Below are 144,179 nucleotides of genomic sequence, written 5' to 3' on the forward strand. Positions count from 1 at the left end.
TATATTTCTTTAGCATTTTTCAATAACAGGCCTAAATTACATCATTATTTTGAGAGATTTTAATTACCAAATAGGTTACCATACTTTTAACAGGAATATTACACATTGATATTTTTAAGTAGGGTCAAGATTGTAGATTCAATCCGGATAATTTTGAGAAGCTATTAATAATATTCAAAGCCAAAGGTACCTCAGTATACTATCACCAAGAAAAATAGTTGTGTCATCAGCAAATTGTGATATTTTAATTTGTCTTTCATGAATTTCAATACCTTTAATGGGGTGTTGGATTATCATATTACTTAACACTTGAGCTACAACCAAAAAAAGGAATGCAGAATTGGACTTGTCGGCTGCCTCGGTAGGAAACAGAAATGTTCACTTTTCAACTCTTTTGGACCGAGTCGTTTGTTAGGCTGCTTTGCTCACACATGAAACAGAAATGATTTGTTCACCTGTATACGCTATGCACATACGGCTGTCACATGATAAACGAACAAACGACTCGGACCAGATGACTCAGGAGGTGAAATAATCTGTCCCTCAGTATCATACTCCTAACCACTGAATTGTTATTCTGATACATTTTAACCATTATTTTATATATACTTTTGTAGGTGGAGGCTATGAAGATTGGAGCTAAAGAAATGAAGAAAGCATAAACAAGTGAAGATTGATCATAATGAAGTTATTCAAAAATTATAATCTTGACATTGGCTGTTTGTATAATTATGTTTTAATGTAATCAATAATAAACCATATTGACTTAATAATTTGACTGATAGGATCTGCAAGATCAAATGGTAGACATGATGGAAGAGGCCAGTGAGTTGCAGGAATCCCTCAGCCGCAGCTATGGCACACCAGAAATTGATGAAGATGAACTGGAAGCAGGTAGTTGTGTGTAAGTTCTGTATGTGTACATGAACAGTATGTGTGTATTTGGTGCTTATGGGCTTCACTTTTGTTCTCAGTTTCAGAGTTGGATGCTCTGTGAGATGAGATACTGCTGGACGATGGCAGCTCTTACTGAGGCCTCGTTTGCACCCTTCATTCCCAAAGGAATGCCCAGTGACACTAAAGCCAATAATATACAGTTTGCATTGCTAAAAGGATGACTAGACAAACATATTCAGTAACATGTCAGTATTTGTCTTTGTGACATTTGTTAAATACATTTTCTATGCATCTATTTGTGTGTATTTCTCAGGATTGCGTTCTGGCTGATGAGCTTGGCCTACACTGCCACATAGAGAAGGATAAACACAGTTCTCTAGTGTTTTGTTTATGTATGTAAGTAATGGCAGGCACGTGCACACATAGACATCAAAAGGGGCTTGAGCACCTGCCCTTTTTATTCCTGGAGAGAAAGTGCCCTTTTTTCTGGGGTGCTTTTTTTTTTAATTTTTGAAAAATAATATACATTCCTGTTTGCGCACAGCTTCCCTGTCAAACAAATATATTTATTGAATAGTGTATCTAAATATCAGGTCAGGAGTTCTGAAGCGCTCAAAAGTCAAAAGAGAGCGCATTGCATGTGAATGTCTTGACTGTGACTCACAGAAAGACGCGCGCCAGTATCATGCGCATGCACAGACCGCGCGCCAGAATACCGTTCTCTTTCGCGCTTGAACGAACAATAACACACACAATTATGCCAAAATGTCGTTTGTCAAGTATCTTCATAACATAAGAGCAGTCTTATGATGGACATAAAGAGTTGTGAGAGAATGAGGCGCGTGTAAGATCCGCGTCTCAGCAACGGCTGCTCTTAAAGGGCCAGCATCCAATAAAGCTTTCTGTCAGTAAAGTTAATCAAAGAACAAAGGGAACAGAGAAAATTACTCACTGCTCTTGACTTAAGACCTTGGGTAGCTTTAATAAGGATTAGTCTATATATAATTTATAATTTATGCAGCGCAGACTGTCTGATAACTTTATTCAATTCTGTATATGTCCTACCTGTTAGACAGGAAGGGCACAGGTAAATATGACATTTATAATGGGTTTATGTGAGGATTGTTTGAAGTTCACTTAAATTAAAAGCTGTTTTATTTTTTGAAGCCTAATAAATGTTTTTTAAAAATTGAATACTAAGGAGACCATGGTTTCTGTGTGAACTGATTATTTTGTAGACATCTTTTGAAAATGAAACAATTGCGTGAGTTTGAGGAAGATAAAATAAATTAACTTTTTAAATACATTTTTTAAAAATGAAGTCAGAGTTGTGTTAATATATATACTTTGTTTAAAAAAAAAGTATAAAATATACGTAATTATGAGAAGTGCCCTTTTTTTCACTTGAGCCCCTGCCCCTCAAAATGTCTGTGCACGTCCCTGAGTAATGGTGTATGGTAATGGATATGTTTTGAAAAATGAAGAAAAAAATATGCATATCCAAACCAATTTGTGCACAGGTGGAAGACACAATGTATTTAACATGCAAAATATGCATATATATATATTTTGCAACAATGCAAAATATTGGAAGTGTCTGCACACCCAAAAATCAAATGCTTTGATGCCCCTGATAAGGAGTGTGCCTTGCTTTACATTGTATGTATCCTCTGTGGATCCCCTGCAGTACCCTGCAGAAATTCTGCAACAAAAAAGCAAATACCCATGAGGAAAAAACAAACAAAAAAATCACGTCAATACAGACTGAGATCAAATTGTAACAACCTGTAGATAGCTAGACATACAAATTAAATAACACAAAAGGAAAAATAAACTATAAAATAAAAGGTTATATGGAACCATATTTGTATAAAATATGTGTATTTGTATTAATTATGCAAATGACCATATACAATATTTGCTGTAAAAAAAACAAATGATTGACTGAGGATCATCAAAATAATGGAACAGCTCCATTTAAAAAACATGCAGGTGGGGGTGGTGTTTTCAAAACGCAACATTTATAGATACAGATTTTTAACAAAATAATAATTTCCCCCCTTAATTATAAGACCAAATTTCACACTGTAAGTGGGATTCAGATGGCGGAGGCGAGAACCGGCTTACTCTCTCACACACTCTCTCACTCACTCACACACACACACACACTCTCTCACTCACTCACACACACACTCTCTCTTTCACTCACTCACTCACTCACACACACACACACACACACACACACACACACACAGGTGGAAGACACAATGTATTTAACATGCAAAATATGCATATATATATTTTTTGCAACAATGCAAAATATTGTAAGTGTCCGCACACCCAAAAATCTAATGCTTTGATGCCACTGATAAGGAGTGTGCCTTGCTTTACTTCACTCAAGACTTGTGATTATCTTTGATCTGTTGATTCTTTTGACAGAATTAGTGGGGAAAATGCAACTAAAATATTTTTTATGGGAGTGCAATTTCTCTCTCTGGCCCAATGAGCATAGAGCAAGGGTTTTTACTCTTTGCAGACATGGGGACACCAAACCCAGACTCTTAGCCAACCCCTTAATTATAAGACCAAAATTCACACTGTAAGGGGGATTCAGATGGGCAAGGAGGAGGCGAGAACCGGCTTACTCTCTCACACACTCTCTCACTCACACACACACACACACACTCTCTCACACACACACACACACATATGTAGTGTTTCCATGTTTTATGGGGACTTTCCATAGACATAATGTTTTTTATACTGTACAAACTATATATTCTATCCCCTAACCCTACCCCTAAACCTAACCCTCACAGAAAACTTTCTGCATTTTTACATTTTCAAAAAACATAATTTAGTATGATTTATAAGCTGTTTTCCTCATGGGGACCGACAAAATGTCCCCACAAGGTCAAAAATTTCGGGTTTTACAATCCTTATGGGGACATGTGGTCCCCACAAAGTGATAAATACACGCTCACACACACACTCTCTCTCTCTCTCTCTCTCACTCACTCACTCTCACACACACACACAGGTGGAAGACACAATGTATTTAACATGCAAAATATGCATGTCTCTAAAAACTGTCACAGGTGCTCATTTGATTTGCTCCAATAATACCTTCATAGATATGTGTTGTTTTATTTTGTTGTATGCTTCATTTCAAAAGATCTGCACCAAATTGCGATACAAAAACAGATGTTTAACTGTTTCTGCACCAGTGTTACACAAATGGGATGTTTAAATTAACAACATCAAATCTTATAATCCATCAAATATTCGTTAGTTGACTCCCTGTATGTAATCAAGTATTGAAAACAGAGATCTTCTATGCCGTCTGTTACCACTGTAGAAACTGTCAACAAGCGTGTTACGACAGTAAGTCACCGTTTGCAGTTATCATACAAATGAAATGGGAGAGCCGTAAACTGACACTATCTGTCGTACAATTTTCTGTGTCTTCTCTAATAAAACAACTTTATCGTAGTAAACTCCACACGTAGTTAACTCCAAAAAGACTATTTAGTGTAAAGATTAGCTGTTTCCTCACAAAGCAGTTTATTCAGAAGCATCTCCTCCACAGACATCCATTAAAAGAAAAAGAAAATAAAACGGCCAGTGTCCCTACCCGGCCCCGTCTGTGGGACCCCTGTTTATGCATTTCCATGACACGCTCGTTGGCTGAACTATGAAGAAATGTTCTGATTGAAAATGAAAAAGTAAAGGCGTGGCACGCACAAATACTTCACTTCCGGTTGCAAATGTACACACGGTGAAGTGGATAGCTAACTGTGCCGATATGGCGGAGAACACCTTGACTGTGACAGTTGCTCATGGTAAATATAACTGACCACCTTTAACAACATTGAGCTATGTCTAATGTAAATATAGTCGCTCTTATTGTTTAGGCTTAGTAGAATTGAAAATGAAGCTAGCTGTACATAAGATGAACATCATTCTAAACTAGAGGCGTTTGTTTCGCTATAAGTAAATACCGAATTGACATTTTAATTTTGATGAGTGCAGTGTTCATTAAGGTATGCTGTGTGATAAATGTAAAGGTTGGATTCGCAGTTGAAATATGCCAGCTAGCTCTCTTTCTTGGTTAGACATCATTTTGAATATTTAACCTGTCCACTGCCTTTTTATTTAATGACCGTTTTTTGTCTTAGGCACGACCAAACATAACATCACTTTAACTGCACAAGATGGACACGAACCCTTATTAAAGGATTTATGTGAGGCGCTGACAGAAGCCACAGGAGTACCAGCACCATCCCAGAAAATTATATTTAAAGGTAATATGCTCTGGTTTTGGCTAGAGGTTAAATTGCACCTCCGTTTTTTGCTTCCTGTGTTGGTTATACTGTACTTGTAAATGCTCACCTGTGTTTTGGGTATAAAAACAGCAGTAAAGATCAAAGGATGAGTAAACGTTTATTTTTCGGAGGTTGTGAACTCAAAACAGAGGAATGTTTGAAATAAAAGTATCATTGTGTATGTATTCCAATGCAACAAAAACATTGTGTGACTGAATGAAATTGTAACTCACTGTATGTTGTTCTGACTTGCTTCATGCCTTCTCCAACTACAGGGAAATCTTTGAAAGAGATGGAGGAATCTCTGTCAAGCTTTGGATTAAAGCAGGGTTGTAAACTAATGATGATTGGAAAGAGGGTAAGATGTGCATTGTATATAAATCCACATATATGTATTGTTAATTGTCTAATGAAGACTTGACTGTTTCATCTTTGAGTCTGTTTTGGTCAAACAAGCTACTTGCTTTATTTTTATAGAACAGTCCAGAGGAGGAAGCCGAGCTTAAAAAGCTCAAAGACCTAGAAAAGTCAGTGGAACAAACAGCCAAAAAGCTTGAGAAAGTGGATGGTGAACTGAACGGACTGAAGAATGTAAGACATAGGAAATTTAATTTTAACCTTCGCTCTTTTTCTCCTTATACATATGCTTAATACTTACTTACTTCATTATGCTTAATATTTACTATTCAATGGATCATTCCCAGGGTTTTCTTGCAAAGGAGTTGCAGGCCGAGGCTCTTAACAAACTGGACCACAGAGTGAAAGTTGCTGCTGAGCAGTTCATGAAACTTCTGGAGGAGATTGATGGAATTGTAATTTGCATTTAATTTTTTTACAAAAATGATTTTTAATATAATGAATATACACTCACTGAGCACTTTGTTAGTAACACCTACTTATTCATGCAGTTATCTAATCAGTCTATCGCTGGCAGGTGTGCAATGCATAAAATCATGCAGATTCAGGAGCTTCAGTTCATCTTCACATCAACAATCAGAATGAGTAAAAAATGCGATCTCAGTGACTTAGCGCGTAGCATGATTGTTGGTACCAGACGGGCTGCTTTGAGTATTTCTGTAACTGCTGATCTCCTGGAATTTTCATGCAAAACAGTCTCTATAGCTTATTTAGAATGGAGCCAAAAAATAAAATATCAAGTGTGTTGCATTTCTGTGGATGGAAACACCTTGTTGTTGAGGGAGAATGGTCAAGGGAGAATGGTTTGACTGGTTCGAGCTGACAGATTGGCTATGGTAACTCAGATTACCACTCTGTAAATTGTAGTGAGCAGAATATCATCTCAAAATGCACATGTTGAACCTTGAGGTGGATGAGCTACAACAACAGCAGCAGCAGACCACATCGTACACTTTATTTGGACCATAGTGTTCCTAATAAAGTGCTCAGTGAGTGTATTTAAATAGTTATTTCATTATGAATTGTTGTTGTTGAGTAATTTAATTTTACAAAACGTCTGTGCACTCTTTAATTGTAATGATAAAACTTTTTTTGTGCAGAGTTTGCCTGAGAATTTTAGTGATTGCAGGATGAAAAAGAAAGGACTTGTGAAAACTGTACAGGTACGAGAACTTCTCAATATAGTGTTAATATTAAACACATTCACCTCAGACTATTATGCAGTAGTTTTTAATCCAAACACCTGATTTTTAATACCCACCTGATTAAAATGTTTTTAAAATAAAATCTTATTCCTCATACACAGGGTTTCTTAGCTCAGTGTGACAAAATTGAAGCTGGAATATCAGATCACTTGGCTAAGATTCAGACAAAAAATTTAGCATTAGCAGAGTGATCATGAAGACACCTGACATCAGTAGTTACACGAGTTGCTCTGTGAGCAACTGAAGAACCCGAGAGCTTCGGCACTGGAGGTGGTCCTGCAGCTTGCCTACATCCCATGTCCTACATGTACCTGACCAAGGAATTTCATTTTCATGCTAAGTGTTGGAAATGCTTATGGCTGTGTCAAGTTTAGTGAAGAATACATGTGATAAGAGTGATAAAATGCTTTTATCATCTTGATAGGCTGAACCACTGATCAACACAGCTCTCTCTCATACAACTTTGTGACAGGCATTTAAATTACAGTCTTATCATTTTGGTGAACGAGGAAAAATAATGGTGCTACAACATCTCTCACCTAATTAAGTGATCTAATTTATATGTTGTTTTTTTAGGTGTATTTTATTTGGCTTTTCACTCTACATAGACCAGCATTGTGCTGTAAAAGATTTGGCTAAAAAATATTTTAAGAAATTGAACTTGGGAAAAGGCATGTGTATCTTGATAGTCCTTGTATTGTTTTTGTCATGATTAAATCTCAGGGTGCTTAAAACCACTGTGGTTGTTTCCATTGATTTATGTCTCCAATATTATTGTTAAATTCGCAATAGAAATTAAAATGTTTCAAGACAACTTTCTAGCATGTGTTAATGTAATTTTAAGAAAAAAAAAATTAACTTTCACTCATCATTTACTCACCGTCATGCATACCAGATGACAAACCGATCAATTTTGAAGTATTTTCTTTCTATCAATCACCACTTTCACTTTAACAATCTGCTTTTGGCGATTCACATTCTTTGTGCATATCGCCACCTACTGGGCTGGGAGGAGAATTTATAGAAAAAACTTAAACCCACACTTATATCACTTCTGATGATATGGATTTAACCACTGGAGTCTTATGGATTACTTTAATGCTGCCTTTGTGCATTTTGGATCTTCAACATTTTTTAATGGATCTACAGAGCTGAAATTTTATTCAAAACAAATCTGTTTGTGTTCATTTTTGAGTGAACTATCCCTTTAAGCATTCATCTCATTTGGCAGTTTGTCTCATCAATATGTATAATCCTAAATCAGAGTTTAAATTATATCTTCACTGTAAATTATGATACCTTATGTTTAACATACATAAAACATTACATTGTTAAGAAAATGTGATGACTAACATACCTTTATTTTCAAATAGTTTATTAATTACAAAACGTAAATGCCCAGCAACTACATTGAAGTCATAATTCCAGGATTTATTTCCCAACATTTACATACCAGAACAGCAAATGTTTGAGGTTTCTCACAGAGTACTTGTATTTATGTGTATTTCATATTTATGTACAAGTTTACTTGTACTGTTTAAATAAGTCCATAAGTAAGGTCAAATGATCTTGCCTTTCTAATGTATTGCCTTGCACTAACCCATGAATGTGGGAAAAGGAGACAATTAAACACGTTGTAGTATTACAGTGTAGTTGCATTAGAGTCAGTATAGTGTCCAGCCCTGTCCTAATCATCCTTGTCTTTAGCACCGTGCTTCAGGATACGTGTGAATTCCACATAGTTGAAGTTTCCTTTCTTGTCAATTGGGGCCTCTCTAAATAGCTCGTCTACTTCTTCATCTGTGAATCTGTCACCCATGGTGGTTAAGAGCTCCCTCAGGTAGTCCTCCTGAATAAAACCTTATACCAAATATTTAGCAAATGGGTTTTATGCATTATGTATAAATGCAGTGTCCAAGTGAACAAATGTGTCATGTGCATTATACATGATGAAAATAACAAACACAGGAGCTAAATCAATGTTTATATGTTATATAACTCATTTTAGTAATAGCTTAGTAAACAATATATTTAAAAAAAAAATGTGCTTCAATAAAAAAACAGTCAAATACAAATGTAAACCAAGTACAGAGTTAAATCAATGTTTAAGAAAATCATTTTGATGATATGGGATAATTAAATACAGAAACAGTGTTAGTTGTTATTTTATTTCAATAGACTGGTGTCCGTTGTTTGGTCATGCTTACCTGTGCCCTCCTCGTCAAAACAAGCAAAGGCATTTTTGATGACATCTTCAGGGTCTGTGCCATTAAGTTTCTCTCCAAACATTGTGAGGAACATTGTGAAGTTTATGGGACCAGGGGCTTCATTCATCATCGCCTCAAGGTATTCGTCTGTAGGGTTCTTACCTAGTAACAAAATAACAACCTGTCAGTAGATGAAAGCCAGTTTGTGTCTGATTAAAGTATTAGTTCACCCAAAAATGAAAATTCTCTCATCATTTACTCACCCTCATGCCATCCCATGTGTGCATGACCTATTTTCTTCAGCAGAACACAAACAAAGATAGTTAGAAAAATATCTCAGCTCTGTAGGTCTTTTCAATTCCAATGAATGGTGACCAGACCTTTAAGGCTCCAAAAGCACATAAAGGTAGTGTAAAGGAATTCAAATGACTCCCATGGTTTAATCAATGTTTTTTTAAAACTATATGATAGGTGTGGGTGAGAAACAGATAAATATATAATAGTTTTGCAGAAGAAAGAAAGAAAGGCATGAATGTGAGTAAATGATGAGATAATTTTTATTTTTGGGTGAACTATTCCTTTAGGGATTAGGTTTTTCTTTTTTTTTTTTTTTACCCTTACCTAATGAGGCCAACATATCATGTAGATCCTCCTTATCTATGAAGCCATCACGGTTCTGGTCAATCATATTGAAGGCTTCCTTGAATTCTTGGATTTGTGACTGGTCGAACATGGCAAACACGTTTGAGGTAGCCCGCTGGGGGCGCTTTTTGGTGGTTTTCCCCTTAGCCCTTTTGCTAGACATTTTGATAGTTCTGTGCTGTTAAAACTGAAATACAGAGGTAAATTGCTTGTTAGTCTTGCACGTTAGAAAGAACATACATATATTCAGCTAATAATATAGGAGTACAAGAGCTATTAAAAAAAGATGCTGCCACATTACATGATACACATTCACTTAATTTTGATTTTATTAAATTATAATTTATGCCAACCCTAAAAATTACTTCAACTTATTTAAAACAACACGTCGATTACTAACTGCATAATCATTAACAGAACAGCTGAGCACAAACATAATATAAAGCTCAATATTCGTTGTTATCATCAGCTTATTTTTAAATATCAGTTGTGTTCTTTCCGCATTTTGGCATAGAGAAAGTCTGTGTAAAACTACTACAAAGCTTGTTTTGTTGACAGGAAGCAGCAGAACACATAACCTTTAATGCGCTAGCTAGTAAGGTAACTGTATTGTTTCTTTTAAATAATCTGTGTCGAGTATAAACAAATATAAAACTATAAGTTAAAATGCAACACGATGTCTCAAATTTAGTAAAATGACACATACCTATCCCGGTAAAATAGGCAGGGCGCCTCAGCAACGGTTACACGCTGGTCACTTATTGAAACGCTACAGCACCCCTTTGAAGGTTATTGCAATGGTAAAGTCTCATCGACATTACGGACTGGAATATCCCATGAGTTGTCCCGTAGGGGTGGGTGCAGATTATCCAACTGGAAGAATGCCAAAGTGAATGGTTGTATGGGTGGTGTATTGTTGTAGAAAGGTGAGTGTATTTGTGTTCACTATTATGGTGTCTATGAATTATAGGCCAGAGACATAACAAACAAACAAAAAAAGAAAAACAAAACAATGGGATTAACATGGTGGCTATTTTAAAAATGGCTGTTTTGTTTTTTTTTATTATTATTTTTAAAACATATTATATAAAAATAAATATAAATATAAAGCACATTCTAAAGAGCTACATAATTTATTATCATTGTTCTAATAGGACATTGGAGGAATAGATTGTACTAAAGAGTTAAATATTGATAAAAAATAAATAAAAAAAAACAGTCCAACATGCTATTGATAGCACTCCAACAGTAAAAGAAGTAATGACCGTTACCATTTAAAAATATTGGAATGCTGCTCTCATTGTTGTTTAATTGTGCGTATACTTTGAATTTCGCGCGTTATCAGAGTTCACATGTTGAAACTGCCTGCCTTTTTGTCATGTCTAAATTTAACAGGCCCACTGGCCATACAAGGTCGTGCCTGTTCACTGCAATCTGCAGAGTGGCAGCATTATTTTTGTTCAGTGGAGTCCCGTACTGTTGGCTGCCCCATACCCGCCGCTGTGTCTGGATTTTCACTCGCTTCTCATTTTTTGGAGTTTGCACCGTCTTCCTTATTTTTCCTGCAATTTTGACTTGGTAAGTGACGGTATTTTTTCTATAATAGAGGCCAGCCCTGGTCCAGGTCAAATAATATGAATTGTTTAAGTGAAATGTAATTGTATTAATTAGTTACACCACAACATACAAAATTAGTTATTGAACAAATTGTTGTCAGATAGACTTTGTGTATTTGGATCAGATAGGCTATGCATGGTCTGTATCATATTTTTTTATGTTCATACTGATATAATAAAATATTATGATATTAAGACCTTTTAACAAAGTATATGTCTGTTAAACTATATAACTATATAAACTATGAAACAAGACACTGTGAAAACATTAAAAACCTGTGAAGCTTTTCTGAAGACTGACAACTGAAATCCTAATAGATAAACTATTATTGTTTATCTTTCATTCTTGATAAAAATTGATTCAGATATTTATGATTTTGTGCATTTGAAATAACACTCAATGGGAATTGTACTTGAGGCTGCAAACAGAGATAGATAAAGGGTTCCTTGGGCCGAACTGAAAAGAACCTTCAGGATGTCAGGATCCTTAAAACTACAAATGGAACAACAGGAACGGGACCTTGAGACGCGATATGAGAGCTGCTATCACCAAAGCTCCTTGTCATCTGTTAGCCGCCAGTCTTATGCTGCTTATACGAGCAGCCATGGGTAAGAGAACAGTGGGGACAAATGTCCCTGTGCTCATGCTGCCCCAAAGAATGGCTCCTCTTGAACAACCCCTTACTACCCCTGACAGCGCTGCTTTTTTAGATCTCAGTACTTTTTCTGCGCTGCTTTTTCCCACTGCTTATTCCACTTCTTATTTGGATTTATATAATATATGACGTAACTACATCATAACCCTTTCATTTTAACCCAATGACAATTATTTGTTTGCTTTAAATTATATTTTCTTTAATTATCTGTTATCAGTTTAACTTTAGATCTTAGTGATTGCGAACAATAAGTACAACCAATTAAAACATATATATTCTATGTAGAGTCAGCTGCAAAAGGACTTTGTTTTTATATGACACTGAAATAGGGATATTATTTGAACTTTTGCTAGTTGGCTGACAAAAAAATGATTGGTAGCCTGAGCAGCTGGTACATTGCAGAATACTTTTATGCTGCTATCAGAGCTGTGTATTTTGAGTTTGGGGACTATGTTCATATTTAGATCAGAAGCTTTTGTTATAAAGGAACCTATTTGCTGTTGAGGACTACATGACCCTGTGGAAGGAAGAATCTGAGCCTCTTTGGGAATGAGCCAAAGTTATTAATGGTCTCAAGGATTATTTATGGTCACTGAAACATGAAATCACAGAAGTTGGGCTGGACTGTAACTGTACATAAACTCTACAACACTTTGATGAGCTAGCTGTGAGTCAAATATTGAAAAAAAAATAATCAGAAGTGACACTATTGAAGCGCTCAGATATCTGATATTGTTATTATTTTCCATGATGGCTATTATGTGTATAGCAATGGCCACCTGGATGCTTTGCACAAGATGCACCCTCTTTATACTGATGTGGTCTGAACCTTGTCTGATCTCTGCTGTTTTGTGGTTAACTTATTTATAGTTGTTGAATGTTCCTGATAATAATTTTTAATTGTTATTAATATACGGTATGTACATATATCTAACAAGACGATAAAATCATTTGAAATCTACCCATCTACATTTATGTAGCACTTCCATTTTACGGTATTACTTAATGAAACAAATCTTGAGAATGACTGGAGGCTGCAGTTATGTCAATATATTTAGTAACAGAGTGAGATAAAAAGACCAGTTTCTCAAATACCAGACTGGTATTCAAATAGTGATCTGTGTTTTATCTGTAAACCAGTCTTAATGCCATAATAATGCTGGAAGTTGTGACTTGTGGATGAATGTCAATCATTAGCACACCACCAGGTTTATCTCCTGCTGACATCTGTTTCCAGGAATGTTTGTTTCTCATGGTCATGGTCTTACTTTTACCAACAACCAGAACCTATTTTGCGCATTAAAAGAGAAAAATATATTTCGTAATGATTATGAAGAACATAGCAACATAGTGAGTTGATATGCTTTACGCAATAACAAAATCCCTTTTCAGCTGCTGCTTTCAGGCATTTTAATATAATTTTTAATACATGCTTAATATAGTAAGCGTCTCTGCTAATATTTAGGCTACCTTCCACTAACACAATAAGATAAACTTTCAAGTGACTCGATTTCACCCTAATCCATTAATGCTGCTTTAATATTGTAAAGCTATTGAAGCTTTGTGGATACAGTTTTTTAACTATTGTGTTTTGATAGATGCTGGAGACTACTTCATTATTCTTTTTTAGAAAAAAATTCAGAAGTGTCCATGGTGCAGTTTGTCATTTTAGTTTACAATCTAATCTGATGGTTTGGTCATTGGCTTGATTGATGTTGACTGTTGATTAGGTACAAGACCTCAGTGAAGAAGGAGAAGAAAGTGAGCACAATCCCCAAAAAAGACAAGCGCTCCTACCTGGCATTGGACAAAGAAAACGAGGTCATTGGATACGTTGTGCCAGTCTTTAGAAGCAGGTGATTGCACTGCAAAACACATCAACCCCTTTAATTTGAAAACATATTTTATATTGCTGTAAATTCTAAATGAATCTAAGTTCATTGTGATTTGAATTCATATTGCTTGAAAATGTAATTCTGATGAAGAAAATCAAGTTGAAACTGTAAAAACTCATACAGTTGATTAGAAATGGCAGAAATTATTGTGACGAGTTAAATGGATGAATACAATAATGTGGTTATCAGGAAGAATTTTCAGGGTCTCAGCATGATTATTTCATCTAAACTTTTATCTAATTTTAACGAAGTAATGGCTGTAAAGTGCAGATAATTCAGGGGTAGTGATTGAAAAGCTATTGTTAATACACAAAGAAGCAAAAATCTGGGTTCCTGTGAGGCACTTTACAATAGAAGATGATGGGGGCCAATCCATAAACGTTAAAATACTCACTCAAGTATATATATATATATATATTCATTAACATGATTAGATGTAATGTAAACAAACCGTGAAATTACTGTAAAAATTATGATTTAAACAACGTTATAGCTCAAATTATACAGAGTTTTAACAGACAAATTAATGTAAGTGATTTTGTAAAATTATAAGCTTCACATTTCTGCCATTAAACACTACAAAAATTGGCCCCAAACCCTTCCATTGCAAGTGCCTGGCTGTAACCTTGATTATTGCTTCTTTTTTTTAAGAAATGTAGGGATGAGTCAAAATTTATTTTTGTGAATGTTATGCCACAAATGCTGACGATTGAGCTTACCTTGTATTGAACCTAGACTGTTACGTTAACTTTAGTTACATTTGATTAGCCATGCTGATGTTAATAAATATGGAAATGAAGAAATTGTATTAGTAACAAATTTTTAGTTATTTTGAAGCCAAGTTGTGCTCAATAAGTTAATGTTCCTGATCAGTCATTTAGCCACTCAGGAACTGATGGAGTCTCAGGAGGAAGTGAAGGAAGAGGGTGTGGGGTATGTCGTGATGAGAAACCTGTTCTCCAGAGAGACTGACTTCAAGATGAAAACTGAGAAGAAGACCAGGGAGACCAGTATGAGAGAGTCTGCCGATCGCCTTGCTCTGGGCAGAAAGGTTTGATCTAATACATTTAACAAGAAGATTTTTTGACATATTGTGTCTTTAAAGGGGCAATCCACACAAAAATTTACATTCTGTCATCATTTACTCATATAGCCTAATATTTTTCCAAACTCAGATTACTTTCGTTCTTCCGTGGAACACGAGGAGACAATTTGAAGAATTTTGATGCTACTCTTTTTTTTTTTTTTTTTCATAAAATGAAAGTGAATGGTGACTTAGGTTGTTTGTCCCTAACATTCTGCCTAACATCTTGGAACAATATGAGGGTGAGTAAATTATGACAGAATATGTAATTTAATGTAAGAAAATGATCTGTGATTTAAATAACTATTAAAAGGGTTCATTTTACTTTTTTTACCTACACCTACAATTCTTTATGACCAAACTATATTTTGAAGGAAAGCTGGCTGATTCTAACAGACACATACTATTCATTTTCGCATAGGACTATTCCAACAGTGTCAGTATTTACATAATTGTTTGACCCAGGGTTAATTTTTGGGTTTATTTACACAAGATGCACGAGAGAGCAGAATTCCAGAAGAAGATGAATCCAGACAGTTTGACTCACCTCCCAGAGTTTACTTTGAAACCACGTGGTCAGACCGTGTGGGAGGGGAAGAGTGTGAAACTGCACTTCACTGTGGCTGGATGGCCCAAACCCCGCGTCGCTTGGTCAGAAACACCAGAGATCACATGCAGAAATACCAGTACAGTACTGGTTAAATGCAATGCATATTCATAAGACCAATGTACATTTAAATTCTGATCTTTTGCTGTCTATTTCATTCTGCTTCTCAGGTACAAAAACAACGTTGTAATCGATGTCAAGTCTCACCCTGAGAAGTACATCACAGAGAGCCAATACAACATGCATTCTCTGGAAATCATAAAGTAAAGAAAGTTTTATTTATTTTAATGATGTGTATGAAAGTTTGTTTGTGTTACTCTCAGCTACAGTGACTTCTCCATTATATTGCAATAAATATGCAGAAAGATTTTATTATTTCATAATATCAGTATCATGCAAAAGATAAACATGAAAGGCAAATATGAGTGTTTTAACTGTATTTATTATTTTATTAATATTATATTATAATTATTTTATATAACTCTATCTAAAATTATTTGTGTGTATTGCAGCTGTGATTTTAGTGACACTGCTGAATATCGGATCTCTGCACTCAATGTGAAGGGAGAGAGTTCTGCTTTTGCCCATGTCATTGTTAAAAGTGAGTACTGCACCTCTTGCCAATTTACTTGGTGCATGACATGTGTTCAAGGTACTATAAAATACTTTCTCCTTTAACAATTTATTATGCCGATTCAGCTACACGTATGCCATTTGTAGGTTGATTGCCCTGAAAAGTGTAAACACTGTTTCTCGGTGGTGCTATGATTGTTTGAGCATTCAGACCAGCCTGACATAACAACACTGGCTCGACCAATGTTTTGAGTTTAAGGCGGGACTTTCTGTTTGTTTGACCAATAGAAGATGTGGGAGTGTTCAGGAAAGCTACTTCAAAACAGAGTGATCTTTTGTTGATGCTAGTGGCACAGAAATTACATACTTCACCTTAAAGTAATTTAGCCATGTATCAAGGATGTATATTTTATGTTCATAAAGGACATATTCAAAGGTCATACTGCTGTAGCCTGTTAAGTTTTACTCTATTAAAAGTCATTGTGTAGTCATCTACATCTTTCTACTGAATTTAGGGACATAGCTCAGTTCTCACACTAGTGTGTAACTTACACCTGTCTAATTTACAGCTGCTGCTCCTTTGACATTCTATTTTAAGGCCTTTGCAGCGCCTCAGTTTACCATGTGTTATTCTAGGGCATCTTTCTACTATCTCTGCACATTAATGTTTAGTATTTAATACTTTCAGATGTACCATTCAGAGGTTGATTACTATATTTAGAGTGAGGCAGATGTTTCTGTTACCAATACAGCATATGGATTAGTTTATTTTTTTATTTTTTGTATCTATCATTCAATAAACATTTGCTTGTATTTCCATTTTAAAGGATTCAAGGATGGAGAAGCAGTGATTGAAAGGCCTCGTAAGTTTCACATACTGTCCAATACACTTTATGAGTGGCTCTAGGACACATCATTTTTTGTATATACTTAAATATAAATACCATCAACCTTGTGTTTTTCCTATACAGTAAACTGTACAATTAAGTTAATACAGTTTCATCATTTTAAAGTAGATTAAAAAAAAACAATTATATGACTTTTGAGTCATTTTTTGTTCATGTTTTGTGCAGATGGTTACAGCCCTGAATATGGTGTCACCTTCTATACGACCATTATTGACAAGTTTGGTGTTTCATTCGGCCATGAGGGAGAGACCATGAGTTTGGGCTGTACTGTCATTGTCTACCCCAATGTCAAGCGCTACCAGCCAGAGATTGTGTGGTACAGAAATGGTGGGTATGAAAATTAAAGGAATAGTTTACCCAAAAATGAAATTTCTCTCATCATTTACTCACTCTCATGCCATTTCAAATGAGTATGACTTTCTGTCTTCTGCAGAATACAAAACAAAGATTTTTAGAAGAATATTTTAGCTCTGTAGGTTCATACAATGCCAAAACGATGAATGGTGGCCAGAACTTTCAAGCTCCAAATATCACAAAGTTAGCATAAAAGTAATTCACAAGACTCCAGTGGTTAAATCAATGTCTTCAGAAGTCGAAATGCCTTCAGAAGCGTGAGTGAGAAACAGATCAATATTTAAGTTATTTTTTTTACTATAAATCTCCACTTTCACATTCTGAAGGATTTAAATATTGATCTGTTTCTCACCCAATGCAATTGCATCGCTTCAGAAAACATATATTAAACAAATGGATTACTTATATGCTGCCTTTATGTGATATTTAGAGCTTCAAAGGTCTGGCCACCATTCACTTGCATTAAAATGACCTACAGAGCTGAGATATTCTCCTAAAAATCTTTGTTTGTGTTCAGCAGAAGAAAGAAAGTCAAGAAAGTCATAAACCATTGTTAAATGACAGTAAAGCCACACCTGTGAACGCACATTCTATGTTAATACACTAAATTGCTACGTTCTTTGGCAACCACAAATTTCTACATTTAGGATAATGTTTAATTATTATTCATAATAAATTCAACTATTTATTAAACATTGGTGTCTTCTATCATATTGTTGTTTCAGTTGTTTTATAAAAGCAATAAGCCAGGAGAGGTTATACATTACAGTGATTTTACAGTGGCCTCTTGTGGCTTTTTGCTTTAAAGTAAAACACAGTCTTGACCAATCTCTGATTATTTGGGTGATATTTAGAAATGTTGAGGTTAAATCGGCCTTATGACGGTTCCAAAATCTACTAACAGCCTTCCTAGTATTACTAACAGCCTTCCTAGTATTTCACATTTTCTGTTTTTGAATGGTTATAAGTAACATTTTAAAAAACAAATCTGTAAAATATGTGTTAATTTAATTTCAGCAATTTTGTGTAAAATAAATCTTTATATACTGTAGCATATTCATCTGCCATTAAAAAAACTCCTATCGGTCAACCAGGTGTCATCTTGTCAGCTTCTAAGTGGGTGAACATGCACTGGAGTGGTGAGCGAGCCATTTTGACACTTGTTCACCTCAACAAAGAAGACGAGGGTCTCTACACCCTCCGTGTCAACACCAAGTCTGGCTTCGACACCCATTCTGCTTATGTATTCGTCAGAGGTGAGTCCTGTATACTGCATGTGCTGCACATCACAGGAAGTAATTTGCCTTCTTATTAGTAACAACATGCAATATGTCTCATCTCACTATGGAAATTACATTAACTATGGAAAGTCCTTGTTCAGAAAACCATTTAAAGTTATTGTTAGTGCATAGGGCTTTTCACATTATGTGTGCACTATATCTTTAAGAAGCAAGTTGCCACATGTATTAGGTTTCTCTCTAGGAATGCTGCTTCTATCTTTGGTTGACAACACTAATGGCAGCCAGTGGGGAGGAGAAGTTAACCTTAATCCTTAAATATCTTTAATTAAGATCTAGGATCCTATTTGAAGAGCACTAGTACTAAGCACAGCACAATGCCATAAGTCATACATGCCAAGTCCATGGGCATAGCCATTAAGTTTAGGTATTTTCATGCAAGCTTGCGCTAAGTCTAGGTGCAAATGTGTTTGGCGAAATCGCAAAGCGCTATATGAGCTGTGTCAAGTACAATTTAAATTTTGTGGTTCTTCTCCCGTTATTGAACCATCTGCGTCCCATTATAATTCATTTAATTTCCTATCAAGCACCAGCGACATAACACTTCCAACGAAAATAAAATATAATCGAAATAAAAAAGTGGTCAAAACAAATTACCAAATCCAAACCTTTTACACAAAATTACCAATACAAATTATATCATAAATACAATTGTGAATATAAATATATATTAATTATAACTGAAAAGTAAACCATGACTTATAGATAGTTAATAAATTCAATTTCTTTTCATAAAATGACTGCAAAAGTGATTGTCAGGGACAAACTTTGACGTTCGACTATATTTTCAGAGTTTGGACATGAACGTTATTACCACCTGCTGGTGAAATCTGCGAAATGCAAATGCAGGAATTGAGTTCACACATAAGATAAGGTGTCCTTTTCAATCATTTTAGCGCAATTACCTATTTCTCAGGAAAATAGCAAATTGCTTTGCTGCACATTCATTAACATACAATCAACCCACAGTTTGCGCACATCCACCCACAGATAGTGCAAACACTCCCACCCACACTCGCTTGTGCTGGCACTAAAATCGCATTTAGAATTAGCGCTCATGAAAATTGGATAAGACATAGCACACGGTCGTTGTGTGTCGCGCTTTGTGCACTCCTGAAAATAGAGCCTGAGAAAATATGTTGTAAAAGACCTCTGTTTGGTCGGGAAAGGTGGAAGCTGGAGCCGGATGCACATTCAACGAACTTTAATCCAAACACCACATTAGACTGAAAACATAATTACAACACACACAGCTTCAAGGTGTCTCTCTTTCTCGGCGTCTCTCTCCCAACTGCAGCTCTGCTCCCGGCTTTATCCCTGCCTGCTTGCACCATCATAACATTGCCACACATGCTAATAGAACCTTAATGGATTTTAGGCTTGTTGTTGAATGTTAAATAGGGTTTTAAATGATTACTAAATAATGGCAGAATTACAGAAATTATGGTTTATGAGTCCGGTCTTAATTCATTTACTACCTTAAAATATTTTAAGCTTGTATTTAGTCATAAATGCAGTGTTTAAAAGGGATGTTGGTCATAAATGGGGTGTTTTTGCAATAACTTACGTCACCAAAAAGGATTAGTTGAGCCATTGTTGCTGTTTCAGACTAGTTGGGATGCTTAAACAAAAAGAGCAATGTTTTATAGCACCACAGAGCCACAATGTTTAATTTGTTCAGGGAAATTAACCTGTAATTGACTTAATTATACAGTATCTGTCTCTGCCCTGGAGAAAGTATACACACTTTGGCTTTTACAGGGGCTTAAAGCTGTGGTCAAGAAATGCTTCCTAAGAAAGAAGACCGAAATTAGCTAGGTGTTGTAATGAAGTGAAGGCGCTGTCATGTAGCTTGCTTTGCTATAAATGGATATGACAGCAGGGAACAAATCTTTCAGCGGATTTGTCTGTGTGTATCAGATGCTGAAGTGGAGGAGGAAGGGGTTCCTGTTGCTCCTCTTGATGTGCGTTGTCACGACGCTAATAAAGATTATGTGGTTGTTACCTGGAAGCAGCCAGCAGTGGAGGGGAGCAGTTCCATCATGGGCTACTTCATTGACAGGTGAGTCACATGGCATTCAAATTCACACCACCAGTGTGATCATAAAATCCATGTCGTTGTTTATCATTTAAATATTTATTTGAAGGTGTGAAGTTGGCACTCATCACTGGGCTCAGTGTAATGACACTCCCGTGAAGTATGCCCGTTTTCCTGTCACCGGGCTTATTGAGGGCCGTTCCTACTCCTTCAGGGTGCGAGCCCTCAATAAAGCCGGAGTGAGCCATCCATCTCGTGTCTCTGATCCTGTAGCTGCCATGGACCCAGCAGATCGGGCCCGCCTTAGAGGTGAGGCTGATAGAATAGATATTGAAGAGCAATAGTACTTCATTTGTACAAAATCACACATTATTTTTTCTTCTATCACAGCTGGTCCCTCTGCTCCATGGACTGGAATGATCAAATTCTCTGAGGAAGACCCTACAGGTTAAATTGTACACTAACTTGATGATAAGCTTTCATTCTAGCTTTATTACAATTTCAGAAGCTTTAAGAGAAACAGACTATTAATTGGGAAATTATGAAGGACGAGACTTGATTTATCCATCAGGTTTTGATTGGATTTTGGATTGATATTATTGATAAATATTACTTTTCCCTGCCATATAACACACAGTTAGCTTTGTTGGTGTTCCCAAATGCATTCAGGTGGATTTAGTGATGTTAAATTATATTTTTGACTTCAGGGTAACCAGGTAATTTATGTTACCACAAGAAAAACAAAACTGTTAGGTTAATTGTTTTTTCAGTGTGCCCATGTGGCTTTTGTTACATTGACAGAAAAGAAAAGCTGTTTTAAATGAATTGCATGTTGAAATGAAAAAGTATTAAATAATTTCTTTCTTTAAAATAGCATGCATGGATGAGTTGTGCACAGTAAGAACACACTGTGACCTTAAAATGTTAACCTAAAATGTGCTTCATGTGGTACAATCTAAATAAACAGTTTTTTATTCAAGTCAAAAATATTATTTAATGTAACATCAACCTGAACAGGTTATACCAACAAACACATTTTAATGGTAAGATCAGGTATCCATAGTTCTTTGGTAACAGGTGTAGGTTACTGCTTTTTACAGTGTATACATTTATTTAGAAAGCAAATAAGGTCCATTTTGATTTCATGTTGTCTTTAAATCTGTGTGTACAGTATATTAAAATATTAAATATGACTGCCTTTGAACTGTTATTTAACTTGTTTCTCTCAGTGGGGGTTGTCCCTGGTCCGCCCACTGACCTGGCTGTCACTGAAGCTACTAAGAGTTACGTGGTATTGAGCTGGAAGCCACCTGTGCAGAGAGGACATGAGGGCGTCATGTATTATGTGGAGAAGGTGAGGGAGAATGAGAACAATATACAGTTTTCTTGTTTGATTTTAACTTTTATGAGTATAACACTGGACTGACAAATCTTTTTCCCAGTGTTTGGTGGGTACAGACACATGGCAGAGGGTGAACACTGGGATACCAGTTAAGTCCCCACGCTTTGCCCTGTTTGACCTTGCTGAGGGTAAATCTTACAGCTTCCGTGTGCGCAGCTGCAACTCTGCCGGAGTTGGAGAGCCATCGGAAGAAACTGGGGCAACCACTGTAGGAGATAGATTGGGTGAGTATTAGCACTTGACACAGAAAGAGAAAATAGGTTACTGATACATGTTTTGTTTTACATGATAGAAAGTGTGTTTCTGTGGTTCTTGATAATGGGATAATTCACACAAAAATGAAAATCCTCTCATCATTTACTCACCCTCATGCTATTTCAGATGTGTATGACTTTCTTTCTGCAGAACACAAACAAAGATTTCCAGAATAATATCTCAGCTCTGTAGGTCCAATGAAAGTGAATAGTGACCAGACTTTTCAAGCTCCAAAAATCACATATAAGCAGAATAAAAGTAATCCATGTGACATCAGTGGAGTACTTAAGTCCTTTTTTACTATAAATTTCCACATTCACATTCTGAAAGTGGAGATTTATAGTAAAATACGGATTGAAATATTGATCTGTTTCTCACCCAAAGTGATTGCATTGGTTCTGAAGACAGATTTGACCACTGGAGTCGTATGTATTACTTTTATGCTGCCTTTATGTATTGTCTGGTCACCATTCACTTGCATTGTATGGACCTAAAGAGCTGAAATATACTTCTAAATATCTGTGTTTGTGTTCAGCAGGAGAAAGAAAGTCATTCACATCTGGGATAGAATGAAAGTGAGTAAATGCTGAGAGAATTTTCATTTTTGGGTGAATTATCCCTATAAGTTGTGTGTAACCTGAGCAAATTAAGTGCTTCAAAGTGGCCATATCCTAGAATTTAGTAGTAGCAAATTGTTTTTAAAATTGAGATCCTTTGGAAGGATATGCAGAGCGGCAGGTGCTACACAAAGCCAGGAATTATAGTTTCTTCTTCTTGTGTTTCTGAATAATAGTATCTATGCTACTTCTTATTTCTTCACTGTGACTTATATGGCCAAGTTGCTGAATACTACTCATTTGTTAATGAACTCGTGATTTCTGCAGAAGATTTCTGCTTTTGCTCTTACACACATAGTTCATATTATTGTTTGTCTGTTTATGTAAATGTAAATGTCATCTTTACATATTGACGTGCTGATTGTAAAAATTTTTCTGTCAGACCTGCCGTCTGTCCCAGGGCCTGTTGTTCCCACCAGAAACACTGACTCCTCTGTGGTGGTGACCTGGGGTGCATCCAAGGAGGTTAAGAATCTGGTGGGATATTACATCGAAGTTAGCATCAGTGGCAGTAATGTGTGGGTTCCATGCAACAACAAGCCAGTCAAAGGCACAAGGTAAAGTGTCCTGAGATAGAAAACTGCAATAAATGTGCATTCTTACAATATTAATCTCAAAACTAGAGCTTATAAGAGACAGAGAGTTTCTCAATCAATTACTGTACAATGCAACATTTTGTATGTATTTGTGTCAAAAGCACTGTTTATAAGGCTAGGCCCAGATGAAACATGAAGATTTTTTGCTGTGCTGATTTTAAAAGGGAAATCTACAGAATTCTATGGAATGGTAAAATTGTAACATGATAAAATGGGTTAGTTGGAGCTGAGAGAACAACACACGTAGCTGAAGACATAAACAAATAAGCCAAAATATTTAATAAATGAACATGAACGAGATATGAGGATGTGTTGAACTTCGTGAATGATGGGGGTGAAAATGGAGCTAGGTGAAAATTCTGTGTTGGCCTGGTAAAAATGTGTCAATCTTTTCTGGTGTGCAGGTTTGTGTGCCACGGGCTGAAAACAGGGGACAATTGCGTGTTTAGGGTGAAGGCGCTGAACGCTGCAGGATACAGTGAAAGCACCAGCGAATCTGAGGTCTGCCTTGTGAAAGCAGGCATTGGTGAGTTTTGCTTCTGCTGTGTACCGTGAATCCAAACTGAATTATACAGAAAAGATTGTCTGCAGTATATATATATATATATATATATATATATATATATATATATAAAAAAAAAATGCTTTATGTATGTGTAATGTGACATAATGAATCACAATATAATTATATGTAGTAATAATAATAATAATGATAAGTAATAATGTGATATTAATTAAATGTAATGTTCTCTGGCCTTCACCAGATTGATCTTAATCGAAAATAAATTACTACTTCAACAAGTAGTGTGTGGCAGTACTGCAGGAGGTCCACAATTGCTTGATCTCAAACAAATTTTTGTGAAAAATGTTTAATGTGTGTTAAACGAAAATAAAATATTAACTTCTACAATGTTATGTTTTCTCACTTATTTTGACTACATGTTGTTTATAGATAAGCTCATAGGTGTTCAGACTTTTATATGTTAAAGGGAAAGTCCACCAAGAAATGAAAATTCAGTCATCATTTACTCACCCTTATGTTGTTACAAATCTGCATGCCTTTTTTACTTCTGTGGAAAAAAATAACTATCTTTTTGTGTGAACTATCCCTTTAAGCTCAGTCACCACCATTCACTTTCGTTGTATGGAAAAAAGTATGCAATAAAAGTGAATGGTGACTGAGCTTAAAGGGATAGTTCACACAAAAATGAAAGTTCTCTCATCACTTACTCATCCTCATGGCATCCCAGATGTGTATTACTTTCTTTCTTCTGCAGAACATAAATTAAGATTTTTAGGTCCTTACAATGCAAGTGAATGGTGACCAGATCTTTGAAGCTCCAAAATGTACATAAAGGCAACAGAAAAGTAATCCATATGACTCCAGTGGTTTAATATATGTCCTCTGAAGTGATGCAATCACTTTGGGTGAGAAACAGATCAATATTTCAATCCTTTTTTTACTATAAATCTCCAATTTCTCTTGACATAAATATTTATCTTTTTCTCACCCACACCTATCATATCGCTTCAGAAGACATATTTGAACACTGAAGTCATGTATTACTTTTATAACGTCTTTATGTGAATTTTGGAGCTTCAAAGCTCTGGTCACCATTCCCTTGCATTGTAAGGACCTACAGAGTTGAACTATTCTTCTAAAAATCTTCATTTTTGTTCAGCAGAAGAAAGAAAGTCAAGAAAGTCATAAGCCATTGTTAAATGAACAAAAAGCCACACCTGTGAATGCATATTCTATGTTAATTCACTAAATTGCTATTTTCCTTGGCAACCAAAAATTTCTACATTTAGGATAATGAACTATATTACTTGGCAGAAGATTTTTTTTAACCTCATTTTAAATCCTCATTTAAACATCTGGGATGGCACTAGGGTGAGTAAATTATAGAGATGGCAATTCTCTGAAGATCTTTCCAAAAGAGAAAGCCCTTTAATTAATTTTTGGGGAAACATTTGAATTCAGCCAATGGTTGAAAGTTGTTAGGCTAAAAAAGCATTTTTCTCCTGCAGCTCTCCCAAGCCCTCCCACTGGTGTGACCCTGCTGGAGAGCGCTCGTGACTATATGGTGCTGGGCTGGCAAGCTCCTGCTAAGACAGGTGGAGCAGACATCAGAGGTTACTATCTAGACTACAGAACAGTTAAGGATGGAGTCACAAGCAAGTGGCATGAGCTTAACCTCCAGGCAGTCACTGCCACATCTTATAAGGTAGGCCATTGTGTCTCAATGTAGAATTTGTGCCAATTTGTGCAAATTGTTATTCTTTATAAGACAAAAAAAGAATTCTGTTGTGTTTATATTATTATTTTTTGAAAGTTAACAACCATTTTATTAGTGTCCAATGTGCACTATACGCACTGAGACTCACCTTGTAAATGAGCTATGTCCCTTTTTCTCCTACTTTTCCCTTGACTTAGGTGACAGACTTGAAGGAAAACGTTTTCTACCAGTTCCAGGTGCGTGCATTCAACCAGACTGGTATTAGTGAAGCCTCCTTACCCACTTTCCCCTTGGAGTGCAAGGAGTGGACTGTTGCTGTTCCAGGTAAATCAGTCAGCACACTATCTAAGTAAACGCACTCATACCATGCAATAAGACTTTTATAAACTTAAACATCCTTAAATTACATCTAGTCCAGATTTATTTGGTCATTTTGCCTGCTGTGATGTATAGTATCACTGTTGTTTCTCTGCATGCATTTTTCTGTTCAACAATTACAGGCCCTCCTCATGGCCTACATGTCCTGGAGGTCCGCAAGGACTCAATGGTGCTTCTGTGGGAACCACCCACATTCAATGGCCGCAGCCCTGTGACTGGATATTATGTGGACTTTAAGGAGGAAAATGGCAAATGGAGATGTGTCCAAGAGAGATCCACAAAGATGACTTACATGAAGGTAAAATAATAATTGAGAAGTTAGGAATTTTTCTTAAAGCAGCTGTAAGTGATTTCAGTACCACTAGTGGCACAAAATGGAAAAAATAATGACTTTCCTAACAAGTTTCCCAAACACTCCTTCCATTGTTTTGCTATTGAAGTTGGCAAAGAGCTGCTTCCAAGTTTTCTGATTGGCTAACATACATGGCCAGCAGTCAGATTTGCTGGTCACAGAGACTAGTGTGATTTCTCAGTACACATATTACATTTTATTTGTCAGATTGTAGGGACATGTTATGTGTGGTATTCAAAAAGATCACATACAGCAGTTTTAAGGATTAGTTCTCATATTTATGATCATTTGGTGGTGTACAGCTCAGTCTCTGCATCTAGAATCTATTTTGGTGGAAAGGGAACCGTTTCCATGGCTTCATTGCAAACTCATTCCTTAGAACTGTCATTTGTTTTTAATGATCTGCTGATGTTGTTCTGAGAGGTTTAGTTGTTATTCAAAAGAACAGAAAGAACAAAACTGTCAAAGAGTCTTTCCATCATTTTGAGTGGTTTTGACTCACACATTTCACTGTTTAATAAAGGTATCTAGTCTCCAAGAGGGCATTTCCTACAGGCTGCGTGTCCATGCTAAGAATGTAGCAGGTGTTGGAGGACCCTCAAAAGCAACTAATGCTATTTTGGCACAGACCTGCCCTGGTGAGGTTTTATACACTCATATCATGGAGGAAAACATTTTGCTCACCATGTTTTCTCTTCTAATTTCATTACATGTTTCATCTCCTTAGGAACCAATGAGATTGTTGTGGATGTGGATGACGATGGTGTGATCTCTTTGATCTTTGAGTGCGCCGACCTTAAAGAGAGTTCTCAGTTTGTGTGGTCTAAAAACTACACGGCCCTCACTGACACTTCTCGTCTCACCATTCAAACTGTTGGGGACAAGTAAGTATACTTCTTAGGGCATTTTCACACATAGTTCATTTGAGCACTCCAAGTGGTATAACGTAAATGTGAACAACCCAAATGATTTCAGACCCCCCTAAAAGCACCCAAAAGCTAACCATACTCAGACCACTGAGGTGGTCTGAGGACGGTTCATTTGTAGGTCTTTTTGTGATTCAATTGATTTGAGCGATGTGAAAATGAAGAGGTACCTATCCGCTTTGCATCTTTATGACATAAAGTAAGTACCTCGAAGCTTGCCAAACAAAATTCCAATCACATTTTTCAGTTCAAATAAGGGAATTTTAAGCTAATATAGAAATACAATGATTACCATGACCATGTTTATGTCTCATTTTCCGTTCTTGTTGTATAATGAGAGTACTCCAAAATTAGACAGCGCTCGCACCTCCCCAGATTCTAGAGGTGTTTATACTTGATGCACACGCCGTTGTTTTTTTGGCAATGTAAAAGTCTTAAAAACCTTTGTAATAAAAAGCAACAAACTTGTTTCTATTTATGAAAGATTAGTTATACATATGAATACGATGATTATATGATGAAATGGTTAGAATATAAACTTAATTTTAATGTATTTCTGATAGAACTGCAATGTTATTATACGATTTGTTAAAAAGTTTGATTGATCTAACTTAACTGATTAATTATCTTTTTCTTTTGAAACCACTCTTTTCTTAATTGTATTACTATTATTAACCTACTTTTATGATTTTACAATGATACCCGGGACAGAGGGGTTTGGCGACCTTGGTGTGCGCACATGTTAAGTTTGTACAGAAATGATTTCACCTATAAATAACTAAATTGTAACAAAAAATGACTAAAACAGTTATTGCGAATGAGGTGGCCAAAAGGGTGGCCAGGCTTGGGTCGATGCTGGCCACCCCTACCTCAGCCACTGGAGCTAGTTTATAATTTACAAACATAAACATTAACTAGTCAAATTACAGTTGTTACGGTAACCGGGAGGGGACATGTTCGGTTGGTTTTGTCATGGCCACGACATATTACCTCATGGGAACGTGATAATATGCTGTGGCCACGGGATATTAATTCGAGGGAACGTCATATTAACACGTGTGAACGTGATAATAAGTCGTGGCCACGATATCATTTTGTCGAGGTAACGACATCCTTATGTCGTGGCCTCGAGATCTCATGTTGAAGGAACGACTTTCTTATGTCGTAGCCACGCGATGTGAAGTCCCATTCAGGCATGTCTAAGTTGGTTTGGCTTGAAAATGTGATTTGCACGGAGAGTTTAATGAGTATTGTCACGAATGTCAAATATAAAACTAACTCAACCGCAGTGTGGTATCCGTGGGGCGTCCGGGACCGTTCAACTGGTCAATGATGAATCCGAATATTTCATTCAAGCCAGCAAATTTCCGACGGCAAAGCCCATTACACTTAAGAATGCGAATCAGGTGTCTTTCACTTATAACGTACCCATGTCTTAATGCCAGAGACTGCACTATATCTTTATATAACACAACTAATTCAAAGTAAAACTTTATTTTTTGAATACTATTTTAATCGTTTTTGGTGTTGGCATAGTTACTGATTAGGGCCTTATAATAATGTGTTTAATATCATATTAATAGATTTTCATACTTTGTTATGATGCTTACAGTGCAAAACCTCTAAAATAATCATAACTGATGTACAGAGTCATAGCTTGTTACTTAATATGTTTTAATGTGGTACGGTCAGTGGATGAGGGTAAGTAAATAATGACAGAATTTTCATTTTTGACCTATCCCTTTAATATTATATTTTTGTTGAACATATATATATTAATTTGAGATCAGACAAACTAACTCCATGCAGTACCACCACAGACCCCATGTTGAAACCTTTATCCAAAGTTCCATTTAACAAGATGTGCAGTTCACTTGCTACTTTCAAAAGAATGTTTGATTTTGCTGCTGTTTGCCCTCAGGTCCAGAGCTATATTTAAAGACCCATCTGTGGAGGACTTGGGCATTTACTCCTGTGTGATAACCAACACTGATGGAGTGTCTGCCAGCTACACTCTCACTGAGGAAGGTGAGTCACTTCCCTTAAATCTCTGGCTGGAGATGGTGTTATTCCATCCCGTTACATTTCTTTGAGTGATGCCCATGCTTGACAAGGAGATCAATGCTTCTCAAAATTATTTCCTGAGGAGGGCTGTATAGCAGCTGTGGGTATTATGTAGTGATCTTTTTCCCATGAACCATAAACAAAGAATTCTTCTACACAACCAAAAAATTAACAAATTCACTTCTGTTCATTTTATTTAATGTAATTTTTACAGTCAAGTAGCAAAGCACAAAACTAAGGCTTGTTGATCTTCATAATTGTTGTTTACTCTTTGTAGGACTTAAGCGCTTGCTGGACATCAGCCATGACCACAAGTTCCCAAGTAAGTTGTTTACCTAGTAATACATTCCGGTTCCATAATTAACTTCTTGCCTTAGGTGCCAGTGGCAAATATTTACTTACCTGCTTTGTATTATATACAATACTTGTATATAATACAATACTTGTATTATAAATATCTGTTTAATCCTACAACAATAAAATTAGCCTTATTTAGCTGTTTTTCCTTGCATTTTCATGCACCTGTCACAAAACCATGCAAATTGAGAGGCAACTGGCAAGCAACTCGCCAAAAAAAATAGATTTATTTATTTGGCATTAACTTGAATTTGGCTTTGGCAAGCGTTAAAGTGATAGCTCACCCCTTTCTTTCTTTTGCAGAACACAAACTAAGATTTTTAGAGGAATATTTCAGCTCTGTTGGTCCTCACAATGCAAGTGGTGAAAATGAATTGGTACCAACATTTTGAAGCTCTAAAAGCACATAAACGCAGCATAAAAGTAATCCATAAGACTCCAGTGGTTAAATATGTCTTCAGAGTCCTTTTTACTATAAATCTCCACTTTCGCATTCACTTTCTTCTTCTTTTGTTTTTGGTGATTCACATTCTTTGTGCATATCGCTACCTACTGGGTAGGGAGGAGAATTTCTAGTAAAAATTGACTTATTATATATTATTATATATTATAATATTGATCTGTTTCTCACCCGCACCTATCATATCATTTCTAAAGATATGGATTTAACCACTGGAGTCTTATGGATTACTTTTATGATGCTTTTTAGAGCTTCAATTGAGAAATGTTGGTACTAATCAGCTTGCATTGTGAGTACCTACAGAGCTGAAATATTCTTCTAAAAATCTTTCTTTGTGTTCAACAGAAGAAAGAAAGCCATACACGTCTGGGATTGCACGAGGGTTGCTAAAAGATGAAAGTTCATTTTTGGTTGAACTATCCCTTTAATTCTTGACACATAATTACATCCACGAACTGATTATTTTACCATATTGGTTATGATGTAACAGACTGACTTAGTAATATTCAATAAATCCTGTCTTACACATAAGAAACATTTTCCACTCCATAGCTTATTATAGGCTAATTATGAGCAATGTTCCGCAGTAATTCCCTTCGAATCTGAAATGGCCATTGAGCTTCAGGAGAAGGGACGAGTCCGTTTCTGGGCCCAAGTTGCTAAGTTTACTTCCAACTGCCAAGTGGAGTATGTTTTCAATGATAATATCATCACTGAAGGAAAGGTACAGCACATCAGAACATTTTAGTTCAAAAGACCTTCATGAATTGTATTTATTCAAACAAATTTTGACAACATGTTTGATCATGTTTTGTTCTCTTTTTTTCTCTGTCAAACTCTTTAGAAGTACACAATGAACTTTAACCAGAGCACTGGCATCATCGAGCTATTTATGGACTTATTGGAAGTCACTGATGAAGGAACCTTCACATTCAACCTTGTTGATGGCAAAGCAAAAGGTCGGACAAGCTTAGTGCTTATTGGAGAAGGTAAGGTTAATCATTGTTTTTTTACATACTTTCAAATATTTAAAAACTATTAAGTGGTGTCTTGCATTTTACTATTGGGATTAGAAACAACAATTATAACATTAACTGAGACGTTTCTTTTTAAATAGGAAAAATTAAACTCAAAATGTGTTTCTGGGTTAAAGTGACACAAAATGATGGAATAGGTCACATTGATATTTAATTTTTTTTTTAAAAACATTTCCTCAAACCTCCAGAGCTTTAAATTAGAATGTCCTTTAGAGGGCAGAAGAGTACAATTTTTAGCTCCAAGTCATCGAACATAGAGGTAAGGTGGCAGGAAATGTATTATGTGTTCTAGCTCAGGGGAAAGCTTGCGAATGTCCTCTAAAAATATTCTTCACTCTAAATAAGTTGTATTCAATATGCTTTGATGATTGCCTTCTCTTTTACAGAGTTCGCAGAGCTTCAGAAGAAATCTGAGTTTGAAAGAGCAGAGTGGGTCAGAAGACAAGGTACATCAACACTGTTTTTTATTGTGTTAAATCACATTTTAGTTGTTCAAAGATGTCTAAAAAAAATCTCCCACACACAGGTCCTCACTTTGTGGAGTACCTAAGTTTCGAGGTCACCCCAGAGTGTGACGTGCATTTAAAATGCAAGGTAATGCTTTGGGAGTGAGAGATGAGATCATTTCTTTAGGTTAAAAAGACAGTTGTTGAAATCCCCTCTCCCCATTTTTCCTTCTTTCTCCTATTTCAGGTTGGAAACATCAAACCTGCCACTGAGATTGCCTGGTTTAAGGATGGAATTGAGATTGAAGAAGATGACGAGGATGCTAAGAAGATTGGAAAAACTGCTGAAGAGCTGATCTTTGATATTGGCAAGGTCAGATAGCGATTGGGCAAGTCTGGGGATGTTTTGGAACTGGAATTTCAGCATCCATATGATAAATTATGCAGCTTTGCTAGATTCAACATTATAGGGATACTACAGCCTTCTAGGGAAAAATGTAGTCAACATTATTGTGAATGATTAATCAGCATAATATCATCAAAATGTGTCCAAATAGCTATTTAGGGATTGTTTTAGGCTAAAGTTGTAATGCAGCCTTTCTTAACTCTTAGAAATAACACATTAATTCAAAGATGGTGTTACTAATAACTTTAATATAATAAAGGTTATGGCAAATAATGATAGAATTCATAAATAAGCGTAATGTGGGCATATGCCGAGATGCACTCAAGGGTGAACTTGACCTTTAGCCTCCACCTACTCAAAAATAGGTGTTTGTGGTGTTTCGGGGGGGGGTTGCAGTAGTGCTCCACAATTGACTTAAAGTTTTGGTATTGTGAATGCCTTTTCATGTTGACTTTAATGCATATGTTTGATTCTGTATAATTTATCATGTTTAAAGGGATAGTTTGAATGAAAATTCTCTCATCATTTACTCACCCTCATGCCATTCCAGATGTATGTTACTTTCTTTCTTCTGCTGAACACTAACAAAGATTTTTAGAAGTATATTTCAGCTCTGTTGGTCCTTACAATGCTAGTGAATGGGTTCCAAAATGTTGAAGCTCCAAAAAACACATTAAGGCAACATAAAACTAATCTATAAGACCCTAGTTGTTAAATCCATTTCTTCAGAAGCGATATGATAGGTTTTTTTACTATAAATTTTCCTCCCTGGCCAGTAGGTGGAGATATGCATGGTGAATGCAAATTGCCAAAAACAACAGAAGAAGAATGTGAAAGTGGGGATTGATTGAAAAAATGACTTATATTTTTATCTGTCTAATGAATTACGTATAAGCTGCCTTAATATGCTTTTTGGACCTTGAATGGTACCCATTCACTTGCATTGTGAGGAACAGCAGAGCTAAAAAATTCTTCTAAAAATCTTTGTGTTCAGCAGAAGAAAGAAAGTCATACACATCTTGGATGGTATGAGGGTGAGTAAATTATTAGAGAATTTTAATTTTTGTGTGAACAATCTCTTTAATTACCACGTTTGGATCATGTTCTGTATTTTAAACAGACAAGATACGTATTCTACTTGACTCTTTATAACATTTATCAACATTTAAGATCATATATCATAAAGATATGGTTTTCCATTTGTGGACCTTGGTTTAAAAGGAAAACAGTTTCTAAAAATCAATCAGATTCTGATGGCACTTAAAACAAAATGCTATTGTTATATCATCATGTGCAAGTCGCAACTCCATTTCTTAGTAGTAATGGTAATAAGAATTGAAAGCCGTCTAAGTTTGACTAAATTCAGCTACTGATAAGTTGCCAGTCCAAATGGACTGAGAGAGGAGTGGAGTTAGTGCTTGCAGCAGAGGAGAGGCAAGATCCCATGCCACTCCTGTAGAGGGCGCTGGCATTAACTGCAATGTTTGTTTAATTCACAGCTTGTAATTAAGAGCGAAAAACAACTGAAAAAGAAACCCACCACAGAAGAAATCACAAGCAAGCCAAAAGTCTGGAGCTTTTTTATAAGTTGCCGTCAATGTTACTGTGTTGTTATTTGTGATGGTGCCGTCTTTTCCTCTTTTACTCTGTTAGCCTGCAGCATCCTCCGCAGGAGAAAAGCTTGGCTTTTCGGTCTTTCTTGTTTTGTTTATTTAAATGGTTTTTTTAAATGTTTTGATGACTGATTATTATTGATAAAACAGGTATCCAGTCTCTGTGCCTCACCTTTACCTTAATTCCCCAGATTTCAAAGAAATATGCTGGAGTATATGAGGTCAAACTGAAGGATGAGAGAGGAAAGGACAAAACCTTACTGAATCTGACAGAAGCAGGTAGGAGCTATTGTGTCACCAAATGTTAACTGTGTTGTTAAAGGAATAGTTCACTTAAAAATGAAAATGTCATTATTTTGTAGTCCTGCTAAACCTGTAGAAACCATAGACTGTAAAAAAAGATGGACGACGCCCCTTCGCTCTTTTCCATTGGTGAGAACTGAAGCCGTCAGTGTCCCGATATGGCGCTGACTTCTTGGGACTTGAGTCTGCGCAGTTGCGATTTCAGGACCAGACCTGCGCAGTAGTGAGCAGGTCAGGAAGTAAAGCCGCAAAATCAAGGCCCCGCCCTCACTCTCGCTGAATCCAGAGCCATATAGAGAGAGAGTTGCGACAACGGAAGTTCTAAATGCTTGATCGTCACGTGATTCACGTAGACTTCAGATAGTTCCAGGAAGTGCTTTTGCGGTCATTCCAAACTGTTAGAGTAGAGTGACAGAACTGCGATTTCTGGTAATTAGTAGTCAATAAATACATTTATTTTATATATTTATGTAACACACCGACATATGTATGTAGCATGAGTATGTTGTTACAGCGATGTTGTTTTTTAAAGATCAAATCAGCTAATATTTGAGGATTAGTGTTCAGCTACCGTTATTTGCCTCAACTTATTTCAGGCTAGGGTTTCTGTTGCCTTTTTATGTTACCTCATGTTCATTGTTTTCACTAATCTCATGGTAACTAATGTCATATTTATGACTTTTCAGATAGTACAGAGACAGGCTGGTGACAGGTGATTTCCAGCTCGCACCGCACAATAGGTCAATGAACTATTAACTATTAGCAGCAGTTACGTAAATGTAAAATTTAGTGAAATGAAGCTTATTGTTTACAATTCTTACAATTCTATATATAGTAATATAATTATTTATGTATTATAAATATTATATATCTAATGTATAATTCTTACAATACTTATTCATATACACAATATATTCAGCTTTAAAACAACTTAAGCATACTCGTATATAAACTGCCGTTCAAAAGTAATGAGGCTGAAAATTCAGCTTGGCATCACAGGAGTAAATTACATTTTAAAATACATTAAAATAGAAAACAGTTATTTTAAATTGTAATAATATATTACTGATATTACTTTTTTGTATTTTTATTCAAATAAATGCAATAACTATTTACAGCAATTCATGAATCCATTTCTAATAAATTAAATAGCATGCCAAGCATTTTGTATGTGTCCTTTCTTTCATGTTGTCGTTGCATAGTCTTCACCATGGTTTGCTGTGCTGCATGGGGATGCTCCAATCAGCTCAGAGAAAGGTGTGCTGAATGTATGGCTTCCCCACTGACATGGAGAGGAGAAAAAATTGTTGGCTCAAGTCAGCAGGAGCAATCTAAATATAAATAAAAATTACAACAACAAAAAAATGTGTGAGGTATTTGCAAAGATTTTACAATTAATAGGGTGTTCGTTACTAACTTTATCCAGCTCCAATCCTTGCCTAATCTGTTAGTTATCGGATTACATCCCTTATCTCCTAATTTAATGAGTAATACTCAACTATAAGGTTTTAATTTACAAGTTATTTTTATTTAGATGTACTGATAATATACAGAATAAGATAATATTATTCTTTAAACGTCTCACATTTTAAAAGTGCGTCGCAAACGGTTTGTTCTGATGCATCTCTACGGTGTTTGCTGCTACTTCCGGGAGGCTTCCGGGAGGCTCCACGAGCCGCCATTGCTGTAAAAAAAACGTTCTCAATGGAGTTGTCGCAACTCTCTCTATATATGGCTCTGGCTGAATCAATTGCAAGCACATGCCCCTGCACTTTTGACTTTTGACTTATGACGGTGTGAAATAATTAATTATAGAAATTTAGATATTAAATTTAAAGCTCCAATCTCCTCAGTCCTCCGAAGATCCCGAAAAAAAGTCAGTTGGTGCTTCAGTGACTACTTCGCTAAGAGAACCTGTCAATCACAGCTGTCAATCATGATGTCACAGCACCGTTTTTATAGCATCAAATAACTAACTAAAAACAAACTTATTTTGAAAACAAACACTTTAAATTACATCAACGTGATAGAAACTACAGTAAATGACAGAAACTGTCTTTGGAAAAAAGATATGTGAAGTGTAATTTAATTGTTTAGTTGGTCTCACGTCCTGTTGAATAACATGGGGAGGCGGGGTTTATGACCTATACTAGGACCAGTCACCGGGGGGCGATCAAGATGTTTTGGCTTCACTTTTGAGGGTTTGTGCGGCACACTTAGTAGAAACACTCCACATAAGGAGAGTTCATAGTGACTCGTCTGCTGAAAATGGCAAAAAGCACATTAATCAGTTCATAAATCGTACTGATCTGGTTCTGTCTTTAACAGCTCACAGGAAGACTTGATTTTCACCAAATAAACACTTCAGTCTTTTGAAATTTTAATCTGTTCCTCAGATTGCTTAATCTGTTCCTATTGCTTCTGAAGACTTGGAATATGCCACACAAGTTGTATAGACTACTTTTATGTTCCCTTTTTGTTCTTTTTGGAGCTTGGCATGTCATTGTATGAAAACAAGGAGTGTGATGTTTCTCCTTATGTGTGCCATGGAAAAAATTAAGGGTTTAAGACGAAATGAGGGTGAGTTAATAATGACAGCATTTTCATTTTTGCGAGAACTATTCCTATAAACATTATCTTCTAACATCAAGCCATTTACAGATAATGTTGTTATCGGATTCTTTCTCAACAGGTTATCAGGCAGTGCTGAACGAAGTGTTTAGAATTATTGGTGAGTGTCCTGCAGTCAATTCCTTATCACTCAACGTTATTGAATGTAACATGATACTCCATTAGGAATGAGCTCTCAAGCACTATCCGATCAATTGTTGTCATGTAATTTTCATGCATTTTTTTCTCTGTTCTCATAGCCAACTCTTCTACTGAGCTCAAGGTTATGAGTACAGAACATGGCATCATTTTATCCTCCTTTGTTGTGCACTACATTGAAGAGCTCCGTGTTGGCTGGCTTCACAAGTAGGCTTTTTTTTGCTACCTTTCTCTATCTATCACTGTCTATGGGCTGCTTTAAATTGGTTTAATGTGTAAAGAATTTCTCTCTTCACCAGTTCTGGAGATTTATTGGACAATCTTTGGTTTATTTCTAGGACACAAATGTTCATAAAAAAAAACTGTAAATGAAGTGCCTTCCTTGACCAAGAACGTTGCTATGCAACAGATATAACGATCCTCTATAGTGAAGTGAAGTGATATGGTGTTTTGCATTATAGCTGTCATTTTATTGTGTATTTTAGCACAATTGGAATGTTGAACTGACAAGTTAGCATCCTGGACCAGAAATTAAGTTTAAATTCAGCGATTTCTCAGGATGCTCTTATGAATTCAGCCTCATGTAACGGTGACCAATTACTCTTTTGTGTGTTGTCCTTTTGTTTCTACCTGGTATCAGAGAATCCAAGATCTCCCACTCAGACAGAGTGCAGTGTGGAGTCACTGAAGAACAGCTGTGGCTTAAAATTAATGAGCCCACAGAGAAGGATAAGGGCAAATATGCCATTGATATCTTTGATGGCAAAGGTGGTATCAAGAGGGTCATTGACCTGTCAGGACAAGGTAAGTGCTCAGGTGTTCCCAGTAAACAGTTCGTATAGGACCTTGTTATCCTTCTGCATTCTACAATGTGTTACAATATTATTAACTTACTGTCATTCCATTGTACAGTATGGGAGGAAGCATTTGAAGAATTCAAGAGGCTGAAGTAAGTCTTTAAATTTAAAAGGGTAGTAATCTAATGAAAACATCATGGATTTCTGTCCTTTGTCAAATTATTTCTATAATAAACCTACTGGCTTAAATAGCCAGTATTATTGGGCCTGGGTAGCTCAGCGAGTATTGATGCTGACTACCACCCCTGGAGTTGCAAGTTCGAAGCCAGTATGTGCTGAGTGACTCCAGCCAGGTCTCCTAAGCAACCAAATTGGCCCGGTTGCTAGGGAGGGTAGAGTCACATGGGGTAACATCCTCGTGGTCACGATAAATGGTTCTAACTCTAAATGGGGCTCGTGGTAAGTTATGCATGGATCGCGGAGATTAGCATGAGCCTACACATGTGAGTCTTTGTGAGTCTCTGCGGTGTCATGCACAGCAAGCCACGTGGTAAAATGCATTGATTCACTGTCTCAGAAGCGTAGGCAACTGAGACTTGTCCTCCGCCACCCTGATTGAGGTGAGTAACCATTGCACCATGAGGACTTAGTAAGTAGTGGGAATTGGGCATGCCAAATTGGGGAGAAAAGGGGATAAAAAATAAATAAAAATAGCCAGTAGGCTTTAGTTTCATCACAGACATGCACCTACTTTCTGATCGGTTACAGGTGGCATTAGGGGCAAGGAAATTCTCATTCTAGAGAGCATTTGATTGGACAAACATTGGTGTGGTGCAAGATGAGTCATCAATATCTTTGGTCTGTTTCCTGAAAAAGAGTACATTTGAAATGCATATGTCTGCTAAAAGTTCATTTTGTCAACTTTTAGGAAGACAACCTTGATGGCTTTTAAGCTAATAGACATAAACTCCAAAGCCACAAAACTCTTATTTTGATTTCCTGGTATCTTTAACTTATACTTTTAAATGGTCATGACCTTCTTGCATAAGCTGTCACAACAATATTAAAATAGACTACCACGAGTACGTCGCTGAAGCTTGTGCTAAAGCATTTCCTGATATTGAAAAGTGTAAGAAGCATCTATCACCTTTGCAGCAGCTGATACTATTTAAAGACGTAAATAACGGCATGTTTATCTCTTTCCTTCCTCAGGGCGGCAGCCATAGCAGAGAGAAGTAAGCAATTGTCTTTGCTATTATTGTTGTGCTCTGACCCTTTATACAGTTTCCAAAGCATGCCATACAAGCAATCTTATCTGAAAGTTCCACTTGCATAATTATTATTCTGGTTAATAGATTTCATTAATATGTCTTAATAATTAGTATTCCAGACCGCTTGTATTTGGTTCAGAGAGAACCAATATCGATTTATTATATCACAAAAAAACATGTTTAAGGTTCCTAAATCTGAATCTTATTAAAATATTTGTGTTTCTATAGATCGTGCTCGTGTTATAGGTGGCCTGCCAGATGTTGTCACCATTCAGGAGGGCAAGGTATTATACAAGCAATCTCCACTTTCAATCATGAGCATCACATCTCTGAATGTGTTCTCTGATGATGTGGTCAGTGGTCTGCATTTTGCTTTTTAAAACCTCACATTTCATCAAGGGCTTGCACAACTACTCATTTTTAATTAAGTTGACTAGTCATTCAAAAAAGCATCCACCAGATCAGTGTTTACCTTATGTACATTGAATGACTCAACATGCACAGTGTTCATTCAGCAGTCATTGCTGTTTCTGGCAAGTTCGAGTGGAGAGAGTATGTCTGCGCAGCTGAGATTATGCACGTGAAAAACAAAAGTGCAGATATCTCTATTGTATTGTCATAAACAGACCTGTGGATAACAAATTTTAGATTAATTTGAGAAATCTTTAAAGCTGCGTTCTCAGTACACAACAACGTTTCTAGTCATCAGTTGCCTGGTTGTCGTAGCAGTGCACATACTAAACAACAGAATGCTGATGAGGTGCACAAATTACAAGAACTTTGCCAAAAATGTGTGTAGTGAGGGTATGTCTTAAATGAACTCAGATGTCAGACCATCTCGATGTCCGCAGCGTGGTTTGCTCATAACATGCTTTGTGAATTCAAAGCGATTAGGGTTCACTTTATTTGAACTCTTTTGCACTATTTTCCTCATGCTGTTGCCATGTATGGAAAAAGCACAGTGCAGATAATGTGATTCACATCTAGTCAATACAAACCACATCACATTGACTATACTACATTTTCTTATACCGTATTTTTGTCTTGTTATCCAGTACATATATCTAAAAACATTCATGACCAATTTACTTGAAACGCAATTTTTTTAAAAAATATTAAGTCTTTTGTTTTCAAGGAAAAACTAATTTGCCCATTAGCAGGGGTTCTCAATGGGGCGGTTCTGCCCCCCAGGGGGCGTTCAAAGGATGCCAGTGGGCGCTGAGAGCAAATTAGTAGAGAGGGGGCCGTTAGGTTACAAATGGGGGTGTTTATCAGTCATAATAATCAAATCTATCGTCAAGTTCCTCTTTACATTAAAAAGTTTATCTAGACTTGGAGTATATCAGTTGGTTCTCAATTATATGTGTTGGTATGCATTTTTTTACCACGGTTCATCTGATTTTGAAGACTAACGACGCATCTGAAGTATCTGATTTAGCAGCGCCAAATACACAGGTGAAGGCACAACCTCGGCTTATGCACCTGTATGGCTCTGTAGATGGATACAGCACAATGGACAGAGCAGTGCAAAGCTCTTAAAGCTCAAGCTCTTAAACTCGCAGCTTTGCAAGGATCAGTGAGAAGCAAGGCACGAGAAGCGGAAACCATTTGAATTCGGCACAGAATTCTACATTAACACCCTTGAATTTACTATAGTAACTGTAACGGTTACCCTGTCTTGTCTCACTGTTGCCCTTTGTTTGTAATTTTGTCACTTTTGTTATTCCTTAGTTTTTACTTTTGTCACCCTTGTACCTTCATAGTCTTCCTGTCAGCCCTCGTGTTCACTGTTCATTGTTTTCACCTGCCCTCGTTAAGTTTGCCAGTTGCTTCTGTTTGTCATCTTGTTTGGTGTTCTGTTTGTTCACTGGCCCCTTAGTTCTATGTTGATGTATATATTTCCTGGTTTTTGGTTCAGTCCCTGTCTTTCGTTGATTGTATGTGAATGTTGTTGTTAGCCTAGTATGTGTTCCCTGCCCGAGTTCTCAGTGTTGTTCTCTTCGTGTTTTCAGTTTTTTATTTCCCCACTGAGGGTTTTCCTTTGTGTTTATTGGTTTGACTGTTTAAATAAAGCGAGCTTGCATTTAGATCCGCTCTCCTCGTCTGCTTCGCTGCCTCATTCGTAACAGTAACACTAACTGTACTTTTGGTAGAAAAAGATTCATAATAAATATTATCGGATCACTGCTTCAGCTCTATTGAATTTGTCATTGGCAAAATTAGGGGAGTGAGGGAATATAATTCATTAATAATTATATTTTGTATTTATTGTTTTTTCATGTGTTTACAGTAGGTCTACTGTTTGTAATTACAAAAATGCCATAGTTTGTTTTTATAGAAATCATGTTACATCTAACCATGATAGTGAAGAATATCCATGCATCCATGTGCTTGCTATAGTCTTGTTACAAATACCACTGCTAAAACTATAAAAAAAAAATAATAATAATAAATTAACATTGAAAAAAAAGACAAATGTAAAATATATTAATATCACTTTTATTATTAGTTTCTGTCTTCGCATTTTCATTTAATAGGCCCCAGATATAGCCCTCTATCTGCTTGAATTCAGGAAGCACAAGGTTTGGTCTCTCATTCATGATGCGTAAGCCTGCTGAATTTATTAACAAAACGTTAAATTATGCAATGCATCGAAGTTGCATTGAGCAAATTAAGCAAATAATACAAATATTGAGTTTTATGTTTTTTCTTTTCTTTTTTTTTTTTTGGTACAACAAAGTCTCAAAGGCTTTCAAATGATGTCACTCCGCTTTTAAATGATGGCGGCTGGGGTAAGGGAATTATGTAGGGGCATTCATCAAAAATAGGGGCATTCATCAAAAAAGGTTGAGAACCACTGACTTAAAGGGAGAGTTCACCCAAAAATGAAAGTTCTCTCATCATTTACTCACCCTCACCCCATCCCAGATATGTATGACTTTCTTTCTTCTGCTGAAAACAAAGATTTTTAGAAAAAATCTCAGATCTGTAGGTCCATACAAAGCAAGTTAATGTTGACCAAACCTTTAAAGCTCCAAAAATCTCATATAGGTAGCATAAAATAATCCATACAACTTCAGTAGTTAAATTTATATCTTCTAAAGCAATGGAATCACTTTGGGTGAGAAACAGATCAATATTTCAGTCCTGTTTTACCATAAATCTTTACTCTTACTTTCACTAGTGGAGATGTATTGTAAAACTTTAATATTGATTTGTTTCTCATGCACACCTATTATATTGGTTATGAAGATATATATTTAACCACTGGAGTCATGTTGATTACTTTTATGCTGCCTTTATGTGAATTTTGGAGCTTGAAAGGCGTGCTCACCTTTCACTTACGACCTACACTTTTATGGACCTACAGAGCTGAGAAATTCTAAAAAAAATATTTGTTTGTGTTAAGCAGAAGAAAGAAAGTCGGAAATATCTGGGATGGCACAAGGGTGATTGAATGATGAGAGAATTTTTGGGTGAACTATCCCTTTAATGGACCCTTTTCACTGACTCATGGCATGTTTCTTCCTTATTTGGAAAGTCATGGAAATACAATAGTGGATTCTTTCTTTAGCTGTGTTGGACCTCAAATGGGAATGCAAACAAATAAATTAAAATTTGCTGTGGTCTCCCATTTACTGCTATAGTAGTTTACCCTGTAATAGTTTATTTTTCCATTCCAAACCTGGAAATATGAAAAGGGTCCATATCTAATACCATTTGACTCTCAAGTAAATCGATCATGTGGACTAATCAGCCAGCTATTGCAACCCCTAATTTCATCTATTCCCATATTTTTTTCAGTCTCTGAACCTCACTGGCAATGTATGGGGTGATCCTGTTCCTGAGGTCAGCTGGATAAAGAATGAGAGACAGCTGGTGTGTGATGAGCGCTACTCACTGAAGTTTGAGCATGGCAAGTTCGCCAGCATCACCATCGCTGCTGTTTCCACTACCGACTCAGGGAAATATGCCCTGCTGGTGAAGAACAAGTATGGCACAGAGGCAGCAGAGTTTACTGTCAGTGTCTATTTCCCAGAGGACGAAGTGGAGAAGAAAGAGTAAAGAGAGACACAGAGGGAGAGAGGAGTTAAAAAAATTACAAAATCTTAAAATAAAAAAATCTTCCATAGCCTTTTAATTCAAAATATGCCCACTCACTGTGTAATATTGTTTATATATAGGAAGGCCATACATGTTTGTGATCACAGACACCATGAAAAATATTAGAGCAGGGCTGTGTGCTGTGGGCCATTTAGCCATGGTTACCTGGTTTTACTGGGGTTTCAAACTACACTTAACCCAGGGTTAAGGACACATTTGACCCTAGTTTAAGCAACATTTCACACATGTAATTTTAAAAGCTTGTTAGCACTGCTTTAACCCTGGTTATGAAACCCTTTTTCAGAGTTTTGGTATCAGAGATATACAGTGTGAATTACTAACTGATGATAAAATATGAACTGTGAAACAAGATAGCACATGATTATCTTAACCCAGTGTTAGTAATGACCATGCAGGCAATAATGAACAGTATTAACAATTGAGATGACCATGGTTTGAATTAAAAAGCTTTGAGTGTTGCTTTATAAGCACAAACTGGCACATAATAGTGCAAAATTAGCATGTACCTCATCTGTTGTCTCATTTTAATTAAAATTGGTTTGTCGTTTCCAGTGTGAATCTACTGCTCCTTGATACAATGTATCATATTATAAAAATTACCTAAAATCCTCATTCAAAGTAAAGTTAGTTCCAGATTACTAAGCCACAATTGTGAGTTAATGAATCTTTTGTCAAATTGAGGTCTGTAAAATTAAGAGAAACAAATCTGCATAATCTAATTTGTTGTTTTATGTTTAATGTTATATGTCTGCTTTTCTGGCTTGATGCATTTTGTGTCTTTATTTGTTGTAAACACTACAATGTGGTCATGATAAAGAGTAGTGTCAGTGGCACTGTTGTAAGGCAGTTTTATTTGCATATGTTCTTCAGATAGCACAGTATCCTTTGGTGACCCTTACAAAATTCAGAAATTCATGGCAAATTTGCCACAGAACATTTTCAGCATACAAATGTGCTTTGTGGCAAACTTGCAGCAAATTGTCCATTGTTGCCAAAGGTTTGCCAGAGGCTCACCACTACCAGAGAAGAGCTGCAAACTTCTGGTTAACATTTGCAGCAAATTACAAGCTCATTTGCATGACAAGCTGCAAATGTGCAAGTTTGCTGCTAGTTTAGATTTTTTTGTACTAGTGCCTCTCAGATATGGCTATTTTTTTTTCAGATCTTTTGCCATTTTGTGCATTCTTATCAGCTGACACAGATCTTAATCTCAAAACTAATAGACAGTGCTATGGAATAAATTAACCCCTTGCAATGCAGAAAATGTGTCTGAATTGATAACCTGTCCAGCCTGGATTATAAGGCCCTGTAATGTGTGAATATTGTTTTTTAATTATATAATTTCATAGTAAGCTAATCAAATAGCCCATGTAGGCACTAATATGCTAAATGTACCAAATAGCCCAAAGCAGATATTACTATGTATTTACACCTATTAAACATCCAATGCACATACTCATACTAGTATTCACTCGCTGAGCACTTTATTAGGAATACCTGCAAGCAGGGCACTAGCTAGTGGGGTGAAAGTTCTAAACTTATTTTTTAATAGGAAAAGGGGCCTTGACCAATATACAGTCAGGGGGCCCAGAATACCTTGCTATGGCCCGGTCTGTAGACCCTACACCTACTTAATCATGTGATTATCAGAATGGGGGAAAATGTGATTTCGACTGTGGCATGATTGTTGCCGCCAGATGGGCTGGTTTGAGAATTTCTGTAACTGTGCCAAAAAAACATCCAGTGAGCGACTGTTCTATGGATGGAAATGCCTTGTTGATTAGAGAGGTCTACGGAGAATGGCCAGACTGGTTTGAGCTGACAGAAAGGCTACGGTAACTCAGGTAACCACTCTGTACAATTGTAGTGAGCAGAATAGCATGCACTACACATTGAATCTTGAGGTGGATGAGCTATAACAGCAGAAGACCAAGTCTGGCACTTTATTAAGACCATAGTGTTCCTAATAAAGTGTTCAGTGGGTGTGGATTCTGGGGCTAATTCAATTAATATTAATGTGCAACACAGTCCAAAGGTCTTTCAAAACTACAAAAATAAACTAAACCGGGTCAATCTAAAGAGCGCCAGTGAGTCAACATAACATATTCACAAATAAACTTTTGAGGAAGTTGAGCTTGGGGGAATTAAATTCAAGTGGATCACGTGAGGCCTCTTTTAAAATTGCCTTCTGTGTCGCGTCATGGCACGTCACGGAAAGTCGCCGCTGCTTGTCTGACCGGGGCCCGTTGCGGCCGTGCTGTATAAGTGACCCCCCCGAAAAACATTATACTGTTATGATACATAAGAGCACCAGAAGGGATCTAGTCGGTGCTGAAAGGGGTAAATATTTAGGTTACGTTTGCACTCTTTAAAAAGTAAATGAATAAGTCGGCGCGAGAGAACAGCGGGCAAGCTAACGGCGGCGATCAAACGTCAAATTTCTGAACAGCAACATCAATCGCTGAAAGGTAAACATTACACTGAACCATTCTGACTTTACCATTTACGTTAAATATATAAAGTGTGTGTGTGTGTGTGTATTTTAATGACAGAAACATGTCGATATTTGACAATAAGGTGATGTAAATGTTATTTAAGCCTGTCGGCTAGTCGAGCTAGCCAGTTTCCAGTATGTTGATGCTCTGACAGGAAATTTCCCTGTCAACCTCTGTACTAAAATTACACGCCAATGTCTTGCGACTAAATGTCGAAAATCGCGTTAAACCCAAACACTATGTATGTGTGTTCAAAGATTATATTTAGAGTGAGCTAATGCTACAGTATCACACATGTAATATCACACGCTGTCCTAATATGATATTGCTCTCAAAGCAAAAGAACGCAACTAAACCACATGATGTCATTGCACTGGACAACAGTATTTAACTTTTTTGCATGGTGAGTTTAGTTGTAGATAGGTACATTTGAAAAAGAAACATCTTGTTCAAAAACTACAAATGATTTCGCACTAGCCCATTACAAAAATGAGTTCCTTCATCTAACAATGTGTCATTATTTTTCCTCAATCAACCTGTTTTTCTGTTAAACAATGAGCAATGCCAGGCCCGAAGACTATTATGTGCTGTTAAAGAGCTGTACTAAAACATGTCTGAACATGCTGAAACTATGAGTAAATAGCAAATTGATTCTAAATGTTTAGTCATTATAAACTATTAGATGCCAGTCAGCATGTTTATCTCTGTGTAATCATTATGTGGCCCTCTCTAGCCCTCGGTTGTTAAATATGAATTTTATCAATATCTCTCATATGGCTTAGATGTTTCTCTTGAACGATTAATGTATGGTTCTGACATTGTTTTACTACTAAATATCAAAGCATTGAAAGTGAAAACTTTTAACCTCCAGGGCATCTAAGAATTTGAGGAACTGCACTGTGATGCATGCCTATTTTGACATTTCTGAATTGCACTGAACAAGAAGCATGTGAATGAGTGAGAAAGATGAGATTTTGCCTGGCTAAAAAAAAGTTGCACACTAATATTTAGTCGGACCACCTTTAGCTTTGATTACGGCGTGCGTTCATCGTCGCACTGTTTCGACAACCTTATGCAACGTCACAACATTTATTTCCATCCAGAGTTGCATTGATTTTGGCCGAGATCTTGTATTGATAACGGGAGAGTTGAGAAACACACAACTTTTCCAGCACATCCCAAAGACTTTAAATGGGGTTAAGTTCAGGACTCTGTGGTGGCCATTTCATGTGTGAAAAGGATTCCTCATGCTCCCTGAACTACTCTTTCACAATTTGAGTATGATGAATCTTGGCTTTGATTCCTGGAATTTGCTGTACTGTCAGGGAAGAACAAATTAATTGTTGGGATAACCTGGTCATTTAGTACATTCAGGTAGTCAGCTGACTTCATTTTATTACTGTATAATTTTGCTGAGCCTATACCTGACCAATTGAAGCAACCCCAGATCATAACACTGCTTCCAGAGTCTTGTTCAGTGGGCACTATGCATAATGGGTGCATCGCTTCATGCACTTCCCTTCTTCCCTGATGTGCCCATCGTTTGGAATATGTACTCATCAGACCCATGACATTTTTCCATTGCTCCACAGTCCAAACTTTATGCTCACCATCAAATATACAGTGGGTACGGAAAGTATTCAGACCCCCTTACATTTTTCACTCTTGGTTATAGTGCAGCCATTTGCTAAAATCATTTAAGTTCATTTTTTTTCCTCATTATTGTACACGCATATTGACAGAAAAACTCAGAATTTTGACATTTTTGCACATTTATTAAAAAGGAAAAACTGAAATATCACATGGTCCTAAGTATTCAGACCCTTTGCTGTGACACTCCTATATTTAACTCAGGTGCTGTCCATTTCTTCTGATCATCCTTGAGATGGTTCTACACCTTCAATTGAGTCCAGCTGTGTTTGATTATACTGATTGGACTTGATTAGGAAAGCCACACACCTGTCTATATAAGACCTTGCAGCTCACAGTGCATGTCAGAGCAAATGAGAATCATGAGGTCAAAGGAACTGCCTGAAGAGCTCAGAGACAGAATTGTGGCAAGGCACAGATCTGGCCAAGGTTCCAAAAAAATGTCTGCTGCCCTTAAGGTTCATAAGGGCACAGTGACCTCCATAATCCTTAAATGGAAGACGTTTGGGACGACCAGAACCCTTCCTAGTGCTGGCCGTCCGGCCAAACTGAGCTATCGGGGGAGAAGAGCCTTGGTGAGAGAGGTAACGAAGAACCCAAAGATGCAGTCGGGAGATGGGAGAAAGTTGTAGTAAGTCAACCATCACTGCAGCCATCCACCAGTCGGGGCTTTATGGCAGAGTGGCCCGACGGAAGCCTCGCCTCAGTGCAAGACACATGAAAGCCTGCATGGAGTTTCAAGATGGTGATAAATAAGATTCTCTGGTCTGATGAGACCAAGATAGAACTTTTTGGCCTTAATTCTAAGTGGTATGTGTGGAGAAAACCAGGCACTGCTCATCACCTGTCCAATACAGTCTCAACAGTGAAGCATTGTGGTGGCAGCATCATGCCGTGGGGGTGTTTTTCAGCTGCAGGGACAGGACGACTGGTTGCAATTGAGGGAAAGATGAATGCGGCCAAGTACAGGGATATCCTGGACGAAAACCTTCTCCAGAGTTCTCTGGACCTCAGACTGGGCCGAAGGTTCACCTTCCAACAAGACAATGACCCTAAGCACACCGCTAAAATAACAAAGGAGTGGCTTCACAACAACTCCGTGACTGTTCTTGAATGGCCCAGCCAGAGCCCTGACTTAAACCCGATTGAGCATCTCTGGAGAGACCTGAAAATGGCTGTCCACCAACGTTTACCATCCAACCTGACAGAACTGGAGAGGATCTGCAAGGAGGAATGGCAGAGGATACCCAAATCCAGATGTGAAAAACTTGTTGCATCTTTCCCAAAAAGACTCATGGCTGTATTAGATCAAAAGGGTGCTTCTACTAAATACTGAACAAAGGGTCTGAATACTTAGGACCATGTGACATTTTAGTTTTTCTTTTTAATAAATGTGCAAAAATGTCAACAATTCTGTGTTTTTCTGTCAATATGGGGTGCTGTGTGTACAATAATGAGGAAAAAAAATGAACTTAAATGATTTTAGCAAATGGCTGCAATATAACAAAGAGTGAAAAATTTAAGGGGGTCTGAATACTTTCCGTACCCACTGTATATATATATATATATATATATTTTTTTTTTCAATTAGCCTCACTAACAAGTGGCTTTCTTGTGGCCTCAGCTGTTTAGTCCCGTGTGTGTGTGTGTGTGTGTGTTACTTTCACTATTAAACATAGCCATGAGATCTACTGTTGATTTATATTTACAATGTGCCTTCCAGCGTTTTATTGATCTCTGATCATTCAAGATTTTTTTTCTGACCACATTTCTTCCATGAAGCTGACTGTTCACCACAATCCTTCCAGGTTTTATGATGCATTGGAACTGTGTTAAGAACTGTCCAGTGATTTCAGCAATATCCTTTTGAAGATTTCTTTGCTTGATGCCGGCCAATAATTTGCCCTTTCTGAAGCACAGTAAGATGTTTTTCCATGACCATGGGATACGCCTTCCGACATGGTTATTGAAGAAATGAGAAGCTGCACACTGCATCGGTTAGGTTTAAAAGAATTGTTGCCAGCTGAAACATATTAATCACTGCAATAATGATCCAATCAGAAGTATCTGCTTATTTAAATCCAAATTGTGACTTTTGTTCTTTTTTGGCCAGGCAGTGTATAACTCCAAAACAGTAGAGAATAAATAACCTTATCCCTAATTTTGCTGCATTGTTTGCTCTTTGTATCTCAACCTGAACTGGATAACCTTTTTCCTCATGTTATGTAAGTTAAAGACTCTGTGCCAGGCCTTTTACCCCACATCTCATTTCCCAGCAAAGTACAAAACTATGATAGTCCAATTTAAGTAGATGGTTGAACTATGATAATGTTCCAGGTTCAATATAATTTAAGCTCCGTCAACAACTTGTGGCTTAAAGTTGATTTTTACAATAAGTAATTTCTAAGGGTGTTAATCGTTGGGTTGAAATCAATTCGAATCAAGATTCAAAGTTTTTTGATAATATTTACAAAGATTTTTTTCTTCTGATTCACAATTAAATTTTATTTGATTAATGATTCAATTCTGCATTTAAAAAAAAAATGCATTTATAGTATTCTATAAATACTCCCCTAATGTGTCTAAGACAAGAAAAATACATAATATTAAGATGCACTGTTGAGCAAAAACATTATGGCCACCTGCCTAATATGCTGTTGGTCGACTGCGTGCTGCCAAAACGGCACCGACCCACCAAGTCATCGACTCTACAAGACCTTTTAAAGGTGTCCTGTGGTATCTGGCACCAATACATTAGCAGCAGATCCATCGAGTCCTGTAAGTTGTGAGGTGGTGTCGCCATGGATCAGAGTTTTTGGTCCAGTACATCCCACAGATACTCTATCGGATTGAAATCTGGGGAATTTGGAGGCCAGGGCAACACCTTGAACTCTTCATCATGTTCCTAAAACCATTCCCGAACAATGTGTGCAGTGTAGCAGGGCACACTATCCTGCTGACAGAAGCCACTGCCATCCATCAGGGAATACCATTGCCATGAAGGGATGCACTGTGTGCTGTGACTAGGGTTGCAACGGTATGAGATTTTCACGGTATGATAACAGGCTCAGAAAATATCATGGTTTCACGGTATACGGTATTACACAATTACTATTATCAGTGAAAACGGAAGGGTGTTTTTTTTTTTTGAGCAAACACTTTATTATAATTGAAACTTGAAACCATTTATTTTATTGAAGTATGTGTAAAAAAAAGTTTTTATATAAAAGTAAATAAAATAAATAGAATTATATAATCGAATTATAAACATGATAAAAAATAGTATGTAACTATAACATGTTATATAACTAAAGCATGTTAGTTTATATGTTAAATGAACTACTAAATGAAAAATAACATCAGCTGTGTGAGCTCTTAAAGTAATGTCCTATGATTATTAACAGTTAATATATACTGCTCCTGTCTGTACCTTTAACTCAGTGGTTGTCAACTGGTTTTGCTTCAGGACAGATTTTATATTGGAAATCAAATGCCGACCTGCCATAGATTAAACATAACCTGTATTTAATGTATCTTGGGTTGCATTTCCATTTATGTTGTATAGTTTTGTTCATGGCTTTCCAGTACAAGGACATGCAGCAAGTGACATTATTTTTGTTGTTGATGTCAACTTTTGACTTCCATCACACAACTGAATAACACAGACTGCATGACTATGATAAATGAATACAGCAGGAGTTCGATTAACATACAGGCGTGAAGGGACTTCAACATTTCTAAATTGCACAAATAATAAATACATAAACCTATTGGCCGGCTACTAACTCTGGCTTGCTTTTGCTCGCATGTCAATGATTACTCCTCCGTGGGTCAATGATGCCGAGATCTACTTTTATCACTGAGAAGGTTTATCTGCAAAATTAGTAGCACCAAACATCACAAGCAGCCTGAAGAATGGACAGAGTAGCCGTATAACACTTTTCCTAGAGCAGAATATTGCACTACAGATCGTTAAGTTTGATCAAAGGGGAAAGCGAGAGATATAAATGGCGCACTCGCTTGCATGGTGCATGGTTGCCAGATTGCACAAAATAAGTAATACATTAGGGGGAATCTTTCCAATTTGCGCAAGTATAAATCTCAAACTGGGGGTGTTTTATCTGGTAACCATGAGCATGGTACATGCTTGTGAAGATGCGTTATGTCCCAAGTTAACTGAAATATCCAATGAAAAATAAAAACGCTTTTACGATAAATGAGGCTGTAAATTGCCCATGTCTGCTTAAGCTGTTTGTGAGATTATCATTAAATCTGCCTCAGCAGTCTTAAATCGTGTGTGTGTGTCGCAAGTTGACGAGTCTGTCAGGTAGACAAGGTGGAAAGGAGATGCGCATGTGAGATTCTCCATCTGGTTGCATTTTTTTTCTCAATACCGTAGATAAGCAAATGTACATGGTATGATAACCGTCAATTTTCAAACCGTGGTATACCGTGAAACCGGTATACCGCTGCAACCCTTGCTGTGACATTCCTCCTGTAACCATCATTAAAATTTTCTGTGACTTGTGCCACAGTAGACTTTCTGATGGTTCGGTCCAGACAGGATAGCCTTTGTTGCCCTCGTGAACTGATGATCTTTGGGAACCCAACACCCTGTCGCCGGTTTGTGACTCCCCAGTGCTGACCAAGAGGACCCCACAAGCCTTGCCATTTCAGAGGTACTCTGACCCAGTCGTCTGGCCATAACTATTTGGCCCTTTTCAAAGTCGCTTGGGTCCTTTAATCCTGCCAATTTCTCCTGCGGTCAACACATTGACTACGAGAACTGATTGTTTGCTTTCCATCTCAGACCTTGATATGTGGCCTTAATAGGAGATGATCAACCTTATTTGCTTCACCTGTGAGTGGTCATAATATTTTGGCTCATCAGCGTGGTTTATTGCACCAAAACAACTTGAAAGAAAATGGGAACATGAATCATTAAAAAAATCAAAATATAACCTATGACTACTTTCAGTTTCCTCAAGGCCTGCCACAAGTCAGCAGCCTCTCCTATCATTCCTTGGTATGAGCAACGAAAATACCAAAGCAATTACGAGGAAAATTATGTAATTCATGGCCCTGGATGAGCAGATGTTCTCCATAGTTGAGGACAGAGGCTTCAGAAATCTGATAAATTTCCTCGATACAGAATAGGAGGTACTTTCCGACGTCGCGTTGCCCGAGTGGTTTAATCTCGTGTCATGTAACCCACGCAGCCTGTTATCTGTCAACATTTGGGTACACATATCCGGGAGCGGGGAAGGGGGTGCTGGATGGCAGAGGCAGGCTAAATACATACAAATTGTGCCGTTGTGATTTAACGTAATTTTCCCCAGCGTGTCCGATATTAAAATCAGTGCGACACACATTGCAAAAGGCGTGGGGATTGTTGATATGGCTTCGGGATATGAAATTCAATTCTTCCATCCAGCTGTTGTTAAATGTACATGTATATTTAGTTTTTTTTTCGCCGGAGCACCAGCTGAGTCTTCTCCTCCCATCTACCAGTGATGCTTGATTTAACATCCCGCGTCAACTACCTGCGCAAATGGGTTGTAGGTTGCCAGATTGTGGTCATAAATGATTTATAATGTGTATGATGTGTCGATTATGTGAGTAGGATGCGTTTCATTCAATATCTGGCAACTGGACCACCTTGGAATAATATATTGATGTGATTATTCATATAACGTGGTTTGGCCCATACAAATTACGGGAGTTTTTAACAAAAATAACAAAACGGGAGACTCCCGGGAAAAATGGGAGTGTTGACCGGTATGCAAGCCGTTCCCGAAGCAGTGCTCAGTTTTACAACTGATATTTGTACATCTAACGGAAGTTGAGCGTATTGGACACTTCAGTTTTTCAGATATTTGGAATTGTTTTGTTAGACGAGTAATAAAGAGAAAAAGGTCCATTTATAAAAATAGTGAAAAGTGACATCTGTTATATAAAGCAACTCATTATAGTTAATATAATAGGATGTAGTTAATTGTTATTTCTACCTCTTTCTAGTCACAGAGCACTTTATTTTGAGAGTTGTTTAAGTGAGAGAAGATCCTGTAACTTAGTGCAGTTTGGGGGAAATTGTAATGTTTAATAATTGATTTTATTATGAAAATAAAATTTAGCATTGAAGAAAGGTAGATTTTGTTTGTATATGTGGTCAATAATAGTTCTTACTTAGAAAGAAAATCGGAATCAGAAGAAATCTGCATCGGCAGGTCACACTTGCAAAAAATAAGTAAATGTTTCATTCAGAACACAACACCGAATGTCAGAACTTTATTTCCCCATCATATATGGTGGAGTTGAAGTCTGTGATGTAGGAATACTTTGGGTATTTAAAAATAATAATTATGGTTACCCAGTTTGTTAATTGTAATGAAATATGTGCCGCCTCATGCAGGAAACACTCCAAACCTTAAGTAGGGGAGAGCTGTGGCTTTGTGTTGGCTATTCATTGTCAAACAGTAATTTTGGCACTTGACAAAGTTAATAAATTACTTCTATTGAAATTATATTTGAGTTTATCTTCCATTTTATTTTAATTAGATCAGATACAGTTGTTGAAGGGGGATTTTATGCTGTATGGTAGGCTGAAATGATTAGTCAACATTGTCGACAAGAAAAAAAAAACTGTTGTCGAATAGTCATTTGATCTCATTTAACGTAACATGGGATCTCATTTAACGTAACATGGGATCTCATTTAATGTAACATGGGATCACATTTAATGTAACATGGGATCACATTAAACTGCTAATGATGACGCGCGAGAGCTGCACTGCAGTTCGTGCAAGACTGAGGAGCTGAAGATTTACACAGTTCACAGTCAAGATGCACTCTAAACTTTCCAAACAGATTGAGGTGATTGTAGATCTCAAAGTATGTGGGAATTATACAACAAAAACACATAAGTAAATTCAGAATCACTCTCATTGTGGAATAAGCGAACCGGAGCTCTTTAAAGGACAAACCCAGGCACTGCATCTTAAATGAAGGCATATTTAATGAGCTTTATTAAAGTTCAAATAATACAGAAGCAAATCATGTAAATAACTGCAAACTCCGAAACTGGACTTTCTCTGCGCGGTCAGCGCCTCTTCTGAGTTGACAAATGTCCCGATCTAAGGGGGAGAGTTGAAACTGCATCCAGCTGATGCACTCTCTGTTGTTTGAGCTTGCATGCATAATGCAGCTAGATTATAATGACTTATTGAATCATAATATATGTGTCACTGTGCATTTCTTATTGTGAAGATATACATCTTTATTAATAAAAGGTAGTTTTTTTTTTATGTGAGTTAATGATGGATTGAAGTGAACCGAAAGGTGAGAAAGGGTAGTCTTCGCCCCATTATACACTGCAACAAAATACATTTTTGATTTTGTTTTGGCTTGTTTTACAATAGAAATACCTAAAACTCCTTTTTAAAACAATGTACATTTTCTTTAGCAGCTATACTGCAGAAGAAAAAAACCTTTTCTGAGAATGTTGAATATAATATTAAAAATGCTAATATTTTAAAATATCTAAAAGTCCTTTAAAAAGATGCATTCACCTGAGAAGCAGCATATAAGATATTTATGCTTGCTTTTAGAGAATAGATCTTGAATACAAGTATATTTGGTCTTTACTTCACTCGCAGCATTATAACCAAGTGAAGAAATACACTTGCATACAAAATACACTTATATTTAAGAGACAATTTTAAATGGAAAACAAGAGAAAAAACTTGATAACAATGGGATTTTTTGCAGTGAATTTCTTTACTGAATTAAACGTAATAAGTACCCCCGTTAATTCAGTGAATGTCATTTTATAGGTATTTTTAAAAGATGATTTTGTCCTCTTTATTGTTAGTAAGCATGTTTAATTCAACCTTTTAAGTCGGGCCATAAAATGTATAATCGGTTAAGAACTAATGATTAAGCTTTGCAATAATCGGCGAATAGTCTAATAATCGTTAGATTAATTGATTATCAAAATAATCGTCAGTTGCAGCCCTCCTGTATGGTCGTGTTGCAATGTGCTCCGCACCTGTTACAACATGCCCCGTAGGCAGGGCATGTTGTAACCTTTCACTTTCCTTATTTCCTGGTAAATGGTGAAAAAAGTACAAGCCGTATTCATAAAACAAGACCACATATTTGTACCAGACGTGTACAATTGTGAAAAAAGAAAAATACTTTGAACCCCAAGTGCATTTACACAAACTTAAAACCAAAAAGTGTTAGTTTGTGCCCTGTCTTCCAAAAATCTATTTTTATTATTAATTTTTTGCAAAGATGGTACAGTAGGTAGACTAAAGACTGCCATACATAAGTAACACAACCAGATACAGTACACTTTTAACAGTTTTGAAATGACAAAATGTAGGTTTTTAGGACTAACTCGCTAGAGCTCTTGCAACCTTATGACCAATTTATTTCTATATAATACAATCAATGTATTCCTATTTTCCCAACAGATTAGGTTCCAAATAATATATTTCTGTTTTTCTCGAAATATAGCTTATACTTTCAATTTTACAGCTTGTAGAAATAATAGTCGAAAAGATGACAGTTACCTCTGCTTCTCATGGCTTAATTGCACCGCAGTGCAAACAATGTGAAGATTACAAATTTGTGTTAGTTTTGTTTGGGTTTTTTTTTTTGTTTTGTTTTTTGACAGTTTGCACTTTCAATCGTTATTGTCCTTGGGAGGCATTTCATTTGGTAGACAGCAGCCAATAACACAAAAACATTTAAAATCAAACAAAAATTAATTTATAAGCTATTTACACTCAAAAAATATTTTAGCCTATTTTTAAGATGTATCCATTTTCAATTTAATAACAAATTTCCATCTAATTGAATTGAAGAAGAAAATGTAATGAATAAAACTTTTTATACTGAGATTTATATAGATTTATACATTTTATTTGGTTAAAGATTAGGCAATTCAATTAGATGGAAATTTATTAAATTGAAAATGGATACATCTTAAAAATAGGCTAAAATATTTTTTGAGTGTATATGGCTTATAAATTCATTTTTGTTTGATTTTAATTGTTTTTGTGTTGAGTGAATGAAAGTAGGCCTAAATGCTGGAATATACAGTGCATCTGGAAAGTATTCACAGCGCTTCACTTTTTCCACATTTTGTTATGTAACAGTCTTATTCAAAATAAAAAATTCATTATTTTCCTAAAAATTCTACAAACAATACCCCAAAAGGACAACATGAAAGAAAAGTTTGTTTGAAATCTTTGCAAATGTATTAAAAGTAAAAAACGAACAAAATCATATGTACATAAGCATTCACAGCCTTTGCTCAATACTTTGAAGCACATTTGGCACCAATTACAGCCTCAAGTCTTTTTTGAGTATGATGCTATAAGCTTGGCACACCTATTTTTTGGCAGTTTTTCCCATTCTTTTCAGGACCTTTCAAGCTCCAAGTTGGATGGGGAGTGTCCATGGCACAGCCATTTTCAGATCTCTCCAGAGATGCTCAATCAGGTTCAAGTCTGGGCTCTGGCTGGGCCACTCAAGGACATTCACAGAGTTGTCCCATAGCCACTCCTTTGTTATCTTGGCTGTGTGCTTAGGATCGTTGTCCTGTTGGAAGAGCGCTCTGGAGGAGGTTTTCATCAAGGATGTCTCTGTACATTGCTGCATTCATCTTTCCCTCAATCCTGAATAGTCTCCCAGTTCCTGCCTCTGAAAAACATCCCCACAGCATGATGCTGCCCCCACCATGCTTCACAGTAGGGATGGTATTGGCTAGGTGATGATGTTTTCTACAGACATGACACTTGCCATGCAGGCCAAAGAGTTCAATATTTGATTCATCAGAGAATTTTGTTTCTCAGGGTCTGAGAGTCCTTCAGGTGCCATTTGGCAAATTCCAGGTGGGCTGTCATGTGCCTTTTACTGAGGAGTGTCTTCTGTCTGGCCACTCTACCATACAGGCCTGATTGGTGGAGTGCGGCAGAGATGGTTGTTCTTCTGGAAGTTTCTCCTCTCTCCAAAGAGAAACGCTGGAGCTCTGTCAGAGTGACCATCGGGTTCTTGGTCAACTCCCTGACTAAGGCCCTTCTCCGCCAATCGCTCATTTTGGCGACAGGTGGACTCCAATCAAGTTGTAGAAACATCTCAAGGCTTATCAGTGGAAACGGGATGCACCTGAGCTCAATTTTGTGTGTCATGTCAAAAGATGTGAATACTTATGTACGTGATTTTTTTTTTTTATTATTATTTTCTTTTATAAATTTGCAAAAATTTCAAACAAACTTCTTTCAAGTTGCCATTATGGGGTATTTTTTTTTTTAGAATTTTGTGGAAAATAATGAATATAATCCATTATGGAATAAGGCTGTAACGTAACAAAATGTGGAAAAAGTGAAGCGCTGTGAATACTTTCCAGATTCACTGTAATTAATAAAATTGTCTATCATTCAAATGTCCCTACCACAGAGCTACTCACCATCCATGCAGACGATTAAAATTAAACGTCAGTTTAGTTATTCTCAATGATGTCTTGCAATGTGCAGTTTATGGTGACTACCTCTTCAAGCTTCAAAAGAATGCAAACTTATAATTCAGAAGTCCATTAAATTATTCTACGAGACTCATGAATGTTATGAGCATACAATAAGTTTTGGTGAGAAACAAACTGAAACTGAATGTATTATTTAGTGAAAATCACTGACAATTTATCTTCTGTGCGTGTTCATGATAGGTCACAAGAGCAACGGTTTACCCTTTCTGACATTGGGGCTTCACACTAAGAGTTTCCTTAACATAAGGAGTTTCTTGCAACCGGCACCAGATGCTTATATATTTGGATATCATCTCCCAGTAGTCTGAAGTTCAATGTTGCTTTTGCATGTTTGTTTATGAGAAGCTTTATAATTGCACTTTGTTTCATTATTGTGGTCTTGCTAATCTATAATTGTTAGTTTCATTTTTGATTCTGCCTATTGACTATGCAATAGCAGTGCAGCCTGAAAGGTCAACAACCCTTCTTGGTCTGCTGTCTTCGCAAATAACAGACATTTTGTGCTACACCTGATATTTTCATTATGCAGGACAGGTGGACTGATAACAAATACCTAACACATACACGTGTTCCCAGTAAAATCACAGGTGCACAGACCAATTTGCTCCTCCTCTAGGTCTTGTTTGCCAGCTAAATAAAGCGGGTGATTCAAGAAAAAAAAAAAAAAAAAAAACTTTGAACACCTTATTTCAAAGTTTGCTTTATTTTACTTGAATTGTAAAATGAAATACACAGTCCAGACTTGGCTAAATTGGGTTTATTTTTTATCTCATATCTCCTGTAGAACCAAAAGACCTTCTGGGTTGAATGATTAACTAAAGTATGCGGAATGTTTCTCAGAATCAGCACGGTGGATGTTCTCCTCATGTGATTGTGCATTGGGGTGAAAATATGACTACTGTATTCCTCTAGCCCCCCTTTTCAAGGCCCTTATCAGGAGTCAGCCCCACTGGCCCCCTCGCAGGAAACATTTCTTATCAGTTGCAGAACCACTGGCCCCGGACTGTTGCCTCATTGGCTAGAGAGGTTCTAATACTTAATTGGTTGATTTTTGGTAGACATTTTCTCAGATGACATGATTTGATGAAACCAAAATACAGCTCTTATGCAAGTGTATCTTGTAAAGTCAGACAGGTTACAGCAGTTTATACATTATTTACATCCCAGAAGGGAAGGTCAGTAAGTCAGACCAGGTAGGTGGGCAATTGGATATAGTGTTTTGGATAGCAGAGGAAAAGAGTGTGTTTGTAAGGGAGGAAAGACTTAAGGTGAATAGTGATGAAAAGACTGTGACAGTGCAGAAACAGAGCCCATTGGCAGCTGTACTGAAGTGGACAACAGTGAACAAGATTATTCCTTATCCCTAAGGGCATCATGGTCCTGGGTGATTAAGCAATGCAAAGACATCTGTTCATTGGTATCTGGTTGTAGCAAAAATATTCCAGCTAAGCATTAATTGATAGATCTGCTGTTTATATAATAATTAGCTCCCTAATTTTTCACAGATCGATCATCAGCAGATTTATATTTGCCTGAGAGATTGAATCCTAGTTAGGGCTCTATGAAATCCATTAGATTTTTTTTCCATATTCTGTGTTTTCTGTTTTATTATCCCCGAATTATGGGTTTTAAAGATTCTATCTTTTATTTTTTTATAAAACTAAAATGATCTAATCAAATTAATTCACAGAATTCTAATCAAATGAGAACATTCCAAAACACAACATTGGATTTTTATGACTGGATTCGGTCCATGTTTTCGCATCATGAAAATCGTAGGTACCTACCTAATGCATTTTACAGTTAAATTAGAATACCAATTAATTAAGCCAATCAAATTTTGTAATTTAAATGTTCAGGCTAGGTCATCAACTAATGTGTTTTATAGCGACACATAGGCCAGTAAAATAAATTATTTCCTGTCAATCAAAAAGAGGGTATAAGTGCGTTGAAAAAAAAAAATCATGCCTCGTCATTCAGAATTCAGTTAATGTAAGTTTAGAACATATAAAATTTAACTCCAGGTTGCTCCAGGGGGATTGTCCCTGTAATAAGTGCACTGTAAGTCGCTTTGGATAAAAGCATCTGCCAAATGCATAAATGTAAATGTCATTTAAAACATGTAAAGACATAGAGAATAAAGTTATTATTTCAATGTTGAAGTTGTGTAATTAATTAAAAGTGAAAGTCATTAACAGTATTGAATAGGATTAGCCAGATCTTTATTTGCTTGATTACAGAAACGACCTTCAAATAAACGTATTTAAAAAGATGGAGATTTCCCAATTCTGCCATTGCAATGCGGAAAAAAACACAACAGACACTGCTGTCTTGCAATCTTATTACACGAACAATGATCAATATTCCATTAATTATTCCATTAGAATAAACCTAAATTTGCAAAGTTAACAAAAATAATTGTTTTGCTTTGTCATTATGGGGTTTGGAGTGTAGATTGATATGCTAAAATGCTTTAAATTATGTATTTTTTCACAAGGCTGCCACATAACAAAATGTGAAAAAAAAATGAAGGGGTCTCAATACTTTCTGAATGCACTGTATATTGTCTCTCTCCTAATCGGCTGCGTCTCTCTCCTGTTTTCTAATCGTGCACATTACACGTAAAACCAGGCTTTAGCCAAGTGCCGAACACGAGACAAATGTCATTACATTTGCTTCAGTGACCTGAAATGTAGCTTTGGTAACTGCCAATAAATGTTCAATGTAGGAAAAACCCTGAGGGTTAAAGTGATTGAAAGCATTTTAATTATCCATCAGTGTTTTTAAAATTCACTAAAAGCCAAAGAATTTTCAGTTACCAAAGACTCTAATGTAATATGCAAGTAGCGTTTTCCTTTTTTGTGGGTAATTTTGATCGGATCTCTATCCAGACACAGTGGAGACACATTTGACCTCCAATGTGTCTCCACTGACAATCCAATCAATTTGACAATCCAGCTAAAGAATATCCAGAGCTGTTTACTCATGGGGGACCTAGGCCGATCTGGGTCATATCCTGATCCAACTTCCCCTTCCTCTCTCTCTCAACCCTGCTTTCCTGTCATACTCTACTGTCCTATAAAATAAAGAGACCCCCCCCCCCCACAAAAAAAAGTGTCCTCTGTTACCATTCTTAAATGATACCCTTAAGAGCACAAGTGTTATTTAATCATATGCTGTACTCTGCTGATTACACATGCCTTTATGCCACAATTTTAAAGGCTGCAACTGCATGTGTGCAGCAATCTCTGCTTTCTCTTTGATAATGGTGAATGTTAATAGAAAATGGTTTATGTAAATTGTTTTTTTTTTATGCTAGAGGAAAAAGTAGGTTGGTTAAAAGTGGAAAATGCAAAATAGTGCAAAATATGTTAAAGACCTTGTTGAGTGCCCTTATGGTTTGAGAGAGTGCTCTAGTTATTTGCTCATAACCCCCCACCCCTCCTATTTTCATGTTGATCGACCTCATGAAGACCAAAATGAGCCCTCATGCTTTACATGTGGTTAAATCGGAGTTACTCATTGTCATTAGCATGACAAAACATTCCAAAAATAAAATGTATGTCAATTTACACAATCTGCACTGGGGATTAAATTAGCATGTCGCCTCATACCTTAAGGCAATTGACCTTAAATCAAGACAGGATGTTTTTTGAATAAGTTGCTGTTATCTATCATTGATTAAACATGCCAGCCATCAGTGTCCTCACAGTTCAGAAGGTTAGTGCCTCCTCATCCCTCTTTCCAAACACTCAACACTATTTGTGGTATTTTATTCTTGTAAAACAGGTTCTGGAAGAATGACAACAATACACAAGAAATGTGCATTGATATTTAACAGAATATTTCCTCCACTCCTCCCATGCCCTTGGACACTATATTCGTTTTTTATTTTTGAAAACCGCATTCGGCTTGTCTGCATGTCTGCTGATAACTTCCTTAAAAAGGCTGGCGGCCAACAAGAACTCTAGTTTCATTTTTACCATGAGTAGAGGGGCATCATACCACATTTGTAATGTTCTTGACATTTACAAGTACAATACAGTTCCTGCAGTGTAGGGACTCCTGATTGAGTAGCTCATCATTTGCCTTTAGAAACTAATTAGAAAAACCTTTTGCTGTGGATCTGGGCTCATTTGGTAGGACACCGATTGCCACAAACAAATAAAATATAGCAAATATGGACATGTAGATTTTACAGTTACATTTAATAGAAAGATTATTCCTTGTTTGCTGCATTTGTTGTCTCTGACAGTTAAACGTTTGTGTGACACTAATGTTTCACTTTCTATTCCTCTGTTTAGTCCAACACCATGAATTACGTGGGGCAGTTGGCAGGTCAGGTGCTTGTGACGATGAGGGAGCTGTATAAGGGCATTAACCAAGCCACACTCTCTGGCTGCATTGATGTAGTGGTAGTCCGGCAGAAGGATGGGACCTACCAGTGCTCCCCTTTCCACGTGCGATTTGGCAAACTAGGTGTGCTACGCTCCAAAGAGAAAGTGGTGAGTGCAAAAGTGAAAGTAGAAATATGTTTAAGAAAACATGCAGTTTAATTGTGGGTGTAATTCAAGATGTCCAGATGCAAATAGATAATAAAGTTGCTGTGCATTTTTCAAGCAGCTGAGATTCTGAAAAGTTTTAAAAAGCCAGAAAAATGAAAAGACATAGTCAATGTTATTGATCTGAGTTTTGGACCATATTTGATTTTTTGCTTTTTGGCCTGGAATCCATGACTGCTTAAATCCCCATTGTCCTTCACTTAAATGGGTCAATGAAAGAACAAACACAAGTGTGATCAAAGAAGCCCAGCTTTAAAGAAATTCACCAAAAAATCCCATACTTTTTCCTTTGTGTTCCAATAAAGAAATTTTGAAGAATGTTGCTCTTTTCCATGCAATTTCAATGAATGAGAATTGGGACTTTCCTGGTTAAATAAAGGTTAAATAAAAAAAATAAAAAAACTTTCAGACTTCAAAAAGACACAAACTTTGAAGTGATCATAAATGTAGTCCATACAACTTGTATGCTATATTCTGGAATTGCTGGAAGTGCTCATTGACATTCATAATGAACTATGAGGCAACATTTGCTGAACAGATACATATGTAGAGGATGTACTAATATTGGTAGTAATTTTATAATAATAATAATAATAATAATAATAATAATAGTAATAATAGTAATAATGGGTAATAATGGTAATAATAGTAATAATGGTAATAAAATAAAAAAGTGGGGTTTCAAACCACAAAATCATTAATCTGTTAAATTAGATAAATATTGAAAATTAATTTTTACATAGCTTTACTATCTAAGGATCACTAATTTGTAGTTCTATCAGAAATACATTGAAATTAGGTTTATTTTCTCTTATGGATAAAGAATCTTACATAAATAGTAATAGAAGTTTGTTGCTTTTTATTACCACGGTTCTTAAGATTTTGGCAAAAAAATTAATTAAGGGCTCAAACTAACACGGGTTAATGAAAATTATTATGCCTTATTTAGGAAATATGAGCAAAACAAATTTTTTTGTGCAAACCGTTAGTAAAACGGTTATTGTGGAATTTGTCCCATTCTTCATTTCGACAATTTACAAGCACATATTTACACATGTTTGCTCATATTTCATGAATAATGCCCAATGTGTTTGCTCCGTCTTTACACTACATATTATAATTTCTATAAGATTTTGTGAATGTAAGCATCTCAATGTTTCATAAGCATAAAATATAGGAATGGTGCCTGCAATGCCTTGAGTTTTGCTCTTTAGATTAAAATTATTTTGTATAGTTTGTTTTGGAAAATTTAAGATTAAAAAGGTCAAGATATATTCTGTATGGATTTATAAGTGTTTTGAGGCATAAATACAAGTATTTGTCTAGTGCCTTAAATTGTATACTGAATAAAAATTAGATGTAGTCAATTTGCTTTATTCATGACACATGAGCAGAACACTTGATTGTAAATCGTTAGTAAAATCATTCTTGCATAAAATGTCCCATTTACTTCAATAGGACAATTTACATAATGCATTTACACACACGTTTTTATACTCCTGTTTCATAAAGAAGGCTCATTGAGTTGTCTCAGTCATAACTCTGCATGTTTTTGTTTGCGTACCTAAAGGAGTATATATGGGTGCAAGCATTTCAATGGATATTTTGTAAGAATATTTAGGAATAAATTATAGTAGCAGTAACTTCAACACCTTGAATGTTGCAGAACCTGTACCATGGCTCTAGTTTTAAATGGTGTTATAATTTGTGTGAATTATTTTTTTAATTCTGTAGCATATTTGCTTGTATAATGTCAATAAATATACTATTAGCTTTTTAAGGCATGATACAAGTATTTTCGGTGCCTTAATATCAAATAAAAACAACCTGATGGGTGATTGATGCTTTAAATCATTTACAAGAATCTTTGTAATAAAAGTCATTGTGATCTGACATTGTTCTGGCAAAGCACTTCTTGCTACTACTTTCTGCTGATTCTGATGATATTTGCTCTGGGCTGCCCTCTGTCGTTTCACAAAATAGTACAACGGTGGGTGTGCCAAGTATAAACGCCTCTAGAATTTGGGGAGATGCGTGCACAGTCTGCAGAGACTAGCGCCAAATTCCCGCAAAATTATAAATAAACAAATATAGACTTTGATAGTGAACACAAAGTGCTTTAGCTTCACTTTAAACTATTGTGTAATGGCAAATGTTCTGGGTCATAGCGGGTTCATACGCGCAGTGTTAATGACACACAGTGACACAGAGGAGGAGATGCATGCTTTCTCACTTTCTGTGGAGTGATTAAAATTATGAAATTAAATCTCAAAGTTTTTGCTTCATGAGAAATAAGTGCTCGTGGATGTAATCATAGAGCATTAAAATAATGTGTGAAAGTGAAAAAATATGGACTGAAATATTTTTTTATTGCAAAATAGAATATAATTTGAGATGTGTGTGTGTGTGTGTATATAAAATATGAGTTAAAAAAAAGTGTAATATAAATGTAATGTAAAATGTAAACTTGACCAAAAGAAGAGACTTACTGTATTTAGTAATATTAAAATATTAATATTATAAAACATAATTTATGTCATAAGTGTTTGAAAATGATGAGAAGCTTGTTAATAAAACATTGTGTTCTCCATGGTGTAAAATGGACACTCCGCCTAAAGTCCCACTGATTTTTACAGTGTTGCTCTGTCTGAAATGCTCCGTTTTAAGCTGCCTGGCCCTTTAAGACTTAAATGTAAATACCCATTGTTGTGATTGGCTAACATCATGCAGCCCTTCCAATACAGGCATATTTGAAATACAATCCAAAGAAAAGGAAGACACTCCACACAACCTTAAAATTACATTTTTGGGATTACCCTATATACTCAACAAATTTCATCTGAATGTATCGAACTGTTCACTCAAGCACAGCATAAACTGTCAAATAGTCATGACATATGAAATATTCATGAATTAAATTGGTTACTTAAAAGTTTTCATCTCTCAGCCGGGTGCAGTTTCAATCTCTTCCCCCTTAGATCGGGACATTTGCGCAACTCGTAGAAGAGGCACCGACCACACCGAGAAATGCCAGTTTCTGAGATTATAGTTATTAACATGAGCTGCTTCTGTATTATTTGAACTTTAATAAAGTTTCCTTTAAAGAGCTCCGGCAATGAGAGTGCTTCTGAATTTATTATTAATTTTTTTATAATTCCCTAAAACTTTGGGATCTACATAAGATGAAGCTGTGAAAGTTTAGAGTGCCTCTGGACTGTGATCTGTGTAATTCTTCTCCTCTGTCAGGTGTGAACTGTAGTGCTGCTCTTACGCTTCATAATTGCAGTTTAATGTGATTTCATGTTACGTTAAATGAGATCAAACAACTATTAGACAACGAAAAATGTTCTCGACAAGTTTTTATTTTCGACGTTGTCGATAATGTCGACTAAACGTTTCAGCCCTATTGCAAATGATAATATGCTTTTAAACTCACCTGCTTTATTTGCTTGAATAAATCCGGGTGTCTGTCTTTCAGGTGCTTTTAAGTTTGATGTGTTTCCGCCTTTTGGCAGAAAATTGTGAAAGCAGAGTTTACAAAAGGTTTTTGCTGATCTATGATGTATGATCAGCCTCAAATCCAAAGAATATCCAAACCTGGCTTTTTCCACTTTTCGACAAGATTAAGTTGAGACACCGCAGCAGCTACTTTGCTTGTCGTCATCTTTTGCTTTTTGTGAGTGTTCGAAAGTTCCCGACTCTGATTGGGAACCGGGTAGAAAAAAACGGGTACCTTCAGAAATTCTGGTATCGTAAATTATGATTATTTTTTTTTTTTTTGAGTACTGACTTGGTACCGGAGTACTGGTATTTTTGACAACACTACAATAGTCCAATTTTAACTGCACCATCTTTCAAAAACAGTTCCTTTGCAAAGCCTGAATTATATTGTGACATGACGTCACAAGATTTCAGTGTGAATTGCTTGTGAAACAAAGTTCCAAAAATTTCAAATGAGACGTTTTTGCAGCTTGGTTTAAATAATTGTTATATTATATATAAGAAAAATAATTTTTCTATTAAGGAGTAAGTTTTCAGTTCTGAAACTTGCAGTATGTTTTTATAGTACAATGACCTCCGATTTGTCAAAAGATCAAGGAAAATGTTATTCCTCATGTCATGACCCCTTTAAATCCACAATTATCTTGAGGTTCTTATCTTCAAATTTACAAATATACATTACCTGTGCATTGTTTTGGTGGTTATTTTCAAAATACTTGTGCATGTGAGCCATTGTCTTTACAGAGAAGTGTACAGTGAACTGGCATGTCTGATCCACTGTTTGTGAGGGAGTATTCCAGCAGAGGGTAAAGGGTTTAGACCTACTGCATATAAACAGACCTGGTTTTCCATGTGACGTGTTGTAGGCACTGTGAGCTTTGTTTGACAGAATAGGCTAAATAAATGCTGGAATCTGACAACTTTGGGAATGAACCAGGAACTTTCCGAATGGTTATTTGATAAATGTATTTATTTGTTATCGTTTTTTTTAGCAGTTTTACAATGATGGATGAGCAACACACACACACACACACACACACACACACACACACATACGGTTACAACTTCGCTATGCGCTATAATGAAACAAAACACAAACATGTCCATTGGCAGTGTCTGTTAACAGTCGTGGGCAGAACCTGCATACAGCTTATTTCTGTGACTGTGCTTATGATTAATGGGTATTTAAAAAAAAAAAAAGGACTGGTTGGATTTGTATCATTATAGGGTGGTTGTGTACACACACTTCCAACACACATTTATGTTCAAACACAATGTAAAAGTGAATTTTGCATAATAGATCCCCTTTTTACTAAAGAAAATATTGTTGCAGAGGAAAAGGGCAGTAGACTTGATCAGTGAGGATTTACATTTGTGCATACTATAATATGCAGTGTTTATCTTCATCTGTAAATAACAAGAGTGTGTCATATTGAAGGCATTCTGATGTTTTCTATCACATAGAATACAGAGACAGAATGTTTTACCGTGTTTTGCATAAAGCATTTACCAGTGTGCTTGAAAAACAGCAGTGGATGGGGGGGATGGAACAGTTCTCACCATCTACAGGATGCGTGAAGAGGTTTAGAAAAAGGAAAGTGGTCTCTATGGCAACAGGTTTCTCTGAATAAGTAGAGATAGGAAATGGAGGCAGAGAGGTGAGTTTTGTCAAAGTTGCTTCTATGATTGGGAGATGGTCGTATAATCACCTTTACAATATTTCAGTCCTAGTTTGATAATTTTTATGCCAGTTCCTCAAAACAGTTTTTCAGATTGAAGAAACTAGCATAACACCATTTAATCCACAGTCTAGATAAGAGACCATTGACCTCACTTTATTACCACCATTATGAAATAGATCAAGGTTGCTGAAACAAAACAGGCATTCAAAATCTCAACAACATCCTGTGCTCACTTCTTGTACCGTGAAATGAGATCCAGATCTTGTAAACATGCACGTCAGATTGCTGTCATGATTTATACAGATATTAAAATTCTTCTCCATTACTCTGCACACACACAAATCACCTAGCAACCCTGAAACTGGGGCTCAGAGGCCCCAAACAGACAAAAACAAGCTGGGATGAAAGGTGCCCAAAGAAAAGATGGTGAGAAAACAGAAAAGCAGAGGAAAATATATCTGTAGTTCCCTGGAGCCCTAACTAAAGGATAATTTTTTGACTCAAAACAGCTCTGTGTCAGGCTGCAGTTGCGTCGGGCTGTGTAGCGCTGTGATATCAGGTGTGTAATGTGATACCCCACTTTTGTAAAAAAAAATAAAGCAATATTACACGAGCAAGAGTGCTGTGTGGCCTTACATCAGCATAGCTGTGATTCGACCGCAGGCAATCATAGCCGTGCCGATTTAGGGCCGTAAAGCACAATTGTGCGTGTGATGCATGCTTGCGAGAGAGATTGAGCGTGTGCAATTATCTGCATCTGTTGCCACACCCAAGCAGAGATGAACAGTAAAGCTATATAGCTTTACTGTGAGTAAGAAGCTGAATTCAGCCTTGAGTGGTGTTAGTCAGCTTGCTGAAGATAATGGAATTTTGGTCAAATACATCCTATTTTCTCTATGGATAAAAAAAATTATATCGTACCAGCGGTTTACGACTCGCATCACAATGTTTTTTGTCACCACCTTCTGGCTTAAAATATATAATGTCACAGTGAAAAAGGAAAAGACACATTTAGCTGCTCTTAAGTTTAGAATGGCACGGACGCAGTGCAGTGATACAAACAGTAAAGCTTGAACGCTTCTCGTCCAATCAGATTTGACTACTAGAACTAACTATTCTAATGGTCAGACATCTGATTTTGGATTCAAATATTTATCAAGGCTCACATCTCTTGGATTGAAGTTTTGACAAAGTTTCAGTTGGTAGCTAATAGGGATGCTAATGAATAATCGATGATTGATTATTTGTTGTTAATAATTTGATCGATTTAAGATCATCAATTTATCAATTTCAGCACAAATGCATTCAGTAATTATATCAGCAGGTAGAGACAAGACCACCTTAAAGTCATCCGCCACTAGAGGTCACGTCCTGTCAACAACACAGAATAAAAAACACAGCCTCTCATCCTCCGCTTCCTTCCTTGTAAAGATGATGCAGGTTCAGTAATCATGGATTGTTTCTCTATAGATGAACATTTAAGTTTAGTGTATAAACAGTGATGGTGTGTTAAAATGCAACATGACAACAAGCAGTGTTGATCCACCGATCTCCCTGTATCATCCACACCTACAATCACATCAGTTCTCGTCAGAAGCACATTTACTTGAAATCTCATTGTCACCAATGTAGAGGTATGGTATTAAATGTATTCACACAGTGTGTTGTTATTTGACATGATTTCAAATAAAAAGTAATGTCTGAAATATCTTACGGTCTACAATGTTACATTTGAATTAATTTAAATCTGTATCTTGTATACAAGTTATTACTAACAGTAATAAATTAACAATAATATAATGTAAATTAATTAAAACAAACTGAATGTATAAAAAAATACACTAAACTGAAAATATATTAAGAGGGAAATACCAGTACTCATTTCTTAAGTGAATATTTCTGCTTAAACTGATTCAAAATAAATGTATTTTAAATCTTAAATGATACAACGGTGTCTGACATTGGCAGCATAATGCAGAGCTCTATAGTAAAGTAACTTAAACTCCAGCACTGTGTCAATAGATTGTTATGAGAAAAATCCACCATTTTCATGTTTTTCTTGAGAAAAATTTGTTTTGTCTACATCAGGGATGACCAACACTGCTCCTGGAGAGCTACCTTCCTGCAGAGTTTAGATCCAGCCCTAATCAAACACCCCTGAACCAGCTTATCAAGGTCTTTAGGATTACTTGAAAATGACAGGCAAGGTGTGTTTGAGCAAAACTCTGTAGGAAGGTAGCTCTCTAGGAGCAGGTTTGGTCACCCCTGGTCTACATTTAAAGTCATTTTAATTTAAATGGCATTTAAAATGCTCATTGTTTCAAAGCAGTATGTACATTTGCTTATCTACTGTATTGAGAGAAAAAAAAAAGCCACCGGACAGAGAAACTCACAGCACATTTGCATCTCCTTTCCTCCTCGACTTCCTGTCAGACTCGTGAACTTGCCACACACACGTATGCAGCCGAGAAAATGTCAGAGAGAGGCGAGGGGGTCTGACATAAGTGAGTGTGTTTGTGTGAGTTAAAGCAGTGTTTCTCAACTGGTAGGTCACAGGTTTATTCGGACTGGGGCACGGACAGCAGGGAGAGAACAATTCCATGGTTCTCCCATTGAAGATATTTTGGCGGCCCCCAAAGTGATGGCCTAATTAATGATGCCGATGCAGATTGAATGATAATCTCGCAATCAGCTAAAGGCTTCTCATCTCATCCCTCGATTATTGCAGAGTGCAGACCTCAAAACTGATGTGACCAATTTCAATTCTAGTTACGTTACGGAGCGTTACGGAGAATGTCAAGTCGAAGATCAAACAGTAGGCAGCCCTGATATGCCAAACAGCACTGAGCAGGAAAAGAGAAATATAAACAACTATTTTTATTATATATATTTTTTACTATATATCACCTTTACAAAATTGTTTCATGATTTGACATGAGTAAAAGTAACGGTTATATTTTGACAATGGTATAGTTTCATATGAAAATCTAAAGGTAGAATCTATTAGACCTCATTTTTTTTATCAACATTGGCAGTTGTAGATAAAGTTTCAAAATGTGTTTCAGCTATTATTAATTTTTTTCATAAATACAATAATTTTTTTATAATTATTACTATTATTTAAGACTAGCTACACTGATATAACCCTGGTAATGAGGAGCCTTTCCTCCGGTGTAATATGCATGTTTTGTTTGAATTATGTTTAAAATTAGGAAACAAATGGGATAATAATAGGTTCATAAGTAAATATGCTCTTACATTTTTCAAAAGGGGGAAAGAACTTCCGGTTGCTTTTGTTGATGTCAAGAACAAAATTGTCTCTTGATTTCATGTTTTTGTACTTTAAAACCATGAGCAAAACTATGCAACATAAAAGGAAATGCGACCAGAATACATTAAATACAGGTTATGATTTTACTATGGTGGGTCGCCACTTGATTTCCAATGTAAAATCTGTCCTGACAGTATATGTTAAAGGGACAGACTGGAGCGGTCTGGCTGTGCTCTGGCGCACCTACAGTATATGTTAATTGTTAATAATCATAGGATATTACTTTAAAAGCTCACACAGCTGATGTTATTTTTCATTTGGTAGTTCATTTAACATGCTATACTAACATGTAAACTAATGTTATCGTTACATGCAATTTTTTTTATCATGTTTATTATTATAATTCTATTAGCTTATTCTTTTGTATTTTTTTTCAAAAGGGAGATTTTTTTTTTTTTTTTTTTTTTACACACACTTCCATAAAAATTTTTTTTCCAATTATAATAAAGCGTTTTATAATTCAACCTAAAAACCCTTCTGTTTTCACTCCTTTAAGGGTCATTGTAATTGATAATAATTATGTAATCCGTTTACCATGATCCTGTTATCGTACCCTGAAAATCTCATACCGTTGCAACCCTACAAAGCAGCTTTAAAGAAAATCATGCCTTTTTAAAGTCTTAAAGCCACCAGTGAGCAAGATGAAAGTGACCGTCGAAGAAGAATAAAATTCCTTTCAATAGTTAGTTGAGAGGAAAAAATACATTTAGTGGAACCTGACCTCTGGCTTTGTTATATGTACATAATACAATATTATTTAGTGGTTTGTGCCCTCTTCTCCTGGTTTCACTGTGTAACTTTAGCAGTTTTACCAGCTTATCCAATTCACACAAGTGTTGTGCTCGTAGCCGTTTACGTTTCGATGTCAAAAGCAGAGAATAATAAGTCTCATGTAATCATGGGTTTCTTATGTTATCCTTTTTTTGAATTAGCTGTTTTTTGATAGTTAAGTATTTGCTGTGCAGGTAATCATGCTCTATGAAGGTTGGGAGGAGCTGGCTGTTAATTGCAACTTGCTGTTGCTGTTTCTGCCCTGCAAATCCACAGATTTACGCTGTGGTACAGTACATGTTTGATGTACTGTACCACTGGAACATGACACCGTTGTTTGGCAAATTCAACCAGCTGTAATGCTTCAATCTACTTGACGTTTGCCATCAGTCTTCGGGCTCTCAGCTCACCTATGTAGACTAGTTGCTCTGTTTTCCTGTGAACGCTCTGTGCCGCCTCTCCAGGGAGGAGACTGTTTCAAAGCTCTCGGTGTTGCATTGTTTTGTTTTTATCACACTTATTTATATATGTATATACAATACATGTATCAAATGGAGCGCATTGTATCCTACGATACAGTATATATATTTTTTCACCCCTAGTGGCCTTATCCTATAACAAGGTGCTATCTCATGATTATTCATGACACCATGTGACAGGCGCTACAGAATTATTTGGGCTCCCTGTGGCAGAAACTTAAATCGTGACATACTTGAGTGCTTCAAACTCTCAAGTGCTTCAGTTGAGAGAGTTGATACCAGGGTGCGTGTGTTCAAGGCTGCATGGCTTCCCCACGATGCAGATAGAGGGACAGGACATACTTTCAGTCAATGGCAAAACCTTCAATATGTTCACACAACAAGATTTGTAGAGAGGTGGACCTAGGCTCATTTGAGATTTGGATTACATTGATAGTCTTGGATTGAGGCCATCGATCTGTCAAACATAAGGTTGCACGGTATACCGGCACTAACAAAATGTCACTATCAAACTAATTAAAATGGTACAATATCATAGTGTTGCTAATTCTGCTACCAAATTACAGTAGTGTGAGTATTTCATTTGCATTTGCATGACTATAATTACAAGTCATTTTCTGTGTAATTTCATCAGAAATATGAGGTTATTCATTTGTTGACAAGTATAGATTTAGTATCGATACCCGGGCTGGTATAATACTGAAGCCAAATTTTTGTAACAGAGCAACCCTAATCCATACTTTGTGTGAGTGTTAACCTATTTTAGCAATTTTATATTTGTGAGCAATCAATTTGTCAATGTCTTGAAATAAGTCTCAAAAGTTATTAAAATGTTTTGCTGAGATTTTTTTGAAAATGTGGTCCGAACTTAACTGTGCTAAACAGGAGCATGAACCTTTAAATTATATTTAAAAAGTAGGCTACAGGCACGTATCCTACTTCAGTGGCTGTTTCATGTTTTCACGTATCCCACTACAGTAACACATTTTTCTTCGACGTTGATGTTTTCAAGTTTGCTTTAAAACGGTTTTGTTGGTCAAAAATGAGACTTTGTATAAAAGCTTTGAAGGAAAAATATACATCTTGTATTTTGAGTTTCAAGCTGTTCACTGGTTATTATTTTTAACAGTTAATCGTTTTTCATTTATTAACGTTGATGGGTGTTGTTGATTTAAGGAAATGTCTCCCAAGTAGCTAGATATGTTGATGGCTTCTGAAATAAGTCCATGTTTTAAAATAATCCCCTGCAACTCTTTCAGATTGACATAGAGATAAATGGGGAGCCTATGGATCTTCACATGAAGCTAGGAGATAATGGAGAAGCCTTCTTTGTGCAGGAAACGGAGGAGCAGAATGTATGTATCCTCAACTTTACATAAAAACAGGGTTCCCTTTTTCATAGAAAGACTGAAAATATCAGATGATTTTAAAATTGTATTTTCAAGGCCTGAAAAAAGAATGGAAATTTCTAGTCATTATACGATATATTTCTCTTGCTATGCACGGTTTTAAAATATTTCATAATCTAAAAATGCATGGACAATAGGGCTGCACCTAACAATAATTTATCGATTAATCTAACAATAATTTTTCTGATCTAATGACTAATTTACAGATTTTTCTAAAGATTTTTTTATTGTTATTACTTGATTAATATAACAATTAATTAACCCAAAATAAATATAAAAAAACATGTCTCATTAATTTCGATATTTTATTAAATTATCTTCTCTTAAAAAAACTAATGTACAAGAACCAAAGTGTGCACTGCAGGGCATTATTCTGCAACAAAAATAGCCCTGTTTTAACTGGTAATCCCAGCCCTAATGGACAACGATACAGTCTCTTCAAATTGATTAAAAAAAAAAATGTAATCCTTTACAAGTCATACTTTTATGAATGATGGGAAAAGTCATGGAAATTCATAGATCAAAAGGTGTGGGAACCCTGTTGAAATGTAGCAGCAAATACAATCACTCACTTGAGTGAATTTCTTCATACATGCATATATATATATACATATATACACACACACACACACACACACACACACACACACACACACAGTCAGGTCTATAAATATTGGGACATCGACACAATTCTAATCTTTTTGGCTCTATACTCCCCCACAATGGATTTGAAAAATGTTCCAAACAGTTGATTTGGCCACACCTAATGTTTTTGCTATCTCTCTGATGGGTTTGTTTTGATTTTTCAGCCCAATTATGGCTTGCTTCACTGATAGTGACAGCTCTTTGGATCTCATATTGAGAGTTGACAGCAACAGATTCCAAATGCAAATAGCAGACTTGAAATGAACTCTGGACCTTTTATCTGCTCCTTGTAAATGGGATAATGAGGGAATAACACACACCTGGCCATGGAACAGCTGAGCAGCCAATTTGTCCCATTACTTTTTGTCCTTTAAAAAGTGGGAGGCACATATACAAACTATATTAAAGCTGAAAGTCTGCAGTTAAAGCACATCTTGTTCGTTTCATTTCAAATCCATTGTGGTGGTGTATAGAGCCAAAAAGATTAGAGTTGTGTCGATGTCCCAGTATTTATGGACCTGACTGTATATATAGGGTTGTCTTTAGGGTTGCCAAGTTTTATCATCTTTCTGCTTTTTGAAGGAGATTGTCCCAGCCCACCTGGCCACTTCACCCATCCCCACTGAGAGTCACTTCTTCTGGATTGGAGGTGATCACAGGCCTAGTCCGAACCTGGATGATGATCCACTGGATCCTGAAGACCCTCCCGAGCCCCCTATTTCCAGCACAGGGACAGGCAAGAAGAAGAAGAGACGGAGGAAGAAGCATAAAGGGGACCCACGGCGAGAGGAACTGACCCCTCCAGTTGCTGTCAGCTCTACAGATGACATCTTTGAGATGGAGCTGAGTTCAGATGAGGAAGCTGCTTCGAACACCAGGTATGAATGAATGAATATACATTTATATATTTCTTTTCTGACACTACACTCAAAGCACTTTTCAAAGTGAACAGGGCACTCCTCTCCACCACCACCTGTGTGCAGCATCCACCTGGATGATGCGACGGCAGCCATAGTGCACCATTACGCTCACCACACACCAGCTGTTGGTGGAGAGGAGAAAGTAGAGTTATAGAGCCATTTAATTGATGAGGAATATTAAGAGGCCATGATTGATGAGGGCCAATGGGGGAATTTGGCCAAGATACCAGGGTTATACCCCTACTCGTTTCGAGAAGTGTCCTGGGATTTTTAATGACCACAGAGAGTCAGGACCTCGATTTAATTTCTCATCTGAAGGATTGTGCCTTTTTACAGTACAGTGTCCCTGCCACTATACTGGGGCATTAGGACCCAAACTGACCGCAGTTTGGCCTCCCTAATACCTCTTCCAGCAATCAAAGTAATCAAATCAGATCAGTGGTTCCCAACATTGTTCTTGGATGCTCCCCATCACTGCACATTTTGTATACCTCCCTTATCTGACACAACCAGTTCAGGTCGTAGAGTCTCCATTAACTAGCTAATGAGTTTAATCGGGTGATTAGGGAGATATCCAAAATGTTTAGTGTGGGGGGGTCTCCAGGAACAGGGTTTGGAACCACTGCGATTAGATAATGCAGACATACTGACATCTGATGTTTACCGACTGTTCTTGCGAGTGTGTGTTTTTTTTTATTTTTTATAAATAGATCAAAATAACACTTCTTATGCATTTGCTAGTTTTCACCTCTTGTGACTTCATGTAGTCATGTTTGTGGAGGATGTTATTTTGTCCATGTTCACATAGCCAGGGTTTGGCATTGACAACTGTATTTACTAACCGGTAGAACTTTCCAATTGTCCTGTACATTCAATAGCAGACAGGAGAAGATGGAATAATGTCTGTTTATATGAATAACCTAAGTCAATCCTCTTTTCTAGCTCAAACAATACCTGCAGCCATAACCAAAATGTATTTCTCTGCATAAGAACGAAGCAAGAATGCCTTTTTTTTTTTTTTTTTTTGTGGCACAACAACAATAATGTTTTCGAATGCAGTTCTGTTCTGTACTGCAAATATCATTTGAACTCTCTTTTAAAGTTTGGGAAATTTAAAGGAGTCACGTTGGTTATAGATGTTGTCAGTCTCTTTATAACCAACTGTGTATGAACATATCCATATTTCACACTCCAAACAGGACTTAAAAGGTTTTTTTTTCCACTGCTTGAAATAAAGTCTTTCTTTCAGATCATCTTCGATCAGTACAGTTCGAGACATTGAACCCAAATTACCAACAGTTCGTCATTCTTTGGACAGCTACCCTTTCTCTGATGGAGACTGGTCTCCCTCAGATAGGTTTGTGTTTGATTGTAATCTCACACACACTTTAAAATACTTGTATATGTTTAATCATTATCACATCAGAGGACATCATCACCTTTGTAATGTGTCTGCCCGGAGTCATTTCACTGACTTACATTTCACAACACACATACATACACACACACACAACAGCTTGTCGGCTGACAAACTTTAAGACCTGAAAGTCAGCATGAAATAAAAAATGATCTACATACATTTTTATGCTCAATTCTTCAGTTAGGAAGGAAAAAAAGTTTCTTTTGTAAACTCATGAAAATGTTAACTTGTGTCACTTAAATTTTTGTCTGACAACACCTCAGCCAAGCAAGGAATTGGTAATAATAGCACACAAATATGATTTTTATATATATATATATATATATATATATATATATATATATATATATATATATATATATATATATATATATATATATATATATATATATATATATATATATATATATACAAAATAAAAATGTTACCATTGGGATATATCACAATGCTCTTGAGGATGCTGTTGACTTTCAGCTCATGTCCAGGTCAAAAGGCCTCAAAGTTTTTCACACAATCAACTGCAAAGTCGCAGTCATGTCTGGGTCCATTGTAGAACTTGTTACGATCAACTACCATAGATAAGATCCCACCCTAATTTTTTTTTTTTTTTTAGATATATAATATTATAGCCCGTTTCACTCAAAAAAAAACAAAAAAACTGTTTTTTGTTGACATTAAGACTTTTTTTTTTTCTCACTGACACTTTCTGTATTGGTTCATCTGGGTTTGTTGTTTTATTTTGTTCAGTCATGCCATATCAGAGGCCTTCTCCCCCAAGAGTGACTCTGAACTGGTTGTTCGGCCCTCAGAGAGTTTGCTCAAAATGGAGTCACACATGCAGTGGACATGGGGAGAGTTTCCGGAATCTACAAGGGTAAATTGCATTTCAGAAGTGTTTGTCCTTTCTCAAGCTTCATGTTGTATTTATTTAGAGCTGTCAAAATGAATGTGTTAAAGCATGTGATTAAAGTAATAGGTAAAAATACAAGAAGTTTATTAACATGTTAATTGTTCTTAAATTGTAATTGTAAAACTAATTTACTGCATAAACACTTGTTGGAAGTGCCTTTGTAATGTGTCTGCCCGGAGTCATTTCACTGACTTAACACACACACAACAGCTTGTCGGCTGACAAATACTTGATTTTTATGTAAGGTGCATTTTAAATACCTCAGAAGCACACATTTTTAACTATCACCAAAACTCAGAATAAGATGTTTTTGTCTGCTTTGCGCTTTGCTCTGATGCTCTGACGTGAATCATGAATGATTCATGATGTAGGCAAGCAAATGGCCACAGTCTACCGGCAGATTAATATTGTGGCGGATGATATTTAATGCCCATTGCAATGAAAATGCAAAATATGGGAGGACTAGTTCAATTAATCAACATCCCAGTTTATGACATTTTGGGAAATGTTACTTAAAATGATGGTATTTTAGGGCATTTCTATCTTTTTATACAGTGGAAGGCTTTGTTTGGAAAATAAAGTATTGTTACATATTGTTTTGTTTTCTTTCCCTAAAATGGAAATAAATGGTGTGTGTGTGTGTGTGTGTGTGTGTGTGTGTGTGTGTGTGTGTGTGTGTGTGTGTGTGTGTGTGTGTGTGTGTGTGTGTGTGTGTGTGTGTGTGTGTGTGTGTGTGTGTGTGCGCGCGCCAAAGTTAGGATTAACTACAAAAAATTGTGTGTGCGTGTCAAAGTTAGGATTAACTACAAAAAATTGTTATCTATAAAAAAAAATTATCGACTTGACATTCATTGATTATTTCATTGATATTAGTAATGCATAAATATAGAAAGCAAAAACATGGCCTGTTTCCTAGCATATTTTTGGAGTTTGTTCCATGGTTATGATTGAAGCCAAGCTCATCTGTACTCTCAAAATGATAATTTCCAGGTTTCTAAGAAGGAGAAGATGGAGCTGGCAAAGACCGTAACCATAACGCCTTCAGAGAACACTCACTTTAGAGTCATCCTGAGCTCAGAGGCTATGGAAACAGATGAAAGAGGGCCGGCCTTAGGAGCTACAAGCTGTACCATAGTGAAGCCTGAACCCCGCACCCCCGTCACCCCCAAAACTCCCGCAGAGTCAGAGTTGGAGACAGTACTTTGTGGAGTAATGACCTCCACTCCTTCAGACAGCCCTCCTGATGCTCCTACTGCTTCCTCTGCTGCTCTAATTGAAGACATGGAGGATGTTGGCCCCAAGACTGACTCGCCTTCAAAGAAGAAAGGTGGGTATGTTAAAGATGATGTGAAATCAAAATTAGAGTTTTTTTTTTTTTTTTTTTGTCCATGTGTGTTAGCTTTAAAGCAATCTATATGCTAGTGCATGGTTTCTCAAATGTTTTTAAACCAAGGACCCCTTTTATAACCCCAAATTCAAAGCTATTCAAAGAGCGCACAAACAAAAACCATAAAATGAAGTTTGAGAGACTGTCTGTTGCTCAGAAACATAACAGAGAACACTACAAAGCTCAAACAGTAAAGATTATTTTCTTAAATTATTATCATTTCCCCCTAGTCAAAGTATGAGATTACACATAAAAAAATAAACGTTGAAGATTCGTGGATTTAATTAATTTTTATTCGGTTAAACTTTAATTTCACACTACAATATTCATAATTAAACAACAGATCCAATAACACAATTCAATCATTATTTATTGGGGAAAATTGTCATTTTTAACTCTTTGCTTTTCGGCAAATAAACGGAAGAGTGTTCCTACATTATAAAGTCTCTTCCATTCGGCAGTGAACTGGACTATTCAAATAAATGACTTATATTGAAGTGGAAGATATATATATATATATATACTGCATAAATGCAATGAAATTGACTAATATTGGCCACTGTTAGACAGATGGTATGGTTAAAGGTTTACTGTCAGGAAATACATTATCACATTTGACGAAGTTGTCAGTTATACTAATATGTATAACTAAATGTATCTACTTAAGTACTCTGACTAATTACTCGAGTCAATTACATGTTCATAACTATATAATAACATGCCTGACAAATGTCTATGGCTGCCGCTGCATTGTCTTATTGTTTCAGTGTATCGTCTATTCATTATTATAGGCCATTATAAAATAAAATGTACAAAAGAATGCATAATTAAAATATGCTTCATATTTTTCTTTCTGTGAAGATCTGCCCAACTCAAGGAATCCGCTTGCCAATAATACCATAGTATTATTAGTAAGCGTCACCATTTAAAAAAATTTATACTGTCTGAATGTCTATTTTCAAATAACTGGAGACGACATAACCATTTTTTTTTAATGTGTTTTAAGTTGAAGTTCAGTTCAGAGATGCAGGTGTGTGCGTGCAGGCGGGGTGGGAGGCTTACTGTCAGTAGGGCTGCAACTAACGATTATTTTGATAATCGATTAATCTAACGATTATTAGAATGATTATTCAGCGATTATTGCAACGATTAATCATTAGCTCTTAACCGATTATTCTGTTTGTGTCCTGACATAAAAGGTTGTATTAAACATGCTTTCTAACAATAAAGATGAAAAAAAAATAATCTTTTAAAAATACCTCTAAATGACATTCACTGAATCAAAGGGGAAAAAAAATCCTATTGTTATAATATGTTTTTGTCTTGTTTTCCATTTTAGAAATGCCTAAACATCCTTAAAACAAGATACATTTAATTGAGAAGCAACATATCATATATTTAGACTTGATTTAAGAGAATGTATTTTAAATATACATGGTGTATTTTGTATACAAGTGTATTTTTTTTTACTTTGTTATACTTCTGCAAGCGCAGTAAAGACAAAATATACTTCTATTCAAGATCTATTCTCTAAAAACAAGTATAAATATCTTGCATCACCTGAGAAGCAGCATAGATCTTTTTTAAAGGGTTTTTAGATATTTAAAAATATTTGTATTTTTAATATTATATTCAACATTCTCAGATATAAATGTTTTCTTCTGCAGTATAGTTGCCAAAAAAAAAAAATTATACGTTGTTTTACATATTTATATTGGAAAACAAGCCAAAACAAATCAAAAACATATTTTTTTGCCGTGTATAATGGGGCGAAGGCTACCCTCTCTCACCTTTCTGTTCACTTCAGTCCATCTTTAAATCACCAAAAAACAAACATTGCCAATTTTCGTCACGATAAGAAATGCACAGTAACATATATTATGATTCAATCATCGTGAGCCAATATGTTATAATCTAGCTGCAGTAAGCATGCGCGCTCGAGGGACAATCGTTAATGCGACAGAGTGTGCATCAGCCTGATGAAGATTCAGAGCAGTGTAATTCCTCTTCCTCTCCCAAGTCAGGTGCGAGCTGCAGTGCTGCGTTTTTAGAGATCTCATATTACATTAGATCAAACGACTATTTCAGCCCTAACTGTCTGTGACAAACATTCACTTTTTAAACAAAAATCTATTATTGAGTCAAAATTCTAACATTTTAAATGATTATAAAACATGTTTAACAAACATTTTCAGAGACTGGTGTTCAAAACACGTTAATTACACTCTTTTGATTATTGTAATGATAGCATTTCAGCATCGTATATCAGTTTGGCTGCTATGAAACGTCTTACGAATGAGAACAAAATTGTAATGTAATGAATCTCAAAATTAAATATAGCCACAAGCGGCAATCATCGGGGTCCAAGCACATGTGAAGAAATAACCAAAATAATCAGAATTGACAGAAATTATCCAGTGGATGACAAATAATACAAATTGACTGAATTGACCTGCCTAAACTAAATTAGTTGAAAATTGGGGAAAAATATGATTTGTTACTTGGATACTAGGGTAACCCCATCTGGTTGCTTGGCAGTTACCAAAATCAAAAGGCTCTTTTTTTACCCTGATACAAATGAATGAAACCTGTAGTCCCTTTGATATTCTGGTGCAGAGATATGTGATTTTTTTTTTTTTTAAATTAATTGTCATTGTAAAAAAAAAAAAGAATTATGTAAATTATATAAAACAATGGTTGATACATTTGTTTTTTACTTTTATAGCACCATTAAGAGGTGGAGATGCACAATTGTTTTTTGTGTGTCCATTTGAATTACTTCATACATATGTGTACCACATTTGCTGGCAATATCTGATTCTGTTCTCGAGTTATATATAAATCTTTGAAAAGTGGCATGCCCATTATGATCATCCTGGTGTACCGTTTGATGATAACTCAATGTCAAAATTCCTTTAACTTTTTATTTTGGGAATCCAGAGAATCATTCTGCACTGGTTTGGTTCCGATTGGGCGAATAGCCTAGGACTAGTTCGAAAAAGTCGTCTTAAGTCGTCTGAGATAACTTAGTTTTGTTTCACACCAATGATCCTTTTAAGGTAAATTTGTTCGGAATTAGGAGATCCAAAATATGGCATGAATAACGTGTTTCTTTGTGCAACACAGTGCTGTAAACAATGATTTACATGCACATAAAATGCCATAGTGCCTCCCGGTGGACAATATTTGTCAAAGTTTGCACAGACCTCTTGGGTGAAGAGACAAATATGCATACCAAGTTTATTTCCGATCAGCCTTATTTAACCCTTTATAAAAGCTGCTGATTAGACGATGGTGGCCATGTTTTTAAAGATATGTGCCTGTCCTCCTATATCTTGATGGCACCTTGGACACTGCATGCAAAATTTGATCGGACCAACGGTTCCATAGTTAGAGCCATTTCTAGTTTAATTATTGCGCCACAAAGAGGCAAAGGTGTGCGATATTTTGTGTGTATCCTCACAATAAGCCCAGACACGTGTGTACCAAATTTGGTGACTATCTCAATCCATTCAAAAGTTATAACCATTTTAGTTAAATGGACACACCCACTACGATCATTTTGGCATATTATAATTTTTCATAATGGGACTCTGCTGAGCCTTTCTACACAGGTTTGTTTCCGATCGGGCAAATGGCCTAGGATGACTTTGTTTTTAATTTTTGTTTTTCAAGCAATTCAAAATGGCAGGAAATTAAAGTGGTGGAGAAATACTGACAGAGTGCACTCTTCGGCATTATGCAAGGAAACGAAGGTAACTGAGTTTCTAGCCCTTATAGTTCAAGAGTTATAGCCCAAAATATATGTTTTGTTTTATTCGCAATAGCACCACCTAGTGTCTGACGGATGTGTGTCTGTATGCGTGAGTAGTGGGGGGAATTGGAACCAAGTTTGGAATCTCTACAACTTGCGGTCTCAGACACACAGACACTTTTAGGGCGGAAAAAATAATAATAAATATAGCTGCAAGCAGCAATTGTCGGGGTTCAAACTTTTTAAGAACTTTCAAAAGTATGCAAAAAAGGTATGTATTTGTATATGTACTTTTGTAAGTTGCTGAATTTGAAAACTGGTGTTGTATTTGACTGTCTTGAACGATCCTGAAACAGGATAATTATGGTGGTCTTTTTAAAACAAATTTTTTTTAACTGTTATAAAGCCACAAAGCACCCAATCTCCAAAAAAGTTTTAGAAATTGTAATATTTATTTTAGGAATTATAGGCTTTTGGATACACTTGGTCAAACTCACAAGATAAATGCAACCCCTAGATCTAGGGGTTATTGATCTAGGGAGTCCTAGATGTAGTTCACAATAGCAGGTAACATTTGGATAATATACAATAATTTACACACCATTTATACAGCCATTTTGCTGAAATTTGATTGACTGCTATGTTTTTGTATCATATTGTAGAATGTTAGCATTTGGCCCTTAAAAGAAGCAAACCAATTTTCAAATTCATTGATAATATAGTTGCGGAGTTATGAGCATTTTTTTAGTTAGAGAATGTTTAGCAAATATTTTAGGCAAATGTTTTCGCTATTATGCATGTATACTCAATGTGCTGTTGTATGTGTATCACGTTTCGTAAAATTTGGCCTTTTTCGTTTTTTAGATATACAACGCCTGACAAATTCGTTGGCTTATAGCTTATCAATGCTTCTAATCAAAATTCCTTTAACTGTCAGGAGGGTTCATAGTAGACACACCAATTTTTGTGAGAGTCGGATATACAGCCTAGGTGGAGTTTGAAAAAGTTGCTTTTTTCGAAATTTTTAATAGTGGAAGCATTTTATAAAATGCAATAAAATGAAGATATACATTTTGTAGGTCTTTATGCAAGGAATTGTGGGTAAAAATAATTGAGATTATTCAACTCCGTTGTGGATTTATTCGCAAAAACTTAAATGTCCTTGTTGTAGTGTCAATTTGTGGCAGATTTTTCATGACACTTGGAGTACACTGCCTCATTCTGACATTGTCTACAAATATCTCAAGTTTCGTCATGTTTGGCCGTTCAGATTTGATGTTATTGGCTGTAGGCGGCCATGTTTTTTAATTTGTCTGACTGATATTGTAGGATATGTTAGCCTTTGGCCACTACAAGATGCATACAAATTTCATTGATCATATGGTTGCAGAGTTATGAGCTTTTTTTTTTTTTTGTTGCAGCGTCTTTTGCGTGGATCCTCAATGTCCATGTGTGTCACATTTTATAACATTTGGTCAATACGTACAAAATGGATGATGCCTGACCAATTTGTTGGCTTCTATCTTCACAACGCTTTGACAAATCAAAAGTCCTTTGATACATTTTTGTCAGGAGGGATCATAGTATACACACATACATTTTCGTGCGACACGGACATACGGCCTAAGAGTTCAAAAAAGTAATTTTTTCATATTGCCGCAAAACTTTTCATGACTGAAATGAAATCGGTTGACTCAAGACGAGCCATGGAATCCAATGATGTAAGATGTAAGAGTTATGGCCCAAAATTTAAACATGATCACTATAGCTCCACCTTTAGGCTGATCGGGCCAAAAATTTATACGCTGTAATACTCTGGGGGACTAATTTCATAATATTTAATAATAAAAATAAAAATCCTTACAATTACAATAGACCCCTACAACCCCTAAAAATAATAAGAAAAATTAGAAAATCAGAACAAATACAATAGGGTTCCTGTACCTTCGGTGCTTGGACCCCTAAAAATAAGCTCCCTCTTTGACACGTTTGTGTTTAGTTGTCAGGTAATTGTCACTGGATTTAGAATCAAGTGAAAAGTCACATCTTTCTTGATGGCCATCGATCGTCGTTTTCGTGATAGATCATCGCTGCCACATTCGAGTACCCGAGTACTCAAGCCCATCCCTTGTTAAAATATGACAGTAGCATACTTAATCTAGCAAGATTAACCAAATTCACTCATTGTGGATGATATAACTTGAAATACATGTTGTTAAACCCCTTCTTTTATTACTGAAAGCAATGGCTTGATGGATATTGTCCAATATCATCCACAGAAGCCCCTGTACGCATGTAAAAAGTAATATCTGCCTTGTCACCTTAAAGCGAATGTCATTAACCAATCAGAGTTGCTGTTACCATGGAAATAAGCAGCTTTCCCCACAATTAAATTTGCTGTCCAGAATCTACAATTTTATTATACTGGCTATTTGAATATATGGTTCTAGACTTATGTTGTATTTTTATACTAGTCAATAGCTTTATATTGAAATACTGACCTTAAAATTTTGGTTTTTTTAGGCGTCCCAAAAAGGAGTCAGCACCAGGGTCCTGAAGACATCTACTTGGATGACCTGAATGTGCTTGAGCCTGATGTTGCTGCTCGCTATTTTCCTAAAAGGTATAAAAAGAATTGCACATTTGATCTGCATTGCTTTCAGATCAGATTATGCCAGTTGGAGAGCAGTTCATTACAAGTTTACCCAGTGTTTCTGATAACGTTTTTACATTTATGTTGGGACATTCTCCCATGCTTTCCTATTGTGTCATTTGTGTTTGCAGTGATTCAGACCCCAGCTCCAAGCACTGGATGGACACTGGGATGCACTCAGGCTCTCAGTCCCCACAGTCTGTGGGCAGTGCTGCGGCTGACAGTGGCACTGAGTGCCTGTCTGACTCTGCCAGTGATCTACCTGATGTCACTCTTTCCCTGTGTGGAGGACTCGGAGAAAATGGAGAGATTTCCAAAGGTATGTGTGTTTTTTTTTTTTTTTTTAAGGTGTGGAGGCCACAGACCAGGTCTTTAGGTGTGGCAAGAAGCACTTGTTAGGATGTGGTTAATTTCGTCAATTCCATTATGCTTATTCATTTTGCAGACACCCTTTATCTGATGTGATTTACAAATGAGAATAATATAATCATAAGCATTTAACCCAAGGGAGAAAATTATACAATCAGCACAACCATACCAATTTTCATCTGAGTGCCAATATTAGATTCAATGAGTTGAATGAAACTGTCATTTTCTGTTTGCTTATAGAAAAATTTATGGAGCATATCATCACGTATCATGAATTTGCAGAGAATCCAGCAATCATAGACAATCCAAATTTGGTTGTGAAAATAGGAAACAGGTGGGTTTGATTTTCAAACTAGTATAACTTGTAGACAAAATACTTGAGCTTGTAAATTGCCTGTTTTCCTTGTTATTTTAGGTATTACAATTGGACATTGGCTGCCCCTTTAATCTTAAGTTTGCAGGCATTTCAGAAGAATTTACCCAAGGTATTTGCTTTTCTTAATAGGATAGTTTATTACTTGGAATGCTATTTAAAATTTTGCAGTTATTGTGCTGTTAAGTGGTTAGGTCAAATAGCCATTTGTCAATTATCTGTTAAGGCTACAGAGGAAGCTTGGGTGAAAGAGAGGATGCCAAAGAAATCAGGCCGCTGGTGGTTCTGGAGAAAGAGGGCGGACAGCACTATAAAACCGGTACTACAAGATTATCATTTTGTGTTGATTTAAAGAACACTGTTTAAACTGAGAGGATTGTCTTTGCAAAGGTTTTACTCACTAAGAGTTTTCATTACTAGAGTTTAGTAAAGACCTTTTATGCAGTTATTGGTCTTTTAATCCCACTGCATTCCATCATTTGTCTTTTAGACTTCTGTTACACAAGCATCAACCTTTACATAACTGTCTGAACAAAAAGACGAGGGCATCTTTTGTTGTGAAGAGGAAAAAAAAAGATGTTGCCTCAAATTCTTCTCTCTAGAGGAAGGGTTGGCAATGTTTTTGACATTGAGTGCCATTTTTAATTTTTCTTATAATGGCTGTGCAGAGAGGAATTTGCATCAGCTAGGTTTAGAATCTGGCAGCTGCTGTAACTTGGAGGTCCATCGACTTTCTCCAGCAGCTCTGTACCTCGAGTGCCGGTGGAGTGAATGATTACCACGTTGTGTGTTTTCAGTACGTGGGAATGGTCAGGTCATTCTGTTGATGAGATTGCAGTTACCGGATCCCTTCCTGGCCACGTACTGTGCCACTGTGCATGCTTGGAGGGCAGCACCCAGCATTTAACAGCAGTGGTGACAAGTGACCATTAATTTCAGATATGCTATGTGTCCTTTTCTTTTGTGTGGGCTTAGTAGACCACATAAACTGCTCATACCTCTATCAATAGCCATCCATTACAGTCCATCTTACTCTACTTTGAGTGAGATGTGGGAAAGGGAGTGAGTCTTAAAATGGAGTTGAAAGTTAATTGATTGCTCCCACATGTCAGCAGTTCAGTGGCAATTTTAAACTCTGTCAAATGGAGAAAGAAAAGCCAAAGTGAAAAAGAAAAGCCATTAGCAAATGGATGATGAAAAACATTTTAGAAGGTGCTTTTAAAAATTACTTATGCTATTTTATTGTTACATTTAATTGCATTTTAAACATGAATACATGTATTAATGCAAATTTTGTTTTGTTAATATTTTTTTTTTTATAAATGTTTTAAATTTAAATGTCTTTTATTTATCAATTTATAAATTAGCTTATTTATTCACACTTTTTTTTTCTGATATTAAACAAAATGTATTCACACATTGAACACAGAAAAACAAAACTTATATATACACAGAATCAATAATTAACCCCCACCCTGGCCCCCAGTGGTCATACATGATATTAGACCTGCACCAAAAATATATATATATATATATATATTTAATAATAATAATCACACATCCAGAAATGCCAGATATCTGCCCCATTTGCTATTCCCAAAAATAGTACAGAGCAGGTGGTGCAACTGTAAATACCTAAAGAACTGACATCTAGTAATCCCAAAATGTTGAACCATATTTTCAAAGGATCTTAACACTCCGCTCTTGTATAGGTCACCGAGTGTATTAACCCCCCTCACAATCCTGACCTGCACGAAGGGGACGTATTAATGCATAATTTTGGTTTCAGCCATGTGCTCGAGGCAACATTTAAATAAATGTCTGAATTAAACGCTCTGGACACTTGTCCATACTGATTGCAAATGCGAGAACTGGGTTTAACTTCTCAGGTCAGTTTGATAAGGCTTTGTAATGGAGAAATAGGGATAAGAACTTCCTGTTCAATGCAAAACCAGGGAGGGGCTCGCTTATGTGGAAGCGACCAATGAGCCAAATGTCTGAGACCTAACATAATAATAATAATAATAATAATAATAATAATAATAATAATAACAAATCTTTGGTAGGCCTAGCCCACCTTTGTCAATTGGCCTATGCAGCTTACTGAAATGTAATCTTTGACGTTTACCATACCATATGAAGGACTTTGCTATCAAATTGCTTGAAATAAGAGATGGGGACATCTATAGGGAGAGACTGTAGCAGGTAGTTGAATTTTGGAATACTAATAACATTAATAATAACATTTAACCTTACCAATCATAGATAAATGTAATAAAGCCCACCAGCCCACATCGCTCAAACATTTTTATTAAAGGAACAAAAATGAACTCACACTAAATCACACATTTGCTGGGAATAAAATTCTGCAAATACTTAATGCCCTGTTTGGGCCACTGAAAAGCCTTCATTGGGCAGTAGGCTGTCAGAGCCAAAGGTTTTAGACCAATTAACTCTGTATCCCAAGAACTTGGAAAAGGAATTAATAATTCTTTGGAGGCAAGACATCGATCTGAGACAAATAATAAAATATCATCTGTGTAAAGCAGAAGGTTATGCGCCACGCCTCCCGCCATCAGCCCTGGAAAATCATCCTCCTCTCTTATCGTGGCTGCTGATGCTTCCAGGGCAAGACAGAACAGTAATGGGGGAAAGAGGGCAACCCTGCTGGGTGCCCCTATCCAGAGTAAAGTAATCTGAAATGAATACATTTGTTTGTACCGCCGCTACCGGGTGTCTATAAAATTGCCTAATCCATCCAATAAACGGTAAATAATAATCGGTTAGCCAACATTTTTGACAATATTTTAATGTCTAGCTGGATCAGGGATATTGGATGGTAACTCACACTCGCTTGGATCTTTGTCCTTCTTAAGAATCAGACAAAATAGTATTATATCTGTATTTCACTCGGGTCGATTCTCTGAGGTCATCAGATGACATTCGGTGCTTCAGCTCTACCTCAGCATTTTTAATATTCCTTTCTATCTCAGAGTTCTCGTGCTTTGGATTTTTGGATGAATGAGACATACTGTATGAAGACCTTCCTTAAGTGCCTCCCAAGCCACGCAAAAGGGATAGCCAGTGGTGGCTCAGCGGTTAAGGCTCTGGGTTACTGACTGAAAGGTCAGTGGTTCAAGCCCCAGCACTGCCAAGATACCACTAATGGGCCCTTGAGCAAGTCCCTCGACCCTATCTGCTCCAGGGGCACCGTTTCATGGCTGACCCTGCGCTCTGTCCCCAGCTTTTCATTGGGTCTGTACCTGTACTCTGCACAATGAAAATAAAGTTGAATCTTAATCTTAAAGTGCCAACTATGATTTATTTTTTTCTGTATGTGGCAACATCTCTAAACTCACCAGAGCGTGTTCTCAGACTAAGATGTTTCCAATTGAACAGTCAACAACACATGAAATGAGGGACTTGGAAAAACAAAACAAAATCTATTCTAGAATAAATCTTATGGACTGATGAAAAGAATGTATAGTCCCTACCAGATGGGTTCAAAAGTCTCCAAATATATGTAAGACAAGGATATTTGCACATTCTGTGAAGCATCAATGTTGCTCTAGGGTGCTTACAGACAGCTTCACTATGATCCAGCACTAAGTCCATCAAAAGATTAAAGTCTCCTCCCAATATTATATCATGAGAGTTGCCAGCGCCTTGCAACATCCCTTCAAGATCTATAAAAAAAAAGCCCTGATCATCAGCGTTAGGTGTGTAAATATTAGCCAAAATCAACCTTTACCCCTGAATTTCTGCTAAAACAATATGACCCTAATTTATCTTTACTCTGTTTTAGACTTTTGAATTAAAGATATTTACTTATCTATGTACTGACTCCCCTGCTCTTACTTGAGCCAGCACTAAAGAAACAAGAGACACTCCACTTTTGACATATTAGAAAAAATGAATTGTGTGTCAAAAACAAAATGATAAAGACCACATTCCAACTTTAGCAACAGTCAAACCCAGAACTTCCCCTAGAACCAAAAGAAAAAGGAAAACGGTGTGGATTAACCCTGCACATGTCAGCGCCAAACGCCGCCCATCCCTCAAAACTCAAACAGTCCATGTACGTCTACGAAAGCCCTCGTGACATATTTGCCATCGGATTGCTCAAGGCCGGTGTTTCTATGCAAATTTTGTGAGACAGAATTACATAACAGAAGAAAATCTATAAACAATCTCCAGCCAATAGGCAGGATAAACGCAAAGAACATGTAGATTCATCCACATAACTGTCCCGAAGGTGTGTTCCTCCAAAAAAATAAGCTACAGCCGCTAGCGAAACAAGAAAACACACACTCAAAGCCTTTCAGTTTCCTCAGGTGGTCAAATTAATGTTCAGTGAGCCGGCTGTTACATGAGTGCAACAAATGACCTAATCCCTCCAATGTCCTGCAAAAAATACTCCACAAAAAAACTCCAGCCAATATGAGGCATAAGTACACAGAGCATGCAGATTCATCCACAACACTGTCCCAAAGGAGTGTTACTACACAAAACAAACTCCCGATGCTAGGTGGAACCAGCACCAAAAAAAACAAGAGGTGCCCAGTTTACTCGGACAGTCAAGTGAATGTTTAGTGAGACAGGCTCACTCAGCTGCAAAGTGAGTATCACACAATGACTTACTCCATTGACTTTATGAAGGACAATGCTTGTTGGGGACATGTAAATACTTTGCAGCCATCCTTGGCATCTATTCTCAATTTGGCCAGGAACATCAGTTCAAAAGCAATCTTCTGTTGATTTGATAGTTTCTTGCATTCCTTGAATCGATCACGTTTCTCTCTTGTCGAATTCGCAAAGTCTGGGAATAAGAAAATATTGTGGTTCTTCCAAGAAAGCCTTCCCTTACTCTTCACCTCATGTAACAAAAGATCTTTATCGGATGATCTCAGAAATTTGGCCAGAATTGATCGTGACCTGTCTCACTCAGTGGATCGGCTCGCTTGATTTCCAGCTTATGGCCTGTTATGTCCGCCTTGGTCGCTATCTGTTTAGCAGCAAATTCCCTCTCCGATGACTCTTTTATAATCTATCCATTTCTCAACATCTGCCACTCTTGTAACGATCTCGGTGAATTTTGTCTCAATGGCAGTGATCGATTGACGTATTACAGCAAGCTCCTCCAAGTCCGCAAAGACCTTCGTCAGCATTGCCGACACGTTCATCAATTGTCGCCGATTTTCCTTCAACTCACTGGCAAAATTGACTCCCTGGTTTTCGGCCTGCTGCTCTGGGGCTTCAGCTTGAGTGCGTAAGTGTCTCCAGAGCCAGAGGATTTTAAATTCTTTGACATATTGTCTTCCTAGGACAGTTAAGAATCGGGGTGTATAGTCTCACCGGTTTATGACACCGAGTATTAAAAGTGCACAGAGCTTGCATGGTACCACTTGACTCAATTTATTTCCTAGTTCTTTTTAAATTGGCTCTCCACGACTTCCACAGTTTTGAAAGTCACCATCTATAGGCCCTTTCCCACCTACAGTCCTGTACTTTTCCTTCAGTAACTTAAAGATAAGAACTCGTATGAGGAACGGGACACTCGATGATACTACCTCTGTTGCATTCATATTCAGATAGTTACCACTTTAGTGACTGCATCGAGTATTGAACATTTTTCTTCTGACTTGGTTGGAACACACAATTCAATAGCAACAACACCAATGGAGGACGCTGGGATTGGTTACTCTTTTGTTAGGGCTGTTTTACACTAAATTTAGCTGCATCCGAAAACGTAGGGAGCTGCCTAATCAGTTACTGGTTTAAATGACAGCCTTTTAGGATGAATGGACTCTAAAAGAAACTGTTCTCTGAACAGTTTAAAAATCAACTTATTTAATTACTAACATTATCATTGGACTTAAGGGAAGATAACAAAAAGACCCCTTTTAATAGTGTTTAGCTTCCAATTCTGCTCATAAAAACAAGCTGCATGATCTTGAGGAAGGATTATATCAAGTGTCTGCTAAACGTATAAATGTAAAAGTAAAAGAGTTAGATTGGCATGCAGGTGCGAGGTAAATTTTTTTTCGCTCACGTTTCAATGATTACCCCTCTTGCATGCCATAGGTTGCAGACCCCTGCACTAGAGCTTTTTCATTCATTCAGACATCATACATCAAGCTCATTCGCTGTCCTCATCTGGAGCTGCTGCAATTAGCACCACACTGCAGTGTGGAATTTTACAGCCTCTGTGTAGCACAGGTAGAAATTGGCCAGGCAGTTCATCATCTCAAGTATGTCCAGCAGCCCTACCAGCATGTAAAGTTGAGCCATTGACAGAGGTCATGTAGTAAATCACAAAATGTAGGAGAGTATGGTTTTATGGCAGCTCTTCAAACAAAAGCAAATATAATGTTTTACACTAATATATCATAAGTTACTTGATTAATTTATGGACCCCATTTTTAGATGTGTAGCAACGTACTGATCTTTTTTTTGTCTTATTTTTTTCTATACAGTCAGAAAGCACTGGAAAGCTGGACATAAAGCAATCCCAAATGGAGGAAGGCGGTTCCTCTTTGTCAATGGAAAGCCATGCCCGCAAGTGAGTCAGATCCTTTGAATGACAGGCAGATACTGCAACTGCATCATTTGCTGCCTAGAACCCAGAGTGTAGTCTTAGTGCAGTATCTGCAGATATAATAACTGGTTGTTATCCTTAAATGAAACTGAGAAAATGTAACCAAAGGTTATAGATGGTAACATAAAACCAGCTATGTTAGTTGGCTTGGTTGAATTTTGTTTTGTAAAAGATTAAAGTATCAGTTTGACCCTTTCTCCTTTTTTTGATTGCTGACTTCAGTTTTCCTCCTCATTGCAGAAGATGTGAATCAGGACAATCCAGCCTAGTTTATTTTTTGTCTCAATCTCTGAGGGGTTCTTGTAGTCTGAATTTGGATATGGTTGCAAATTTAGTTCACTGATTCCCTGTTTGCTCTGAGCACAGTGTGGACACCAGGGATACGTCCAGTGATGAGGAGGGGAAGGAGTTGAGTGCTGCTGCATCATCAATGGAGCGGAAGGTCCAGTCTGAGCCCCACAGCCACACCATTACTCACTCTTACCGTAAATCTCTTCGCCTGTCTTCTGACCAGATTGTGAGTCTTTTTAACATTTTTATTTGAAGACATATTTAGTTAATTATGGGTAGAGGCCGGGTTAAAATGTTTGGAAAGTTGATAATTCCTGTAATGTGACATGCTATACTCAATCTATAAAACATTTTGCCACTTCTATTTAAATAATTATGCATGCAATTTGTATGACCCTAGTGAACACAAAAAGGTGATTAAAATGGTGAAATTATTACTAGTCAGTTACAGTGCCTATACAAATACTATTTCCTTTTTACATTTATATACATTATAAATTGAAATCTTGATGTTGGTAATTAGAAAAAAAAAAGCTTATGGGTACCCACTTGCTAAACCACACAATGTATTCGTAAAAGCCTATGACTTGGCAACACTTGCTTAGTGACTCTGGTTTTGACTGAAAATGCAGATCTCTGTCTGTTACCCATAGTGGAATCTGCTTTGTAAAAATCCGCTTTTACAAGCTGTCACTGGAGATTATTCCAGGAAATTATATAAAAGTCAGTGACTCAATCTTAAAGGGTTGCTGTAGGATTATATGCTCTACAGCTCCCACTGTTGGCTGCTTCAGAGGATGTTTTGAATCCTCCTCCATCCACCAATTCAGGACCCTTTTGTTTCAAGTGCTGATATATTACAGATAGCTAAGATAAATTTTGTGTGCTGTTCAAAAGGTCCATTAATCAGTGGATAATGAAAGATACAAATTATATTTACCCACAGGCTAGTCTGAAATTGAAGGAAGGACCCAATGATGTGACATTCAGCATTACAACACAGTACCAGGGCACATGTCGCTGTGAAGGAACCATCTACCTATGGAACTGGGATGACAAAGTCATCATCTCAGACATTGATGGAACTATCACCAAGTATGTATTTCAAAGACACACAAGTTTAGTCACAACTTTTAAAGAAATTAAAAACAATTGCTGTGTTAAGGTTGGGTTTATACTTTGCAGCATCTATTCTCAATTTGGCCAGGAACATAAGTGCAAAAATGATCTTCTGTTGATGTAATAGTTTCTTGCATTCCTTGAATCGATCACGTTTCTCTCTTGTCAAATTCGCAAAGTCTGGGAACAAGAAAATATTGTGGTTCTTCCAAGAAAGCCTTCCCTTACTCTTCACATCACATAACAAAAGATCTTTATCGGATGATCTCAGAAATATGGCCAGAATTGATCGGGGCCTGTCTCACTTCATAAATACTGTTGACATGAATAGTTTTTTTTTTTGTAGCAGTCATGAATGGGGGAAAAGGCTGAGGTGTGCATAAACACCATAGTTACTGCATAAGTACTCACTGCCAGGTTTTGCTGTCAACACCAAAAGAGCTTTATAGATCAAGGCTGAGCCTGCCTCATCAAAACAAGCACTCAAGAGTATGTAGGCAAATAATGAACCACTAATAATGATCCCACATTGCAGCCCTCTCCACTAAGGCTTAGAACAATAAAGACCATGCACAATCAATGCACAATTTAATGGACGATGTCTTCCAGAGTTTCGCTGGGAGTTGGATGGAGTTCACAGCTCTAACGTGTGATGCCGGTCTGTTGTCTTTGGTTTTTAATTACTGCAAAGCTGGCTGTAATATCAATGCGTCTATGCAAATGAATGCTCTCCGCCTCCAAATTCATGCCCTCGGTGGCTGGTGGGTGGCCAACATCAAACAGGCAGATTGACTGCCGCTTATTATTTCTCTGACCGCTTGCTTGACACATCTCTCTTAGGCTGTGAAGCAGAGCGGCTGACTGTAAGGTGCGCCTAGACCAAGGTTGGACTAGGAGGAGGATGTCACCATAATGAGCCAATTTAAATCTTGCTGTCTCATAATGCCACTCAGACTGTGAATGAGATAAAATACTAAAGTGGGGAGAGGTTCCTCATTAGTCGACGACACCGAGTTTTGCCCAACTGAGAAAAATCTTTCTCCTTCAAGTCTATTAATTCTAAGAATAAAAAGAATGTCAGAAGCTATATTTAGGAACGCAGTTGAACGAGACTTGGACTTCTTTTCCAGTAGAACGAATATGCGCTGGAGGATTTTTCTGTTTGTTGTTTTTATATTTTTTTGTGTGTGTGTGTGCTTGTGCATGCAAGTACATGCCATTCTTAGTTGTTTATGTGCTTACAGATCAGATGTGTTTGGACAGATTTTACCTCAGTTTGGGAAGGACTGGACACATCAGGGCATTGCTAAACTGTACCACTCTGTGGCTGAGTGAGTTGCCATTATTTATCCTAAATGTAATTAAAGGAATAGTTCACCAAAAAATTTACCTACACTTATGTCGCATCAAACCTTTTTGACTTATTTCTTCAGTGGAACACAAAAGGTGAAATTATAGGCTAGTCTTCACAGGGTTTATTTGCCATTTTAACCTTGTGCGATCCCACGTACATATGCGTGGACGTTGTAATTTGCAATACGCAAAGCATAATTTCAATTCACTTAAACCAACTGATCTCAGTTCAGGAGCATCTGGCCTGTCAATAAAGGGTTAAACTTTCGATGCACGGAGTCATGTGACAAAACAACATGGTGCCGACCACAGTAGAGTTTGTCTTTGGGAGAAACGCTAACAAGACTACATCTGTTAAGAAACCCAATTAAGTTTTTAAATGTAAACCTGTTTAAGTCAAAAGATCTAGTCTCTAGTTTCAACCGAAATGCCATTTTAAAAATTTGAGCGATTTATCGCAAAATGCCACGCTGCTAAACACAATGTACACTAATTTGTACTTTAGCGCATTTTTTCCTTAGAATTTCTACATTTACTGTGAATTATCACATTTAGAATCTATGGGTTAATCGAAAAGCTGAATAATTTAGATTTGAGAGGATTTATATGGAGTTAGGATGAAAATAAAGTGCATTTTGAACCAGTGCAGACAGACCCGCACACTGGAGGTGAAGTCATACACTGAATAGGATGCAGTGGAGCATACAGGTGAAACTCGAAAAATTAGAATATCGTGCAAAAGTTCATTAATTTCAGTAATTCAACTTAAAAGGTGAAACTAATATATTATATAGACTCATTACAAGCAAAGTAAGATATTTCAAGCCTTTATTTGATATAATTTTTATGATTATGGCTTACAGCTTATGAAAACCCCAAATTCAGAATCTCAGAAAATTAGAATATTACATGAAATCAATAAAAAAAAAGGATTTTAAATACAGAAATGTCGGCCCTCTGATTTTAAATACAGCACTAAAATGAAATAATGCAATCCACATTTTGTGATATTACAGCCTTATTCCAAAATGGAATATGAAAATTCATTATTTTCCTCCAAATTCTACAAACAATACCCCATAATGACAACGTGAAAGTAGTTTGTTTGAAATCAGCAAATTTATGAAAAATAAAAAACGGAAAAAATCACATGTCGAACGACAAACCTGCCACTATCACTATTCAGTGTCATGTGATAAATAAACCATTCAAAGACTTTAAAATTCACCTTTTGTGTTCCATGGAAGAAAGTCATACTTTTCTTTAGAATGACATTAAGGTGAGTAAATGACCAATTCTTCATTTTTGGGTGAACGATTTCTTTAACAATTGCTCATATTTATATTTATTTTTCACTAATGGGGAACAAACAAGATAGATTAAGAGGCTTGAAAACATTTTCCTGTCAGGATCTGTCTTAGTGGAACTGTGATGCAAGCATGCTTGTGTTTTCCAGGAATGGCTATAAATTCCTGTACTGCTCTGCCAGGGCAATTGGCATGGCAGACATGACACGAGGGTATCTGCAGTGGGTAAATGACAGAGGCAGCATCTTGCCACGTGGACCCCTCATGCTCTCTCCTAGTAGCCTCTTCTCTGCATTTCACAGGTATTATTATTAACACAAAAGTTTTTATCAAATTCTTGAATTGCTGTATTCTCCTTTTCTCAATAACCTTTGACAATGAGCAGGAATATGGACAGAATTTTATATACTCAAACAGGGCATCACGATTATGAAATTTTGCTGAAATTATTTGTCTCAAAAAAAATTATTGCATTAATGATGATTAATTGTCTGTTTTAGGGCTATGACGATTAATTGTCATATCTTATGCATGTGTGCTTCATACACTAAGAAGTCATTTTGTGTGTGTGTGTGTGTGTGTGTGTGTGTGTGTGATTTATAAAGGCTTTATAAATTTGACATTTAAAAAATTATGTTTTAAATATCAAAATATTTCTAAATACTTAAACTGTCTAATTTTGGTCAGCTTTACATTTATACACTTTTGAGCTATTTAGAATTATATATATTTTTTTATATATAAAATATAATGTAAAAAATTATATTTATTTTATAATTATGCAAAAATAATATATTTCTGTCCAAATTTCATCACTTTTCACACATTATTTTAATGCTCTTTGATTAAACCCATGAGCCCTTATTTCTTAGGAAGCAAAACCTTGTGTCTCCTCTGTCACTGCGTGTATGAACCCTCTATGACCAGGAACATTTGCCATTACACAATTGTAAATTAAAGTGAAACCAGAGTGCTTTGTGTTTACTATCAAAGTTTATATTTGTTTATTTATATTTTCACAAAGTTTTGCACGCCTCTTCTGACCGCGTGTACATTAGAGAGCTTGAGGAGTGCTTCACGCACTCTTCCAGACAGGATATGCTCTGGTTGACATCTGCGGTGTGTCTCGGTGATTCTCTTAGTTTAACTGAATGACACACAAACATGCCATTCATGGCATTTATATATGAGCTTAAAATTCCCTTATTTGGGCATAAAAATGCTATTGGAATTTGAAGTGCACAATAACTGCGTTTATCCCAATAACTGCATTCAGATAATTATTCAATCATGACAGTCCTACTCAAACAGACTTGTCTTGTTCTTACAGGGAGGTGATTGAGAAGAAGCCAGAAATCTTCAAAATTGAATGCCTTACTGACATCAAGAACCTATTCCTCCCCAACAAACATCCCTTTTATGCTGCATTTGGAAACCGAACTAATGTGAGTAGGACTTTCCTTAAGTAGTCATTGTCGATGCATGCTGGCTTCAGCAGCCGGTTGAAAGGCCAGTGTTTGGGTTCATATTTGAGGTGTATTGCTCCCTGCTCTAGGTTTGCAATTTGACAATGTCGTCATAGAAGCACTGTCCTCTAGGGTTAGTATCACATTGCATAACCAGCTGCTGCGGATGGGCCTGCTGATCATTCGCAGCTGAATAAATTACAAAGTTTGGGTGGAGTAAGACATTGGATGTTTTTACAGGCATGAATGCATCTATTTCATAATAAATCAGCTGCAAATGTCAGGATCTCAGGCTTGTATACAAATTGAATGTTCTGTTCCGTGCTTATATAATGTACTTGTCCTGAGCTGACTCCTGGATTCTGATCTTGTGACTGTCTTCTAGGACGTCTTTGCCTATAAGGAGGTTGGAGTGCCACTCTGCAGAATCTTTACAGTCAACCCTAAAGGAGAGCTCATACAGGAGCAAACCAAGGGCAACAAGTCCTCGTAAGTGTGCACCTCTATCTTCAGCGGCACATAAAAACAGCTTTCAAGTCAACTTCAGTTGTCAAAGATTATGCTGATCCAAAGGATTTTTATAAAGAATAATGGAGAGCTATAATTCAGTTTGTCAAGCTTTGTTCAAGGTCTTCTTAAAGAGTTATTTCAGTTTGGCCTTTGGAGGTCTGTCTCTCTTAAAAGGTAGGAATAGCTGCATTACACTCATTTTCTCTTATATTTGTCTGTTTGTGTGTGTAGGTACAGCAGATTGAGTGAGCTGGTTGATCATGTCTTTCCCTTGCTAAACAAAGAACAAAGTTCAGCTTTCAGCTTCCCCGAATTCAGTACCTTCTGTTTCTGGCGTCAGCCCATCCCTGAAATCCGTCCCGAGGACCTGCTCTTATAGACCTTCGCTGAAGACCCATGTTCATTTGCTCATCCCTGCCATCAATACCACTTAGCTGATATAAAGTGAAATAAAGGTGGTGCTCTATCCCACCTGGGACATATGAACTGCTCCTACTAGATTACTTGTTTCCTTCTGAACAAGCTTTAGAGAGAACAACAGAATAGTTGAACTGCAACTTAGCATGCCAGCACACATGGAGGTGTAGGTAGAACTTTCACAAAAAAAAAGTGCTTTGTGCTGCCTGTGTGCTCTTTAACAAAATCGAATATTTCTAATTTGTATCATTTTCAGTGATTTAGCTGCTAAGTGTTGAGCTGCTACAGCTCTGAAGGAATTTATTGCTGATGGGTGTGTAAAATATTGGGCTAATGTTTACAGTATTTGATGACTCCGAGATGATAAGTGTTTGGGTATGTGTAAGGTAATTAATGAAGATATTATTTACAACCACTCATTTATGTTTTTAAAGCTTTGATTATTTATATACAAAGGCATTTGTTCGAATTAACAAATTAACGTGCACTGTCTCTAAGATGTGTTTTAAGATGTAAGGTATGCCAGTTGTAATATGCATTGCCAGATGGTGGGAAATGAACTCCAAATCTCATAGATACTGGTAAGTATGCACTGAATAAGCCGTACAACTTGAGGGCACTGCTCATCATTTGCAGTTCATCAGTTTAAATGTACTATGCATCGTACAACTGACTAGATTCCTATGAGAAGTAAACTGAGGAATCCATCGTGATTGGGGTTTCTCGAATTGTTTCCCAGCTGGTGACATTTTCGCTGTCTGGTTGCTGCAAAATGCCTTACCGTTCGCACTTTCAACTGCAACCAAAAGAGTAGAAAATAATAGATCGTCTTGCACTTAACTTGTGATGGAAATGCAATATAGTTTGAAGCTTTTCAGCAGTTTTTGTACACAACGTAAGCATTTAAGTGCTTTTAGATCCTTGAACTAAAGCTCAGCAAGTAATCTGTGTTATGAAGAAAGTTGTATATATTTGCTTTCATTATGAAGGTACTGACAGTGTATTATATCTTTTTAATGTAGGTTGTGGCCTGTGTGAGAGTAGAATTATGAAATGTTTTTTGGCATTTTAAGGCCTTTTAGGTTTTTTCCTTTTTCTTCTTCTACCTACCAGGTCAGTGCATGATTTGTTTGAATATGAATAAGATGTTTTACGTATTGACGCCTTCTGCTTAGGTAGACAGTCAAAGGGTTGTCCCCTACATTTTCATTTTTAGTAAACACTTTAGAGCATCTGCAACTAATAGTTATTTTATTATTACAAAATACTGAAGCTGATGTGCAAGCGAAGGAAGAGCGTGATCGTCAATTTGTAATAGTTTACTGAAGTAATGTGCTCTCTTTTTCAGTAGCTGGTCATTAAGGTCTTGGCCCTTTCAGTCACACATTTGGACTTTGGCCAAGTTCCTTTTTAAAGGGATAGATCACCCCAAAATTTCTTTTTTTTTTTTTTTTTGTATTGTTTTTTCTATTATTAATAATCCTCAGCAGAAAGTCAGATGTGTTTGGAACAACATGAGGGTGAGTAAAAGATGATGGAATAACATTTTTAGGTGCGCTATCCCTTTAAGATCATTTAATGTATATTTAACTATAGCACACAGTGCTCTTAAAGTAGATGTTTAAAACTAGAGCACAAAAATAATTTCTTTATATATTTGTTTAAGTACAATTCATTTGAAGAACAATGTTGGCATTCTGTGGTTTAATTGACTGTTGTGACTTGGTGTGTATGTGTTGCTCTTGTCTGCAGTTATGATGTTTGTAAGTGAAATCTGTTAATTGTTAACAAAGGGATTCCATTCTTTCTATGAAAGTAATACCTCTTGTGTGGGATAAACACACTCAACTTGTATGAACCTAACATTTAATGGTAAAAGACAAGGAAAACAAAATATATTTAAAAATATGTTTCTTTTTTTCCTTTGACACTGCTGTGGTATGTGCTGAATGCTAACCATTTCTGTCATTCCTCTTTGATGCCTTTTTGTTTTACTTGTTTTTATTTTAAGTTGTATGCTGTTTGTGGGATGGTGCGTTTCTTGGTTTTGATGTTCAAATATAGCTTCACGTTGCGTTTGATCTGCATAAATATCTTTAAATGGATAATTGTACTATACATTTACAAAAAAAGAAAAAGTTTGGATGATGTTGATAAATCTATTAAAAGATATATTTACTACAGTGGTGTGGACAATTTGCAACCCTTTTGTGAAATCCTGCAGCTATAATTTATATCTGACTGATCTGTACTCACTTTGCTTAATTTTAACAGTTGGAACAAAAGCCCACAGTGTGGGGACATTTTTTTTTTTTAATTGCCTTTTCAATTACAGATTATGGATATGGCAAAGTGATGTAGATTAATAGCTAAAGATCACTTGTTAAAATCTTTTTAACATTCCAGCCAAAATGTTATGGTCAAATTAATTATAAAGGGCATTATTATTAGTTTCACTCTGTGGATTCCAGCTGTGCATGTGAGCTTTGATTATTCTTTGGAGGAAAACCTGATCCCACATTTCAAAGAATACGTAAGTATTATTCACACTAAATCCTTGTGATTCTCAACCCTCTAGGTGCAAATTGATATTTTAGAAGGATGAAAGTATGCAGTTTTTAATTTAATGTTGAAAAAATATATAAACCTGCTTTTACATTTATAGATATTGGTAAAACCCATAAACCAGCTTTTACATTGTTATTTGGTAAAATCCCAGTTTAAAAAGAAACTAAATAGATTATTGCAAATATATAGATCATTACTACTAAAATCTAATGATATGCTCCCTTGCTATGAAACAAACCTATGGCTCTTAAAATACTGAATGTCAAATTGCAAAAGTGACTGAGTGCTGTAGTTTTGATAAATAACCAAAGCAAAACTCTATTGCATAGTCTGAAGTGAAAGACCACACGACTTGCTTTAGATGGTCACTAGCAACCCTCTGCAGTGGATGTGTTCTTGTGTTATCTCTTTGTTTGAGGGGAGTAGAGGAATATTGCGCTGAAGGTGGAGAGGATCTCTCTGGATTCAGAAATCGCTAGCTTCCCATCTGTGCAGACCAAGGCCACGGTGTCCCCCTGCCTGAGTGGGAGGATAAGGTTGAACGACGCAGACCCCCCACATGCACACTGATCTCGGGTCAGCCGCGGGCGGCCATTCCAGTAACCTGCTGTGTCCAACTTCTGCACACTGCGATTGGACACTGAGAGAACAGCTTCAACATGCTCACCCCGTGGGGCTGTTAGAACTGCAGTGACCAAATAACGGCCATCAGCAGGCACTGTGAAGATCCCTGCAAAGGTGGAGGGGTCAAAGTTAGCTGCCAAGTAGGATATTGGTTGTGGACTGACAGCATGTAAATTTCAAAACCACAACTATTATTGGCACAGGATGGAACATTTTTATGTTTTTGGGGTGTGCCAAATACCTTATCTTCATAATCAACTTGGTCTCAACCAAATATGAATATTAAATGTGTGAGTATCAGTGTTTCAGATTACCTGTCTGAGGGTTGTAGTGTCCTCCATCATTGACTAACACCCTATCAAAGCGAATGATACCAAAGTCCCCGGAGAAAGTCTGCCTTATAAGTCCAGCAGAGAAAGAAAAAGGGTCCATAAAGGAGTTCTGCTGTGACACTATTTTGAAAATGAGATGTACAAGTAAATCACATTTGAGAGATGTTTCAATGTTTCACAATCTGATCTTGGCAAGAGACAATTGCAAATAGCTGGAAAGTTAAATCAATGTTCAAAAATCATTCAAATAGAATATGTGGTCACAGACATGCATTTATAATCATTTTACAATGGCTTTGCACATTACTCATCTAATCAGAATTTAGTTCTGGAACAATAAAACATTCTGTTTTATAAAATCCTTTTTCCCTCTGGATGGTATGGTACAGTAATCTATATTTAAAGAGATATCGATCAATCGATAGCATTTGTGGAATAATGTTGATTACAAATTTTTTTAATCTCTTTATTTAAAAAAGAAAAGAAGCAAAAATCGAAGTTCCAGTGAGACACTTACAATGGATGCAATTAGGGCCACTTTTTGGAGGGTTTAAAGGCATAAATACATCAATTCTTCTGTTTAATCTCATGCATTATTTGAGCTGGAAAGTTGTTAAACTCATTTTTATTTACAGGTTTTAGAGTTTGTTGACATCTTCATGGCAACAAAGTTGTAAAATTGGCTATATCTTTACACAGAAAATGTTAGTAAGTGATTTTATCACACTAAAATCATGTTAACATGCAAACCGATGTCTTGTGCCTAGACTTTTGAAACCGTAAGTATTATTTTAACTTTTAACAGATTGGCCCCATTCACTTCCATTGTAAGTGTCTCAGTGAAACCCAGATATTTGTGGCAAGTCAAATTTATATATATATATATATATACATTTTTTTTTTTTTTGTGGTAATCAACATTATGCCACAAATGCTGTCAATTGAGCTTAAATTGTATTTATTGTATCCCAATTTGTTACCTGGAGTTGCAATGGGTCTTTGGTATGCCAGATTCCATGGGACACTGGCAACTATTAGAAGAATTAAGTCAAAATTAGTAAATTATAACAACAATTTCAACTAAATATTTTCAAGAAATTAAAAGTAAAAATTGACCCTTCGCATAGCTCCCATTTGGCATTGGTTACCATTGCTCAGTCGTACAAGCTTTGCAGAACTTTCCTTGGAATTAATGGAAAATTGCCATTAACAGCATAGTTTTTGGCTAAATACTCTCATAATCCGAATGGATAGTATTCCAAGACTGGAATGAAGAGTGATTTAGCAAAGCATTTTTATTTGACGTGTATGTATGTATGTATGTATATATATATATATATATATATACAAACATATATATATATATATATATATATATACACACACACTCACCTAAAGGATTATTAGGAACACCATACTAATACTGTGTTTGACCCCCTTTCGCCTTCAGAACTGCCTTAATTCTACATGGCATTGATTCAACAAGGTGCTGAAAGCATTCTTTAGAAATGTTGGCCCATATTGATAGGATAGCATCTTGCAGTTGATGGAGATTTGTGGGATGCACATCCAGGGCATGAAGCTCCTGTTCCACCACATCCCAAAGATGCTCTATTGGGTTGAGATCTGGTGACTGGGGGGGCTATTTTAGTACAGTGAACTCATTGTCATGTTCAAGAAACCAATTTGAAATGATTCGAGCTTTGTGACATGGTGCATTATCCTGCTGGAAGTAGCCATCAGAGGATGGGTACATTGTGGCCATAAAGGGATGGACATGGTCAGAAACAATGCTCAGGTAGGCCGTGGCATTTAAACGATGCCCAATTGGCACTAAGGGGCCTAAAGTGTGCCAAGAAAACATCCCCCACACCATTACACCACCACCACCAGCCTGCACAGTGGTAACAAGGCATGATGGATCCATGTTCTCATTCTGTTTATGCCAAACTCTGACTCTACCAGCTGAATGTCTCAACAGAAATCGAGACTCATCAGACCAGGCAACATTTTTCCAGTCTTCAACTGTCCAATTTTGGTGAGCTCTTGCAAATTGTAGCCTCTTTTTCCTATTTGTAGTGGAGATGAGTGGTATCCGGTGGGGTCTTCTGCTGTTGTAGCCCATCCGCCTCAAGGTTGTGCGTGTTGTGGCTTCACAAATGCTTTGCTGCATACCTCGGTTGTAACGAGTGGTTATTTCAGGAAAAGTTGCTCTTCTATCAGCTTGAATCAGTCGGCCCATTCTCCTCTGACCTCTAGCATCAACAAGGCATTTTCGCCCACAGGACTGCCGCATACTGGATGTTTTTCCCTTTTCACACCATTCTTTGTAAACCCTAGAAATGGTTGTGTGTGAAAATCCCAGTAACTGAGCAGATTGTGAAATACTCAGACCGGCCCGTCTGGCACCAACAACCATGCCATGCTCAAAATTGCTTAAATCACCTTTCTTTCCCATTCTGACATTCAGTTTGGAGTTCAGGAGATTGTCTTGACCAGGTCCACACCCCTAAATGCATTGAAGCAACTGCCATGTGATTGGTTGATTAGATAATTGCATTAATGAGAAATTGAACAGGTGTTCCTAATAATCCTTTAGGTGAGTGTATATTATATATACACACTCACCAGCCACTTTATTAGGAACACCTGTATATATATTATTCATGTGATTATCTAATCAGCCAATTGTGTGGCAGCAGTATAATGTATAAATCATTCAGATATGGGTTAGGAGCTTCAGATAATGTTCACATTAACCACCAGAATGGGGGCAAAATGTGATTCTCAGTAATTTAGACCATGGCGTGATTGTTGGTACCAGATGGGCTGGTTTGAGTATTTCCATAACTGCTGATCTCCTGGCATTTTCACATGCAGCAATCTCTACTGACCGTGTAGAGAATGGTGTGAAAAACAAAAAACAACCAGTTGATGAGAGAGGTCAACAAGGATGACCAGACTGGTTGGAGCTGACAGGAAGGCTATGGTAACTCAGATAACCCATCTTTGCAATTTAGTGAGCAGAATAGCATCTCAGAATGCAAATGGGCTACAACACCAGAAGACCACACTGGATTCCACTTCTGTCCGCCAAGAACAGGAAACTGAGGCTACAGTCGGCCTACCGTCTATGTACCTCAGCAGAAATCCAGATTTGTCAGACCAGGCAATGTTTTCCATTCGTCTACTGTCCAGTTTTGTTGAGCCTGTGCCCACTGCAGCCTCAGTTTCCTGTTCTAAATTGACAGTAGAGGTACCCGGAGGGGTCTTCAGCTGGTGTAGCTCATCTGCCTCAATGTTCTACGTGTTGTATGTTCAGAAATGGTTTTCTGCATAGAATTTTGTAAAGTGTGGTTATTTGGGTTACTGTCACCTTCCTGTCATATTGGACCAGTCTGGCCATTCTCCTCTGACCTCTTTCATTAATAAGCCATTTTTGCCCACAGAACTGTCGCTCACTGGGCGTTTTTTGTTTTTCACACCATTTTCTTTACACTCTAGAGACTGTCGTGCATGAAAAGCCCAAGAGATCAGCAGTTAAAGAAATACTCAAACCAGCCCCTCTGGCACCAACAATGCTATTGTCTAAATCACTGAGATAAATATTTTTTCACCATTCTGATGGTTGATGTGAACATTAATTGAAGCTCCTGACCCATATCTGTATGATTGTATACATTACACTGCTGCCACACGAGTGAATTATTAGATAATCATGTGAATATTAGATGTACAGGTGTACCTAATGAAGTGGCTGGTGAGTGTATATATAAGAATTGTTAAATTACACAGTGGTTAAAAATTGAGACTGAATTAGAATCAAGGCAAACAATTGTCACAGTCACCTGAAAAGGGAAAAGTATCTTTTGATAGCGATTACACACATAACATTAGTGTAAGCAACAGAACTGCTCATAACTTGTCTATACCACACTCCCTATTGTGCTCTAAACTCTTTATTATCATCGGTACTATGACCTGAATCAATACATAAACGAATTATCGTTAAATTATTAGCTTTAATTTAAACTATAGCCAATGTAGATTGTCCTTGCTGATGTTTTGCCTGGTAATTTTGGAATGAAGGTTGACAGTTTAATCCACAGCATGCTCTCTTTACAATTTATTTAAAGATAAAAAAGGACAAATACTGCGTATACTCTCTGGTTGCCTCATGTCACTTTACTTAGTTACCCATCAACAAACTTTTTCTATATTTTTGATAGTATCTACAAAATTCACCTTAAAACTACACAAACAATTATGATTTCCAAAGACTTTCATTAGATAAAACGCTTGTCAGTTAAAAATGGCAGACGGCAAACAGTTGCTAAGAAAGGATTCGTCAGTAATGCTTTTATGGTGGGGCTTAACCAAGGGTCAATTTCACAACTACATTCTAGGTAGTGCTTACCAGGTTGAGGTTGTTTTGTATCATATGAAACAGGATTAACAGGAGGATAGCCTGCAATAGAGAAAACAAACAAAACAAATAAAATCCTGCTGATATCTCCTGCTCAATCATGAGCTTCTAAACCATTATCACCTATTTTACCTCATACCTGGTGCACCAGCAAATCCTTTCACAGGTGATTTTGAGTCTTCTGAGCTCTGATCCCGTCTGACTGTCACCCTGCGCACATATCCGGGCGGACCGGCTTGCCCTGTAACCACCCCTGGTTGGTGAATGGCAGGTTGGTTGGGGTGCCTGGGGCTAGTGGGTGGCTGTGGGAAGTAGGGCTTGCGGGGGATGGGGGGCTGGGGAATTATCAAAGGTATGTGGATATGGGGAATATAGGGTCTATGGGGTTGTGTTGGAGTTCTAGTTTCAGGGACAGACACTGGCCTCTCTTGCCTCACGGGCAGTCCTGAGAAAGAAAATGGGATATAGATTTAGTTGAGCTTTTCTTGACAATGCAGATACCCATGTACAGTATGTGAGAACCAAACTGACCAATCAGATGCCACCCTTAAAAGGATAGTTCAACCAAAAATACAAATTCTGCCATTATTTACATATCCCCATGTTGTTCCAAACCTGTATGACTTTTTTTGCTCCATAGAACACAAAAGGAGATGTTAGGCAGAATGTTAGTCTCAGTCACCATTCACTTTCTTTGCATAATGTTTCCTTTTGTATAGAAAAGTAAGTAATATGAGTTTGGAAAAACATGATGACTGAATTTTCAGCTAAACTTTAAAAAGTATTAACGTTAATGGTTATGCTTCTAAAAAGACACCAGAGAAATCTTTAAAGTCCCAGTGAATTGCCTTGACAAGTGCAGTTATATTTGGTATTTTGACATATTTCCTACTGAAACAGGAAGTGGGGGTGGGACATGTCGAACAACTCATCAAATTTGTTAAAATAGCCAATAGGCTTTAGTTTACATTGAGACACACATCTAACTGATAACATTAATCCATAACCAGCCCACAAATGCACACAGCACATTGTGGTCTTTGCTTACAAGGCTGAATCTGTTGAGCAAGTCCAATACAGATGAATAAGAACCAAGTGAGTAAAAGATAATGTCCATTCTATTTAATCACATTTCATCAAGCATAAAGAACACTAACACAAGCTGTCAATTCCAAGAAGCAACCGGCTGCACAAAAAATATGAATAAACTCCAACAACTTTCCTCGTGTCCCACTACTGTGGATACAGGTTCCATTCAGAAGTGAATAGCAATGCCCTTTTCCCATCGAAGGCAATTACCATCCACTGTGAGAGCTACAGGAGGCTGAAAGGTGATAACTGTCAGAACAGACTTTTTAAGCAATTCTTATTAGAAATTCTGTTTGGAACGACCCTACAGCATGGATTGTGCTCCCTTCGAATCGATGATCAGCACTAGGGCTGGGTATAGATAAGGATTTCCAGATTCAATTCGGATTTACAAGCTCTCGATTTGATTCTTAGTGGGAAACCACACTATTGCAGCGCAATGCCGCTGCTGGTTGGGATAGAAAGTTAAGAAAACAAACACAGCAACAACTCTGGAATATCATGAAATAAAGCAAGGCAACGGAAGATAAAATAGCAAAGACTTCCTCAGATGTCATGTTTGTTATTTACACAAGCGTTGCTGGGAAATTATGTTGTTGTGGAGAAAGATGCTTTCTGATCATGTACACAGAAGAAAAGAGAATGGCACTTATACTGTGCAGGTAAACCGGAACTCTGCTTTCTCACAATACACCACTATCTCACAATAAGCCGTTTTCTGGTCAGTATTTAATGACAAATGAGTCACATGAACATTATATGGAACAAATGTTACTCTCAACATGCAGTGAAAGGATCTTGCTGCTTAATACTCAACCACTTTACTACAAAATCACTGGTAAGTGAAATCTAAACCATTATCAGTCAGTTGCAACATAAATTTGAGTCGCATAGCACAAACTGGTCGTTAATGCAAGCGATTTTCTCTCATTGTAGAAGAGGGTTCTACAAAAATATTTTTGCCCACCCCTCAGCACCAGTTAGAACATAGCCAGATGTGCTGAATAGTTGTAGGGGGAGGGTGCAATCTTGTTCTAGAAAGCATTTAATTGGAAAAGGTTTTTTCAACCTCTGTGACATCAGGGATGTCTTTTTAGCTGGAAGAAAGAGACTGAAGATTTTAAATGCTAATATCTTCTGAAAATTAATTTTGTCAATGTTTAGAAATACACTAGCATATAGATGACCTTAAAGCTAATAGATATGGACTAAAAGCAGCAAAACTTTAATTTTGATTTGAAAACTGACTGCAGTATACATTATATTTACAAAGCCTTTTTGCGGCTGTGGCTCAGTTGGTAGAGCGTTCGGCTGCCAATCGCGGGGTTGGTGGTTTGATTCCCGGCCCACACTACTCCACATGCCGAAGTGTCCTTGGGCAAGACACTGAACCCCAAGTTGCTCCCAATGGCAGGCTAGGGCCTTGCCCGGCAGCTCTGCCGTCATTGGTGTATGAGTGTGAGTGTGAATGGGTGATTGGGACACAGTGTAAAGCGCTTTGGTAAGGTTAAAAAAAGCGCTATATAAGTGCAGACCATTTACCATATTCACATTTTCTTTTCCATCCTTTTTTTCTGTCAGGTTACAAGCTTTTCTACAGCACTATGAAAAAACATGCTGCTATTTAAACTATGAATTGAAATATGTAATTCCTGACATTTGGGTCTATTTGGACTCCAGATTTTATTGGCTGAAATAGAAAATGATCCAAGGATGAGGCGGAGTTTGAGTCCCATGCTTTCGCTTTAAAGCCAATCAACTGATATGGGCAAAAGGCACTCAGCTAAAATTCTGCGTCAGTGCTGTTTGTCTGCATGTAGCTGCTGACCGAATATCGGATTTCATACAAACATATACCCACCCACATACATTACATCTCACAAGGGAGTAGGCATCTTTCTATGCGTTTCCTACAAGTCTGTTTGGCAGTTAGAGCAAATAATAGACTCATCACATGCATTGTCTCACAGCAGCAACATAAACACATGTTTCAGCCCAAATCACACTGGTTTTAATACTGGATACACGGACTCAGGCGACAGCAATCTTATTGTTTTGTGGGTTTAATGAGTCAAAGACACTAAACTGGAATTAATGATTCACCACTGTGTGATGTGGAGAGCCATATTTAAAAACATTTTTAGCAGATGAATGGAAGACATCATGAATTGTCTTTTTGTTGAGAGTTTCTGGTTTGGAAATCAAAATGTTCGGCCGGGTGTGGCAATTATGTGCATGGATACATGAACACAAACACATACACAAAGTAAAATGACTAGAGTTGCACCCTGCTGTAATGGCCAGACTTTTGTGCTTAACCTGGCTCTTAGCCTGATCCAATCTGAGAACTTCCAGATGGATTCCTGGACCCATATAGTGAAATATGACCCCAAACACAGATGGGGAACACCTTCACATTCCTCGTTTAAAAGAATACGTTGAGCTCTCTCACAATTAGGAGACGGTATTAGAAGCTAAGCTAAGAGGGACGAGTGTAGAATGTAAGTAGAGAGTAAGTGGGTATAATTTAAGATGTAGCTTAACCAGATGCAACGCAATAAGATTCCAGTTACAAGCAATCCGTCTGTCCACACTGAATGCGAAGTTGCTGCACATAGCACCACAACTTCAGCCAATCAGAAGATAGTTGTTGTTTAATATAAATTAATAAAAAGCTGGATTTTGGGCCAATGCCAGCCTACTCTGCATTATGGCTTTGAACTTGATCTTAACAATGCCCGCCCACTTATTCTTAGCTTCGGAAATGTTTTATCCATTTATACTTTTATTATAGGGATTTCATTAAAGGTCTTCTTAAAACTGTACCAAACAAATTAGCTCTGAGGTGAATCACAAGTTTTGATTTTAAGCAAATAATTATTTGAAAAATTGACAAAAATACAAAAGGTACAACTGTGTACTTAACATCTTTAAGAAGGGAATTAACTACAATTCTAGAAAGCACTGAGAATTACATAATTGGATTAAAAATTATGGAAAGTAGTTGAGTTTAAGAACAGAAACAATATATTTTATGTTCATTGCAAAACATTCATATATACAGTACTGTGCAAAAGTTTTAGGCAAGATTTTGCATTGTAAGGATGTCTTAAAGAAAAATAATGGCATAAATAGTTTTCATTTAATCAGTTAACATTACAAAAAGTCCAGTAAACATAAAAAAAATCTAAATCAATATTTGATTTGACCAACTCTGCCTTCAAAACAGCACCAATTCTCCTAGGTACACCAGGACATAGTTTTTCTTGTGTGTTGGCAGATAGGATGTTCCCAGCTTCTTGGAGAATTCACCACAGATCTTCTATCTATTTCGGCTGTCTCAATTGCGTCTGTCTCTTCATGTAATCTCAAGCTGACTCTATGTTTAGTGGGGGGCTCTGTGGGGGCCATGCCATCTGTTGCAGGGCTCCCTGTTCTTCTATTCAATTCTATTTGCAAAAGGAATGTTTGGGAGTCTAAAATGTACATTTCCCATTTATACACTAAAGCTGAAGATATAAATAACCATCTTAAGACAAATGCTTTTGTTAAATATATTATGTGCCTAGACTTTTGCACATGGGAGTAGGTGGTCGCTCCCATGCTTGTTTGGCGTGCGCCATTAGCCAAATCTTAGCTCCATTAGCTGAATCTTTTGCCTTCAGGATCATGGGTAGTGTAGCTGATTACTAGTAATCCCACTATTAAACACAATTTTATAAAAAAAATTGTTTAAATAACAAACTGATGGCTTCAACAGAGGCATATACCATTGATCAATGACCTTGGAGCTCTAGGCAGGTATGTATTTGAAGGTTTATAAAATATATTAGATAAATTCCCCTATGGAAAAAAATGAATAGTATTTTTACTGTTGCGCTCTACTGAAACAAATAAATTGACAAAATACTGTTTCGGTGGTCAATGTCACAGTTATGACAAAAACCTCAGTGACCTTTTTCTTGATGCTTTATTGCACCACGTCTGTATAAACAGCAACTCCGCGAGCCACACAAAAAGCACTTCACGTGTGAGACTCAAATCACAACTGATTCCAGTGGAGTTTGATGTTAAAATGTTGTTAAGCTAATGATCAGCCATATAGGCCAAACGTGGGGTACCTTGGAATAGTGCCCTAATGGGTTTAAAAATACTTATATTGGGTCCTTTTTCAATGATCAGATTCAGTTTCCTCTATCAAATTATATTTGTAATAAATATTTATCTTTTCTTGCCATGTTGTATTTATTTTTTCACTGAGATTGTCGCAATGCGCACCGAGTTCACCTTCTACATGTAGGATTAAAAATCTCTTAAAAATGCCTTAAGATTTAGCCAAAACAAGCTAGGGCATACTGTTTTTCATCTCGTTACTTCACTGTTCTCTCACACGGTCGAGTGCTTTAGTCTTTCAAAATAGACTATTTTGACCATGAACCAGTATAGATGCGCTATGGGAACTCTGACTGCTTTTTGATAGGCTTTAATACAGTCAACGCCAGATGCATTTGCAGATGACACACACAGATGTGGACTGTCTTCCAGTCCAGCAAAACTGGGCTGTATGCTGACAGTCCATGCATACTGTGCTGATGACAAAAATGTCATCTTGCGCATTAAGACATAGTGGTACACGGAAAACCGAAGTATAATTTTGGCCATTAGGAGGCAGCGTAATCAAGCTGTTTACCTTTTTGGAACAGCCATTGCATTGGGAGCATGACTATTCTGCTTTTAGCACAGAGCTTAAGTATAAAGTAAAAATACATTCAGTGAGACCAGAAAAGAGTTTCTCTGACATCCTCTGACCAAGTGATATCAATCAGCAGGAAGAGAGAGAGAAAGAATAGAGTAGAGGAACCGCTGACAAGAGTGTGGTGAGGAAAGGTCAATCATGAAAGTTCAGATCCATTTTAGGGGGTGTCAAGAGATGAGAAACTCAAGGCTTTAGCGAGAATGGACAACAACACGTCATTGCCTTTCAAATGTGTCCACAGCTCTTGGACAAAGCTTCGAGACGGATCTCCAAAACAAACAGTGAGCATTTTTTTTTACAAATCTGATCAGAACCATCATTCAACATTAATTGTGGGTGTTTTTGTTCGTCCTTAAAACATTCCCATGCTTAATTGAAGCCCCAAACCATGACAAAACGTATGAAAAATCAATGAAGAGCCATTAGAGTAAATTTCGAGAAACTGAGCTGTGAGGCTTTTCAGCATACAGGGTCAATGATTTGTCACAGAGAAACAGCTGGCTGAACTGATTCCATTATTCCAGTATTGTGCAATATGCCTCTGCCATGATCCGAAGCCAGAGTTTGAGTAATGCTGAAGCTATTCAGGGATAAGGTCTATTGTTTTTCTGACATTAGATTTTCAACTGTATCATATCCTACAACATTCTAAAAAACAACAAAAGCAAACCGCAAAATAACAACGAGAAACATATGTTATGAGAAACATGCCCTTTGCAGGAACTGTTATGGAACTTAGCTCTTTTAATCGGCTGCAACACTGTTATTCTTGATTTGAGGGTAAAGGACAAAAAGATTGTCCAATAATTGTACATAACTGCTAACGTTCCCTATGAAGTCCTTAAGATTTATATATAGATAGATCTAAGAAAGCATAGTGGAAAGATGAGCAAATTGACAAAACTTTACTGTTACTTGGAAGAGGGCTTTTGTTTCTGAAAGAGATGGGAGTTGAAAAATCTGCCTCCACCCTTATCGGGAATGATGACATCATTCTTTAACGGGAGGCTCCTGGGAATGTGTTCACTTGTGACATCACAGTCATTTCACAACTGAACATCTGCAGTGGGGTGTGCGAATACATCACCTCCAGAGGCCCGCACATTGACTATGGGGCTTAATGAGGACCAGACATGCCTGCAACTGAACTCACTGCCCAGTTCTAAATGTTATAGGCAGTGAAATCGGGGCTTGGCAAAAACATAATCATAGACCACACAACTGTTCAGATCATAAAGACCCCTGGAAGAAAGGAATTTAGCTTGTAATCAATAGTAGGAGTGGGAGGTTTATCTGGTTTTCTATCAGGCTGAAACCAGATAAAAATACACTCTGTGCAATGAGATACTCTTTTTACTCTTTACCTTTAAATACAAAAGTCTCTAACCAGATATTAAAAGGTAACGATCAGGCCCAAAGTAACATGAATTAAACATTTCAGTGAATGTAATTCTCTTTTCTTTGGAGAATTAAACATTCATGCTTTCAAAAGGCATGAAATGTTAAATAATTCACTTCAAAATGTTACTTTTGCCATTGTTCACTAACCCTCATGTTGTTACAAATGCTTTTGGCTTTTTTCTGTGGAGCATTGATTTTGCATGTAATGAAAGTGAATGGTGACTGAGGCTTACATTCTGCCTATCATCTCCATTTTTGTTCTTCGGAAGAGAAAGTCATTCAGGATTGAAACAACATGAGTAAATGATGACAGAATATTTATTTGTGGGTGAACTATCTCTTTCACAAACTATGCTAGATCAAGTTGCTCACTATCTGAAAATAAAAGGCAAAGGAGTTCATTACAAAGTGCCTAACTGTTTTTTTTTTATTGTTATTTTTAAACATATTACAGCCACTTATGTTGGGCACAGGAAACCTTTCCAAGCCCCCTACCTCTCAACAGCTTGGGGGCATACAGGTTATTGTATACAGTATGTATCCCCTTAGTATGTATCCCCCATTAGTATATTCAGTATGGGGAAAGGTTCCACTGAAACACATAACATCTCATAGACTCCAAGCTATTTGATTAATGAAAGCACCATATTTAGTAATAAATAACGTAGCAATAAAAGTTTAAATATATAAAAATATAAGATCTAACCAAAGCCAAAAATGTTTTACATTTTCCACCATTAACTGGCTAATTAAAGGGTTGGTTCAAAAATGAACATTCTGAGTGTTTACTCACCTTCATTTTGTTCCAAAAATGTATGACTAAATTTCTTCTGTAGACCAAACAACTAGTTGTTAGTCCGAATGTTAGGGACTGACAGCCTCAGTCACCATTCACTTTCATTGCAACTTTTTTCTATATGAGGATAGTGTATGGTGACTGAGGCAATCATTCTACCAAACATCTTACTTTGTGTTCCACAGGCAAAAGAAATACATATGAGTTAGGAACAAAGCTTTAATGTGTGAATGCTTACCTTGTTCTTTATGTACATGGTCCTTGAGGATCTGCTTAGCAACTCCTGCAAGCTGACTCTGAAAATTCAGAAGAGAGTTCTGAAGAGCGATGATCTCTCCTGAATGACTACCTAGAGTGGTGTTCATCTGCGCCATTTTCCTCTCCAAGTCCCTAGAAATGCCCTGGACATTTGTCCCACCATCAAGCCTTCCACAAATCTTCTCCAGAGTAGTCACCCTGTCATCCACTGCAGACACACCCTCAGCTACCCCAGAAGTTTTTAACTTACACATGCTCAACTCTGTGGTCACTTGAGCATTCAGTTTATCCAGCTTGTCTCTTAGCTCTTCAATCTGATTATGACTTTGTCTGCTTTCAGTCCAAAGACTAGGAATGTTTACTGGTCCAGCATGGCAACATGTAGAGTTTAAATTGGTAAGGTCTTGGCTAAATTTGCTCATTGTTTCTCCTAATCCTGTTATACCACCAGTCAAGCCATTAACATTGGCAGTCAATGCATTAATCCTTCTGTGAGTTTCCTGTATATGTCCTCTGAGCTGTTTCTCAGGTGACATCCTATCAACTCTATCCTCTAACGCAAGAAGCTTTGCTACATTGTTCACCAAATCAGAGCGCAAAACATCCATGTCATTTCTGTTGAGTTTCACATCCTTTAAGAGAGTGTCCAGGCCCTCTGGTTTCTGGGAATCAGAGGGTAGGTTGGTTTTGCAGTCAGTTGAGCATATCTGCCCAATGGCATTAACCTTGTCCTCCAAACCCTGTATAAGATTCTTATTCGAGTTAACCTGAGTTTGCAGTGCATCAACCGAATCACTAAACATCCCTGGGAAGGAGTTGTTGCTCATCTCAATCAGCATTCCAGTGAACTGATCCTGCATAGCATTCAGCTTCTCATCCAGGAGTTGACGTAGAATAGCTGCTTCATCTGTTATTTGCTTGGTAAGTTTCTCATCCACATAGAAGCAATAAGTCTCTGCGTTTCGCTCTGTGACATTCATCTTGTCTTCCAGGTCCTCTATTCGTGAACCAAGCACGTCTTCCACCTTCAACGAGGACAGATGTTCTAGCTCATTGTCCACTCTGGCATTGAGGACACGATGAGCATCTGCCACTCTATCAAGTTCCCGCCGTAAGTCATTGTAGTCACTATCGTCTTTTACATCGGTTGTTTGGTGGTTTGTGCGCACTACACCATCTGACATGGACAAATCCAGTCGCAGCTCACGGATTTCCTTTCTAAGCTCAGCTTCCTTGTTGTGCACTAGATTGGTAAGACGGACATAGCTGCCCTCTTCTTGTGTCTTTTGAAGAGACTGTAACTTATCCTCTATGTTTCCAACAAGCTCCTTTTTGAGCTTTTCAAATTTTCCATCAATATAGGTCTGAAGAATGTCTATGTCAGGGGGGTCAGCACCTGTGACTGCTAGGCCTTGAGATGTATCCATAAGCATTCGGATCTGCCCATCATGGCCTGTCACTGTTCCCCGCAGTTCCTCAAACGCTTCGTCTTTGCTTTTAAGAGCATCGCTCATATCACTGATTCTGGCCAGCACCGTCTCAAGTTCCCTTTCTCCATGGGTGTGGCCTCTCGTGGCCTGGTGGCCATCCAGATGCACGACACTCTCCTGCGTGCCTCCTGTTCGTGCACTGTCTGGTGCATTCCTGTCATTGAGCAGAGTAATGAGCATCTTGCTCGTGTCCTCCTGTAAGTCTGTGCGCAGGTTCTCTGCCATACCTGTCATGGCTGCTTGAAGATCAAGCACTATCTGAGAGAGACGCTGTACTTCATCCTCCAACATATGTGTTTTTTCAGCTCCGCGTCTGAGGACATATTGTCCCGTTTCTCGCCGCTCTGGCCCTATTGTATTAAAATAAAAAACAGCATAATAAATGTGAATGCATAAATAGCAAACATATATGTACAGTAAGTAAAATTAGCTCATAATATTAAAGGTACATTTCACCCAAAAATGAAAATCCTGTCATTATTTACTCACTCTCATGTTGTTCCAAACCTGTACAAATGTATTTCTTCCATGGAAAACAAAAAGAAATATTAGGCAGAATGTTAGCCTCAGTCGTCATGTATCTTTTTTCCATACTGAATGGTGACTGAGACTTTCGATCCCTTACATTCTGCCTTCTCCTTTTGTGTTCCACAGAAGAAAGAAAGTCATATGGGGTTGGAACAATATGAGGTTAAGTAAATTATGACGAATATGGTGATGACCTAATTATATTTATTTCAGATTGCGCACTAAAATTCTAATAAATGGCAAGGAAATTGTTTCTTTTTTTTCATTTGAAAAATATGTCCTACTTCCAGGTCGAGTTTGTCCAGGATGAGGCTGTGATTGTGGAGATACTGTCCGTCTGTTTGGAGAGCCTTTCAGTTCTCTACAGTCTGGGCCCTGGTATCCTGGGCAGCATCTCCATTCTAGCTCGGACACGATCTTGTATGCTATCTTGTAAGTGGGTCGAAACTTAGTCCTGTATCTGAAAATACATGATTAAGATGGTAATTTACATTCATTAAAATTTAAAAAACAAACAAACTGTTTGACTCCATACTGATCTGCCTAAGACTGTTCAGCTTCACTCAATGATTTTGATCTTGTTACCATGGATGAATTATGCTGCAATTAGAAGTGCAATCATTCTAGTTTTAAACCACAAGTTGAGTCAACCAAATCAAATTCACAGTTGCTTTTGTTGACAGTGAAGTACTTCTAGAGAAGTGGGTGTTTGGGCCTAACCACACATGACAATCTTGAATTCCTACTAGGCCTGTTGCGATTTTTTAATAATAGTCTGATAGTTACTTGAGATAACCGCAAATATTGTGCTCTTTAAATTCCAATCACATCTCACTGTCCAAATAGGAGAATGAATGGCATGTTTGAGGGTCTGATTCAATTGAACTGTGAACTTCTCAGTTAGCCACAAATGCAAACTCTGAAGAGTGTTTCAAGCTTAACCTCTTCTGAACCGGAACAGTCTGCGGAGGTACGCACCAAACTCCAGCAAAAAAATAAACAAGGATTTTAGTGAACGAAAGTGCTGCAGTTTCACTGTAATTTAACGATCATGTAATGGCAAATGTTATTTGTCATCGTGGGTTCATACAAGCAGTGTTAATATAATATAATATAATATAATATAATAGCTATTCTGGTTGGCTGGGTTCCAACAACAACACTGTAAATGCAAAATGGACCAAGACTTAAGTTGACCAAAAAAAGAGAGATGTTGTATTTTGAAATATTTTGATATTTAAAGTATTATTTTTTAAAGTCATTCATAAGTTTTTAAATCCTTAAAGGAAATCATGTAAAAGATAAATGTGAATAAATGACTTATTAATTTTATGAATCACACATACACCTATGACATGTTGTATGACAATTTGAAATTCATTGTCATAATCGAGAAAGCCCTAAACAGACTCGTCATAAAATTAATCGTCATAATCACAATTATTTGTTTGACAATTAATCATCAGCAAACTATCATAATCGTGACAGACATAATTCCTCCATCAATTTACATTAAATGTTTGAGTTTGTAATTTAATTATCAATAATAATAATATGAGATAAGCAATACATTGGTTACTCAAAAACTGACTTAAACTTGAATGTCTGTATACGTTAACATTACAATTTCAATTTAAAGTAAAATCAATGTTATATGTTTACTAATTACTTTCATGCTCTATATTTACCAATTAATACCTTGTCAGACCCAACAGGTTTTCAATGCAAACAACAGTTTACATCATTCACTGTGTAAGTAAGTAGAGGTGTACCTGGTATAAACTTAATTTTTTCACATTTGTAAGTAACATTCTCTATGACAACATCCCAATTATAGTCTTATAACAATTCCAGACCAGCTTTTCAGTGGAATAAATGAATGTCGTTAACTGGCCATTTAAGCTAAATGTTTATTACATAATAATCAAAACAAGACGTTTTCCTGACAGTGATATCTGGAACCAGGCAAATTTTGTAAGCAAACTAAGTAATCTGCTAAATTGACTGTTCCTTGCCTCAAATGCAGGGGCGTAAATTCCAGGGGAGATGGGAAATTTAGCAAATTCGAAACAAGCAAGTACAACCCCTCCAATATTTATGCCATGATAAATGGAAACATGTCAATTCTTCATACTCTAATCCCCCACCCAACCCCTCCAATGTTCAAGCTAAATTTACGCCCTTGCTCAAATGAGTAAAACAATGACCATGCCTGTACACAAACCCTAAAATGGATTTCAAAGTCTAAAGTTGCACATAATTATAAACCGAAATAAATATTCATATTGAGAATAAACCTTGCACTTTGTTCATGACACAGAATCAGCATAGACTGTGACATTTAAACATAAAAAAAAAAAATATTTCAAATAACATCTCAAATGTTAGAAACTTTCAGCTGGATGTAAAAACAATAAAGTGAACAGGCATGTAGTGCCACTTGACACACAACATCTAAGGATATGTGATTTAGGATGTGAAAAGCAGTCTTGAAATTCATCACATCTAGTCATAGGTTATGTAGCAGAAACCTTTGTTTGTGGGGGGGTAAGTGTAAATTGCAACCAGAAATTTGTATCTAACATCTGATGATGTCACGCTTAATTATTAATTAAGCCCAATCCAACATACATCATCAATTGCATATCTGTATTTTCCAAAGCTACCATTTTTCCAGACTTTAAGTGTGAACATGTCATGTCCCTTCGTTCAAATGGCCCACTCCAGAGTACACAAACAAACTGCATAATCGTGTCTAGCTAGCATGGCCCCTTTTATTGGCGGGTTATGGATTGGCGTGTTATGGATTGGCGTAGTCTCTTTTGAGACCATAACGAGCATTAGACCTACCTAACATCACTATTTCCAAACGCTCCTCCCGGTCTCTCGAGGTACTTACATCACTTGTTGATCACAGTCGGGCTGATGCTCTGGACAGCGCGCAGCTTCAGGTTCAACGTAACTTTCCACACTGCCTTGAACTGCGCAACTTACGTTTTTTTGAACAATAAATGCGCACCAGTTTCTGTAACGAAAAAGCGGAATTAAAAACACATTTCTGTCATTGCCCATAATACACCAGGATGTAAATATTATCTTCAGCCTACATTTGAATCACAGACGGCCAATGCACGTTAATTTGTACACATTGCAACATCATCGCGATTCAGTCATGTGACAATTGTGCTGAAGAGAAAACGATATGAAAGTAAGTTTCAAAATTAAGTGTCAGTGTTTTTGACCATTCTGAAAAGAATCATTTAAATGTTAAACCCGAATAGGGGCGTTCGATAAATCGATTGGCCCTTGTTTATCGTTGTTTTATCGATAATAGACAACCGCTTCAAAATAAAAATATTTTCTATTAAATTTTTTTTTTTTTTTAAATAAATAAATAAGTTAAATAATTTGCCACCGAAATACACACATCGTAGGCTATTCATGTAATATTGCTTTGCTAATTTCGGTTTACTCAATAAAATAAAGTATTAGATAGCCTACATTAGTCATTCGACTCCAGCCATCCACTGTAACATTAGGCTAATTTAAGTTACTCACTTATTTCTGTGCCTGTGAACTGTTCCTGAATATGCGTTACCCTCGAATAGACTTGAAGGATATCCATGAGTGAGAGAAAAGCTTATGATAAAGAAAACTGTTAACTGTACACCAAATGAAATATGCTCGCAATTCATTGTTTGAAAAAGAAGTCAACCCCTGCAACTTATCAGCGTGAGAAAAGTCGATACGCGTTTCGGCCCAGAAAGGCAAAGGATAAAGAGAGTGCGATCAACGTAACTTTTAAGTTTGACAAAGTTCGAGGAAGTTCGAAAAATTGAAGGTGGGCTCTAGCCTACAGGGGTTCAATCCGCCGCCTACCCGAAAGATGGGGGTGGTAAATTGAAAACATCTGCCTTTTTATCTTTGTTCCAGGAAACTATTACTACATGATCGTGCAAACTCAAAAATCACCCAAATTAAGAGATCAGTTAAGATAAATACTGTAAATTCGTTTTGGATTTATAAAGTTGCATACGCATTATTACACAACCACCCCCACTCTTACAATTGTCTTCATCAAATACTGTTCTTTGCCTGCATTGGGCAATGGAGGTTAAGAAATACAAATTTTCTTGGCTTCGTGCACTGATCAGTGCATTTAAGAAATGTTAAGATAGATAGATAGATAGATAGATAGATAGATAGATAGATAGATAGATAGATAGATAGATAGATAGATAGATAGATAGATAGATAGATAGATAGATAGATAGATAGATAGATAGATAGATAAACAGACAGACAGACAGACAAACAGACATATACAACTTTTGATTTAAATTTGTTTTTATTATATGTTAAAATGAACCTTAAACATAATTAATAAATGTTGTAAATGTATTGTTCATTGTTACTTCATGGACCTTATTGTAGCCTACAGTGTTACCAGTTAAGTCATTTGAATCTATTGCACTAGTGTAATTTCTTCATGTCCCTAGAGCTGCATTAAATACATCTTTAAATGTGTAGTTTTGATAGTGGAGTTTTTTTTTTTTTTATATATGTCCCTTGATTTGATTGTCCACCTGGTTATGTCATGATACTTATGGGCATTCGGTGGGTAGAATGCTCTGTGAAAGATATCAGCTAACATATTTGTAAAATTATGTTATTTCGGTTAACATAAATATATTGAAATGTTAAAATTACATTGATTTATCATATCTTTCCATATGAGGGTGGACATGTTATGCTTGACCACTTAAGACTTACATCAAACAATAAACGAAAACATAAATAAAACAGAAGAGTTGCAAACTTCAAATAACATAATAATAAAGTTTAGCATTATTTTGCTACATGGCTTATATACACCTACAACATGTGACATTATTTCATAACATGATATATTTTCAATTAATATATTATTGTCCAACCTGTTATTTTCCACAATGATGCAGTCCACCGAAACCATTGGACAACTAAAATTGTTAAGTCGTTTATTATAAAAGTAGGATTTTAAGTTTCAAACTAATAAATAAAAAAAAATAAAAAATAACCAAATTGCAGGAATTATCCACCTACTGTAACTTCAGTGTCAAAACATTTACATGATGTAGGCTAGTCGTGAACAGAACAGACTGGCTAGGATTGTTTATGAAGGACGCATTACACACCTCAGAAAAACGTGTCTTTTGTTGATTCATTGTCAACACTGTCAAGTAAATAGTAGTAAATGTAGAGGACAAACTTAACCAACATACGTGATTAAATCACAGCAGATGCTATTAAGAAGTCTATTCAGAGGGAATTAATGGGGTAATTACTACAAAATGGGATTAAACATAAACAACTAATCAGTTATTGAACGTGAAGTGGTAGAAGGACTTTTTCATTAGTATTCGATTTGGCTGTCCTCTAATCCCTGGACCGTGTGTTCAGGCACCAAGAGAGGGCAGTGTAGACCCATGAAACACGTAATGCACAACGTCATACAGTGATATGACTGTGAAGCGTCTTACGAAACCAAGCCTTTGCATCTCATATATTGCGTAGCTGAACATGACTCATTTGTGATTTATCATACACATAAGACAAGACCTCATGTGACATTTTTTTATTTAGGCTATATAATTTATATGAACTTGAGATCACCGAATTGAGTAGAAATGCGTCCACAAAAATTAATCCAACAAATTATCTGCATGATACATATATGCCATTTAACTGCCGTTCTTATCTAATGTTTTTTATTTGAGTCGTGACAATAATTTTTTTATTATAATTTTATATTTGTATAATTCCTCCAAAACCCATGATTAGGATATTTTAGTGTTAAAACTGTTACAATTATTTAAATGATTAAACTCCAAAATTAACTATCACTTATGGCTCCAGATGTGTACCCGATTACAATAAATCATACAATAACATCTTTTAGGACATTTTGGAAACTTCTAGCTATTATTCAATGTTTCTGATAAACAAAACCAGTTGAGCAATTTAGATTGTACTGTTACTGCAAAGTGCACTGAAAAAAAATGTTAACCTAAAATGTTTTAAGCTAATAGGCCTTAATGTTTTCTTTCAAGTCAAAAATCATTATTTAATGTCACTGAATCAACCTGAATATATACAAAAAATTGTTTTAAGGGTTAGGCAAGATTAGGTAGAAATAGCTCCTTCAAGTAATATTCCGGGTTCAATACAAATTCAGCCCTAAGTGTTCTTTCTGTCAGACGCTAATGTACAAGACGCGTGACGCAAATCGTCTCGGCTACGTACGTAGCCTCTGCTTCCTGAGATGAAGGGTGCAAGACATTGCGTTCTGCTAACCCTTATGGGGAGTGTCCTTCTACACAACCTAGTTGAAACCTCTCTACAATAAAAGCAATTGTAATATTGGCTATGGGGTTTGAGCACCGCCCATTTAGGCGGGAAGCTGTCCACTATAAATGCAGGCACGCAAACACCATTCTTCTGAATATTCTGACTGAGGGACAAAGAGCACATTGCTCACCCTCAAAGAACTCTGAGTCTTGTAGTGCAGCCAGCATTTGCAATGTCTCGTTCCCTTCGTCTCAGGGAACCGAGGTTACATATGTAACCGAGATGTTCTCTTATGACTCAGTACACTTGATAGTGCGTTCTGCTAACAATTATGGGGAACAGAGTCCCATCACGCCGCACTAAACGACATAACCTTCCAGAGAGGAAACTTGACGACCCAGTCCCACGGGAAGGCGACAGACATGAGTATGCCACAAGTGAGTGACCCTCATGTTGGGCCAGGAGGGGAACACTTAGATGGATATATGAACTGTAGTCATATAGTATGACTCTTATATAGTCTTATGTAGTCTTATATAGTATGAAATGGATCGTTTAAGCATGTTCAGTCATTTTTAGCATCCAGTCAGAATGCTAAATCAATCAAATCACTTTATCAAATCAAATCACTTAATTGTCACACGACCATATACACAAGTGCAACAGTAGGTGTAAGTCTTGTGTGCCGTTCCAAGCAACATAGCGCAGTCATGACAGTGATGAGACAAATACCAATTTACAATAAACAACATATTTACACAACACAATTTACATATAAAATCAGGGCTCTACAGTGCAAGTATTTCACTCGCATTTGCCCCTAAAAATAGATATGTGCGAACTGGAAAAATGATTTATGAGCACAGTGTGCGATTAAAGATTACAAACGTAACCCCCCTATTAAAGATATTTGTTTAAAAATGACAAAACCCACATTCCACAAGCAGAGTTTTCTGTGATGACGCGGTCCAGTCAGAGAGAGAAAGGTGAACAATGGAAAAAAAGTAGCTGTATAGGTGCCATCGCATTTTATTTTAAGCGAAAAAGAGATGAGGAGATAGAGGATTTTGGCGAGGGGGATTCGCAAGGTTCAACTAACAAAGTCTCTTCACAAGGTTTACCGGAGACGGCTAACGTTAGGGATGCTGAGAGCAAAGCTACCGTGACCTCAGCTGTACCGTCCACTGTAGCTGGTGGAGGAAGAACATATAGATTCAATGCGAATTGGCTCAAAATGTTCCCATGGCTAGAGTTCGAAAACAACATCATGTTCTGCAAATATTGTAAAGGGCAGAAACAGGTGGGCATCTCGTCCTTCGTGTCAGGAAACCCGCATCTGAAATAGTGATGGGTTGTTTACGATCGAGTCGGATCTTGTAGGTGAACGTTGGGAGCCGGCTCGCATATCAGAATCTATTTATACAAACATTTAAAAACAAATTAAGATACGAATAATCAAAAGATTTAAAAATAACGAAAAAAACTAATGAAATAATATAGACCTAAATTCTCAAGCGCACACATTAGTTCTGACTGTCTGCTCAGACTAAAAGCCTCAGCTGTTGTTCCTGTCAATCAGACACGCAGTGTCAACCAATGAACCAAAGATGTGTGACGGAGGGCGGAGCCAACTTATGTTGTTCAGATTGTATTTTAATTGTTACATTTATATGCACTTTGTTTATATACATTAAAAAGTTATACTTTAAATGCACACGTGAAATAACATCCTTCTTTTTTACATTTATTTCAATTTGTGGGATGCTGCAGTTTTGCAAATTATTTATTTTTCTTTGATATGGTGCATTATTCTATTATCAGTACCGCCGCTACCTACATGCATACTACGCAGATTGCGTAGGGTATCAACTCCATCTTACCCTAGGATGGCACCAGAAAGTCCACCGGCTGCCCTTACTCGTTCGCTATACGTTATTCAAGGACCCGAAAGCAGTTGCGGAACACAGACAATCGCTTCACGCTCATATCACGCATAGGGCATCAATTTGGCCAGCGGTGGCTCTGTCTATTATGTTGTTCAGATTGTATTAGTTTTGATTGGTTAGATTTATATGCACTTTGTTTATATGCAATAAGTTATACTTTAAATGCAAATGTTTAATAGTATTATTTTTCTTAACAAATCAATGCATTGTTAAATAAATTGTGGTTAAGGTAGAGTATAATTTCATTTAACAATTTAATTAGAATTGTTTTAATACCAATTATGAAAACAGCCGGAATGCCCATCGCTAATCTGAAAAGAGATAGTGTAGCGAAACATATCATCTCACGGATCATATCCAGTGCTCTGGATGAGACCGGAGAAACAATCAGGCTCTGTGTCAGAAGCCTTGAGGAGGCAAGTGCTGCAGTCTGAGTAGGAGAAGTGGAAGAAGCTGAAGATAAAGATAAACATCACATACTTCATTGTGAAAGAAGAAGAACCTTTCATCAAATTTGGGCCGCTTATCAGACTCCACCACAAAAACTGAGTTTACATGAATCTCGCACACGACAATGTGTGGAGATGATCGGTCAAATTGCTGTCATAATGAGAGATTGCTGGCTGTCCTCTAAGTATGACAGACGGTCAACATACAAAAGCAGCTGGACATCTGATATCCTTTGATTTTAGGAGGCATGGGTTCAATGTGTGATTTGGGAGGTATGTGCTGTTCCACAGATGTGTGTCCCTTAGTACACGCACACACACTCATACACGCAGTATAAATATGTATGTAATAAATTGTTTGTTAATAAACTCTGTATGTAATATTCACTGTGCTCCTAAATTTCTTTGTGTGCTCCTAAATTTTTTCATTTAGGAGCGCATGTACTCCTTGGGAAAAAAGTTAGCATAGAGCCCTGAAAATGTACACATACTTACACAACACAATATAATATACAATGTACATTAAACAATACACAAAATATAGAATGCACATACAATAAAAATAAAGAGTATATAAAATATATTTATACTGTTGTTGTATTGTGGAGAATATAATTATGACAGTCCAGTGTGAGATAATAAGATTAATAAAGTGCAGTGCTGGTGTATATTGTTCATGAGAGATCAAATGTTCAAAAGTCTGATTGCTTGGGGGAAGAAGCTGTAATGTAGTCTGCTGGTGCGGCTCGCCATGCGTCTGTGTAACGGGACAAATTGTTATGTTCATAACATAATATAATGCGCCGCTCACCATCGGGAAGTGGTTGCACATAATATGTGGGCTTTGAAGTGGGAAAGCTCTTTATTGAAAAGTGTGAGCGTCTCGTGCATGTGCAACGAGCACTGCCCTATTTGCAATCTTTTATGTTCATTACAAGATATAATGCGCCACTCACCATTGTGAAGCGGTTGTGCATAATGTGCTAACTTTATTGCATGTGATTAATGTGAGACACAGAAACAACATATTGAACAACATTTTGAACAACAATATTAATTTCCCGACAAACAGCAGTGGGGAAGAGGGGAACAGCATTTTGTGTGTCAAGAGCGCTTTTGCTGTACAGGGGAGATTTCCGGTCGGCGTGGGGTTTGCGCTGTGGCGGCTGCCTTCGTTTATTGAGAAGAGTGGAATCGCTGTGCGAGTGAGCTGAATAGGGCGCTTGCCAGGATTTTGTCAGATTGTTATGAACTTCCAGGAAAAGCTGGGCAGGTCTATGGAACGCTGTTACTTGCTCTTGAAAGGACGCAAAGCATCTCCTTGTTGGTGGCGTGTGCACGCTCCTTGTCCTTGTTGGGGGAAGTGTCATCCACTGACTACTCGCCAGATGCATCGAGAGACGTAAGATCATCCCCAGTGTCAGAACCGCCGAACGTAATGAGGCGAGATAATAGCCTTATAAGGATACACAACTCCTGTCTGAGGGGAATCAGGAAGCTGAAGCTGAAGGTGGAGTAAATGTTTGCTGGAACACTGCAGGGGAGTGGAGAGTCTTCATGTTGTCGTGAAGATCCCGCCCACTGACTCGTGTATGTCAACGGCGAAGTAGTAGAAGGCTTCTAGACCAGAAATGAATTGCTCTCGTGAAAGAAGAAAATTCAGAAAAATGGCATTTGCGTGCCTGCTTTTATAGTGGGCAGCTTCGTGCCTAGGCCGTGTAGAAGGACACTCCCCATAAGCTTTAGCAGAACGCAATGTCAAGTTTACTGTGTTAAAAGGGAACTTGTCTTCAGCAGAGTGCTCGAGCACTGAACACTTGCAGCCCAATTTTTTCTAACCACGCGTCTTTGAACATGCAGACTGTGCATGCGCCTGGAATTATTTGCATGAATTAGTGGATCCACAAGATGGCAATACTCACATTTGAGCCATTGCTGTCACAAAGAAATGCTAGATGAGGACATAATTGCTGGTAAATGACATGAGACAAAGGTAAAAACAACAAGTAGCGTGTATGTGAGGAGGTCAGGAGATACCTGCATCATTATAACTTGAGTCCTTAGGAACATATTTATGGGTCTAAAGTCCTGAAGAGAAATTGCCCGGTGTCTCATAGCAGTGCGCCAATCGCATTTATATGCGCGCACCGCCAAATGGAGTATACTTTGACAGGCTTACGTTCGATTGTACACAGACACTGAGGTAAACTTTGGGATTTATGCTTAATCAGCAGCATTTGAGGCATAATGTTTTTAGCAAAAATAATTTAGACTCGTGCCACATTTTCCAAAAAAAAAAGAAAAAAGAAAAGAAAAAGAAAAGATAAACCAAAGGTTAGAGTGAGACACTTAGGAAGTGAATGGGGCCAATTTGAAGGTTTAAAGGCATAAATGTAAAGAATATCATTTTATGAAAGCACTTACAATAATTATTCTGTTCAAACTTATGTATTATTTGAGCTGTAAAGTTGTTTAAATCATTGTTTTTTTGCAGGATACAAGTGTTTACAGCGTTACGTTGTCATGGCAACAATGTTGAAACATTCTGATATAACTTCTTGGAGTTTTATAAACTAGGTTTGGGAGGAGGAAGTTCATTTAATCTGACCAATCACATTGCCAAAGTAAGCGTATATTAACAGCTGCTTAACTCTATGTGGGTTCAAGTCTTCCGGCATCCTCCACCTCCCCTTCTCCTCCTATCTGGGGGGGGGGGGGATTCAATCTCAGGACCAAGCCTGGAGCCCTTCGCCCACGACAGCAAGCCACACACATTTACACTGTTCTCAAAGCAGTATTACATTAACTTGAAAATTACTGAATCACATAAAATGTTGGTCAGTGATTTCATTACACTAAAATCATGTTAACACGCATATTTTTTATGTTTTTAAACATTCTAAGTGAGTATTTTGATGTTGACGGATTGGCCCCATCCACTCCCAGATTTTCTTTTAAGAAAAAGAGGGACAAGTCTAAATAATTTTAGATTTTGAAATGATTTTGCATGCTCACTAAACTTGCGACTGTCCAATTTGTGCCTAATCAGGCCATAGAGAGGGGTGGCAGGTTGTGAAGCACCTATGCCTCACAAGCCGCTGTCAGTATCTGTCACAGTGAAGAATGTGAGTTGAGTTTCTGTGTAATTGGCGGGTGTGATTACCACTCCACACTCACCATTTCATAATGCCGCTGTCCTGACAGAGAGGTGAGTCACCGTGCAAGGCTGCACCTTCCTGCCAGGATGCGGCGCCACAGATTGGCCCACAGACTGACCGAGCTTGCACACTTCTGCGGCACCAGTCTGTGCCCACACCGTCACCTCAACGTGTTTTTTTGTTCTGCGGTGCTTTGTCTTGAGTCTCTGTTGTTTGTGTGAAAATCTTCCTCTCAGCACTACACCCCCTCTCAGGCAGGCGGGTGTTAACGGGAGCCGCTGAGACGGAGACTCTCTCATGCTGTTTATGGCGAGGTAATGGATAGCATCTCACTCCATGTGAACAAAGGGCTGAAAACAGCCTTGTGTTCTTTGGGGTCTCGTGCTCCTTTGAGTGATTCATCAAGCTACTTTAATTAGGATAAAATGCAGTGTTTTCAGCAAAATGCTGCATAGATGTGTTAAGTTGAATCTAATTAGTGGTACACTCTAGATAACCTTTCTAGGGTTGAGACCTTCTCAAGGAAGTATTGTGCTGTATGAGATGACAGTTTAAAATGTAATGTGTGTGTAAAATTGACTTGGTGTTTGCACCCACTCAAAGAGGATCAAGAAGAACTAGCTATCTTTGTGCTTGAGAACTAACAAAGGAGTTTCTCATTCTGTCTTCTTGCACACAGACAAACATACATACAGTGGCCTGTAATTTATTGGCTCTAAAATGTTAATACCTTTATGGCCATGAGCCTTACTCATGAATTCTTGATAAGGGCCATGACAATCTCATCACCTAAAATGTTAATGAGGTGAGATTACATCGGGCGGCAAGGCCCCTGTCAGCAACTGAAGAAATTGCATGGAAGAGCTGAATTTATAGGACTTTCTGACTATAACAAGACAAGCATAGGGAACATGAATCTTTTCAGGTTGATGAACAATAGAGATAATGAATCTCACCAAGTGCATTTAGATAATGAATAATTTGTATAATGTAATGTTTTTGCCACACCTTTCATCTGAGATGTGGCAATATACAGTTCATTAATCTCCTCCTGTCAGATCTACTCTATTTGTGATATAAACATGGCATTCTCCTCGTGTCCTGAGAGTTTTTCATCATTAGCTTCCATCATCTAATGTGGAAAACATTCATCCATTCTTATATATATTATCAGTAGTTCTAAAATGTCAGCATACTTGTGAGTATAGATGTGTGAGTTGGTGTTGGTGTTGGTGAATATTGTCCAGGGAACCTTTCGTGGATTATTCAAATGCTACATTGTATTCATAATGTTCCAGGTCGATGAACTTAGCAAATCCATCATCGTTTCATCTCCATTGTTTTAAACTCTTCTCCTACATGTTTTCACATATTCACAGTTGTCACTCCTTTGTGTCATTAGCACTTTCTTTGCTGAAGGCATTTGTTACCTTATATGCATCCTGTTGAATTATGTAGCTCTATATTCCACCCTCTGATTGCATAAACTATCAATTGTATTACGCACATGCACTGAGTTGACCTGTCAAAATGCATTCCTCATCTTTTAAAACAAATTTTGTCTAAGATATCAAAAAACAAAGCAAAAACAACTATTTTCTGTGCTGCTTTCAGTTGTTGATAAAGAGATAACCTTGAGCATTGGAATGACGTGACTTTACTCCCTGCTTTGCTGCAATTAAGTGGAAGTCTTTTGAAAGAAGCTGCAATCCCTCATCCTCAAACACCTCTCCACCACCTGTCTATTTGATCAAATATCTAAGCAAATGTTTGCAGATAAATGAAGCTTTGAGTGAGAATCACATTTGAGCAGTGCTTGAAGTGGGCGGGTACCACCACTTCTCAGAGTCTCACGATATGGTTTAATTTCTTTATTGAATGCAAGTAATTTTTTTCTCCCCTTTTCTCTCCTATTTGGAATGGCCATATCCCATTGCACTTTAAGTCCTCGTGGTGGCAAAGTGACTTGCCTCGATGTGAGTGGCGGAGGACTGAGACTGTCAATATGTGCATCTTATCACGTGGCTTGTTGAGCGTGTTACTGCGGAGATGTAGCATGTGTGGAGGCCCACGCTATTCTCTGCGGCATCCACGCACAACTCACCACACACCCCACTGAGAGCGAGAACCATACATTACAGTGACCTTGAGGAGGTTACCCCATGTGACTCTATCCTCCCTAGCAACCGGGCCAATTTGGTTGCTTAGGAGACCTGGCTGGAGTCACTCAGCATGCCCTGGATTTGAAATTGCGACTGTAGGGGTCGTAGTCAGCGTCAATATTCGCTGAGCTACCCAGGCCCCCGAATGTAAGTAATTTTGATAAAATAGCATCACAGTCGAAACATCTGAGTGCTCTCTCACTCAGCAGCGCATCATGCACGTGCATCAATAACAGTGCCTGTGGTCCAGTTCCGAACAGAAGCATGCATGTTTAAGCTTGTCTGGGCTTAGTTCAGTTACACTGACTGCTCTCCAAAACATGAACCAGCAAGCACATTTTATCACTTCTCATTCAATCAAATGTATTTATACATATTGTTTACCTGTTGGGTGCAGTGAAAACCAATACATCACAGCTGTTGTGATGTCAGCTCTTATGCACAACCCTTTTCAATAAAGAAAAAGCAACGATGAAAACCTAACCTTCAAAGAAAATACACAGAAATGTGTGCTTTTATTTTCCATTCTTCAAGTGTTAAACGCACGTGCCTAATTAATTCATAGTCATAATGCTTATTAAATCTGTAGTTTCAATGAATCTACATCCATGCACATACCCTGATTGTTTTTGGTTCTGTATACAAATGTGTGTAAACATTCTCAATCCAAAACATCATCAAATCGGTTTGCTCTCCGTTTACTAATGATTATCTGAACTGCACTGCTCTTGCACAAATTTACAATACAGTATGTGTAAGACAATGAAAAGCTGATTTTTCCCCTTCACTGAATGGGAGGATAATAGAGAAAAGGAAGAACAAACCTTGCTTTTTTCAGTTTTAAATTGATATTATGTAAAAAGACAGTTCTATATTAGATTACCATTTTTCACACCACATTTTCCTATGTGGGTTCAAATTGTCAAAGATACAAAATTTTACAAACTGTTTTAACTCAAAAAAACTTACAAAAACCTTAGATAATCTGGCAACCCTTTAAGAAATTAGTTGAAGAGCCCTGTCATTTAGTTCAATCTTTTAAATGTATTTAATTTATATAAACATATATTCAAGATAATTTTATTTACCAAAAAAAATAGAGTGTTCTAAAAAAGACAGTACCTGCACTTTATTCTTCCACTTCAGCCTCTGCGTTTGAGGCCTTGGAAGAGTGTGATGTATTCTGGTCAGGCAAAAAAGAGGTCTAGGTTATGCTCAGGTGCAACATTACACTTCCAGGTGAAAAAAAATTTGCCTGTGTGCTGAATTGATTTTGATGCATTAATCTTACTGGTGAAAATGTCTGTTTAGACCTTGGTATGTTGAGAGCTTTGAAGTATATCATCCGAGAATTTATTGATATTTCTCAAGATTCAGTGGGCTTTTGCAGGGAGGTGATGTCATGAAGTTTAAGTTATATTCTTTAATTATATATCAGCACCAGTGGATCTTGGTTGCACATGTAAACAATATTCTAACATTTATTTAAACTCGGAAACATTTACTTGCCGATAAAGTGGGGAGCCAGAGAGAGTTGCTATTAGACTTCAACACTCCACAGTGTGCTTTATTAAAGGGATAGTTTAAACAACAATTAAAAAGTTCTGTAATAATTTACTCTGCCCTATGTTGCTCCAAACCTACAGTATATGATGTCTAATGCGGAACACAAAAGGAGATGTTTTAAAGTTCCTCACATTAAAAGCTTAACCTCATGCGACCCAGACACATGCATGGACATTGTACTTCGCTATGCACAACACATAATTAAAATTAATTTAAACCGACTGATCTCAGTGCAGAAGACACTGGGCTGTCGGTAAAGGGTTACAATTTTGAAGTAAAGAGTAGTGTGACAAAACAACATGGCGCAGATCACAGTGGAGTTTGTCTTTGGTAAAAACACCAACAAAACTACATCTGGTAAGAAACCTCATTAATTTTTACACTGAACCCTGTGTGAGTCTCTAGTTTTATCCGAAATGGTATTTTTTTAATTTGAAAAATAACACAACATCACGCCGTTAAACACAATGTACACGTATGTGTACTTTAGCACATTTTTTCCTTAGAAATCCTATATTTACAATGTATTCTCACATTGAGAATCAAGGGGTTCATCCAAAATCTGAAAAATGTTGCTTTCAGGGGCTTATATGGAGTTCAGATAAAAATAAGGTGCATTTCGAACTGTTCTGAGTCCAGTGTAGACAGACAGCACACTGGAGGTTAAGTCATTCATTAAATTGGGAGCAAGTGAGCATCCTATACATTTTCTATGCAGCTAGTGCATTCACTCCTAAAATCCGACCAAAAGCTCAGTTTCAGGCTGCAGATGAGGTTGGGACCACTCAACATGTTTGGCAGACATGGGATAATTGTAATCAGTACGTAGATTCAGAAATTACAATGTATAATTTTATTTTAACATGATTGCCGGTGATTGGATGATGCTGGCCATTACTTTGAATCGGAAATAACCATGCTAATGTCTGATGTAATGTCTGTAACATCTCAAAAACATGAATAACCAGCACTCCTGGAAACATAATAAACAATTTGATCATGAAAAAACATTCTGACTCTCTATAGCTTGGTATTACTTAAAATGTCACATCTTAGTCCTCTGTCCACATACACGTGAACATACATTCTTAGGAAACCTATTTGGTCTTGAAATTATTATAATTTGGCATGTTTATTAGGTGCTATTAATTACAAATCAAAAAATTAAATGGAAAATACACAGCAGTCACGCTTTTGTCTTTTTGTCTCCAAAAGTGTCATAAAAGTAGTCCATGCATTTTGTATACATGATATATTGGTGAGAAACAACCTGAAATTTAGGTCAATTTTCAGTAAAAATCTTGACATCCGTTCATTCACAGTGGCACGCATTCATACGAAAACTTGAGTTGTTTTTTGAGGTCGTTTTTTTAAGATTTAATATTTAGACTATCTACTGGCATTGTATTGCATAGATGGTCTGTGATATTCATTAAGACATCTCCTTTTGTGTTTTGCATAAAAAGAAAGTCAATAATGACAGAATATTCATTTTTGGGTGAACTGTTCCTTTAAAGCAAATATGAAAATGTACTTCTAATACACATAAATCTTTAGTACAGTAGGTTGTTCCATTTTTCTAATCATTCAGTCATCAAGACATGAAAAGGTTACTGCAGACTGTAAAAAACTGACAATTGACAGGTGTTGAAATTGAATGAAATTCACAGCCAAGGTAATGCTGAAATTGTGTAGACTGCCCACATTACTATGTGGTTTCTGACTGCAGAGAAAGTGATTAGGAGAGTCAAATCAATAATAAATGCTAAAGACCAACTAATGCTCCATGGAGACAGACACCATTTGTTCATCCTGTGGATACCATCCTATCTTAGGCAGACACCGGAACAGAATGAAAGAGAGATGATGGGAAGGGCAGCGAGTAGACATATGACTTGATCCAACAACAAGCAAAAGGTTAAAGCTGTACTGGGCCATGAAGTTTTATTGACATTATGTATTATTGAAATCAGATCTGTCTTTATTTAATTAACATTCTATTCCCTCTGGTCCAAAGAGGAAGCCATTTGTCAGGCAATAATTTAGAACCTTTCATAGAATTTATTTTATCGACTTAGGAACACAAAAACAACAGAACCAGAAGAAGTGAGAAAAGGTAGCAAACAAGCTTATTGCAGCCTTCCCTCAGAGAAACCCTTTCATCCTCATATTGCTGTAATGCTTCAAAAATCAATACCAGGCTGACAAACAGGTCAAAATGCAATAAGTGTGCAATCTGTCTGGGAAATAACATCGGCAGAACATAGCGCCATTGTCCCATGGGACTGCTCCTCTCCCTCGGCCAGAAAGCACAGGGTTAATGCATTCCCACATCACTGATCCCAGTGCATCACTGTGCTACGTCACACCTCGCCATCTGAAATGCCAGATAACACAAAAAAGACAATAGTTTGATTATCTCCTTATGTGGTGATCAGCCCAACTCTCTGTTTCCTCTTTTAAGATCTTTTCCTGTCTCATTTCCAGGACTGGACATCTCGGTGTCATGTTCTGTTGATCATTAGTTCACAATTACGATCAGAAAAATTACAGTAGTGTGCTGTAGAGGAAGTGACCATCCAGCATGTGTCACAGCTATCCAGTGGCGGATTTAGCAAATTGGGGGCCCAAGGCGAAGGTATGTATGGGCCCCCCTCTCTTCCCCCCACCAAAATAATTTACAGACTGAATGGTGGGATAGGCAGGTAAAGCTAATCTATGGCCCGTAGCAAGCCTACAGTGCTTTGGTCGGTGGCAGCAGGATTAGCACAGCTAGGGCTTGGGCTATTACTACACTGTAAAAAAAAAAAAAAAAAAATAAAAAGTAAAAAACAGTGAGATTTACAAAAAGATTTTCTCTGGCTGTTTATAAAACACATTCGTTATGGCATGAAAATCCGAGAGAAAATGTGATCAGGTGTTGTTGGCTATTTATTGATGATGACATAATCATTATGTAGTGGCCTGATTGAATGATCTACAGAGAGGAATGCTTAATACGAATTAATATTTCACGTTTTTGAGTATTAAAGCTCTGTGAACCTACCGCATGCGAGCTAGCAGTGACAAACAGGTAATCTGAAGAACTTTAAAAACACATGGTGTACAATAACGGTTTTGAACTACAGTATGATGTAGACCAACACAGACATTAAGAATCAGCATATGAATCTCAACAACGGTGACAATCAACAAAATAATCAGATAAAACTCTGAACATCACAAAACAAGCTACTAAAAAGTTGCAACAATAACAACAGCAAAAATAAAAGCAGATAGTAATGATAAAAGAAAATACTAAAGGTGATGATACACAGGGCAACTTTTTGAGCAATGTTGCTGGGCAATGTTGCCGTCAACAGGCAACCAGATGAGACACAGGGCCTACGACTGATCTAAAATATCCAGATAGAAATGTATTGCGCATTTTCAATGGGAAAGTGCCCAAGCAACATTGCTCAAAAAGTTGCCCTGTGTATCATCACCTTTAGGCAATTCAGCATAATTTATTCATGCTGCAATGTATGCTGGGAGATATTGATGAGTTTTGATTGATGGCTCCCATCATGCACTGCACTTATATCATCACAGTTGTTGATAATGATTCATTATGCTGAATCTTGATGTCTGTGTGTGTGTCTAAAAGTTCAAACCTTCATTGTGCACAATGTTTTACAAATTCTTCAGGTTAACGTTATCACAACATATGATGGATCACATGCTGTAGAATCATAGGGCTACTACAATTACGTTAGTAAAAAAAAAATGTTTTACCGTAAATTTCACAGGTTGACTCACCAAAGCCTCCTCATCGCTGTCAAAATGGCCATCACTGGACAACTCTTCCTCAGTATCAACCTCGATAACACTGTTGGTGACGGCGGGCGGCAACAACGCGATGTCCTCTTCAATTACTTGGTTGACGTTATCCTCACCTAGCACCACTTCACAGCTAGCTGCTGCTGTAGCGGCATGTTCAACTCGTTGGACGTTTTTATTCCTGTCTGTATCAGTAACGTTAGCCGTAAAAAAGTTTGTCATCTTTGGCAGTGTTGCCAAATACTTATCAGCGTCTTTTCGCTTTTTTCTTTTAATTGAGCCGCTTGGGTAACTTCTTTTCATTTTCGCGTTTAGACTCGTCTTGTTTCGTCTCTGTTTGTGTACATCCCTGTCCTCCTGTCACTGTGTGTTTATCTTTCGCGGCGCGCACCGTTACGGACTAGTCCATTTCATTGTGAAAATAGGGGGTGTATGTGTAGGGACAGATAACCATGAACTGGACATTTTAACCAGTACTTCAACTTTTCAACGTATTTCTTAAGAATGTTAATAAAATGTACTATGCTTTTGAAGCGTTCATGATGATAAGGGGCCTTTTATTTGATTATTTCTTATTATTTGTTTTAGGTTGGTTGGGGGCCCCCCTACTTCGACCGCTGGTAGGGGGCCCCAAGCAGCCGCCTACCTATGCCTCTATGGTAAGACCGCCACTGCAGCTATCTGTATGCCAGCAGGTCAAAGGCCAGTGTGAGCCTACTGCTCACTGAGTTACTTCCAAACACACACAGATGGTAATTTTATTTAGCATGTTCAGGCATGTAACATCAATACTTGATAAAGCAAAATCATCCTACATCCTCTGCTTGCTGATATCGAGAATTGAAATTGAACATGGAGTCGAAAGAGCACACACCCATTTCTCTAAGATGTTCTGGTGAAGAAATATGGCTGGGTCATGGTTTGCTAAGGTGCTCTGGATTGTTGCTAGGGTGTGGCTGACAGTTGCTACACTTTTACTGATTGACTGATTGCTAGCCTGCAATTAACCCACAACCAAGACTCTATAACAGTCTGATCCAGACACATGATCACTCTGATCACTTTCCAATGTTAAATCTATGGCATATTTTCCTCATCGTACACCTGCTGGTCTATAAATATAATAGCAATCTCCTTAAAAAGCTGCACGAAAACAACCGAGCTTGAAGAGAGAAGAGGTAGCAAACAAGCTTATTGTAGCCACTGATAACTGTTTTTAAACTGGTTTCCTGGACATTACCCCCTCTGACATTGGTCAGAGAAATGAATAGCCCCACCCCAAATTCACATCATTGGTTAATCTGCCTTGCTTATAGTTGTTTCTGCATTTTACAGTAAGTTGGGACAGGAGAAGTAGGACCTTTTTTTAACATTTTAACAAAATATTACACACTTCACCTTTAATCCTTTTTCACCCAGTTCAATCAAAATCAAATATTCTCCTTTCTAATCCCAAATCAGAATGAATGTATATTTTATGAAAAGTATTCATAAGGATATGTGACACGGCCCCATGAAACTTTTTATGTTGGGGTCTGCGTAAACCAGCACTATTTGCAGTGTTTTAACAAGACAGGGTATGTGGGCTTGTTCTGGGAGATTGTGCTGCCATGCAACAAAAGCAATCAGGGACTTGGTGCTAAGGCAGAGAGAGGCATTGTACAGGTTGATTAAGAAAAGAAAAAAAAAAAAGTGTTCCCAGGGAAACGCAGGTAAAACTATTGAAATGGCTCCACTAGTGACCTTGGGCTTTTCTCATCTGTAAGTCAGGTGGTGCCACAAACAAAGAAAGCACGAATCATGTGCATAGTTGGCAAAAAAATTTCCACTCTCATTGAAGCTAACAGATAAATACAGTAAGGAATGTGTCACGTGGATCCACATATCCACATCCACCAAAATTGTCTATTTTGGTCATTTTTGGAAATATGGAAAGTTAACTATAAATTTTAACTGAGTAAAGCTATAAAGCAACATTCATACATCATTGTATTTGGGTGCTGACAGAGCAGGCTATATATATTAAAACACATACATTATAAATATAAGTTCACCGTCTGTCGCTCTCTCGACGTTGTGTGGATCCCTCTGATCTATGAAAAAAGGCCAATGAGAATTTGGCAGACCGTATTTGTATACCCCGCCCCCGGACATACGGGTATAAAGGCGAGGAAATACGTCAAGTTCATTCAGAAATTTTCTTCGGAGCCGATGGTCATGTATGCAGTCAGCTGCGAGTTACACACCCGTTCCTGTTCCTCTGACGCTGCGTGCTGTTGGATCTACGGCACATTACAGCGGCTTTCTCCTTCTCTGCACGGCAGTGCAGTTTGCCCCTGGGCGCTTCGACAGCGCAGTTAAAAGAGTTATTTTCTGTAAAAGAGCAAATACACAGCTGGCGTTGAACATCCTTTTCAGGACGTGTCTTTTTAAAGACGTGTTTCTGCCTCTGTGTAGTTTCTGGATGCGGTTGATTTCTCCCCACCTCTGACGGTCATAAAAGCTGCCTTGCAAGCCTGGGCTGCGATTACACGCAGGCAGCGTTTTATGAATGGTCTATGTTCTCAGAGAGAGAACATAGCCATGACAGCATTGCAGCCTCGCCACCTTCGGGTCTGCGCGCCCGCTATGCTTTTCCGGGTACCGCGAGCGCAAGGCTGGACTGTAAAATCCCGCACCCCCCCCTCACGGCTACTTGATTGGTTTCGGGGCATGTGCACCGCTCACAGCCAAGTCCCCCTAAAGGGCAGACGCACTGGCACACAGCGGGGCTGCGCAAATAAACATTTTCCCCCAGTGAGCCTTCTTGCACAGGTGCTGTGCAAAGTCAGGGAGGACAAGTAACAAGTCACACTAGTGGCTCCATATTGGCCCACTCGGGCCTGGTTCTCGGACCTCCGTACTCCTCGCGACAGCCCCTCCCTGGCGAATTCCCCGGAGGAAAGACCTTCTTTCTCAGGGTCAGGGCACGCTCTGACATACGCACCCAGACCTTTGGAACCTCCACGTCTGTCCCTGGACGGGATGCGGAAGATCTAGCTGGTCTACCACCTACCATCGTAGACACGATCAACCAAGCCAGAGCCCCTTCTACCAGGCATCTTTACACCCTGAAGTGGCGCTTGTTCGCAAATTGGTGTTCTTCCCGGGCCGAAGACCTGCAGAGGTGCGCAGTTAGGTCAGTGCTCTTATTTCTGCAAGAGAGGCTGGAGGGGAGGCTGTACCCTTCCACCCTAAAGGTGTATGTTGCTGCCATCGCAGTCCACCATGACGCAGTAGACGGCAAGTCTTTGGGCAAGCACGACTTAATCATCAGGTTCCTAAGAGGCACCCGGAGGTTAATTCCCTCCCGGCCAAGCCCCCCCCTTCGAGCCGCTAGAATCAGTTGGACTCAGGGCCCTCTCTCTAAAAGACTGCCCTGCTGATTGTGCTCGCCTCCATCAAGAGGGTCGGGGACCTGCAAGCTTTCTCTGTTAGCGACACTTGCCTGGAGTTCGGTCCGGCAGACACACACGTGATCCTAAGACCGCGACCGGGCTACGTGCCCAAGTTTCCTACCACATCTGTCAGAGACCAGGTAGTGAACCTGCAAGCGCGGCCCCCGGAGGAGGCAGACCCAGCCCCTTCGTTGCTGTGTCCGGTATGTGCTTTGAATACCTACTTGGACCGCACGCAGAGCTCTAGACATTCTGAGCAGCTCTTTGTCTGCTTTGGTGGACAGCGGAAAGGGAACGCTGTCTCCAAACAGAGGCTTTCCCACTGGGTCGTGGATGGCATTTAATTGTCCTTTCACACCCAGGCGGTGCCCCCCCCCCCCCTTTTGAGGGTCCGAGCATGCTCAACAAGGAGTGTTGCATCCTCTTGGGCACCGGCCAGGGGCACCTCCCTAGCAGACATATGTAGAGCAGCGGGTTGGGCAACACCTAATACCCTTGGGAGATTTTTTCAATCTCAGGGTTGAGTCAGTATCGTCCTGTGTTTTCTCAGGTCCGAGCCGGTAGAACTCGGTAACACGCTGACGGACTGGCCGGGTGGATCACTTGCACCTAGCGCGCTTTCCCTCAGCCGAGGTAAAACTGTGCACTTTCTCCCCCAGGAGATTCTGCATATTCGGATCTCTGGATGATTCCTCCCTAGCCCTTGTGTTTCCGCAGTTCAGCGGAGGAACTCGCCGACCCAATCCACTGCGGGTACTTAATCTACCCTGTACTGGAATAGGTGCTCCACAGGGCAGGACTCCTACTTGGACTCCCCCTGTGTGTATTATCCGCGGTACGGTCCCCTTACAAAAGTGGAACCGTGTCTCCCTTAGGCAGTCCCAGCTGCCCTCTGGTCGCCGTGTTGTAGCAACTCCCCCCTCCTTGAGGCTGGATCTACCACTGCACCACTTTCCACATGTCGCCTAAAAACCCATGTGATGTATTCACCACTCTTACCTCCCCTGCCGGGCAGGTGTGGTCTCCGCAGGGTATTTTCCCCCTGAAAGAATAGGAAACTGGGTAAGACCTCTTCCCTTGATGCGTGTAAGGGCCCCAGCCGTTTCTTGCTCTATGCGGAGAAACATAGAGAGAAAACAGGCCCAGCCAGGCTCGTTCCCAGGTTGGCAAGCGTCACCTTGTTCCCCTGTCTAGGGTAACCAGAAGGATTCTGATGACTTTTTTGGGGCATTGGGGAAGGGTAAGTTCAGTCTGACACAGCTGGTCGCCTTTGCACGTAAAATACCTGCCCGCTCCTGTGTCAGCAGAACATGTACACGGCTCAGCGCATGGCGTGATTTAAATTGGACCCCTAGTGTAGCTTCTCCGACACAACATCAAGAGAGCGACAAACGGGGAATGTCTAGGTTACGGATGTAACCTCCGTTCCCTGATGGAGGGAACAAGATGTTGTGTCCTCCCGTCCACATCGCTGAGCCGAGCCACTGTAGTGGCCGGACCATTTTCGGCTCCTCAGAAAAATCCTGAATGAACTTTACGTATTTCCTCGCCTTTATACCCGTATGTTCGGGGGCGGGGTATGCAAATACTGTCTTCTCATTGACCATTTTTCATAGATCAGAGGCATATTCGGTGCTCAAGACAGACCCCTAGTGTCGCTTCTCTGTGGGTACTACACCAGAAAAATGAAGCTCACATGTGCAATGCACCCAATAGCACTTAACACTTTGGCTTCTGGGGGCAGTATTTCGCATTTCGATATGGTCAGACAGATTTTAGCTAAAGAAAAGTCAACATACTGTTTCTGATTTCACTGAGAGAGAGCAGCATACAAAAGTGGTTATTTAGGAAAAGGTCCAGAAGAGCACAGAAACTTTAGTAGGCTTCTAGTACATAGCATCAAAATATTGATCATGTTGATGATGTAGAGGCTTTAGAAAATCATGTATCAAGTATGATATGCTTTGTAGTGTTTTAGCTGTAAATTTCAATTTGGACTGTTTCCACCAATTAGAATTTTACATTCAGTATAAAAAAAATAAAAGGAGCTTAAATTGAAAACACTATCTATCTCTGTTTCGCTGTCATTGCTGTGAAGACTGAAGTTAACCTATCAGAGGATATTTCACCATCTAGAAGTAGGCTCTGAGCCATGAGCAAACTGCCTGGCTAAGAATGGGATGGCATTTTCATTCGACCTTAGGGTGACATCCTCATAATGGAAAGGCATCAAAAAGCTGTCTGTAAAATGGAATAGATTTCAATCTCCGAAGCCCACATTGATATGCAAAATCTGTGAATTCATCAACTGGATATAAATCTATGTTGCCGTTTCAACAAAATAGCCCTTTTTGGAGGCCACAGAAGTATCTGTATTGTATACAAATATTTAAAGTATACTATTTTGAATTCCGAACAGAAAAGGATGCACTTAATCTAAAAGCAAAAGCTTAAAATGCTCATTTTGGTAGGCCATTAAAAATACGGCTCCTTATTGGGCATCATTCCCCAATATTATTCTTCATATTGAAAATTCATGAAACACAAATAATAAAATATTAAATCCTTCTTAGATACATAAGCAGAATATCAAGAATCAAAGCACTTCAATTTAAATCTTTTAATTGTCAACACAAAAGGAATAACAGGTAAATGACAAGAGTAGTTTTCTAAAACCTTCCTGCTGCATTTTCATATGATACAGTAATTCAATTAAACATGTCCAATCCAGCATGTAAAAACCCAGCAAGCATGAAAAGGAAATGGATAGTAAGACAAAATAAGAAAATCAGCTAATCACTTCTTGAGAGAAATCGATCATACCATTATTCTTTTAACCGCACACTTATCCTCTACTGCTGCAATTTTCTGTGATGTTTCTCCAAGGATGAGACAACATGAGCCATCTTGGTGAGAGCAATTACAGAGAGGCATGTCACTAAGAGTTTTTCATTTTCCCTTATGTCCCAAATAAAATTACTTTTATTGCTGTTTTCCTTCTCCCCCTGAAATCCATAATCAAAGAATAATTCCTAAGGGTGACAAACTCTAGGCAAGGCTTTACATTTGGAAACATTAGAAAAATAAAATAGTCATCTTGTATTGGCTCACTTTGCGAGATACAAGAAACAATTAAAAGGCTGAAAAATACAACCCAGTGACCGAAATTTTGTAAATTAGAGAAATATTTATTATACATAATGTTTCGTATTGCAGGTGGTGGGTCAGTATTTTAAGAAAACGTGTCTCTCTAATAACATTCAAATTAATCCTCAAGAGGTTCTTAGGGAGGTTCACACGAATCTATTCAGAATGAATTATTTGAGGTTAATATTCATATATTATTGCATGAACAAGTGGGAGAGAACTTCTGTGTATTTTATAGACTTCTCTTTTCAGTTTTAAAATGAAACCGAAGAAATGAATGAACATTTCCCCAGTCATGAGGGGTTATGACATTTTTAAACACTTTTCCTCAAGAGATCATGGCTACTGCAAGTGACGTTTACATACACGGTTATTAGTTTTCTCTGTCTTTAAAGGGTAAATCAACTACAGGATGTGAAAATACAGATAGACAATACATAATTGCAAGTGTGATATTGCTTTTATGCAACAGTTCAACAAACATGTAATAAATAAATATGGAAAAACTAAGGACTGTCCTACAAAAATGCTACTGTATGTGGAACTGCTTTCTTACGCCACAGATTCAGGATCTACCATTGCTAGTTCAAAAGATGCGCCCAAGCTTCTGTTACTAATTTGAAAACGTAAACTTGAATTGGTTTAAATCAAAGACAGCTTGAGCTGTTTCTAACAAGTTATCGGGAAACAAGGACATGTGTGTGAAAGAGAGAAAGAGACTGAGCGTGTGATTACCTGCATCTGTTACAGTGATGAACCTGCTGCAGCTGTTAGTTTAACTCTATTACTCAGCTGTAGTGTGATAGTAATCTGCTCCGATTGTGGAGTGATGCTGCC

The 144,179-nt window shown here is 37.4% G+C and overlaps 5 protein-coding genes and 1 pseudogene across 6 annotated transcripts; 4 read left to right on the forward strand and 2 right to left on the reverse strand.

The window, feature by feature from the left end:
* The first annotated feature begins 466 nt into the window (after positions 1-466).
* On the forward strand, positions 467-1,253 carry LOC127649711 (charged multivesicular body protein 5-like; annotated as a pseudogene).
* Positions 1,254-4,541: 3,288 nt separating this feature from the next.
* bag1 (BCL2 associated athanogene 1) lies at positions 4,542-7,593 on the forward strand. The gene is made up of 7 exons (XM_052134589.1): positions 4,542-4,739; positions 5,076-5,201; positions 5,498-5,580; positions 5,700-5,813; positions 5,927-6,034; positions 6,740-6,802; positions 6,946-7,593. The coding sequence occupies exons 1-7, from the start codon at positions 4,703-4,705 to the stop codon at positions 7,033-7,035; spliced, it is 621 nt and encodes a 206-aa protein (XP_051990549.1). The 5' UTR covers positions 4,542-4,702; the 3' UTR covers positions 7,036-7,593.
* Positions 7,594-8,198: 605 nt separating this feature from the next.
* Positions 8,199-10,474, reverse strand: LOC127648940 (myosin regulatory light chain 2, smooth muscle minor isoform-like). The gene is made up of 4 exons (XM_052133781.1): positions 10,400-10,474; positions 9,673-9,880; positions 9,052-9,213; positions 8,199-8,704 (listed from the first exon to the last, which is right to left on the reverse strand). The coding sequence occupies exons 2-4, from the start codon at positions 9,854-9,856 to the stop codon at positions 8,532-8,534; spliced, it is 519 nt and encodes a 172-aa protein (XP_051989741.1). The 5' UTR covers positions 9,857-9,880; positions 10,400-10,474; the 3' UTR covers positions 8,199-8,531.
* A 648-nt stretch (positions 10,475-11,122) lies between these two features.
* myom1a (myomesin 1a (skelemin)) lies at positions 11,123-44,558 on the forward strand. 2 transcript variants are annotated; one of them, XM_052134135.1, is made up of 37 exons: positions 11,123-11,271; positions 11,728-11,918; positions 13,696-13,821; positions 14,734-14,911; positions 15,438-15,595; positions 15,722-15,814; positions 16,064-16,152; positions 16,952-16,987; positions 17,198-17,359; positions 18,481-18,642; positions 20,605-20,746; positions 20,832-21,031; positions 21,113-21,169; positions 21,952-22,076; positions 22,165-22,348; positions 23,379-23,553; positions 23,997-24,118; positions 25,624-25,820; positions 26,030-26,156; positions 26,333-26,508; positions 27,086-27,200; positions 27,290-27,446; positions 29,410-29,516; positions 29,830-29,874; positions 30,957-31,093; positions 31,214-31,358; positions 31,793-31,852; positions 31,933-32,000; positions 32,100-32,225; positions 34,063-34,150; positions 36,867-36,905; positions 37,045-37,150; positions 37,584-37,747; positions 37,856-37,892; positions 38,953-38,975; positions 39,240-39,295; positions 42,816-44,558. In XM_052134135.1, the coding sequence occupies exons 2-37, from the start codon at positions 11,785-11,787 to the stop codon at positions 43,074-43,076; spliced, it is 4,377 nt and encodes a 1,458-aa protein (XP_051990095.1). In that variant the 5' UTR covers positions 11,123-11,271; positions 11,728-11,784; the 3' UTR covers positions 43,077-44,558. The 2 variants fall into 2 exon arrangements, with proteins under 2 accessions (XP_051990095.1, XP_051990096.1); XM_052134136.1 differs by having other exon boundaries at positions 11,156-11,271; positions 11,739-11,918.
* Positions 44,559-45,353: 795 nt separating this feature from the next.
* Positions 45,354-100,642, forward strand: LOC127648766 (phosphatidate phosphatase LPIN2-like). The gene is made up of 20 exons (XM_052133521.1): positions 45,354-45,604; positions 62,138-62,338; positions 73,419-73,514; positions 74,796-75,091; positions 76,383-76,490; positions 77,301-77,427; positions 78,454-78,790; positions 85,128-85,227; positions 85,389-85,576; positions 85,867-85,960; positions 86,042-86,111; positions 86,226-86,318; positions 92,476-92,561; positions 92,964-93,114; positions 93,835-93,983; positions 95,252-95,338; positions 96,817-96,969; positions 97,998-98,112; positions 98,519-98,622; positions 98,875-100,642. The coding sequence occupies exons 2-20, from the start codon at positions 62,147-62,149 to the stop codon at positions 99,020-99,022; spliced, it is 2,694 nt and encodes an 897-aa protein (XP_051989481.1). The 5' UTR covers positions 45,354-45,604; positions 62,138-62,146; the 3' UTR covers positions 99,023-100,642.
* Positions 100,643-101,665: 1,023 nt separating this feature from the next.
* LOC127648765 (EMILIN-2-like) lies at positions 101,666-121,157 on the reverse strand. The gene is made up of 9 exons (XM_052133520.1): positions 120,887-121,157; positions 120,228-120,353; positions 117,613-117,788; positions 115,291-117,150; positions 107,150-107,455; positions 107,002-107,052; positions 103,565-103,615; positions 102,567-102,704; positions 101,666-102,358 (listed from the first exon to the last, which is right to left on the reverse strand). The coding sequence occupies exons 1-9, from the start codon at positions 121,021-121,023 to the stop codon at positions 102,030-102,032; spliced, it is 3,174 nt and encodes a 1,057-aa protein (XP_051989480.1). The 5' UTR covers positions 121,024-121,157; the 3' UTR covers positions 101,666-102,029.
* Between the last annotated feature and the right edge of the window lie 23,022 nt (positions 121,158-144,179).

The sequence above is a fragment of the Xyrauchen texanus genome, chromosome 9 (assembly GCF_025860055.1).
Source record: "Xyrauchen texanus isolate HMW12.3.18 chromosome 9, RBS_HiC_50CHRs, whole genome shotgun sequence".
Taxonomy (NCBI): Eukaryota; Metazoa; Chordata; class Actinopteri; order Cypriniformes; family Catostomidae; genus Xyrauchen; species Xyrauchen texanus.

Bases quoted from the DNA above. Each gene is read 5' to 3' on its own strand.
- LOC127648766 (XM_052133521.1), top strand. From the start codon at position 62,147: ATGAATTACGTGGGGCAGTTGGCAGGTCAGGTGCTTGTGACGATGAGG. The intron at 77,428-78,453 runs GTAAATTGCATT...GATAATTTCCAG, and splicing joins AGTTTCCGGAATCTACAAGG to GTTTCTAAGAAGGAGAAGAT. The intron at 85,961-86,041 runs GTGGGTTTGATT...TTGTTATTTTAG, and splicing joins GTTGTGAAAATAGGAAACAG to GTATTACAATTGGACATTGG.
- LOC127648940 (XM_052133781.1), bottom strand. From the start codon at position 9,856: ATGTCTAGCAAAAGGGCTAAGGGGAAAACCACCAAAAAGCGCCCCCAG. The intron at 9,214-9,672 runs GTAAGGGTAAAA...TTTTGTTACTAG, and splicing joins TGATATGTTGGCCTCATTAG to GTAAGAACCCTACAGACGAA. The intron at 8,705-9,051 runs GTAAGCATGACC...ATTTGGTATAAG, and splicing joins TTTTGACGAGGAGGGCACAG to GTTTTATTCAGGAGGACTAC.
- LOC127648765 (XM_052133520.1), bottom strand. From the start codon at position 121,023: ATGAATTGCGAGCATATTTCATTTGGTGTACAGTTAACAGTTTTCTTT. The intron at 117,789-120,227 runs GTAAGTACCTCG...ATGTATTTTCAG, and splicing joins GACTGTGATCAACAAGTGAT to ATACAGGACTAAGTTTCGAC. The intron at 102,705-103,564 runs GTAACAAATTGG...TTTTCAAAATAG, and splicing joins AAGACCCATTGCAACTCCAG to TGTCACAGCAGAACTCCTTT.
- bag1 (XM_052134589.1), top strand. From the start codon at position 4,703: ATGGCGGAGAACACCTTGACTGTGACAGTTGCTCATG. The intron at 5,581-5,699 runs GTAAGATGTGCA...TTATTTTTATAG, and splicing joins TAATGATGATTGGAAAGAGG to AACAGTCCAGAGGAGGAAGC. The intron at 6,803-6,945 runs GTACGAGAACTT...CCTCATACACAG, and splicing joins GACTTGTGAAAACTGTACAG to GGTTTCTTAGCTCAGTGTGA.
- myom1a (XM_052134135.1), top strand. From the start codon at position 11,785: ATGTCAGGATCCTTAAAACTACAAATGGAACAACAGGAACGGGACCTT. The intron at 29,875-30,956 runs GTAAGTTGTTTA...AATGTTCCGCAG, and splicing joins CCATGACCACAAGTTCCCAA to TAATTCCCTTCGAATCTGAA. The intron at 38,976-39,239 runs GTAAGCAATTGT...GTGTTTCTATAG, and splicing joins GGCAGCCATAGCAGAGAGAA to ATCGTGCTCGTGTTATAGGT.